This window comes from Lissotriton helveticus, chromosome 9 (genome assembly GCF_964261635.1).
Source record: "Lissotriton helveticus chromosome 9, aLisHel1.1, whole genome shotgun sequence".
NCBI classification, from domain to species: domain Eukaryota; kingdom Metazoa; phylum Chordata; class Amphibia; order Caudata; family Salamandridae; genus Lissotriton; species Lissotriton helveticus.
The window spans coordinates 569,380,296-569,504,044 of NC_136070.1; the positions used below are offsets into that span (position 1 = coordinate 569,380,296).

Genomic DNA, 123,749 nt, shown 5'->3' on the forward strand with positions numbered 1-123,749 from the left:
CTACCGAACAGAAGGTCCACATCCCCAAGGATGTGGTCCGGGAATATTTTCGGAACGACGACATACAGCAGTGGTTCAAGGCCTACGAGATCGCCATGACTGCCCACCGGATCGCTCGAAGTGACTGGGGAGCCGGTCTATGGGGGAGATTCGTCAATGAAGGCCGTGATGCCCTGCTGCAGCTTCCGGACCATCAAATGACGTCCTATGACCACATGAAGGCCGCCCTCCTCAGTCGATATGGGCTGACGTCCGAGATGTACCGCCAGAGGTTCCGCAACTGCACCCGCATCCCGGGTACAACCTGGATAGAATATGTGAACTATTTCAGCCGAGCCTTCGAGGGATGGATCAAGGGTAGCAACGTAACAACCTACGAACAGCTCTTCAACCTCATTGTGTGGGAGCACCTCTCCAACAACTGCTTCGTCGAGCTCAGGCAGCACCTCCTCGACAGTAAATTGACTGACCCGCGGCAGCTCGCCGCCGAGGCTGACCGATGGGAGAGCACCCGAGTGGCCCGAAGTGGGCCCAACGAGCAGAACAGAACCAACCAAGGTCATCATCGTCCCCGAGGAGGAGGAGGAGGACAGGGCCGGGGCAGAGACGCCGTCCCGGCCGCTCCCGCAAACTACACCCCGCCCCCGGCCGGCCGGGGCAACCCCCCGATGCGCCCGGGGTTCCGAGCCAACGTTACGTGTCATCGATGCCAGCGAGTCGGCCACTATGCCAGTGACCCGACCTGCCCAAAGAACCAGACCCCCGGGCCCGCCAGGTGGCTGCCGCCGCCCTAGGAGAAGAGCAAGTCTCCGAAGGGCCTGAAGAGTACGAGCAGGAGCAGCCCGAGTGGGAACCTGCCGCCATGACCCTGGCCTGCCTAGGGGGGAGAGACCTGATCCCGCGGGCTCCCCTACCAGCCAACACCAGGAAGTACAGCCAGTGGGTGAACATAAATGGGCGTAAGGCCGAAGCCCTGCGTGACACAGGGGCCAGTGTGACGGCCGTCCGTTGTCACCTGGTGACCCCAGAACAAATCCTGCCAAATGTTCTTTGCCCCGTCCGATCGGCCGACAATTCGGAGAGCCTGTGTCGGATGGCCTGCGTCCCCTTCGAATGGGGAGGAGTGTCCGGGATGCTAAAAGTGACTGTCCGCGACGATGCCCCCGTGGACTGCCTCCTGGGGAACGATCTCGAGAGTTCCCCGTGGGCAGCCGTTGAAAGAAGAGAGCACCTGGGGATGTTAGGCCTCCCGGGCTGGGCGTGCGTAACAACCCGGTCCATGGCCGCCGACACCATCCCTAGATCTGAAGAACCCGCATGGCCAGCACCTCCTCCCCCGATCGCTCCGGAGGGAGACTCCATCCCTACCGACAACCCGGAACAAACCCAAGAAGAGCCCGCTCAGCCCCAAGACCTTCCGGACCTGGCTCAGTGGCGTCAGGAAGGGGGGCCCACCCAAGAACAATTCCGGCAAGAGCAAAAGACATGTCCCTCCCTCGAGGGACTGCGACAGCAAGCGCTCGCCCAGAGCGCAGGAGACACCGCAGGGGCCCACTGGATCTATTGGGACAATGACCTACTGTACAGCGAACAAAGAGTAGCGGAGCTGGGGACCAGTCGAGTGCTGGTGGTGCCCCTCCGCTTCAGAGACTTCCTTTTGAACCTGGCCCATGATGTCCCCCTGGCTGGACACTTGGGGCAAGACAAAACATACAACCGCCTGGTGACTCACTTTTACTGGCCGAGAATGAGAAATGACGTCTCCAACCACTGCCGGTCCTGCCCGACCTGCCAGGCCAGCGGGAAGAGCGGCCGCAAACTCAAGGCACCCCTGCAACCATTCCCCGTTGTGACCACCCCGTTCGAAAGGGTGGGAATAGACATTGTGGGGCCCCTGGACCCCCGAACAGCACAAGGGCATCGCTTCATCCTGGTCCTGGTGGACCACGCCACCCGCTATCCTGAGGCGGTTCCCCTTCGAACTGTAACAGCCCCCGTGGTAGGGCGAGCCTTAATGGGGATCTTCTCTCGAGTGGGCTTCCCCAGGGAGGTCGTCAGTGACAGGGGCACGAACTTTATTTCAAAATATATGAAATCCCTATGGCAACAGTGCGGAGTCACCTACCGATTCACAACCCCCTATCACCCGCAAGGAAACGGACTGGTCGAGCGATTCAACCGCACTCTCAAGGGGATGATCATGGGGCTGGAAGAACCCCTACGCCGCCAGTGGGACGTGCTACTACCGTGCCTCCTCTTCGCCTACCGAGAAGTCCCCCAGAAGTCCCTCGGCTTCAGCCCCTTCGAACTCCTGTACGGACACCCTGTTCGCGGGCCTCTCAGCCTAGTTAAGGAGGAGTGGGAAATGGCCCCCCTGAAGACCCCTCCAGACGTCTACAAGTACCTCCTGACCCTCCGCAATCAGACCCGGCGATTCAGAGAGCTCGCCAAAGCCAATCTTGAGGCCAGTCAGGAGGACATGAAGAAGTGGTACGATCAACATGCCTCCTCCATCGAATTCGAGCCTGGCCAGCAGGTGTGGGTGATGTCCCCATCGAACCCTGTGCCTTACAGGACAGGTGGACGGGGCCCTTCAAGGTGATCGAGCGTAAGAGCCCCGTCACCTACCTCATCGACATGGAATCCCCCCGGAACCCCCTCCGGGTCCTCCACACCAACAGACTCAAACCCCACTTCGTGCGCTCGGAGCTCAGCCTGCTGATGGCCACAGACAGTGGAGCTGAAAAGGACTCCGAGCCCCTCCCTGACCTGCTGGGGCCCGGGGAAAAAGATGGTTCAGTGGACGGGGTCCAACTCTCCGAGGCCCTGACCCCGGAGCAGCGCCAAGACTGTCGGGCCCTCCTGCTGCAATTTGCATGCCTATTCTCCCTCACACCCGGGGTCACCCCCTGGTGCCTGCACGACGTGGACACTGGCGACAGTCCTCCTATCCGACACCGGCCGTACCGAGTACCAGATCGGGTACGCACCTGCATCCAAGAGGAAGTCTCCAAGATGCTCGCCCTCGGAGTCATCGAACCCTCGGACAGCCCCTGGGCCAGCCCGGTTGTACTGGTCCCCAAAGCTGCGGCCCCGGGCACCACACCCGAGCTCCGGTTCTGCGTCGACTATCGGGGTCTGAACGCTGTCACCCGAACCGACGCTCACCCCATCCCCCGAGCCGACTAACTAGTTGACCGCATGGGGGCGGCCCGCTACCTAAGCATCTTCGACCTGACGGCGGGCTACTGGCAGATCGGCCTCACCCCCAGGGCACAAGAACGATCCGCTTTCTCCACCCCGGATGGACACCACCATTTCAGAGTGATGCCCTTCGGCATGAAAAACGCTCCAGCCACGTTTCAACGACTTGTGAACCAGGTATTGGCGGGCCTCGAAGAGTTCAGCGCCGCATACCTGGACGACATCGCGGTGTATAGCCGCCACTGGTCTGACCACCTCCGCCACCTCCGAGGGGTCCTGCAGGCCCTCCAACAGGCCGGCCTCACAATCAAGGCCAGCAAGTGCCAAATAGGCCAGGGGTCCGTGACCTACCTCGGACACCAAGTGGGGAGCGGTCTGGTGGCCCCCCTCCAGCTCAAGATCGCTGCCATCCAGTCCTGGCTGCCCCCCGTAACTCAAACCGAGGTCCGAGCCTTCCTGGGGCTCACCGGATACTATCGGCGGTTCGTGAAGGACTATGGCAGCATTGTTCGGCCCCTCACGGAACTCACATCCAAGACCAACCCAAAAACCGTCAACTGGACCCCCGACTGTCAAGCGGCCTTCGAGAGGCTGAAAGCCGCCATGTGCACCGCTCCTGTGCTCCAGGCCCCCGACTACAGCCGTGAGTTCATCGTCCAGACTGATGCCTCAGACCATGGCATCGGGGCCGTCCTCTCCCAACTGAACCCCGAGGGAGTCGACCAACCAGTGGCCTTCCTCAGCAGACGCCTCCTGCCCCGAGAACAGCGCTGGAGTACCATTGAGCGAGAGGCCTTCGCAGTAGTATGGGCCCTCAAGAAGCTCCGGCCTTACCTCTTCGGAACCCACTTCCGGGTACAAACAGATCATCGGCCCATGCAAATGCGGGGAGAGAACCCCAAACTATTGCGATGGTCCATCTCCCTGCAGGGGATGGACTTCACTGTGGAGCATCGCCCTGGCCAAGACCACGCCAACGCGGATGGCCTGTCCCGCTTTTTCCGCCTCGACGAGGAGAGTCCCCAAGAGGATGGGTGACTCTCCCCGCCTTCAGCTGGGGGGGACGCATGTTGGACAGGCCCCACGAAGGGCTCGCTCCCTCCCCGCATGACAGGGCCCAGACATCGGCTCTCCGGGTGCTACCCGCAGAAGCAACCCGCAACCCGCCCCCCTCCGGGACGCCTGCCCCCGGACATCTCTGTGCCACGGGCCCAGGCCCCCGTCAACCCCATTGCCCGGCCCAGCCGCCATCTTGGACACTGCACCACGCGGCCGCGTGGCCTCGGCTCGACCCCAACCCTGGGCCTGGCCGGGCCCCGACATCCCGGCACCACCATCCACCCAGGAGGTGAACGGACCACTTGGCAGGTTAATGGGAGAAAGAAGTGTCGATGGCTCTCCCCCCGCCAGGGGCCGATCGCCCCCAGCCTCCCCGGGTGCTGGCTCCACCCTCCTGCTGGGTGTCTGTACTCCCTCATCCCGGACCTCCCGACCTCCCAGTGCGAGGGTCCGGACATCAAAGGGCGCCAGACCTATAACTGAGGCAGCCCCAGAGCAGGAAGGCAGTTGTATCCTGGAGTCGAGAGACACCGAGAAGAACTCATCCTTGACGGACTGCTGGCGCTGCCACAGCCCTGCCTTGTGAACTATTGTCCTGCCTGCTGGCGCTGCCGCGGCCTTCTGCAACCTTCATCCTCGTGGGACCTGCTGGCGCTGTCGCGGCCCGTTGTAACCTTCATCCTCGTGGGACCTGCTGGCGCTGCCGCGGCCCGTTGTAACCGTCATCCTCGTTGGGACCTGCTGGCGCTGCCGCGGCCCGTTGCCACCTACGACCTCTTCGGGACCTGCTGGCGCTGCCGCGGTCTGACCCGTCCGAACGCCGAGCTCGAGGATTGTGAGCTACCACCGTTTCACCTCAGTACCTGTAGGTACCAAGACTGTCCCGCTACCCCCTTTCCCTAATAGAGACTAGAATTGAGAGGATCATCGTGTCCTAACCTCCTTGTATCGTACCACCTTACTCAAAGAATTGCCTATAAAAGGTGTTAAGCTGATCTTCGTGTGGTGTCCATCTGTGGGGGGGAAGTTACTTGTCTGTACGATCGCTGGAGACGGCCCTCACCGGAGGCCTCTCCCCTTGTGCTCGGCCGACCCTCCAGGTCGCCGTCTAACAGTATTGTCAAAAAGTGTGGACTATTTTCCCTTTTCATACTTGTTTTTAAAAAAAAAGGTAATGAAGATATAAATGTATGAGGTAAAACGTATAAATAAAATACCGGGACAAACAGAAAGAAATTTGTTTGGCGATGAAGAATCAAGTTTAAAAGCTTATGAATAAATTGAGGTTCAGGAAATCTTTTTTCACGTATGTATACGGCCCTGCCTAGTCCTCGTCCCTTAGGGCCAAACTCCTTAATCTTTCCAAAAAACGTTCTAAAAGCGGCATTTTCGGACTCACAAATTAAAATCTGACTTCAACATAAATTGTGATTTTAAATTGTGAGCCAAGAGACACTCCAAATCTCTATTCTTTCCCAATTGAAAATGACACTTAAAATGTTTTGAGGTAATCCCAATGTTAAACTGTGAGAGAGATAGGCCTTGCAGTAGTGAAAAACGTATTTAGCAGTTTTTCACAACCAGGACATGTAAAACTCAAACGTACATGTCCTACCTCTTAAATACACTGCACCCTGCCCATAAGGCTGCCAAGGGCCTACATTATGGTGACTTGTAAGTAATAAAAGGGATGGTTTGGGCCTGCAGGTAGATTAACTTGTCAGGTTGAAATTGCAGTTTAAATTGCACACACAGGCTCTGCAGTGGCAGGCCTGAGACATGTTTAAAGGGCTACTGAAGTGAGTGGCACAATCAGTGCTACAGGCCCACTAGTAGCATTTAATTTATATGCCCTGGGCACATAGAGTGCACTTTTCTTGGGACTTATAAGTAAATTAAATATACAAATTGTGGATTAACCAATGTTACCATGTTTTGAATATAGATTGTATGTACTTTAGCACTAGTTAGTAGTGGTAAAGTGCCCAGAATCCGTAAGCCAGTAAAATGAATTCAGCAAAAAGGAGAGGAGAAAGGCAAAAGGTATTGAGGTGACCCTTCAGAAAGGGCCATTTCCAACATATATATTATTTACTGGTGAAAGCCAGTAGGTGTAGTTAGGACCAACTTTGCCCATAGACAAAGCATTTTTAGGTCTCGACCTACAGCATTGCTTTAGCAATGCTTGTTTGTGTCAAGATTATAGTGAGGCTTTCAAAAGTCTACCCAAACTGCTGCGGATTGGGTACAGTTCATGTGATCCAGGCGCGTGCACAAAGCACACCACAAGCCTCAGCATCAGACTTCAAAGGGATCCGCTCCCCCGCCCCCACCACAGCAATGCCGAGAGCTTCATCACACTCTCCTAACGAGTCTGCCTTCTCCCGCATGTGACCCTACTTGCACCCTCTCGGATCCATCTTCATTCTTTTCTGCTTTTCCCTGTTTCCGCCACACACTCCACTCCTTTGTGTCTCCTTTCTGGCCTCTTTCCTACTTAACTTTTCATCTTTTCTCCTTTAATCCCATTTCCACCTTCTCACAACCCCTTCGAGCACTGTTATCTTAACATTTGTGTTTCTCTCTGTCTTATAATGTCTGCCCTGCCACCACTTACTTCGGACCCTCACACACCCTCACCCTCACACCTCCTCACCCTCACACCCTCTCACCCCCACACCCTCACACCCTCTCACTCACCCTCACACCCTCACCCACCCTCACATACCCTCACACCCTCACCCTCACATCCGTACACACCCCCACTCACCCTCACACCCCCTCACACACCCCCACCCTCACACACCCCCACCCTCACACACCCTCACCCTCACATCCCCTCACCCTCACATCCCCTCACCCTCCCTCACACCCTCACCCTTACACCCCCTCACCCTCACCCACCCTCACACACCCTCACTCACCCTCACACCCTCACCCTCACATCCCCTCACCCTCACATCCCCTCACCCTCCCTCACACCCTCACCCTTACACCCCCTCACCCTCACCCACCCCCACACACCCTCACTCACCCTCACCCCCTCACCCTCACCCCCTCACTCACTCTCACACCCTCACCATCCTCAACCTCACAACCCTCTCACCCTCACACACCCTCACCCTCACACACCATCACCCTCACACACCCTCGCGCTCAACCCTCTCACCCCCTCACACCCTCACCCTCACACCCCCTCACTCACCATCACCCCCTCACCCTCACACCCACTCACACAGCCTCACCCCCTTCACCCTCACACACCCTCACTCACCCTCACCCCCTCACCCTCACAACCCTCTCACCCTCACTCACACACACTCACCCTCACACACCCCCACCCTCACACCCCCTCAAACCCCCTCACCCCCCTCACTCTCTCACCCTCACACCCCCTCACCCTCACACCCCCTCACTCACCCTCACACCCTCACCCACCCTCACACCCTCACCCTCACATCCTCTCACAGCCCCCCTCACCCCCCTCACTCACACCCTCTCACCCTCACACACCCTCTCACCCTCACACACTCTCTCAACATCACACACCCTCTCACCCTCAACTCCTTCACCCTCACCACCCTCTCACCCTCACTCACCCTCACACACCCTCTCACATACCCTCTCAACCCACACACCCTCACCCCCCTCATCCTCACACCCCCTCACCTTCACACACCCTCTCACCCCCTCACCCTCACACCCCCTCGCCCTCACACCCCCTCGCCCTTACACCCTCACCCTCACACACCCTCACCCCATCACCCTCACCCCACCCTCATACCCCCTCACCCTCACAACCTCACACACCCTCACCCTCACACCACCTCACCCTCACACCCCCACACCCCCTCACCCTCACACCCCCTCACCCCCCTCACCCTCACATCCCCTCACACCCACACCCCCTCAACCCTCTCACCCCCTCACCCTCACACACCCTCACCCTCACGCCCCTCACCCTCACACCCCCTCACCCTCACATACCCTCTCACCCTCACACACCCTCACTCACCCTCACACCCCCTCATCCTCACACCCCCTCACCCTCCCACACACCCTCACCCTCACACCCCCTCACCCTCTCACACCCCCTCAACCTCACCCCCTTCAACCCCCACACACCCTCACTCACCCTCACCCCCTCACAAACCTCACACACCCTCACATCCCCTCGCTCTCACATCCCCTCACCCTCCCTCACACCCTCACCCCCTCACCCTCACACACCCTCACCCTCACACACCCTCTCACCCACCCTCACACACCCTCACCCTCATACCCCCTCACCCCCACACACTCTCATCCTCACACCCCCTCACCCTCACACCCCCTCGCCCTCACACCCTCACCCTCATACCCCCTCACCGTCACAACCCCACACCCTCACACACCCTCACACCCCCTCACCCTCACACCCCCTCACCCTCACACACCCTCACACCCCCTCACCCTCACACCCCCTCGCCCTCACACCCCCTCACCCTCACACACCCCCACACCCCCTCACCCTCACACCCCCTCACCTTCACACCCCCTCACCCTCACACACCCTCACTCACCCTCACCCCCTCACCCTACCACACCCTAACGCCCCCTCACCCTCACACCCCCTCACCCTCACACCCCCTCTCACCCTCACACCCCCGCACCCCCTCACACACCCTCACCCTCATTTGTCATGCAACCATCATTAAAAAGAAACTGACAAATGCATTTCGGTCTCTTGGCCTATGTCAATGTCAGTGAACCTGAGTGAACAATCACCTTATAAACAAAAACTTCATTAATTGGGCAGTTTGGTTGGTCAAAACATCAAATAGAGACTTCATTCTGAAAAGCCCCTGATTTGATTACAAACATGTTGGCCATTTTGTAACATGCAAATTAATTTTTTATATGATGAACACATTTCAGAGTTACCTATCTAAAATGGCACGTTCCCTAACTCATGATTCCAATTATTACATTCTTATAGGAAATTCATAAATAACCAACAAATACAACAGATCGTAACAGCTCAATACCAATCAATTAGACAGAATCTCAAAATTGAAGATTAAAATAATGGAAATGGAACCATATATCCTCTGTATTTCTAACTCTTGTATATACTCTCTAAACTCTGAGTGTTGAGGCAGAAATCGCGCCCTGTATGGGCCTCCTCTCAATCAAACATTCAGTCACCACCATTCAAAATATATACTCTCTAAACTCCGAGTGTTGAGACGGAAATCGTGCCCTGAATGGGCCTACTCTCAACCCCTTCGCAGCAGGGGTAATTCTATCGTGGTGCGGGGGGAGGGGTCGCGCGCAGCGCCGCGATGCTCATGACGAGTCCAACTTGTCATGCTGCCCAGTGGAGCTGAGCTCATGATGAGCTGGACTCGTCATGACTCCGCCCACTCCAATAGAACGCCTGCACAGGCGTGGATTTCGCCGCGCGGGGGACTGGCGTGGCTGTTATGACGAGCCCAGCTCGTCATGAGCACAGCTCCACTGTGCCTCATGACGAGATGGGCTCGTCATAAGCATCCATGGGGTTAATCGAGCATTCAGTCGCCACCATTCAAAACACAGAATTGTATTGGAAGGAAACCATGTCAATGCATATTATTGACATACTATCTAGGTATGTCTCATAAGGAAATCTAATCTATACATAAACAGCAATAAAGGTACTTGGCATAATTATTGTGGTACTAATAATGATGGTAATAATGTGCAATATTTTAATCTGTAATGTGCTTAGTAATGTACCTACAGAAGTCCGTGCTCAAGTGCACTGGCTCTGAGAGTGTGCCTAAATCTAAATATGTTTCTCTAAAAATGAAAGTGAACATCATCAAGATTACAACATGATAAAAACATACCAACATAAAGCAATGCTGAACCGAACTATTCTGATATGCAAGCCCCAAATGGAATCAGGACACCATGATAATCCATAGACATAAGTAAAATACTTTCTGCAAGTAGATCCTGCTGTGTGCCATTGTTAACAGACCAACACTTTAGATGAAATGGTATACAACCTTTATAACGCAACTTTTACAACGCACTACCATTACAACGAAACTTTTACAACGCAAAAACTATTACAACGCATGTATTTACAACGCATGTTTTTACAACGTAGGTACCTTTACAACGCATACCATTACAACGTAAGTATTGGTAAGTATATAATTATAATTAAAATGTTATATGTTTGGGTTTTTTAAGGGGTATTTTTAGGGTTCAGGGTCAGTTTTGGGTTTTTGGGTAAAGGGGTATTTTTAGGGTTCAGGGTAAGTTTTGGGTTTTTGAGTAAAGGGGTATTTTTAGGGTTCAGGGTCAGTTTTGGGTTTTTGGGTAAAGGGGTATTTTTAGGGTTCAGGGTCAGTTTTGGGGTTTTGGGTAAAGGGGTATTTTTAGGGTTCAGGGTCAGTTTTGGGTTTTTGGGTAAAGGGGTATTTTTAGGGTTCAGGGTCAGTTTTAGGTTTTTGGGTAAAGGGGTATTTTTAGGGTTCAGGGTCAGTTTGGGGTTTTTGGGTAAAGGGGTATTTTTAGGGTTCAGGGTCAGTTTGGGGTTTTTGGGTAAAGGGGTATTTTTAGGGTTCAGGGTCAGTTTTAGGTTTTTGGGTAAAGGGGTATTTTTAGGATTCAGGGTCAGTTTTGGGTTTTTGGGTAAAGGGGTATTTTTAGGGTTCAGGGTCAGTTTTGGGTTTTTGGGTAAAGGGGTATTTTTAGGGTTCAGGGTCAGTTTTGGGTTTTTGGGTAAAGGGGTATTTTTAGGGTTCAGGGTCAGTTTTGGGTTTTTGGGTAAAGGGGTATTTTTAGGGTTCAGGGTCAGTTTTGGGTTTTTGGGTAAAGGGGTATTTTTAGGGTTCAGGGTTAGTTTTGGGTTTTTGGGTAAAGGGGTATTTTTAGGGTTCAGGGTCAGTTTTGGTTTTTTGGGTAAAGGGGTATTTTTAGGGTTCAGGGTCAGTTTTGGGTTTTTGGGTAAAGGGGTATTTTTAGGGTTCAGGGTCAGTTTTGGGTTTTTGGGGTACAGGGGTACAGGGTAAAAATAAAGTAAAATTAAATTTAAATTAAATTAATTAAATTAAATTAAATTACATTACATTAAATTATATTAATTTCAATTAATTTACAATTAAAAAATTAATATATACTTACCAATACTTACGTTGTAATGGTATGCGTTGTAAAGGTACCTGCGTTGTAAAAACATGCATTGTAAATACATGCGTTGTAATAGTATTTGCGTTGTAAAAATTTCGTTGTAAAGGTATGCGTTGTAAAAGTATGCGTTATAACGTCATATATCCAGATGAAATGCCGGTAACACACTCCTTAGTAAGAACTCACAGTGCTTCAGCAGTACAGGGTTTTCAGATATAATTTGAGGCAGAAAGAACTTAGTGGTTTCTTAACAGGTGGACTTTCAATTACAAACTCGCCTCCTCCCATGCTGTCACATTGCAGCACGTTCTGAGGGATAAAATACAAATCGACCGCACATATTGTACATATCCAAACATTTGCTCACCTCAAATAGCATGCAGTGCACCATGCCTACACAGCTCTGACGTACAGTGTAACCCTGATGACTCAAGATATGGTACAGCCCGGCCAAGCTTGCATGCATGCCCCAACTTGGAAACACATTATAAGGCACATAAATCCATGGGAAGCTGGGTTCAACGTGCTTGCATTTGTTTATTGAAGACACCACTATCAGCAGTGGATTCACGTGGCTTCCCTTTTACAGGCGAGCTTGATCGACCTGTTATATCTCTTCTGCGGGGTTTGGCACATCCACCAGTGCCATTGGCTGTTATCTGGATCATTTACAAATGCTGGCTTGTTACTGGTGCATTTGTTAAATGTCCCTCCTTTGTGGGCTTAGCTCCGTCGCTGGCGATTTCACTAAGAGATCGTTTTGTTTGGCCATCACACTGTACAGCTTGTGATGGCCCCTCCTCCCTTCATGTTTTCTGTTTTACTTTTAGTTCTGGTTCAGAACAGATCTTCACACATGCAATTGTGGCTACTGCCCTGAGTACCTTGTTTTAAAAGTTGACTCCCCTGGAGTATAGCCAGAGGAAGAGCACTCATGCACACGCAATCCTTGCCTTTCCTTGCGATGCATATCTTCGGCATTGCATTCATGTAGCGTACTTTTTACAGTGCCCCTGGGGCACAAGCAGAGACCGACTAGAGTGTTGCTGTATCAGCACACACTCTACGGTCCCCCAGGCCAAAAGCAGGCATCCACTTCAGTGTGCCTTTGTTGTTAGGAGACCCGTGTGCTGAAGGGTTTCCCTGAGACAAGTATCTTTTCCAAGGACTTGAGCTCCACGGATGGTGTGGGCTGAGTCTTCCAAGCTGCCTCCTGACATCACCTCTGCATTCAGGAAAAGGTATTTTTTGTTTTTGCTTTCTGTGCTTCCACATTGCACTCCTCGTTTTATTTCCGATACTTGATTTGTATGTTTTCAGTACAGTTATGCTACTTATACAAGTTCTGTGATCGGAAACGCTTCTTAAGTAGCATGTTTCTTATTCTCATTTGGGCTCATGTTGGTTAACGAATCCTGATTACATTGCAAGATATTTATAGTCTTTTCTTCCATTATCTTATATTTATTATTTACCTTTGACAGTTTATGTTTATGTTTTGTAAAGCGCCTGGCTGCCCGAGGGCTTCCCCGCGTTGTTGAGCGCTGTAATATATGCTATGACCATCAGGAACTTAACGGGGAAACAGCTAGGTCTTTAGATTTTTCCTAAAAGAGATTTCATTCGGCAATGATCTGAGATCGAGTGGGAGGCTATTCCACAAGCTCAGTACCAAATGAGCAAATGATCAGCCTCCCCATCTTGCCCTTATGGCTCTGGTTGTCCTGAGGAGCTACAATTTAGAGGATCTTAGGTGTCTAGTCGGGGTGTACTTGGGTATCAGTTGTCTGAGCTTTAATGGGTCATTTTTGTTAAGGCCCAGTGGGTAATGCAAAACTTGATTTTGGCTTTGATTAGCAACCAGTTAAGCTGTTTAAGCGATTCTTTTACTGATAAGTGGTTTGGGATTTTTAATAAAAGCTTGGCTGCCGCATTTTGCACTACCTGGAGTCTTTTTGTTACATATTTTGATGAGCCCACATAGAATGAGTTGCTGTAGACCAGGGGTGAGACTATGAGGGACTGAATGACGTTTTTTCCTAAATGATCTGGGATAAGTTTAATAATCTTCCTGATCATTTTAAGTAGTGAGAAGCAAACTCCTGATAATTTCTTGGCTTGATAGTCCATTGTGAGTGTATCTTCCAGTCAAATTCCAAGATTTTTAACAACCGCTGTGGGGGCAGGTGGATTGCCCATGTCACTGGGCCATTGAATCAGGGGGTTCGTGTATGGCAAGAATTCCCAGTACTATAAGCTCAGTTTTTTCTCTGTTTAGCTTCAAGCAACTGTTTGGTATCCAGTTTGCCACCTTCTCGGGACAGTGAGTGAGCTGGTGGTTTCCTGAATTAGGGCCGTTTGTCAGAGACACAACCAAATGGGCGTCATCTGCATAGGACACTGTTGATATGTCAAACACCTGCACTATTTTGGCGAGCTGTAGCACGTAAATGTTAAATAGTGTGAGGCTAAGAGACGAACCCTGTGGAACACCACATGTGATTGGTAGATAGTCTGAGAAATAGTCCTTCTCCATCACTTGATAAGATCTGTTCTCTAGGACAGAGGTGAGACAGTCCATAGCTTTGCCCTGGATTCCCACTTCCCTTAGTCTGTCTTTGAAGTAGTGACAATGGTCTGCAAATGGCGAGTCATGCAATCCCACCATGTTCGTAACGATGCAATATGTTAATCCAATAGACTCATGTGACACCCCCTGTATTCGGATGATAGAAGGGTTGCGAATAGCGATTCCAGCACAATAGACTACTTTGGATAATTTCCGTTTTAAGGCGAAATAGGTTCAAAAGAATAGGGGTAATGTTTATGGCTGTAGTCCCACTCCACTGAAGTTTAAGCAGGGAGAAGGTTGGCTGTTGCTGACTGACACAAAGTGCTTGAGTGGAAAATTATGGGACTCACACATTAAGGAAAGACAAGTTTGGTGCTCTAAAATAAATAGCTTACAGTGTGCAAAAAAATATTGTTTTTTTCTCAGAAAACGTGGCAGCAATAATTAACATGCGTGCTGACTTAGACTCATTTTCTTAATATTTATATACATTAAAAGCACTTTGCTTCTATAGACTTCTTTAGATCACCGTATTTGGAAAACTGCATTCTCTGCCAAAAGATGTTTTCCCCCTTCCCATTCACATCAATGGTCCACTGAGGTTCTGAAAATCTGGATTCGTATAATTATTCTGGACTAGAGAATTAAAACTTTGTCGAAACATGACAAATTTGGTATCAAAAGACCGAGAATGACGAGTACATCATGTACATATATTTTCAGCATATTCGAGTGACGATTTCACCTCGAAATCGTCATTTACATTCTGAACCCTTTGCTTCCATTAATGTGTTGCCCTTTACATAGGCCTTAATCCAGTTGAATTCAACTCCACAAGGACACATACTCCTTAATCGACTTTTCCATGACCTGTACAAGTTGGAACCATTGCCCCAGGCCGAACTCGTTAGGTCAGTTCCCCTCCCAGTGGCCGAGCAAGATAGCATCTAGGCTCAACAAACCATAAAACCATTTCAGCGCGCACACCTGCCATATCTCGCTCACATCTATCTCCACTCTTTTGCTTCACTTACTTTATGGTGGGGAGGTGCCCGTTTTTTATTAGGGGTCCAGTGATATCTGATGAAATGTTGGGCCTTGCCAAATGATTTGTTGTAGGCAGCACGAAGTGAAATATGGACATGTCATCATGACTCTGCTTTTTCTTTGTACTAAAATATGTTAACGATTTACTTTACAACCAAGAATGTTTTGCCTAGAGCGTAAAATTGTGTATAAGAAGAGAAGCCTGACTTTGTGAAGGCGTGCAGTCTCCTGAGAATATACCCGTATTGTACTTCTAGGACACTTGTTACCTTGGTTGCAGCCAATAAACTAATCTTTGACTTCACCTAGAAGACTCTGAGTTTCTGTAGGTCTGGATCAGGAAGAACCCGAGGTCTCTGGGTGTTGATTCCCTGGCACCGCTGGGTTACCGGTTCTGTGCCGGTTCTTAAAAACCCAGTACCTCAGTTGGCGCCCAACGTTTGGGGCGAATCCAGTGGTACCAGTCAGCCAGAAGATCGTGAGGAGCTTTGTGTGGAAATTCCGGAGGACGGCCAACCACCTCATCGACCCCTGCATGTCGACGTGATCCGAAGGTCTTTGCTGCGAGGTTCCCCGCTTCCCGACGGCTACAAGGACTGCTGCCCTGGCTATCGCCCTGATTTGGACCCTTGAAGTTTGTAGAGCGAAACACTGAGACGAGTCTTCTGGTGACGTCATCGATATTTCAGTTAAGTATAAGTGGAGCGTCTCCCAGTCCTTAGTTGGACTTAGTTTTGGGTATCTTTTGGATACAAAGTTTTGTATTGGTACTTGCAAGCACCAAAACCGAAGGACTCGTGTATTCACGAGAAATATCGTAATCGATAATCCTTTGAAGTTTGGAACTAGACTAGAGAGCGAAGATGCCTAGTCTTAGACTTGGGAATTTGTTTTGTCTTGGTGGTAATAATAGGGACTCCCGATTGGAGGACTCATGTCCGGTTCCTCCAGTTGGAACTCCGACTTACGAGCTATATGTAAAACATGGGGTAGGCCCCATCACCTACAACGAAGTATGGATTAAATATACCAGGAAAGATGGTGTTCTAAAATGGCCCCAATATGGTAGCTTTGATTCTGAAATCTTAGACAACCTTGAAGTTAAACTCTTTAAAAAGAAAGCCCGGCCGGCGATGTTTGACTCTTTCCGCTTATGGCGTAAAGAAGCCAAACAAAAAGAAATTAAATTAGCTAAGAAAAATAAGAGAGAAGGGGGACTTTCAGTAATGCAAGCTGCTGTGCAGTTTAAAGATAATGAAGAAGAGCAGATGAATGAGCAGTTGCACAGGCAACGTAAAATGGCAATAGATAAGTGTTATCCAGTTTTGCCGTCTCTTCAGCAAGAGGCAGCAAAAGAGCGTGAAAAAGACCCATTAATGTCGCATTTGCTAAATTCACCACCCCCTATGCGCAGAATGCCACAGCACCCCCGCAACCTTTAGTTGCGCAAACTACGCCTCTTGCTCCTCCACAGCACCCACCAGCTGTTCTTCAGATGGCTCCTACTTCTTCGGTGCAGCCTCCTCCAGGCCCACCGACCACCTCTGTTTCACCTGTGTTTTCTACGATTTTGCCTACTGTACTTTTTACGTCTCCTAATGCTCCCTCTACGATTTTGCCTAGTGCCCCCTCTATTTCCCCAGATACCTCTTCTGCTATCTCTGCCCCTGCCTTACCTCACTCCGTTTTTCCATCTGTTGGTCCTTCAGTTTCACCTTCCATTCGGCAGAAAATGGCCAGCACTGTTACTAACCTTCTTTTACCTCTTTTCGGGTCGCCTACTACGACCCCTAACATGGGAAGAAGACAGTTGCGAAGTCAACTACCCGATTATCAAGAGAGAGATTCACTGAATAGTTTAGCACGGAAATGGGTAATGGACACTGTAAAATATGATGTACAGTCTGTCATGGAAGTCTTCCATCAATGGGAAGCAGCGACACAGAGATATGTTTTCGAACAGATGTGTGTTTTCCTTTGCGAGGATTTAGAAGACAATGATCAGGAATGCATCCCACGAGAAATGTGTCGTGTACGGTTTAGGTTCGGAGAGGGTATGATTGTAGGTCCAGATGTGGAGAAAGCAGTTGAAATGTTGTTATCATATCGAAGTAAGGGAAGCAGTTCTGGGTCACCATCCGAATGTAATACATCCAGTAGGAAAAAGGCGCGACAATACCCTATGAGAGAAGTTCCCCCACAATGGAGAGAGGGTGACACGACTGCTGCCCCACCTATTCTGCCACACTTTCAGCGTGTATGGGTACATGTCCCATGGAAGCGAGCTGAAGTTTTAGCACTCAAACAAACATTACCAGATCCACGTAAAAATCCTGCAGAGTACTATAAAGAGTTGTCGCAAACTGCTGGGTCATGTATAATGAATTTAGCCGATATCGATATGTTATTTGGGAATGTTGTTCCACAGCCTTTATGGGGTAAAATTCGTCATATAGATCATGACCAGGAATTAGGTGACACATGGGCTAATATTACTGCTGCAGATGCCGGACAAGTTGGTGGTGCCAAGCCTGAGCCTTTGATAGCAGAACTCCCTGGTAAAATAGTAGATTACATGAAAACGATAATGCCTGCAATACGCGTAAATTGGGATAAGTTGTCTGCATGCAAGCAGAAGAAAGAAGAAACAGTCTCAGACTTCTTCACCAGGTTTGAAGAAACATTCGTTGACCACAGCGGTCAAGATATGACCACAGAAGGTGGTCAGAGATTGTTTGTCGATAAATTCGTGCACAATCTGCTTCCAGAATTGTGTAAAAAATTTAAAGATTCAGAAAGTTCTTGGGCCGTCTCATCTTCAGCCCAGATATTGGCTACTGCACAATATCACGAAAATAGAGACAAAGATGAGAAAGATAAAGTAGAAAAGAAAACTAGAGAACTAAAAACGAAGGTTTTGCTACAACAAGCCTATCCGCCACGTGGTGGTGGTAATCAAAATAATAATGGTCAAAATCACTACCAAAATACTTTTCAGCAGCCTCAACAGTATCAGAGGAACTCGCAAAGATTCGAGTATACTCAACCCCGTGTATCTGTAGGCTCCAACCAGTGTTTATATTGCAAACAAGAGGGTCATTACAAGTATAATTGTCCTATTCTATTACAACGTGCAAATGGAGTTTCTGGTGTTAGAGGTCGTGGCAGTCAGCAAGCACCTAGAGGTAGAGGGCGTGGAAACGCCCCTCAGGACACACGTCCCCTTCCACCACAAAACTCTATGAACAGGATTGATCAGCAAAATAACGTATCTGATAGGACAGCTCAATACTACGTTGATGATTATTACACAGAAAATGAGCAGTGGGAGAATAATGATTGCTAGGACAGCCATAGACAAAGAGAGGGAGTTGTTTCAGTTCCAGTAGATCAGAGTGGACCTTACGTTGAGGTGATTACATCAGGTGTGTCAGAACCTTTTCTGTTGGATACTGGTGCTACAAAGAGTTCTATTATGCACTCCAAACTCCCTGGCGCACATTTGTCTGGCGAAATGAACGTTTCTGTAGGTTTTTCTGGCGCCCCAGTTAGAAATCCGATTTCTGACCCTTTATCTCTTTCTGTTGGTCCTTGTGAATTCGAAGCACCCCTTATTCTGACAACAGGTTGTGGTGAAAATTTGCTAGGATTGGATTTGTTAAAAAGATTGTATGCTACTTTGTACTGTTCTCCTTCAGGAGTACAACTTACTTTAGGTAAGAAAGTAGTTTCTCCCATGTATTTGTCGAGAAATGCACTTCCAGCAGAATTGTCACTTCTCCCAGATATTCTTTGGGCCACTGGTCCTAATGATGTAGGTCTTTTAGAAATTCCACCATATGTTGTAACATTAAAGTCCAATGTCAAAATGCCACGAATTCCCCAATACAAAATATCTAATGAGGGTGAAAAAGCTTTGCTAGCAATTGTTTACGAATTGATTGAAAAGGATGTGATTGAGGAAACACGAGGCAACGTTTGCAATAGTCCTGTTCTGCCTGTTTTAAAACGAACTGACCCTTCTCAGCCACCTGTGTACAGATTCGTGATTGATCTTCGAGAAGTAAATAAGATAGTTGTGCCACAATTTCCAGTTGTCACGACATTACCACATTATTGACTATGATTCCAGCTTCTGCTTCATGGTTTTCGGTGATTGACCTAAAGAATGCTTTCTTCAGCATCCCAATTGCTGAGGAGAGCAGGGATATTTTTTCCTTTAATTTAGGAGGTCGAAGCTTCCGCTTTAAACGCGCTCCTCAAGGCTACTGTGAAAGCCCCTCAATATACAGTCAAGCTCTGAAAACACAGCTTGACACGATTATTTTGCCTAAAGGTGCCACTCTTGTACAGTATGTGGACGATTTGCTCATTGCTGCAGATACTGAGAAAATTTGTAAAAAAGCAACATTGACATTATTGCGTCATCTGTGTGATCTGCATCACAAGGTGTCACTTTCCAAGCTTCAATATTGCCGACAAGAAGTGACCTACTTAGGTCACCTCTTATCGAAGGAGGGAAGGAAACTGACCCCAGAAAGAATTCAGGCAATAGCGAAATTGAGTGTGCCAAGAACACAGAAAGAAGTGCGTGCTTTCTTGGGCATTACATCGTACTGTAGACAGTGGATTCCAAATTTTTCGTTATTGGCCAAACCCTTGGTGGCATTAACGTGTAAAAATACACCCAATCCCATTCCTTGGTCTGAAGAGTGTCAGAAAAGTTTTCTCGAATTACGCACAGCATTATGTTCGGCTCCTGTGTTAGGTACCCCCAACTACAGTAAGCCTTTCACATTGTATGTCCACGAGAAGGAGGGCTGTGCATTGTCTGTGTTGACTCAGTTATTCGGAGGTAGACAGCGGGCATGCGCCTATTTTTCGTCAACTTTGGATCCAGTAGCACAAGCATTGCCAAGTTGTTTAAGGGCCACAGCAGCAGCAGCTGTTTCTATTCGACAGTCTGCTGGTCCGGTAATGAATAATACACTAATCGTGATGGTCCCGCATGCAGTAGACACATTGTTAAATAGGACCAAGACACAGCACTTAACTAGTGCTCGACTGTCCAGTTACGAATTGACGCTGCTAGCGAGCCATGTGCACATAAAAAGGTGCAGTACCTTAAATCTAGCCACGTTGTTACCAATTGCAGAGGAATCAGATGCTTTAGAACAGCACGATTGTTTCCTCACAACAGAGGAAGAGACAAAAGGGAGAGTGGATTTATTTGACACTCCTCTTGCTGAATGTGATGGTACGTTATGGGTGGATGGTTCATGCTTTAAGCTCCCAAATGGTAACGTGACTGCAGCATATGCTGTCACGACTTTGCACACAGTTGTTGAAACTGCACGAATACCACATGGTTCAGCTCAAGCCGCAGAATTAGTCGCACTAACGAGAGCATGTGTATTGTCTAAAGGAATGAGAGTGACTGTCTACACTGATAGTCAGTATGCGTTTGGAGTGGCTCACAGTTTTGGACGATTGTGGAGAGAACGTGGGTTCCTGACTTCGCATGGAGCTAAGATTCAGCATGGTCAGTTGGTGAATGAGCTTCTTGAATCACTGACCTTGCCTCTGCAAATGGCGATTGTGAAATGTAGTGCTCACAAGAAGGTGACTGATGATGTGGGTCGTGGAAATGCATTCGCTGATGAGACCGCTAAAGAAACGGCAAAGAATGTGATGAGCCGAATGTATGTTGCAGGCCCTGAAAGATGGACTGGTGAAGTTGGAATATGTGAGGACACGATAGAGAGTGTGAAGTCCATCCAAGCTGAGGCCACAGAGGAAGAGTTGAGCACGTGGAGAGAGAGTACAGGGAGAATGGATGCAAATGGTTGTTGGGTTGAATTGACAGAGCATCAGAGATGGTTGTTACCCGATGCATATGTGCTTGCAGTGGTTACAATGGCTCATGGAATGGCTCATATCAGCGTGAAAGGGATTTGCGAGTTGTTGGCCCCAGTATGGAAGAATTCAGGGATTCCCAAGTGTGCGGAGAATGTTGTCAAAAATTGCATGGTATGTCTGAAGCACAATCCTGGTAGGGGAACCCCAACTCCAGCTGGTCATTTTGCACCTCCTACATATCCGTTCGAGGTTTTGCAGCTAGATTTCATACACATGGAGAGGTGCAACAACGTAAAATATGTGCTCGTTGTTGTTTGTGCTTTCTCAAGATGGGTAGAAGCCTATCCCCTAAAAGACAATACTGCCTTGTCCACAGCGAAAGCCCTTGTGAAAGAGTACTTCCCCAGGTTTGGAATGCCTAGAATGGTCTGGTCTGACAACGGAAGTGAATTTGTGGGTCGTGTGATGAAAAGAGTGTGTGAAGGGCTAGGCATTAGGCAGAAGTTCCACGCTGCAAATCACCCCCAATCAGCTGGATTAGTAGAATGTTACAATGGCACTTTAAAACTTAAATTGGCCAAAATCCAAGCGAGCACAGGTCTTAAATGGCCTGACGCTCTACCCTTAGCACTCCTATCCACCAGAATGACTGTGCATTCGCGAGTGAAACTCAGCCCTTACGAAATTGTCTTTGGCCGGCCAGCCAACATATGGGGAGTGCCTAGACCCACAAAGTTCAGCGAGCTAGAACACCCTATTTTGCTTGATTGCTTGTATGAATTGACGGCTAAATTGCGTGTTTTGCATCAACAGGTCCACAACACCCTGCCTCCGGTCTCTGAGACTCCAGGTCACTCCATTGTCCCTGGATCCTGGATTCTCGTGAAAAACTTTCAGAGAACAAAGAACGACCAGCCCAGGTGGACCGGGCCACATCTCGTCCTTCTTTCCACGAGGTCAGCAGTTCGAGTGGAGGGGAAGGCCAACTGGATCCACGGGGTCCACTGCAAAAGGATCCCTTCACCTCCGCCACATGACCAGTGGGTCCAGAAAGGTGTCACTGACTCAGACCTTACAACTGTGCCACGTGTCATACCTGTCAGCGATGACCGTGTAAAAGAAACTAACCCTGAATGTGAAAGCGAGAACATTTTTCAAGAAACTGTGCCACCACCAGAACAATTGAACTCTTTGGAGCCTGAACTGCTGTTTCAGGACCAGACAGTACCAGGAAAAAGACGCTACAATCTGAAGACCGCGAAAAACAGACTAATAAAGGTGATTCCTTTTTATGATTTGAGACCAAGACCTATGGACAAATAAAAATATCCTTTTTTCCTCCCAAGTACTATTTTTGAAAGTGCAGATCTCCCATCTAGGTAACTTGCTTATTTTTGTTTTTCGAACCGCCATCCGGGTTCCGCTACTAGGGCCGCGGTTGATTAAAGTCTTTTGGGTGCAGCTGACGACGTTAGGTCGGTAGTTCTGGTTAGTCCAAGGGAGTTGCCCTAGACTGACGGAAGCATCCTTTAGCAGAGGCAACCTCCCACCGCGGGCAGCACTTTAGAGAGGATGGCGTTTCCTGATGTGGAGAGACCTGCCAAACCAATGAACTTTAAGCAGAGATTGTGTAACACGATGACAAAGAAAAGTTTTATAATATTGTGTATTTTTATGCTATCCAGCGTAATGATCTTTTTGATAAGTTATGTTTTATTCTCTTTCCATGTAACATTTGCGCCCACTGCATCACCCGTACCTCCTCCTACTGTTTCCTCTCATTCTTTCCACCCTCTGCCTGACCACGAATCGAATAGGAGATTAGAGTTCATTAATAACTCCTTTGTTCAGTTATTACACCAACACCAACTTGTAATGAACACAACTAACTGTTGGGTGTGCGGCCTCATGCCTCACACAACGGATAAAGGTATCCCCTATTTGGTCCTGCCATTTAGTCACAATGGTTCAGGATGGGCATTTAGGACAATGTTCATATATGCACGAGAAGTCCAACCCCTACGTTCTGTAAAAGACAACCTCAAGACTAGCGCCCTAGTCAAAGGTATAGTTGACATGATCAAGGCAGTAACTTCTTATGAAGATACTCCGGATGATGAGATACTTGCATATGTAGGTTGGAACGTGACCGGATATGGCACTACTTTAAGTGAAAAACAGCAAGCCAAAAGATCGTCCCCTATCTGGATCGTACCCCATCAAGGTCACCTGTGTCTGCAAGGTGTTGGCAAGAATCCCAGAGCTCAGCTAGGGAAGAGTATCTGTACAGAAACGTATGTTTTTGGATCTCAGAATTCCCCTGCGTTTTTAGCCGCTAAGGGTAGTTATTTCATCTGCCATGATAGAGCCTATACATGGTTGCCCCCTGACTTCTCGGGCTCATGTTTTGTTTCATTCCTGTTGCCTCCCACCTACACAGCAGCGGCGGATTACCACCGGACAAGGGTAGTTAGAGGTGTCTTGAGTAAAGAAGACACTGCAGGTCAAGAATTTGGGGACTTTGCAAAGGGTTTTCTGCCGTTCTGGGGATCCATGGCTAACAGTAGAAACATAAGGCAATTAACAAGGGTAGTTGAGTCCACCGTGACTGAAACTGCTGGTGCCCTTAGTAACTTGACTGCTGAGCTCCAGTCGGATCGACTTATGACCCTTCAGAACCGGGTCGCTTTGGATGTTATACTTGCAGACCGAGGTGGGGTATGCAAATTGATCCAATCTAGTTGTTGCATTTTCATCCCAGATAATGCTCCAACCGTGTACAGGGCCATCTCCAAACTACATAAGATTTCTGAATCTATCCATGTGGATAAAGGAGATTGGTCGTTAATGGGATGGTTCTGGGAACTGATATCTGCCTGGGGATGGAAAATTCTGATGGTCATTGGGATGGTCTTAGCCATTCTTTTCCTGTTCTGTCTATGCATACAGTGTGCTCCTGCAATATGTGGCCTCTGTGTTACATCATGTGTAAGGAAGCCTGTGTCAAGAGATGAACTAAGCACTAGAATGATGTTACAGCAACATCTCAATGACTTTAGGAATATAGATCTGGACTCAGACTAACATGAGAATAGATTAATTGCCTATGTAAGGGCAAAAGGAGGGATTGAGGTTCTGAAAATCTGGATTCGTATAATTATTCTGGACTCGAGAATTAAAACTTCGTCGAAACATGACGAATTTGGTATCAAAAGACCGAGAATGACGAGTACATCATGTACATATATTTTCAGCATATTCGAGTGACGATTTCACCTCGAAATCGTCATTTACATTCTGAACCCTTGGCTTCCATTAATGTGTTGCCCTTTACATAGGCCTTAATCCAGTTGAATTCAACTCCACAAGGACACATACTCCTTAATCGACTTTTCCATGACCTGTACAAGTTGGAACCATTGCCCCAGGCCGAACTCGTTAGGTCAGTTCCCCTCCCAGTGGCCGAGCAAGATAGCATCTAGGCTCAACAAACCATAAAACCATTTCAGCGCGCACACCTGCCATATCTCGCTCACATCTATCTCCACTCTTTTGCTTCACTTACTTTATGGTGGGGAGGTGCCCGTTTTTTATTAGGGGTCCAGTGATATCTGATGAAATGTTGGGCCTTGCCAAATGATTTGTTGTAGGCAGCACGAAGTGAAATATAGACATGTCATCATGACTCTGCTTTTTCTTTGTACTAAAATATGTTAACGATTTACTTTACAACCAAGAATGTTTTGCCTAGAGCCTAAAATTGTGTATAAGAAGAGAAGCCTGACTTTGTGAAGGCGTGCAGTCTCCTGAGAATATACCCGTATTGTACTTCTAGGACACTTGTTACCTTGGTTGCAGCCAATAAACTAATCTTTGACTTCACCTAGAAGACTCTGAGTTTCTGTAGGTCTGGATCAGGAAGAACCCGAGGTCTCTGGGTGTTGATTCCCTGGCACCGCTGGGTTACCGGTTCTGTGCCGGTTCTTAAAAACCCAGTACCTCACCACCCATAACTCTAATTTGACAGTTGCTTTGCTTTGTATTTCTTTCCTCCGCAACGTGACCAGGTGAGTTATTGAATGCTGAGTATTGGATCAACTTCTGAATCCAAATCAATGATTTACTGGCTGAAAATGGAACCTGGTACGACAGTATAATCTGAGACCCATTTGGTTACTGAAGTCTAATTCATTTTTGTCATGTGCAGGTCATCTGATTTCTCAGCATCTGTCCATATTAAAATTTAAATTGCATCTGAGTCTTCATCGCAAATGATGCGCTGAGCCCAACTGTTTCTGTTTTGGATAGAGTCATTACCACTCCTAGACTGCTGGAAATGTACCTCTAATTTAAAATTTAGCCTCAGATAGGTGTCTCTAAAAAAACTTGGTTAATCTTCCTACACACACGTCCTGGACGTCTTCAGAACACCTAGGTTGTGGTGTCATGCAACATCTAGATTCACATTTATCCCCAGGGGTAACCGCAATAGAGGTGGAATATACAAGCCCTTCATTTTCCTCCAAGCACACTCATTAGATGGACTTTTTTGCTACATTATTCTGATCATTATTTCCTTATATATCAATCTGAGCACTAATTAATGTGAATTTAGTTGGTATTGTAACATAAATTTGATCTGCAGTAATTTAGTACCGTTACCTGTGATGTTATTTTGTGTTTTGATAAATCATTGTCTGTGCAGGTGTGAAGAGCTTAACCCCTTCGGGGCTAATGATGAGCTGGGCTTGTCATCGCGCTTACCTGTCGTGCGCTGATGACAAGGCCAGCTCGTCATCAGCCCCACCCTCGGGGGAAGCGCTGGCGCTCCCTCCGAGGCTCTCTGATCTTCGTTTTTTCAATGGGGGCGGCAGCGGAAGAGCTTCCGCTGCCGCCCCCGCCCCCCCCCCCCCCCCATGGTAATCCCTGATGACGTCAGCGCGCACAGCGCGCGCTGACATCATCAGGGATTCCCAGCGCTCGGGAAGCCATTTGCTTCCTGAGCACCGAGCACAAAGGTAGGTTTTCTGGACTCCGGCGGGGGTTTGGGGCAGCGAAGAGGCATCAGGGGAGAGGAAAGAGATTTTCCTTTCCCCTGATGTCTCTTTGCAGGGCATTTCTGCCTCACGATCGCGCACAGCGTCGCGATTGTGCGGCGGAAATGCCCCCACTAGACACCAGGGATGTAATTTTAGTTTTTAGGAAGCGACCCCTTGGGCAAGGGTCGCTTCCAGGCGGGGTCTGAGTATGTTTTCGTTTTTCTGCCCCCCCTGGGGGGAAATCGGCCCGTTTTTTCGGCCGTTTTGCCCCCAGGGGGGGCAGAAATTCCCCACTAGCACCAGGGATATTTATTATTGCCAAGATGGCGGCCATAGCTTTTGTTTACGTTTTTCTGTCCCCCCTGGGGGCAAATCGGCCCGTTTTTTTTTGCCGTTTTGCCCCCAGGGGGGACAGAAAATGCCCACTAGACACCAGGGATGTAATTTTAGTTTTTAGGAAGCGACCCCTTGGGCAAGGGTCGCTTCCAGGCGGGGTCTGAGTATGTTTTCGTTTTTCTGCCCCCCCCTGGGGGGAAATCGGCCCGTTTTTTGGCCGTTTTGCCCCCAGGGGGGGCAGAAATTACCCACTAGCACCAGGGATTTTTGTTGGGGCAATGTGTTTGTTTTGGGAAGCGACCCCTTGGGTAAGGGTCGCTTCCAGGTGGACATGATTGTGTTTTTGTTTTTCTGTCCACCCTGGGGGCAAATCGCCTGTTTTTTTTGCCGTTTTGCCCCCAGGGGGGGGCGGAAAATGCCCACTAACACCAAGGAATATTTAGTTTTTAGGAAGCGACCCCTTGGGCATGTTTGCTGGTGGTGTGTGTGGGGAGTGGTACTTGGCTGGATGGTGTGCGTGGAGCGGTGCTTGGCTGTCGGTGTGCGCTGAGTGGTGTTTGGCTGGCGGTGTGCGTGGAGGGGTACTTGGCTATCTATGCACGGAGTGGTGCTTGGCTGGCGGTGTGTGTGGAGTGGCGCTTGGCTGGTGGTGTGTGTAGAGTGGTACTTGTCTGTCTGTGCACGGAGTGGTGCTTGGCTGGCGGTGTGTGTGGAGTGGCGCTTGGCTGGTGGTGTGCGTGGAGTGCTACTTTGCTGTCTGTGCACGGAGTGCTGCTTGGCTGGCGGTGTGTGTGGAGTGGCGCTTGGCTGGTGGTGTGCGTGGAGTGCTACTTTGCTGTCTGTGCACGGAGTGCTGCTTGGCTGGCGGTGTGTGTGGAGTGGCGCTTGGCTGGTGGTGTGCGTGGAGTGCTACTTTGCTGTCTGTGCACGGAGTGCTGCTTGGCTGGCGGTGTGTGTGGAGTGGTGTTTGGCTGGCGGTGTGTGGGGAGTGGTACTTGGCTGGATGGTGCTTGGCTGGCGGTGAGTGGTGCTTGGCTGGTGGTGCTTGTGGAGTGGCGCTTGGCAGGTGGTGTGCGTGGAGTGCTACTTTGCTGTCTGTGCACGGAGTGGTGCTTGGCTGGCGGTGTGTGTGGAGTGGCGCTTGGCTGTTAGTGTGCGTGGAGTGCTACTTTGCTGTTTGTGCACGGAGTGCTGCTTGGCTGGCGGTGTGTGTGGAGTGGCGCTTGGCTGGTGGTGTGCGTGGAGTGCTACTTTGCTGTCTGTGCACGGAGTGCTGCTTGGCTGGCGGTGTGTGTGGAGTGGCGCTTGGCTGGTGGTGTGCGTGGAGTGCTACTTTGCTGTCTGTGCACGGAGTGCTGCTTGGCTGGCGGTGTGTGTGGAGTGGCGCTTGGCTGGTGGTGTGCATGGAGTGCTACTTTGCTGTCTGTGCACGGAGTGCTGCTTGGCTGGCGGTGTGTGTGGAGTGGCGCTTGGCTGGCGGTGTGTGTGGAGTGGCGCTTGGCTGGATGGTGTGCGTGGAGTGGTACTTGGCTGGATGGTGCTTGGCTGGCGGTGAGTGGTGCTTGGCTGGTGGTGCTTGTGGAGTGGCGCTTGGCAGGTGGTGTGCGTGGAGTGCTACTTTGCTGTCTGTGCACGGAGTGCTGCTTGGCTGGCGGTGTGTGTGGAGTGGCGCTTGGCTGGATGGTGTGCGTGGAGTGGTACTTGGCTGGATGGTGCTTGGCTGGCGGTGAGTGGTGCTTGGCTGGTGGTGCTTGTGGAGTGGCGCTTGGCTGTTAGTGTGCGTGGAGTGCTACTTTGCTGTCTGTGCACGGAGTGCTGCTTGGCTGGCGGTGTGTGTGGAGTGGCGCTTGGTTGGTGGTGTGCGTGGAGTGCTACTTTGCTGTCTGTGCACGGAGTGCTGCTTGGCTGGCGGTGTGTGTGGAGTGGCACTTGGCTGGTGGTGTGCGTGGAGTGCTACTTTGCTGTCTGTGCACGGAGTGCTGCTTGGCTGGCGGTGTGTGTGGAGTGGCGCTTGGCTGGTGGTGTGCGTGGAGTGCTACTTTGCTGTCTGCATGGAGTGCTGCTTGGCTGGCGGTGTGTGTGGACTGGTGCATGGCTGGTGGTGTGCGTGGAGTGCTGCTTGGTTGTCTGTGCACGGAGTGGTGTTTGGCTGGTGGTGTGTGTGGAGTGGTGTTTGGCTGGCGGTGTGTGGGGAGTGGTACTTGGCTGGATGGTGTGCGTGGAGTGGTACTTAGCTGTCGGTGTGCGCTGAGTGGGGTTTGGCTGGCGGTGTGCATGGTCTGGTGCTTGGATGGTGGTGTGGGTGGACTGGAACTCTGCTGGCGGTGTGTGAGTAGTTACTTTCTGTTGGTCACTACACACACTGCTAGTTGAGTGACACTCTACGCAGTCCATCATTTTCTGTAGTTGCTGTGTCAGATATGTGGGCGTGTGAAAGTGATGGGCGGCTAGCGGTGTGAATGTTTTGTATGTGTCACACGTACAAAAGGTGTATGAATGTCCTTACTGCCCCTGTGTGATGTGGGTACTGGTAGTAGCAAAAGACTGACTGGCACCAAAGTGGTCAGGCAGTTTAAAAAAATTCAAAAAATTATCCAGTGTCTTGATGTTAAACCTCATCTAATCTCATTTGGTCTAAGCCCTATTTGATGGCCCATCTGGCCGAATTTTAATTTGGGGGGCAAATTTGTGTGTTGTTGTTTTAATTGTTATATTGTTTGTGAAATGTGGTAGTAATTTTTTTTTCTTCTCTATTTTTGTCTTGTTCCAGGCTTTTGCTGTTTGGATTGTTGTAGGTTGCGTGTCTGTTTGCAGCTTGTGTAGTTGCTTGTGCTTGGTAAGTGAATGTATTTTGTACTACTTCCCCTTGAAGTTTGTCTTTTTGAAAAAGGTTGTACTTCTAGCAGTTTGTGTGGCTCTGTGTTTTTTTTTCAGCATTAGTGTTTGATGTGCACTTTGTTTTCTAATCTGTCATTTCTTTTTTTCTTTCTAGTGGGATATCATTTCTTTTCGCTGTGTCTCAACAGAGTAGGTGCTGGTGAGTGTAGCTATATTTTGTAAGAGTGAAATTGTTTTGGATTGTATTTATCTTTTAGTGAAAGCCTTACCTTGTTTACTTCTTACTTTGCACAGTGTAGGTTGTTGTTCACTTGTGTGTGCAGTCTTCTTGCTTTGTAAGGATAATGGCTAGTCGCAGGATTACTGCTCAGCAGGTTCTTGGTTTGCTTTTTGAGTCTTCCTCGGACCATGGTTCAGAGTCTGAGTCCGATTCGGACTCCCAGGAAGCGGCAGAAGATTCAGGCAGTGAGTTTTCTCTTCGCATGGAATCATCATCATCGGATGATGACTCTTCTTCTAGTGCTGATGAAGGGCCTATGGTACAGGAGGACATTGTGTTGCCGGTAGTGGGCCAAGAGGCACCTGTGCTGCTGCCTAGGGCCGCAAGGTTTCCTTTCTTTTTACGTCGGCAAGAGGCATGTGGGCTGGAGCCTGCACCCAAAAGGCTTCACATTGCTGTGGTGCGCAAAGGGGCATCTGGTGCTTTTCGTCTTCCTGTTGGTGTAGTGCAGCAAGAGGCATCTGGGGCTGTTAGGCTTCCCATTGGTGAAGAGGGACAAGAGGCATCTGGGCCTGCTTGGTTTCCCGGTGGTGTAGTGCAGCAGGAAGCATCTCAGGCTGCTGGGCTTCCCGTTGGTGTAGTGCAGGAAGAGCCCTCTGGGGATGCTATGTCTTCTGTTGGTGTTGTGCAGCCAGAAGTATCTGTGGCTGTTAGGCTTCCCGTTGGAGAACAGCAGCAAGATGTTTCGGTGCTGCAGGCTGGGGTGGCTGCTCCCCCCGTTGATAGGGATGGCCTCTGGGTTCCCCCTGGCTTGGTGCAGCCGGCATTGCCAGAGTTCACTGGTGTTCCTGGGTGTAGAGTGAATACAGAGAATTTTCTGCCAATTAATTTTTTTCAGTTGTTTTTTAACGATGTGTTTTTGTAAGAGATTGTTGAGCAAACCAATTTGTATGCAGAACAATATTTGAGGGCCAACAGTGCCAGCCTTAAGCCCTATTCTAGAGCAATCCGGTGGACTCCCACAAATGTTGAAGAGATGAAGAAGTTTCTGGGATTAACTTTTTTGATGGGCTTGCTAAGGAAGTCATCAATTACTTCATATTGGTCCACTAGTCCCTTGATGGCAACAGCTATATTTCCAGCAGTCATAAGTCGTGATCGGTATACGCTTCTTCTTCGGATGATGCATTTTGTTGATAATAGTTTAGCGTTGTCACGCGATCACCCTGATTGTGACCGTTTGTTTAAAATTCGGCCTGTCCTTGATCACTTTGTTGATCGTTTTTCTGAGATTTTTGTCCCTGGTAAAGAAATTGCAGTGGATGAGTCTTTGGTGTTGTTCAAGGGCCGATTGGTTTTTAGGCAATACATTCCTAGTAAGAGGTCACGCTATGGAATCAAACTGTATATGCTGTGTGACAGTGAGACTGGATATGTCTACAATTTCAGGGTGTACACTGGTAAGGAGTCCCGCATTAACCCTCCTGGTTGTCCTTCTACTTTTGGAGTAACTGAGAAAATTGTGTGGGAACTAGGTAGAGGATTATTTAACAAAGGCCATCATTTATATGTAGATAACTTCTACACTGGTGTGCAGTTGTTCAAGGAGTTGGCCAAAGTGAGCACTGTTGCTTGTGGCACAATGCGCAGTAACCGTAAAGGTTTCCCAAAGGAACTTGTTTGCAAAAGGCTTGTGCGGGGACAGTCTACGGCATTGCGATGTGGGGAGCTTTTAGCTGTGAAGTATTCAGACAAGAGAGATGTGTACATGCTGACTACTATCCACGATGAAAGTACAGAACCTGTGCCTGTTTGGGGTCAGGGTGCTGAAGTGCGCAAACCTGTGTGCATTCTAGCTTACAATAAGTTCATGGGTGGTGTTGACAGAGTAGATCAGAGGTTGGAACCTTATGCTGCTCTTCGAAAGGCTTACGTTTGGTACAAGAAGTTGGCTATCCATCTGTTCCACTTGGCATCATTTAATGCTTTCGTTGTGTACCAGAAGTCTTGTCCTGAGAATAAGATGCCTTTTCTTAAGTTTCAGGAGTCTATAATAGGCAGCCTTGTACTTGTGCAGCAGGCAAGTGTTCCTAGATTTGGAGTGGTGGAGGAAGTGGCTAGATTGCAAGATCGCCACTTTCCTGAATCTATTCCTTCCACTACTGGAAGAGACTTTCCGACTAAAAGATGCAGAGTCTGTTGGCGAAGAGGCGTGCGGAAGGAGTCTCGTATATACTGTCCTGACTGTCCTTCTAAGCCTGCATTGTGTCTGTCAGCTTGTTTTAAATCGTACCACACGCAAAAGAAGTTTTGGGAGTTTTAATGAGCTGTAAAGTGAATTGCCTGGTCTGCATTCTGTAAAACATTTTTAGTTTGTTTCAAGGATTGGCATTAGTGCAAAGTTTTTATTTTAAGAATTTGTGTTACCTGATTTGTAGGTATTTCCATTTGTTTAGTGTTATTTTCAAAAAAAGAATTCTAAATGTGTTTGTGGTGTGTGCCGGCTGGTGCTTGGCTGGCGGTGTGTGTGGAGTTGCGCTTGGCTGGTGGTGTGCGTGGAGTGGTACTTGGCTGTCTGTGCACGGAGTGGTGCTTTGCTGGCGGTGTGTGTGGAGTGGCGCTTGGCTGGTGGTGTTCGTGGAGTGGGGTTTGGCTGTTGGTGTGTGTGGAGTGGTGTTTGGCTGGCGGTTTGTGCGGAGTGGTACTTGGCTGGAGGGTGTGCGTGGAGCGGTGTTTAGCTGTCTGTGCACGGAGTGGTGCTTGGCTGGCGGTGTGCGTGGAGAGGCGCTTGGCTGGTGGTGTGCGCTGAGTGTTTGGCTGGCGGTGTGCATGGTCTGGTGCTTGGCTGGTGGTGTGGGTGGACTGGCGCTCGGCTGGCGGTGTGTGAGTAGTTACTTTCTGTTGGTCACTACACACACTGCTAGTTGAGTGACACTCCACGCAGTCCATCAATTTGTGTAGTTGCAGTGTCAGAAATGTGGGCGTGTGAAAGTGATGGGCCCTTGAATGGCGCTGTTTGCTGGTGTGAGTGTTGAAATGTGATGGGTCCGCGGCTGGCGGTGTGAATGTTTTGAATGTGTCACACGTACGAAAGGTATATCAATGGCCTGTAAAGAGGTTGGTGCCTTGACGTGGCTTTACAGCTCATGAGCTGTGAGTCAGTGGTTCAGTTTATCATACTTTCAATTATACACAGTGTATTTCATTTTTGTGAAATTACTTGCGTATACAATTGTATGTACTGAATCATCACTCACCCTCGTGCCAAATCCAACCAGTATGTGTGTGTGCTTGCGGATTAGATGGGTGTGCAGTAATAATTGTTTTTTTTCTCTTTCTGCATTAGGGTGTACCTTGTCCCTTATTGTGATTGTTGTAATGTGTTGCTTTTATTCCAGATGGTGTCAGTGGTCTTGTTTGTATCAGGTATGAAAGGTGCGTGAATGGCCTGTAAAACGGTTGGTGCCTTGTCGTGGCTTTACAGCTCACGAGTTGCGAGTCACTGGTTCGGTTTTTATGCATTTATTTATTGACAGAGCATTTCATTTTTTTGAAATATCTTGTTAATAAAATTTTATATACTGAACCATCACTCGCCCTCGTGCCAAATCCAACCTGTATGTGTGTGTCTTTGAGGAATAGATAGCCGTGCTTGAATGTTTGACTTTTGAGTAACTCTGTTAAGGTGAGGTATCCTTTTACTCGGGAGAACAAGGGGAACGCTGGGTGGTAGGACATTTTTGCCGGCACGGCGATCCCACGCCAAAAATTTTGGAAAAGTGCTATTTTTACCTAATTTTAAGGTTTGCAAGGAGTTCTGGGTAGGAAAACATTGGGGGACCCACGCATGCCATACCTCCCTGGACTCCCCCGGGTGTCTAGTTTTCAGAACTGTTTGGGTTTGGTAGTTTCCAAAGATGCCCGCCAAGCCCCGGGCCAAAAGCTCAGGTGACCCCCCTCAAAAAATAAGATTATTTGGCTAAAGGTAATGTTTTGGTCTCCACAGTATGAATTGGGCCTTTTCCTAAAGCAGCCACTATGCCTACCCACGCAAGTGAGGTACCATTTTTATCGGGAGACCTTGGGGAACGCTGGGTGGGAGGTAATTTGTGTGAGCCCAGTGATGCCACGCTTTCCCACACTAAAACGTGTGAAAAAACTGATTTTTTCCAAGCAAAAAATGAGGTTTGCAAGGGATTCTGGGTAAAGGAACGTTGGAGGATCCACGCAAGCCATACCTCCTTGGAAGCCCCCGGGTGTCTACTTTTCAGAAATGTGTGGGTTTGGTAGGTTTCCCTAGATGGCTGTCTCGCACGGGGCCAGAAACCCAGGTAACCCCTCTTGCAAAAGCTGGTGAATGCAAGTCCACCAGCTTTTGCAAGAGGGGTTACCTGGGTTTTGTAAAACTTAAATATGACTAAAAACTACTTTTTTCAAAATTCATTTTTGGCGTGTTCTGCTTTGGGGCACCCACCGAAGTGAGGTATCCTTTTACTCGGGAGAACATGGGGAACGCAGGGTGGTAGGACTTTTTTGCCGGCACGGCGATCCCACGCCAAAAAGTTTGGAAAAGTGCTATTTTTACCTAATTTTAAGGTTTGCAAGGAGTTCTGGGTAAGAAAACATTGGGGGACCCATGCATGCCATACCTCCCTGGACTCCCCCGGGTGTCTAGTTTTCAGAACTGTTTGGGTTTGGTAGTTTCCAAAGATGCCCGCCAAGCCCCGAGCCACAAACTCAGATGCCCCCCCCCCAAAATCAAGATAGTTTTGCAATAAGGTAATGTAAATTCACCACCGTACGATTTGAACCGTTTCCTGTTGCAGCCACTATGTCTATCCACGCAAGTGAGGTACCATTTTTTTCAGGAGACCTGGGGGTACGCTGGGTGGGTGGAAATTTGTAGATCCACGCAGATTCCAGAACTTTCCACCACAGAAATGTGAGGAAAATGTGTTTTTTTGTCAAATGTTTATGTTTGCAACGGATTCTGGGTAACAAAACCTGGGGGTAGGCAGACGAGTCACCCCATCCTGAATTCCCCTGGGTGTCTAGTTTTCAAAAATGTATAGGTTTGCTAGGTTTCCCTAGGTGCTGGCTGAAGCTATGGCTCAAAAACAAAAGGTAGTCTTTTTGTCCGAATCGTGCTAAATTTCACTGGGAAATTGAGGTGCGACCATGCTCCGTTTTGCGCTGTTTCATGTCGCAGCCACTATGCCTACCCACGCAAGTGAGGTACCATTTTTTTCGGGAGACCTGAGGGCACGCTGGGTGGGTGGAAATGTGTTGATCCACGCAGATTCCAGAACTTTCCACCACAGAAATGTGAGGAAAATGTGTTTTTTGGTCAAATTTTTATGTTTGCAAGGGATTCTGGGTAACAAAACCTGGGGGTAGGCAGACGAGTCACCCCATCCTGAATTGCCCTGGGTGTCTAGCTTTCAAAAATGTATGGGTTTGCTAGGTTTCCCTAGGTGCTGGCAGAGCTACGGCGCAAAAACAAAAGGTAGTCTCTTTGTCCGAATCGTGCTAAATTTCACTGGGAAATTGAGGTGCGACCATGCTGCGTTTTGCGCTGTTTCATGTCGCAGCCACTATGCCTACCCACGCAAGTGAGGTACCATTTTTTTCGGGAGATCTGGGGGCACACTGGGTGGGTGGAAGTTTGTTGATCCACGCAGATTCCAGAACTTTCCACCACAGAAATGTGAGGAAAATGTGTTTTTTTTGTCAAATTTTTATGTTTGCAAGGGATTCTGGGTAACAAAACCTGGGGGTAGGCAGACGAGTCACCCCATCCTGAATTGCCCTGGGTGTCTAGTTTTCAAAAATGTATAGGTTTGCTAGGTTTCCCTAGGTGCTGGCAGAGCTACGGCGCAAAAACAAAAGGTAGTCTTTTTGTCCGAATCGTGCTACATTTCACTGGGAAATTGAGGTGCGACCATGCTGCGTTTTGCGCTGTTTCATGTCGCAGCCACTATGCCTACCCACGCAAGTGAGGTACCATTTTTTTCGGGAGACCTGGGGGCACGCTGGGTGGGTGGAAATTTGTTGATCCACGCAGATTCCAGAACTTTCCACCACAGAAATGTGAGGAAAATGTGTTTTTTTGGTCAAATTTTTATGTTTGCAAGGGATTCTGGGTAACAAAACCTGGGGGTAGGCAGACGAGTCACCCCATCCTGAATTGCCCTGGGTGTCTAGTTTTCAAAAATGTATAGGTTTGCTAGGTTTCCCTAGGTGCTGGCAGGGCTACGGCGCAAAAACAAAAGGTAGTCTTTTTGTCTGAATCGTGCTAAATTTCACTGGGAAATTGAGGTGCGACCATGCTGCGTTTTGGGCTGTTTCATGTCGCAGCCACTATGCCTACCCACGCAAGTGAGGTACCATTTCTTTCGGGAGACCTGGGGGCGCGCTGGGTGGGTGGAAGTTTGTTGATCCACGCAGATTCCAGAACTTTCCACCACAGAAATGTGAGGAAAATGTGTTTTTTTTGTCAAATTTTTATGTTTGCAAGGGATTCTGGGTAACAAAACCTGGGGGTAGGCAGACGAGTCACCCCATCCTGAATTGCCCTGGGTGTCTAGTTTTCAAAAATTTGTATAGGTTTGCTAGGTTTCCCTAGGTGCTGGCAGAGCTATGGCGCAAAAACAAAAGGTAGTCTTTTTGTCCGAATCGTGCTAAATTTCACTGGGAAATTGAGGTGCGACCATGCTGCGTTTTGCGCTGTTTCATGTTGCAGCCACTATGCCTACCCACGCAAGTGAGGTACCATTTTTTTCGGGAGACCTGGGGGTACGCTGGGTGGGTGGAAATTTGTAGATCCACGCAGATTCCAGAACTTTCCACCACAGAAATGTGAGGAAAATGTGTTTTTTTGTCAAATGTTTATGTTTGCAACGGATTCTGGGTAACAAAACCTGGGGGTAGGCAGACGAGTCACCCCATCCTGAATTCCCCTGGGTGTCTAGTTTTCAAAAATGTATAGGTTTGCTAGGTTTCCCTAGGTGCTGGCTGAAGCTATGGCTCAAAAACAAAAGGTAGTCTTTTTGTCCGAATCGTGCTAAATTTCACTGGGAAATTGAGGTGCGACCATGCTCCGTTTTGCGCTGTTTCATGTCGCAGCCACTAAGCCTACCCACGCAAGTGAGGTACCATTTTTTTCGGGAGACCTGAGGGCACGCTGGGTGGGTGGAAATGTGTTGATCCACGCAGATTCCAGAACTTTCCACCACAGAAATGTGAGGAAAATGTGTTTTTTGGTCAAATTTTTATGTTTGCAAGGGATTCTGGGTAACAAAACCTGGGGGTAGGCAGACGAGTCACCCCATCCTGAATTGCCCTGGGTGTCTAGTTTTCAAAAATGTATAGGTTTGCTAGGTTTCCCTAGGTGCTGGCAGAGCTACGGCGCAAAAACAAAAGGTAGTCTCTTTGTCCGAATCGTGCTAAATTTCACTGGGAAATTGAGGTGCGACCATGCTGCGTTTTGCGCTGTTTCATGTCGCAGCCACTATGCCTACCCACGCAAGTGAGGTACCATTTTTTTTGGGAGACCTGGGGGCACGCTGGGTGGGTGGAAGTTTGTTGATCCACGCAGATTCCAGAACTTTCCACCACAGAAATGTGAGGAAAATGTGTTTTTTTGGTCAAATTTTTATGTTTGCAAGGGATTCTGGGTAACAAAACCTGGGGGTAGGCAGACGAGTCACCCCATCCTGAATTGCCCTGGGTGTCTAGTTTTCAAAAATGTATAGGTTTGCTAGGTTTCCCTAGGTGCTGGCAGAGCTACGGCGCAAAAACAAAAGGTAGTCTTTTTGTCCGAATCGTGCTAAATTTCACTGGGAAATTGAGGTGCGACCATGCTGCGTTTTGCGCTGTTTCATGTCGCAGCCACTATGCCTACCCACGCAAGTGAGGTACCATTTTTTTCGGGAGACCTGGGGGCACGCTGGGTGGGTGGAAATTTGTTGATCCACGCAGATTCCAGAACTTTCCACCACAGAAATGTGAGGAAAATGTGTTTTTTGGTCACATTTTTATGTTTGCAAGGGATTCTGGGTAACAAAACCTGGGGGTAGGCAGACGAGTCACCCCATCCTGAATTGCCCTGGGTGTCTAGTTTTCAAAAATGTATAGGTTTGCTAGGTTTCCCTAGGTGCTGGCAGGGCTACGGCGCAAAAACAAAAGGTAGTCTTTTTGTCCGAATCGTGCTAAATTTCACTGGGAAATTGAGGTGCGACCATGCTGCGTTTTGGGCTGTTTCATGTCGCAGCCACTATGCCTACCCACGCAAGTGAGGTACCATTTTTTTCGGGAGACCTGGGGGCGCGCTGGGTGGGTGGAAGTTTGTTGATCCACGCAGATTCCAGAACTTTCCACCACAGAAATGTGAGGAAAATGTGTTTTTTTTGTCAAATTTTTATGTTTGCAAGGGATTCTGGGTAACAAAACCTGGGGGTAGGCAGACGAGTCACCCCATCCTGAATTGCCCTGGGTGTCTAGTTTTCAAAAATTTGTATAGGTTTGCTAGGTTTCCCTAGGTGCTGGCAGAGCTATGGCGCAAAAACAAAAGGTAGTCTTTTTGTCCGAATCGTGCTAAATTTCACTGGGAAATTGAGGTGCGACCATGCTGCGTTTTGCGCTGTTTCATGTCGCAGCCACTATGCCTACCCACGCAAGTGAGGTACCATTTTTTTCGGGAGACCTGGGGGCACGCTGGGTGGGTGGAAATTTGTTGATCCACGCAGATTCCAGCACTTTCCACCACAGAAATGTGAGGAAAATGTGTTTTTTGGGTCAAATTTTTATGTTTGCAAGGGATTCTGGGTAAAAATACCTGGGGGTAGGCAGACAAGTCACCCCATCCTGAATTCCCCTGGGTGTCTAGTTTTCAAAAATGTATAGGTTTGCTAGGTTTCCCTAGGTGCTGGCTGAGCTACGGCTCAAAAACAAAAGGTAGTCTCTTTGTCCAAAGAGCTTAAGATTTCACTGGGAAATTGAGGTGCGACCACGTTGCATTTTGTGCCGTTTCCCGTCGTAGGCACAAGGCCGACCCACACAAGTGAGGTACCATTTTTTTCGGGAGACCTGGGGGCACGCTGGGTGGGTGAAAATTTGTTGATCCACGCAGATTCCAGAACTTTCCACCACAGAAATGTGAGGAAAATGTGTTTTTTTTGTCAAATTCTTAGCTTTGCAAGGGATTCTGGGTAACAAAACCTGGTGGTAGGCAGTCGAGTCATCCCATCCTGAATTCCCCTGGGTGTCTACTTTTCAAAAATGTATAGGTTTGCTAGGTTTCCCTAGGTGCCGGAAGAACTAGGGTGCAAAAACTACAGGTAGGCACTTTGCCAAAAAAGGGTCAATTAGTAACTGCAAAATTTAGGTGTGACCACGTTGCATTTTGCGCCGTTTCCTGTCGCAGGCACAAGGCCGACCCACACAAGTGAGGTACCGTTTTTATCGGGACACTTGGGGTAATTCAGATTTGTAAATCAACTGGTATTACCAATTGAGCTTTCTTGCATTTCTCCCTTTGAATGAAAGACATTGTGTAAAAAAAAAACTATGAAAAATGACCAATAATTCTCATGCTAGTATGAGTATTCCCAACTTTGAAAATGTGCAATTATATACTGTTTCTGAACTCTATAATTTGTACCCAATTCATAAATACATAGGTGTCTTTCATACAGATTATTCCATGTATACATTTTCCAAGACAAAGTGCACTATACCCAGTAAATGAAAAAATACCATTGCAAGTTGCTGCTCAGTTTTTGGATCTGGGTTCGTCGGGTTCTTGGTGAAACTACAAGTCCTATATATCCCCACAACCAGGAAGGTCTAACGGATGTAACGGTATATTGATTTCCAAGAGTTGTCAAAATTAGAAAAAGTTATAGGTGAAAACGTTGAGACAAAAGGCTGTTTTTTTCAACAAATTTTCAAATATTCCAATATCTAACTGTTAGTTTCTATAACGAAACCTTCATGGATTTAGACAAATGACCCCTTTCTGAATTCAGAATTTTGTCTACTTTTCGATAATGTAAAGCTTTCCAGGATCCATTATTGCTTTCAAACTCATTTCTACCATTAACTGGAAGGAGGTGGAAAGCTCTAAAAATAGCAAAAATAGGCTATGTCCCAGAAAAATGCCAAAACTGAGTGAAAAATTTCGGTTCTCTGACAAAAGACTGTCATTCCCTAAAAGTTGAGAAAATGGAGAATTCAGCCCCACAAACCCTTTTTTGATACCATTTTCAGGAAAAAACCCAGAGGCTTTCATTTGCAGCCCGTTTTTCCCATTTTTCTGAAAAAAACAAAAAAATCACTATATTTTGGTTAATTTCTGGGACCCCTCCAAGGGAATCCACAAACCCTGGGCGCCTTTAGAATCCACATGATGTTGGAAGAAAAGGACGCAAATTTTGCGTGGATACCTTATGTGGTCAAAAAGTTACAAGGGCCTAAGCGCGCACTACCCCAAAACACCAAAAAAAGCCTTAGCACAGGAGGGGGAAAAGGCCTAGCAGCGAAGGGGTTAAATGCTTTTTTAACTTTATACCTAATCAAATCCAGACTGAAGAGTACCTTAAGTTTAAATCTGCGAATAGCACCTTTTTCAGGAAGGCATTAGTATATTTTCGAGGGACTGCTATGGCATAACAAAGTGTTATGTTACAAACAATGCAAGAAGCAGTTTAAAGTCCTACTGGAGCAGGTTTAGACCATGCTATTATCTCCTTTCATATACTGCATTTATGAACTAGAAAGCTATAGAAGTGTGGATTCCCCAAGTTTGGGGGTTAGAGGAGACAAAAAGACACAATTATGCCCTACTTGAATTTTGTGCTCCTAATTCAAAAATGATAGTTTATCATTGTGCATAATCGTGCCCACAAGGAAGCCCAGCAACAAGCTATCTAAAATTAAATCTTACCAAGGAATTCAGTGACCAGTTAGTTGCAAGAGTAGCATAGCTTAGGTAATGACAACATGCTATTTACAGCAAACAAAATGGAAAAAATGTAGTATGTAGCACTATATAAACCTAATTGATCACGTGGTAAAGCCAAGGATTTGCAAAACACTAATGCCTCATTTATTTGCCCATAAATTAACCCACTTAAATGTAAAATACATTTCTAATGGCAAATGTTTTATCATTTGACGGTTCCTCCACATTAACAGTGTACACATGGCACTCTTCTTAAGTGAGTTTACATTTGTAATGGGAAAGTGGAAACCTCAGCCATATTATGTACTATTAATAGCATGTTTGTGTAAGCAGGTTTTTTTAACCACTATATATGCATTGTATTACTGTGCACTCTATCTTCTCTTTTGGACAGCATGACATTGCTGGCAACCATTTTGTTGCTACACAGTTATCCTTTTTTTTTAACCTTTATTTTCGTTTTCAAAAACAGTAAGCATCAATACATAATGGTGAAATAGCACTGGTCAGGTAGAGTACACAAGGCCAAAAGGTTCACTTAAGGATTATTACACCAGATCTCCTCTCAGGAAGGGGCACTTCAGATCGCTGTTGCATCTGTATGTTACTGCAAATATGTACATTATCTATCCACTTCATGCCACACAACAACATTCCACGCCACACAATAACACTCCACTTGATGCCACTCCAAACCACACCAGCCCACTCCAAGCTACATGATGCCACTCCACTCCTTGCAATGCCATTCCACATCACACAATGCCACTCTACTGCACACCAAACAATGTCACTGCAATTAATGCCACGCTAAGCCAGTCTGCTCCACTCAATGCCAGCCCACTCTACTCCATACTACACAATGCCACTACATAAAATGCCATTCCACTTGAAACAGTGCCACTCCATGCTACACAGTGCCACTCCATTCTACTCCACTACACACAATACCACGCCCTCCCATGCCACGTAATTCAACTCCATACAATACAACTCCACACCACTCCACCAAATGCCAATATATGCAATGCCATTCAAGTCTACTCCACTCCACACAATGCCACTCCATGCCACACAACGCTACTACACTACACAAAGCCACTAAACTCCACTCAAAGCCACTCCACTAAACTCCACTACAGACAGTGCTACTCCACGCCACTACTCCATTCCATACAATGCCACAACATTAGATGCCACACAATGCCTCTACATGGCATACAATGCCACGCCACTCTACACAAGGCCACTCAACTCCACACAATGTCACTTCATGCCACACAATGCCACTCTACGCTGCACAGGGCCACTCCATGCCACATAATGCCACTCCACACAGTGCCACTCAACTCCAGTCCAGATAATGCTACTCCATGCCACACAATGCCACTCATCTCAATAGCACTCCACTCCGTGTGTAGAAATTGTATAGCTATTTAATCCCTTGCGGCACTGTACCCAGGATGATGTGTTGCATGGCTTAACACTTATAAGGTCCAAAAGGTCGAGAACACTTGGCTACGCCAATGCTTGTTTTTTTTTGGGAACATGACATCCGCGCTGGCAGCCGCACTGGGGTTACTTTATTTGTATTTACTATGTCAACTAGTTAATTGTGACCATAGCTTAAGAAATGAGAACCAGGCCCTATCGGTCGAGCGTTCTGGCTTTGTTTTGTTCAAATAAATGAAGTGCCTCATTACTTCATAAAGTCAGAGGATTTCTAATTATGTGCGACTAATGCATTTTAATGCGGTGATGCGGTCAACTGCATTAAAATGCGTTAGTCTAACCCCAGATACGTGGTACTTGGCAGAGCCGTCCAGGTTTGCAGAGGACCTTCGTGTCGCCTGAACTGTGGCAGTAAAATAAAAGGCATGTTTATTTATTTGTGCATTTTTATATAGCAGGAACTTTACCCAGAGGTGTCAGAGCACTTTACAATAGAACGAAGTAAATTACATAAGAAATGAGAGTAGAATAGAAGTAGGTAAAACTACTTATAGGTACTCGTGGTGGAATTTACACATAAACAAGTTACAGATACATTGGCGATTATAAAAAAAACGAAAGGTAGCAGGAATGAGGGAAATACAAGTACAGAATGTTTCTAAAATTGAGCTCTCGAGAGTGTCATGTGGCAATCAGGGTCATGACCTGGGTTGAGACGAATATGGCACTAGATATCCTGTATTTGGAAGTTTGGAACTACGAACAAATCCAGGTCGCCGTTCAACACCCCGTGATGCTGTGCACATCACCTATATCCCTGTGCAAATAATGTTTTTCAAACGAGTAGCATAATCTGGCTAGCTCATAAACAGCCATAATGCTTTCGGGTCAAGTTCAAATTGTATAAAAAACTGCAAAAAAGTCAAGTTCGCCTTGTATAAAAACTACGAAAAAATACACTTACTACCTCGTAATGACGCATCGAGTCCAGAGTGAAACACATCTAGACTATAATAAACGAGTATCCATTTATCAAAAATGCAGTCTATCTTTTGTCAAACTTCTACGATTATGCTGTGAATGTCAAGGTTTCTAGTCAGTCAGCGTAGCGTCGCAGCCATGGCTAACTCTGTTTTACGGTCGGTACTGAAAGTTATCTGTTATGTGTTTTATTTGAGCTTGAAACAAGCTTCTTCCCCTCCCTTGTTGGATCTAGTATCGATGTGTAACCAGCTGACCGTCAGATGGGCGGCGAGCTGACGTAAGTACGCAATTCCGTGCCTACGACACCGGCAGGAAAGAGGCGAGGCTTAGTTTGCCGGCGCATGACGCTGTGCGTGGGGTACGTGGCAGTGACGTCAGCAGTGGCCGGAACGAAGAGTCAGCTGTGGAAGCCGAGCGGAGAAGAGTCTTGGTAAGAGGGGGCGGGAGGAAGGGGGCAAGAGGAAATTGAGGCAGGGGTACTCGTCGCGAGGTAGTTGAAGGGAGGAGTAACCCAGGTCAGGGAGGGAAATCTCAGGTACAGTGAGAGGGGAATCCCATAATCTCTGCCCATAACATTCTATCTCGTGTTGATCCCAGGATTGGTTCTGGGTGGTACGCCGTTCCATAGTAGCGAGACCTGCTTTGCTTCTCGATACCGTATGTTCGTTTGCCCCACTTCTTCAGGACGTCACATTCACATGGATGCCACTTGTTTCTTAAGGGCCCCGGTTAGACCACCCCCGCCCATAGTAGCACACAGTGCTTGGGGTCTCTTCGCCCCCCCGAGCCCTAACTACCCATCTTGATATACCAGCCGTTCGCCACCATTTGTGTCATCAAGCTCCAACACCCATGGATGACCCTTGATCTTACTTGGTACGTATTTCCTCTACGTCACAGGGGCAACCCTCCCGAATTGTACTCGTTTGGGGGTTCCTCATACCTTCGAGGTCCCCTTTTCCCTTCCCATGTCAAATCAAATGCCCATGTGTGTTCTTCTCTGTTGTAAATTGTACGTACTCGTATATTTAACGATTTGTACCATTATTACAGTGGACATGGACACTGTTGTATGGACAGTCTTTCCATGTATGCCTTCCTCGCGCAGATTAGGTTTTCTCCTCTGTTCTTGAAATGGTTCAACAGTCTGTTACTCTTTCCTCCGTCCTATACAATAATATGGGCGACTAAGGGAACGCCCCCAAAGACGTGAATTTTGTGGTAAAGGTTTTTGAATTTCCCAACATCAGAAGTTGACCAGGCCGTACTTGTGATCACCGCAGATGTCGGTAGCAAGCTGTTAGCTTCCGGAGGTTTCTCGCTAAAATGATGTTCGTTTATTGATATGCTTCTCTGTCGATAGCGTTGCCTGGCGGTAAGTGGTTTGATGCTGGACAGGGACCTAGTGTGGTGTCTTAGAGCAGGGGTGGTGTGAATGTTTTGATTTGTTTGTTGCTCCTGGCTAGAGTGTTTCCGGCCAGTGGTTTATTTGGTAGCATAAATCTAGTTTCACTTTTACTTTTGCATAGTCCATTATGACCTGGTGGGTTTGCTTTTGTAGTTTTGTGTAGAGGTGACATAGTTTCACAGTATTATGTGGTGCTATGGTTACAGTTGTCTGTTGTCCCTAAGTGTTAGTTCACGATGGCAATGAATTTTCAACAATTAGAGTGGGTTTACATTGTAGGCTCTGTTGTGTGTGTGTGTGTGTGTGTGTGGTTTTTTTTTTTTTTTTTTTTTTTTTTTTTTTTTTTTTTAAATCAAGTTTTGTGTTTGACTTGGCCATGGGATATTTCAGCCTTTTGTTGTTAGAGAAGAAGAATGTTAGTGTCACTAAAATGAAATATTTACATCATACAGGTAACTGTCATCCTACATCTCAATGGAACCCTAATTAGGCACTGTGTAGCGGTGAAAGAAGTTTGAAAAAATAAAGGTAGAAGCCAAGATACCTCAATATAGCCAAAGGAAAAGAAATCTGAAAGAGACATATTCCCATCCAATATTGCCTGAAGTTTAGCAGTCTTCTCAACCTATGGGTTGCGTCCCGCAAAGTCAAAGCGCAACATGTGTCATTGCAGACCTAAAAGGCTTGTGTTGGAAGCTTTAAATCAGCCTTTGTCTTTTCATGAGCAAGTAGTTGGAAAGTCTGCTGCCATAGGTCGTTGTTGCTGATGGTGTGTGAAGGCAGGTTTGGAGGATTTTCACCAGACAGATGTGATGATGGTCTAGATTTTAATGGTGGTGGGCACTGTTGTCCTCCAAGTTAATGCTTCACACAGAAGGACCAATGATTGTATGTTGTTGTTAAAAAGCCTGATCTTGGTTTGCAGCATTAGGGCCTTTGAGCAACAGATCTTCTTTTGCTGAATGAAGGCAGCCCTTACTTTGCCGATTCTTGCCTTGACATCAGCATCTGTGCTGCCCTGCTTTTCTATGAGTCTCCCCAGGTAGGTGAAGGTCTCGACCTCTTCCAGTGCATCACCTGCAAGAGTGACTGCAGTTGTGCTGGCAGCGTAAGTCTTTAGAATCTTGGTTTTTCTCCTGTGGATGTGGAGGCCAAGTTGTGCTGATGTGGCTGCCACATTGTTGGTCTTCTATTACATCTGCAGATGAGCATGGGAGAGTAGGGTCAGGTCGTCTGCAAAGTTCAGATCATCAAGCTGCGTCCACAGGATCCCATTTCTTCTAATTGCTGTGGACGTCTTCGTTATCCAGTCTATGACAAGCAGGAAGCGAACAGGGGAGAGCAAACTACCCTGGTGGACTTCTATTCTTACTTTGAAGGCTTCAGTGAGCTGTCCTCCATGGACTAACTTGCAAGCCATTCCCGTAAGAGTTACTGATGATTTTTACACGTTTATTTGGCACATCATAATGGCGGAGAAGTTTCCAAAGGGTTTAGCTGTTGAATACCTCCTCAGTTGATGTTTATATAGAGTGGGGAGTTTCATTTCATTGATAAGCCAAACTTTAAATAGCTTTACGGAATCCAGCCCATAATATTATAAGAACTTGAGAACTAGTTGTGAAACTGCAAACAGTTATTCATCTAGTACCAGATATGTTCTCGCAAAGTGTCTATAATTATAGATCATGACATTTTTCGGGAGACTTGGCCTCACTCCACCTTTTTTGAACAGTTTTATCAAGTTTTTTAGGTCTCGCCTGTCGATGCGCATGCGCATCGAGCAAGCGAGACTATAGGGGCTCATCGACTCTTTATCTAACTTGCAAGGAATCGTGGCGATTCCTTGCAGTGCCCGTGACTTTTAAGCTCAATGCGCATGTGCATTGAGCTTAAAAGCGCGTGCACAGCCGCCCGCATTCCTCCGACACCTTTGAAGTGAAGCTTAGCTTCACTTCAAAGGCCCGGCTTCTTCACACCCACATGCCGCTCTGCCCCGCTCCGCCCCCTCCCCTGAGTCATCCTGCCTGCCCCTTCCCGCCGTGTCGCATTTCTCCTCCCCCCTCCCCTCTCTTCCCTCCGTCTTGTTTATTTTACCCGCTCTGGCCCCTCGCATTTCTCCTCCCCCCTCCCCTCTCTTCCCTCCGTCTTGTTTCGCATGTACCCCCTCCTTTATCCCAATCCCTCTCAGCAGTTTCCCTTTTAGCAGCTCTCGTCTTTACTCGCACCCGCCTCCCACACCGCGGACGCTTCCATCTCGCGTGCACCTACTCCCTTCTTCCATTTCCTTTTAGCAGTTTTATTTCCACCAGCTCCCCTGTCTTTACTTGCACCCGCCTCCCACACAGCGGACGCTACCATCTCGCATGCACCTACTCCCTTCTTCCATTTCATTTTAGCAGTTTTATTTCCACCAGCTGCCCTGTCTTTACTTGCACCCGCCTCCCACACAGCGGACGCTTCCACCCGCCCACTGCCCCTGCGTCCATCCAGACAGAGGCCATTTACACCCGCTGCCACCGTTTTAGCACTGTCAAAGTTTAAATATTTTAAAGTCTTAAAATTATAAAGTCTTAAAATAAACATTTATTTAAAGACGCATTTTAGACGAGAGCGTGTGAGTGTATATGTGCGTGAGCATGCCTCAGTGCCTTTAGTTGCACCCACCTCCCACACATCTGACGCTTCCACCCGCCCACTGCCCCGTTTACTTTGTGTACTCCCCCACAGAGGACATGCCCACCCACTGCCACCGTCTTAGCAATGTAAAAGTTTGCATTTATTAAAGGGCTAAAATAAATTTGTAATTAAAGTCGCATGACAGACAAGAGTGTTTGTATATATGTGCGGGAGCATGTGTCCATGCCTTTATTTGAACCCGCCTCCCACACAGCGTACGCTTCACATGCCCACTAACCACGTTTAGTATGTGTACTCCCACACAGAGGGCATTCCCACATGCTGCCACCGTATTAGCACTTTAAAATGTTGCATTTTTTGAAGGATTAAAATAAATGTTTCATTAAAGTCGCTTCACAGACAAGAGCGTGTGCGTGTATATGTGCGGGAGCATGCCTCCATGCATGTGTGTTTGAGTGTGAATATGTGTAGGTATGTAGGAGTGCCTGCATATGTGTGCTTGTTTATGTGTGTGTAAATTGCTAATGCCCTATATGTTTGTGCATGCTTTTTTTGTGTGTATATTTATGTGCGTGTGTAAGTTTGTATGTGCTGGTCGCTGCATGCATGTGTAGTTGCATACATCAGTGTATACGGCTGCAAGTGGATGGGTTTCCAAAGGTGTGCCTGGTCTGTGTTTGCACGTTTTTTTTTCATCTGTGCTTGCGCGTTTGTATGTCTCTGTGCATCGGTGAATTTAGAAGTTTTATTTAATTGCAATTAAGTCTCTGGGGTGGATGAAATTTTTTTTTTTTTTTACTAAAACCGAGAGGTGTGACAATAACTAACGGCGCATAATGAAGAACCCAATGCAGGGAAATCTCTACAAGCTTTAAAAGTTTACACTAAATTAATACATCTAATTATTTTGCTACGTATTTTGAGACAAATATAACATCTATCCCTTCTTACATGCAAACCACCAACATTTCACTTGGTAGCGAAACAAACGTACCGAAACAAACGTACAAGATTGAAGGGATTCAACCTATAACCTGTAAAGATCGCTTTTCAGGATACAGCCTGGAATTATTTCGCACTACTCCTTTACATTTGTGTACAAGTACACAAGGGAAGCACAGTTCATTTTCATACATGCCCAATTATATTACATGTGGTTTGAAAACTCAACAGGGCTTAGTATGCTTGTTCCACAATATATAGAGCGCGTGCATTAAGGAATTCTGTTTGCGAGGTGCAAGGTAATTTTCAAAAAACAAGCGCTTTTATTACATTAAGTATTTACTGAAGGGAAAAACATTTGCGTGGTTGTGCATTTTGTTACAGAAATACCGGTTCTACACTCTGTTGGTACACATCTGTGTCGTTTTTTTCATTTTCTCTGCTACAATTATTAATTAGCAAGTGTTACTTTGGAACCGACAACTGGCGCCACTGGGGACAAGGCAGACAGAGCCATTCTTATGGGGGTACCCCCTCCCTTCTCCCTTAGCAGCATGTGCATCCGCCTTCTCCAGCTCTTCTGCTTGAAACAGACAACAGGCGCCAGTGGGCAACAACATAGACAGAGGCATCCTGCTTGACGATGGGTTTGTCAATTACGTGTTAACACTAAACCGACCCGAGGAGCCAGGAGAGCACAAGCTCTCTCTCTACACATCGCTCTCTCTAACTCTCTCTCCACACACCTCTCTCTCTCTTTCTCTACACACCTCTCTCTCTCTATATGCATCTCTCTCTCTCTATATGCATATCTTTCTCTCTCTACACACCTCGCGTACTCTTACTATCTCTCTCTCTCTCTACACACCTCTCTCGCACTCTCTCTCTCTACACAACTTTTATTTAAGTATTATTATTATTATTTTAAAAAAAGCCATTGTTATTTGTAATATCAATATATCCAAGTCTCACATAAATACAACACATATTGCATTACAAATACTATAGGTGTCACATTTGCTATTGGCATTGTGAATGACAAAGCTATTAATTTTGCTATTATTTTTATAATTGTATGGCTAGTGTTGACTAGACTTTGAAGCGCTAGAAGGCCTGCTTTGCACTACTTGGGAACCCAAGGCTCGAGTAACCAGACTTTTGTTGTTTTTCTTCCCGGGGATTGGGTTGCAGCGTGTGAGGTGGGACGCCAAAGAATGAGGAGCTTTCTCGTGTTCAACCACTCCGCTCTGCGAGTTTTAACTGCATCAGTGACTGGAGAAGCCTCGCCCGCGGTCTGAGTCAAAATAAACATCGCCCTTTCACTTTCCTATATTATATTTTGTTAAAAAAGCGTCCATACACGGTTTGCAAACTTCTCACAATTTCCGGTCTCCTTCCCATGCCCCAAATAAAACACAGGGAAACTGTGCTGTTCGTCATTGCAGAACGTTTTATCAACAATACGTTTTTATATGTATCCAACCAGAGACATTTTGGTATGTTGCATCTTTGACCAAGTCCATATGGAGCAATCGTCCTGGCAAGACTGACATCCCAGAGACCAGGGACCCAGGTCAGCTGTGAAACAGCATCCCCCACTCTGCCTCATTCCGCCTCACTCCACCTCACTGTTCCTTACGGTGCCTCATTCCACCTTATTGTGCCCCAGGCTCTGTACATGGGCTCAGCTGTGTAACAGCATTACCCATTCTGCCGCAGTGCCACATCATTATTTGCAACATAATTACACTGCACTCCATGCAACTTACACTCCAAATACCACTCAGTGCCACATAATTACAAGCCACATAATTACACTGCGCTCAATGCAACATAAATACACTCCACATAATACCACTCAGTACCACATAATTACACGCCACATACTTACTCTACTCAATGCAACATAAATACACTTCATATAATACCACTGAGTGCCACATAACTACACCATATAATTACTCTCCTCAATGCAACATACACTCCACACAATACCACTCAGTGCCACATCATTATTTACAACATAATTACACTGCACTCAATGCAACATACACTCCAAATACCACTCAGTGCTGATCTGCTGCTCTCTTCCATCCCACCTCCTCTTTAACTCCCTGTTCTCTTCTCCTGTGCTGATCTGCTGCTCTCTTTCACCCTGCATCCTTCTTTAACTCCCTGTTCTTTTCTCCGGTGCTGATCTGCTGATCTGCTGCTCTCTTTTACCCCGCCCCTTTTTCAAATCCCTGTTCTCTTCTCCTGTGGTGATCTGCTGTTATCTTCCACCCGCCTCCTTCTTTAACTCCCTGTTCTATTCTCCTGTGCTGATCTGCTGCTCTCTTCCACCCCACCGCCTTCTTTAACTCCCTTTTCTCTTCTCCTGTGCTGATCTGCTGCTCTCTTCCACCTGCCTCCTTCTTTAACTCCCAGTTCTCTTCTCCTGGGCCGATCTGCTGTTCTCTTCCACCCGCATCCTTATTTAACTCCCTGTTCTCTTGTCCTGTGCTGATCTGCTGCTCTCTTCCACCCTGCATCCATCTTTAACTCCCTGTTCTTTTCTCCCGGGGCTGATCTGCTGCTCTCTTCCACCCCGCCCCCTTCTCCAACTCCCTGTTCTTTTCTTCTGTGCAGATCTGCTGCTCTCTTCCACATGTATCCTTCTCCTACCGCACACACACATACATACAACCACGCACACACATACAACCACGCACACACACACATAACCACACAAACACACACAACCACACCACGCACACAACCACACAAAAAAAACAACCACACAAAAAACCAACCACACACACAACCGCACACCGCACACACACAACCGCACACAACCACACACACACACACACACACACACCACACACATCAATCTGTCGCCCTCACTCTATCTATATGTCGCACTCACTCTATCGATCGCACTCACTCTATCTATTGCCCACACTCTATCGCCCTCACTCTGTATCTATTTATCAATATATCGATCTATTTGCCTCACTCTATCTATCGCCCTCACTCTAGTTATCTATCTCTCTCTCTATATCTATCTATATATTTCTATCTATCTATCTATCTCTATCTCTCTATCTATCACCCTCACTCTATCTATTTATCTATCTATCTATTGCCCTCACTCTATCTATCGCACCACCACAGCATCACTCAGGGAAATGCAATAGGTCTCGCAGCATTAGAGTTTGTGCTTTTAGAATTGTTTATGGTTTTTTTTTTTAAATCTTTAGCATTTTTGTTTCCTGTAGGCAATGCTAAAGAATTACAAAGAAAAAAAAGCCATAAACAAATCTAAAAGCTCTAACTCAAATGCTCCGAGACCTATTGCACTGTGTGAGGGTGAGGGGTTGAGGGTGAATGCAATAGGTCTCGCATTAGGAAAGTTTGACCTATTGGTATTGTAAATGACACATTTTGTATTTATGTGGCATTGCCTACAGGAAACAAAAATGCTAAAGATTTAAAAAAAAAAACCATAAACAATTCTAAAAGCACAAACTCTAATGCTGCGAGACCTATTGCATTTCCAATGCTTGTTTTATTGGCCACTACAGGTGGCAAAGGTAGTGCTGTTTGGGGAATCTTGATGTTTTTGAACAACAAATTTGTAATTATTTTCAATTTAATATCCCTACACGCGGTATTCTTATTGTTAAAAATTAATTGCTTTTGCAGTTGTGTACAAAGTACCATGTGTGTATCAACGCCATCTGTAATTCAAATGTGGATGTCGGCAAGTCATCGATTATTTTAAAAAAATATATATATTTTATTGGGAACTTATGTGAATGAAGCTGTAAAAGGCTGTACAGGTCACAGTTAATTTTTGAATGCTTCTGGACGCAGGAGTGCCTTGGGAAAGCCATATGTTACTGTGGGATGTCAGCCGGGGAGTCAAACAAATCCACTGACAAAGGGGTTGTGGGTAGTGCAGGTTTTATTGTTTTATACAGTCTACGCTTTGCAACCGGGACCCGGTAGAAGGGTAGAGGGTTAGCAGCCTCTTCAGCGGCCTCCCGTACTCCGCTCCGCCTCCTAGTTTCCCGGTGTCTGCTGGGAGTCGTAGTCCTGGCTTCCGCCGTGGTCGCATAGAGTCCGGGGAAGGTTGCCAGAGTGCAGAAAACAAAAGAGAACCAGGGTTACTCGGCTGTTCTAGCCGAACAGAGGTGAGGGGTGGGTAGTGAGGAGACACGCGTGCAAGTTATCTACCCCGTTATACGTGAGGGATGGTGCAGGGGAACGTCGGGGATTAAAGATAACAGTGCCGCGTAAGGGTCAAGGTGGTTTGCCCAAACTACGTCCCGCCCAGCCCAGGAAACGAGATCGTACCTGTCCGAGCCACACTTCCCGGGAAGCGTGGCTGGGCGATGCGCCTTCTCGGTGGCCTCCTGGCGTGTCGCTGCTGTCTCGCGTCTCCGTGGGGATGACTCCACTGCTCTCCTCTCCCGGTCCGTCCTGGTCTCGTCTATTCCCCCTGTGGCTGTTGTTTTTGCCTTCTCCCGCTCCGTCCTCGGTTTTCCTCCACTCCTCTCCGTCCTGGCTCGTCCTCAGCTCCTCTACGTCCTTGATCCTCCACCACTCCTCTCCGTCCTCGCTCCCACGCCTCTCCACTCCGTCCTCGCACTCCAGTCTCCACTCTACTCCTCCAGGTGTATCACACACCTGTCTCGGTTCTGGGCAGGGTTTTACAGAGCTGATGTGGGCGGGTCCAGGCTCCGTTGCCGCCCACTTAAAGGTGCAGGGGCCCTCACTTTCCAATACCGGCAGACAGCTGGCAACGTCCGTTGATTTCCACGAGTCCGTGTGCTGTAACAACATAGGCAACACATGAATAGGCAGGCCAGGGGGGCCCGAGTCCGGGTCCCCCGCGTCACAGTTACCTAGTGGCTGCCTGGATAGAGATGTCTGTTGTCATCCTTCTTTGACTATGCTTGTGTGGCCTTTCATGTTAATTGCTTTAGATGTGTTGTACATGGTGTATGGGAGTGTCGCTCTGTTTTTGATAAAAGGCAGCAGTAGTAACGATATTGGTCCCATGCGGCACTCAAACCGATGTCATCAGCCCTTAGTGCCGCCCACTCCTAAGAAAAAAGTTTCTACGTTTGTCCGCCCCCCCGTAACTTTATGGCTAAGATTGGGGAAGTGGAAACTTCATGGATGATCACATGGGGCTGGGAATATGAGATCATTTCAGGATTGCTTTTCTGTAGCTCATGATCCCCACTATGTGAGAAATTAAATGCATCTAACAAAAACTGAATGAACCGTAAACACTAATACCTATCCCTGGGTGCTGTGAGCCCTTTGCTCTCCTGGTCCCCAATGCACCTGCTTCACGAATGGAAGCTGTGACCTTGAGGAGCAGGTTCTTACCTCTTTCATCCCTTCCCCGCCTTGCCAGACCATCACTTCAGTCTTGAAACTGGCTATCTGCACCTGTCCCCCAAAAAATAGCTCCTGTATGTTTCTCTCTTTTAGCGGTAAGGGTATTTCTGCGCTAATCCTAGAAACGAAATTGAGCCACTACACTCCCTTTTTATTAAAGTAAGATATTAATGATTATGATGCAGTGGGCCCCTCAGACCCAGGGCCCCAGCCCCACTCCGCCTGCTTGATTAATGATAGCTCCTTCTTTGCAAAGCAGGCTGTCTTTTTTGCCCTTCGTTAACAACATGAGCTCCTATCTCACACCACCTCCGTCCTCCCATCTCTCTCCCTCTCACCTCACTGATGCCCAAATCAAGATGCCTCCTCTACTGCAATTTTTCCGTCCTTTGGGTCATTGCTATGAGGCCCAAAGCAACACTGGCACAGCAACTATGCACTATTCTCTTTGTGCAAGAATGGATAGTAAAACAGCAGAAAGTCTGCAGCTGCTAACCATTGATACTTGCAGTTCTGCGAAGCAGACTATCTACTCTGCCCATTTCCAGATTTCATCACTCCAGGCCGGATGCCCAAAGCCCTACATCTAGCCTGTCTGGGCCCTGTTCTGTGCCCAGAAAGGGTGACTTGTGCCCTACTTCTAGCACAGAAAATGGGCACCACATCCCTTTTCATAATAGGACAGGGTGGAGGGGCTACTGTGCTTTGAAGCAGAGAGCGGGACAAAGAGCTAAAGAAGAAACACGCCTTCTCAAAAGTATGCATGAAACCTGAAAGAAATGTAAATGTGTGCAATTGTCATCTGGCTGCCCAACGTCATGGGGGATTTCTACCATAATACCTGTATTTAAAAAAGGAGATCGCAGTAGCCCACTTTGCTACAGACCAATATCTTTAATCCATTCTATAGCAAAAGTGGTAGGGGGCGTAATTTTAAATAGATTAAAAACTTGGGCAGATGAAAATAATATAATTTCCCCAATTCAATATGGCTTCAGGCCTGGTCGTTCAACGATTACCCAGTGCCTGAACCTGTATATGATTATAGGGAAATATACTATGGCCAGAGAAGGTACGATCCACATGGCATTCATGGATCTATCGTCTGCTTTCGACTGTGTAGACAGAGGTAGATTATGGGATGTCATGGCAAAAATGGGCATAGAGCAGAATTTGATTAATTTCTTAGCAGACATGCATTCTGACACACGAGCAAATGTCAGCTATACACAAGATTTAGAAGTAACAAGGGAATTTGGAATACACCGGGGCGTTCGCCAAGGGTGTATTCTAGCCCCATTCCTCTTCAACCTGTACATCAATGACTTAGAACAGTACCTCTTAGACACGGGAGTCGACTACCCCTACGTAGGCCGGAAAGGATTGCCGGTCCTGATTTCCAGGACTGCAGCAGGCCTACAAACCCTGTTAAAAGCATTTCACGTCTTCATGTACTCACGGGACTTGAGTATTAACTCAAAGTCCTATGTCATGAAGGTAGGCCTGGGGTATAAAAAATCAAATACCTTTAATGTTAATGGGGGAAAAATTCCAGTGACGAAGACATTCTCCTATCTGGGTGTCCTCTTGGACCATCAGTTAAATTGGGGACCCGCTGTACAGAGGAAAATAGGAGAGGTAACAAGGGCTAATGCAGCCATACTTGATTTTGCAAGAAAAATGGGAAATTCCCCAGTGGCTGCAATGCTCCAATTGTACAAAGCAAAAAGTATATCTATTGCGTGTTATGGCAGTGAGTTATGGGGGTTTACTCCTTCCAGAGGTCTGGAAGTTACAGAAAATAACTTCCTAAAACGTGTTCTGAGGGTACCAAGGGGCACTGGTAACTTCTCTGTCCATGAAGAACTGGGTATGCCATACCTAAGCGACAGTATAGCCGTTAATCCTATACTATGTTGGCTAAACTGCTGGGTAAATACTGAAATACCTCTTACCCAACAAATTCTAAAGGAAGCAATAACCTGGGAAAACGGATCTAAAGTCCCCTGGCTTAAATATATTAGAAAATGTTTAACTGAACTAGGGCGACCTGATCTTTTTGTAACCCCAGAATTTACTAGAAAATCTGATGTTACCTCTGTGAAGAAGTCATTTATTTCTCTTGGGTACTTAGCCCGGGAGGAGGCAGAGCTAAAGAAAGACAGTGTACGGAAACATGTACTTGTAAAAACCTCTGTGCACATGGAACCGTACCTGTCATGGCCCCTGTCAGGCTATGACCGTTTTTTGCTCTCAAGGTTCCGCCTAGACTTATTTCATCTTCTACTGGCAGTACCGAGGGGGGCCCATCGAGGCCAAGTGTTGCCAGCTTGCGGCTGCGACGATAAGTCTCCGCAAGATTTGGCACACTTTTTATTCATCTGCCCTTTTTATTTGGTACCACGGAAATTATACCTAAAACCAATACTCAAACAGCTGAAATTTGCACAAATTCGACCAGCACTTTATTATCTCCAACTACTAAGTAGTGATTGCACTTTGTTTGTATGTAGTTTTTTAAAACTTGCGATCAAATTCAGGAAAAGCATGGAGGGATAATTGTGTTTTTGTCGAGTTTTTCTTTTATTAAGTTTAACTATTTAAAAGTGTTTTTTATTGTGTAGTCTGCCTATAAACTTTTACTCTATGAGATTTTTAGTAATATATGAATTATATGCATTAATTGTATTTTATTGAAATGCGCGTTTATGGATGTTACTATGAACATTCGAATAAAGTTCTTTTGACTTTGTGTGCAATTGGTTAATCCCCATATATGAAGGATGCCTTGACTCCAGTATAGACATTAATTCATGGGGTCGGTTGAAGTTCCATGGTGACAAATATTTATTCTTTTTGAGACGTAATATTAGGGTAGTACCAGCAGAATGTTAACTCTAGATACAGCCTGATCACTTATTATAAAAGTGTATATTTTTAAAGCACTTGTTTTAAACACTACATTTTGTGACAGCCTATTTTATACTAATACAATATTAAAAGAATTACATTCACAGTTCTTTCTGTCACATGCTTGGACCTGTTAGCACTATAAATAAACAAGTCACTATACCTCACTGCACCAATCTGGATTTAATTCTGTAACACGCAGGTCACACTTGGACATCTGCAGTGGTCATATTACCCAACTGAGGTTTCATAACATGAGTACATTTCCCATAGAATAGTTTAACTTGAAGTTATTTTTCATTTTGTGTGTTGGCTTGTTATTTTCTAAGCAGTTTCCTGAAGGTGTAAACTATAACAAAATGCAGAATATTTTGATCTTTTGGCCACGTCTTCACACTCCCTCAGCCCCCATGGTATTACAGTACTCACTATTTATTTGTACTCCAGCCGCTGCATGTAAATGAAGACATCCTGGAAACTCACCAGTCAGTCTTCCAGGCTATCTTGATGTAATTGCAGACATTTCTCTCCCCCCTCGCAATACAGCCATTTACCCCCAGGGGGCGCACCCCGCAGTTTGATGGTCTCTGTGACTTCTTGTAAGTTCTCATGTGGTTTGGGATGGCGGAGAGTTGCTTTTGTGCTGGTATTCTACGGAACCGTTGTTGACCAAGGACATTGGGTCTATCATTGAAGAGAGGACAAAATTGCTTTATTGATGCAAGTCATTCAAGTATTGACAAAGATAATGCACAATGAGACGCACATAATAGTTGCATAGTAGAGGGTTGATTTACTTTATTTCTCTGCTACTTCAGATAATTGCCCAGGAATGAGCCACTGTTCCGTGTTTTTCAGGAAGTCTTTATTCTTCTCTTAGCTTCTATTTATGCGAGGTTAAAGTACAGCATACTAAAGCCTCTCTGACTTCCTATTTTTGTCCATGGCAAGTCTTTGTCGTGAGGCAGAGAAATTGGTTGTTTCCTTCCGCTACTCCTGATACCTAAAAGACGGCAGCCACTAGAATTCTGGAAAACATAGAAAGTATAAAACCAGGTTGGAGCTCATCAGGTTTCTATAAGAAACACTTTGCTCTGTTTGGACCTAGAAAAAGCTTCATACAGTTGAAGGAGCAAGCATATAGGTATGAAAAAAGGCCACACATGACTTCATCAAGCTGTTCAGAGGTGACTGCAGAAGTACTGGAAAACCAACAGGAATTCTGTGTCTGTGCATATTACTGTAGGGCCTGCCGAATGAATAAGTCAGGGTGTCCAAAGTGGATACTGCAAATGGGGTGCACCATGTTTACATTGCAGAGATGTACCGTGCCTGAGGCGGTTCATCTGATGAGCAGGTTTTCTCTTTTTTACTGTTTAATTAGTCTGCTTCTACCTGTGTAATGCTATTCTTTGGACTGTTTAAGGTATATGCAGCGGTTTTCAGATTTGGAGGCAGATTAGATACAAATTTCTAGTGAATTTGGGAAGATTGTTCATTTGATCTTTTAATGCTTGTAGGGCAGGCTATGCACCCTCCCCTTCTTAATTCAGTGCACCATGCCACTTTGCTCATTGGGGTAATAAGCATGGTGCTCTGATCCTATTGCATACAAATCATTGTATTTCTACTGTGAATAATGTTTTGGGTAAAGGTCTTACTCTGTGTATGCCAATCATTCTCCTCAAAAACACAAAAGTGTGTTTGAGGGGAATATTTGTTCTAGTGCTCCAGTACATACTCTAGCATCACAGCAAAATCTCTGCGCAGTAGTGCATTCCCAGGACAAATGCACAAAGGTGGCACAATGTACAGGGCATCCTCAAGCAGCCTCATTTTTTGTAACGCAACGGGGTGTGTGCGATAAAGCCTATGTAATCACTTAAAGTAAACAAAGTGCCTCTATAATTAGGGGTAGAACATACTTAATGGAGCACGGCAATATCTCCATTGCTCATTGGGCAAGGTGGAATACAGATCACATTCCCATGCTGTGCAGCCTCTGGGTTCATGGATTGGTACAGTGTACTGCATTGCCATGTATAGTCTAGTAATTGGGTCGGAGGGGGTAGTAAGGATCATCTCTAGGACAGGGAGCGAGCGACGCCATAAGCACCAGTGTCTTGGTGAGTGTCGACAATACCCCTGTAGCTGACTCCACACTGGATGCAAACCTAGATCTTGGTGCAGTTACAGCACTTTGTGAGGCGATAGTGGGTTAATTATTGTCTCTGAGTCGATCTGCGTTTGGTGCTGGGGAGGTGGGTGGGGTTCCCACTTTTGCAACCGGGATGGTTTTGCCAAACTTTGCCACCAACTTAGAGTCCGTAAAGTAGTGGGCCTTCCCTTGATGGTGAATTTGCAGCTTGGCAGGGCTCAGCAGAGATTATTTGACATCCATGCATGAAGTGCGCTTTTCACATGTAGAAAGTCATGCCTAGCGCCCTGCACCATCATCGTGAAGTCAGAATATATTGGGAGTTGATTTCCCTAGTATTGTAATGGCCAGTTGCAAGACCACGTCTCGGTCTCCGTAATTTAATAAACGGGCAATAATCGGTCGGGCCGGCAATCCAGGTGTAGGTCTCTGACCAAGGAAGAGATGTGCACGCTCCACTGAGCACATAGCTGAGAGAGTGTCTCCGAATACGGTTCGCAGCATCTCATCCACACAGTCCTCCATTTTGGCCATTGCTGTGGATTCAGGTATACCCATGATATGATGGTGGTTCTTTCTTGATCACGCCTCAAGGTCTTCATTCTTGTTAGATTTGACCTCTAGCACCTTCTCCACGCAGAGCAGTTTCTCGCGATCTTCTGACTGCCCATCTTCGACATCAGAGGTGCGATGCTAGAGACTTCTATTCGGTCATCATGCTTTTCAACTTTTTTCTTCGAGGAGGGAAAATCCATTGTGTCAGTGGCCGTGACATTTTGTTTAAGCTTCAAACACATGGCTGTAATTTCAGGCTCATGCATCGGGAATGGGGGGGAGAGATCTGCATCTCCATGGATACAGGGACAGCTGGGTGCAGGTTTCAGATTTGGAATCTCGCGCCAATGTTATCCAACAGAGAAAGTGAGTAATCGAAGCGATGATGCTCACAGGTGAGTAACAAAGTTTGGTAACCCAGTGTCTGGGGGTTAAAGTACGCACAGTGTGGGGCCACAAGGCAGCACCAAACTTAAGCCATCAGCTTCACGTGGCGGCCGGGTGCAGAGCGCCAACACAGCGTTGGGCGCCCAATGCAAACCAATGGGGGAGGGCAGTTTTGAAGAAAGACTGCAGCCTCAGTCCGTACGAAGAATACCCACAGCTACCCGAGATGCTAGGGAACGTAGGGACACCATTGGTTGCGCTCCCCAAGGCCCGGGGGCTACGTGTGTAGGGGTGTCCTAAGGTGTCGGAAAAGTCTTACCTGGCAGGTTGTGGTCCGAGGGAGTCTTCGAGTTGAGGCTGCAAGTGACTAGGTTCAGTCCGGCAGGCATCAGCCCCATCCCATTCCCACTAAGTTTTCCGGACGGGTCTCCCACCACAAGTGGGGGTTTGACCTGGGGGCCGCAGTCGTCTGTTAGCAGCAGAGGCCGGGTCGCTTTACGAAGGTGGCAAGGCCTTTGAACCTTCCCCCATTGTGCACTGTGCTCATCCTAGGGAAGGAGGTGTGACACCTCTGCCCAGGATGGGCTTTCTGGCCTCAGTAGGGGCTCTCGACCAGGGGTTCAGAAACATGTCTGGTGGTGGCAGGATGCCTAAAGCCAGTCCGAGACCACACCAGGGTTGGTAGGTTTTGAGGGGGCACCACTGAGGTGACCTCTGAGTATGTGTTTCACTAAATTCCACACTGGCATCATAAGGGGTTTATTGAGAGGAGTTGTTTGGTACTTAACACTCCTGGGTTTAGTGAAGCCAACATGGTGCTGGGGACTCAAGTTGTTGAGTTTCCAACCCATGTACTCTCTATGGCTTCACTGGCACTTAACATATTAACAATAAACTGAAATATTGTAGGGGCATATCTGCTCATGCAGACATTCCCACACCTGAGATATAGTGCACACTGCCTTAGGGCTTGAAGGCCTGCTTAAGGGGCGACTTACCTATACCTTAGGCAGTGCTGCTTGGTATAGCACACAGGTGTGTGCCATGTTGATTTTGTTGTTTTTCTGTGCACTAAGGCATGCAGGCTGCAGTGGCAGTTTGCATGGCCTTGGTGAGGCGCTCCAGGGGACCCTTGTCAGTCCCAGTGTTATAGGTACCAGGGTGCCATTTACTAGGGACTTACAGGGGGGTCTGAAGTTAAGCTGTGGTTCAGTTTTAGCGAAGGAGCTCCTGCACAGGGGACCTGGCTGGCAGGGACACTTTGCACCTTTAGTCGAATCCGCATCATGTTCCAGGCAAAAAGTGGAGGGCTAACCAGGTCAAGAGGCACTTTTTTCACATTCATGCTAATGTTGGCCCAGTTACTGTAAACACAGGGGAGGGCTGACTGGCCTCTTGCAACACCAGGTCCTTTCCTTAATGCGATGCCCCATGGCAGGCTGGAGTTTATGGCTGTACTGAGGACAATGTACTTACTGCAATAGGGCACACTGTCCCAGTCTGCGTCCATTTAAAAGTGCGTTTCGGCACAAACGGGGACAGCGGGTAATATATGAGATGTGGGCCCTGGTCTCTTACTGTCCGTAATGGTATCACAAAACCATGCAGCAAAGGGAGAAAAGTGCATGCGGTCAGGAAAGTTTTTACACCACGATAGTAAACATGCCCACGTAGTCTCCATTATATTGATTACATCTCCAGCTGGAGGAGTTGTCTTCTTATTTGCATTTAGTGTGCGGTGCTTGGCAGGAGCCCAGTACATTTTCCAGGCGTTTCTTGATGGATCAAATATTGTTAAAGATTTGGCCTCAGATTATACAATTTCTAGTTAGTGCTGCATGTTAAATGTGTAAGAGTTCTAATGTAATGTTCCTTGTGTCAGAACGTTTTTTTATTAATTTATATTTTCAGTTTACAGAAAACTACATGCGATAAGCTTTGTTTAGATTCATGTTAGCATAAAATAGATTTAGTAATGACATAAAAATCGAGATTGAAGAGCTATTTGTTATTGTTTCTAATGAAAGCTCTGATGTTACAAAAGTTACAGAAATAATTTGGTGATTCTATTTCTCTTTAAAAGAACTGTCTCATTCAAGGTTTCAAGAGTTGAACGTGACTTTATCAAATTTGTGTAAAAATAATTTAATAAAAAACACACCTGCTTTGAGGAAGTGGCTTTTAGGTTTCGGCTACCAGGTAGCGCACGCTGTCTGGTTAGACTTACTGTGGGTTTTCCAAGAACTTCCTGTGGGCTTATTTGGCTTTATTGTCACTCTTATTTGCTTGACTCTCCTTCAGTGGCTTTTATTCCATGGCTTTTTTGTTCCTACCCCCAGACCAGATCCTCTTTACCATCTTTTGGCTTGGCTTACTTGTATCTTGTTTACTTTTAGGAAACTACTCCTATTCTTTTTGTGTAAGCACTCATGAGAATGCATGTGTTTTATAACGCTCTGCCTCTTGTGCTTCTCTCCTGCAAATATCCGCATTTGCTCCATATTGCTGCCTCCCTCGTGTTGCAGGCTTTCTGATGTGCTTGTCCCCACCCAAATCCCCCACTCCCCCACGCTTAGTGTTACTTTTTCAAACTGTTGCTTCTCCCCCACCCAGTGTGTATGGATTTTTGAAAGTGTCATATTTTGATGAAGCTAGATTTTTCCCTTTGGGAGACCTGTATGGTAAAGACTGGTCCGATGGGATCTGACTTTTTAAAATTCATATTCTTATTATTCATTGTTGTATCTTGTTTTCGAGGTCACAGCTGATAGAGGCAGCACCCTTGACTTAAACCAAATTATTTGGTATCAGATTGAAATTGTTGGCTAGAGTGAAGGGACTGAGTCTAGAGGATTGGAAAGTGTCATAAAGCATACTGTCTTCAAAGAGGGAAACATTGTTCTTGGAGTTCCAAATTTTGTTCAATGAATTTGTGAATTGGTTCTTTTTAACGGTACAAGTGGTTCTGTAGCCGGAACAAAAAGAAAGGAGGGGTTGGTAGAAAGGGCCATCCTTCTGGTGTTGCTCTTTCAGTATTGATTTGTGCATAATTCTCTCCACTGGTAACCATGACTTATGTCGAGCCTTGCTATAAGTCAGTACTCAAATCTCACCCTGCTTCACACCAGACTTTGATAAAGTGTATAGGGTCAGATACTAGGAGAACATGCTGGATTAGAAAGTCACCCTGCGCCTGGGAAGTATGTTCGGTATTCTGTACACTGGCACTTGGTCGAACACAAAATAACCAGATCACAAGAAACTTTATGATCATTATAATTTGAGTTATTCAGGGTGTGCCTACCTCTCTTCGTCTTAGCAAATATATTAATCATTTAGCAAGGGCAATGGGTGCAGTCCCCCAAATTGGATAACAAGAAAGTACTCTCGTTTTTGGGTCTGGCACAGCTGTCTGAATTGTCTTTTTGTTATCAGTTCTTTATAATAAACCAAGTGGACTATTGGTCCATCGTTCTGCTTCTTAGTGCTAGCATTACGGTGCTTAATGGAATATTTTACACATTAGATGCACTCTAAATCATCACTCTTTAAATAATTTATCATATAGATGCAGTATATGCAGAACGAATATTATTGTATCATTTTTTTCCCACCACTAGAGCATACCTTTCAAAATATTTTTCTTTGACGATTATATGGTGCTTTTGGATACTAAACATGTGTTTAGTAATCGTGCGTTTGCTGAAGCCTTAAGAGTCTATTTGTCTAATAGTAATCTTGCTGTTAACCTGGTGAACCCTGACATGTGGGGGCATAAGTGCATCGGCTTACCCTGACCCTGTAGTTTGTGTTTCATGTGCCTGTTGCAGCGCTATCAACTGCTTTTCAGAGATGGTTTGGACGAACCATCCGCACTGCTCAGTTCTGCAATGCAGCACAGGAAAAAGAATAGGATAAAATGTATAGTGCACACTAAAATCCGAAGGTGCCAGAGCACTATAGCGGAACAGATCAGTCGGCAGGAGCAGCACAGCCAAGATCAAGCTTTCTAAGATGAGAAGAGATGGGTTTTCAGATGTTTTTTAAAGGACAAAAAAAGAGTCCGCTTCTGAGATGTAGGTAGGCAGAGTGTTCCATAGTTTGGCGGGTGGTACCGAAAAGGAGCGCCCACCCGAAGTAGTCTTCCGAAATCTGGGGATAGTACGTTTTTTACAGCATGAGGTTTTAAGTGGTCTGCTAGGAGTATTCCACTGAAAAGGGCATTCATTTGAATGGGGCCCTTATGACGAAGAGCCTTAAACTAGGCACACGGCCTTTAAGGAAATATGCCTCCTGACAGGGAGCCAATGATGTTCAAAATAAGGCGAGCTGCCGCATTCTGTACAGCCTGGAGCTTATTCAAGGAGAAACTATTGGAGTTCAGGTAAAGTGCATTACAGTAAACCAACTGTGAGGTGACAAGGGCTATAGTGACTGTCTGGTGCAATTCCGATAGAATGTAGGGAAATATATATTTTTCAGGTCCTAATGATGTAAAAACAAGTGCTGATAATGCAACTGACTTGTGCATCAAAACTCAGAGAGAATTATCGAAAATGACCCCAAGGGTTTTGGCTGACTTGATGGCGATTGGAAGAGGTCTGCAGACATCTGACTACCAAGTGCTTGACCAACTGGAGTTTTTGGAGCCAAACACTAGCACTTCAGTCTTATCTGCATTATCCATCATCCAGCAGATAATGCTGGACATGCAGTGGTTGAACCTCCCCACCACTAAAGGCAGGTAGTTGGAAATAGATACAATAATTTGAGTATTGTCTGATAATGACAGTACTTGAAACCGAAATGAGCGTACCAGATCGGTCAAAGGGTCACACAAAGATTAAAAACGGACTGGACTCAAAGATGAGCCTTGAGGCACCCCACAGGGCGGACTAAAAGCCTTTGCCTTGAAGCTGCCGCAACAGACAATTTGCACTCTGTTTGACGCGAATGGAGAAGCTGCAAGCCGGTCCCACTGACCCCCACTTGCTGCAGACGCTGAACTATGCAGGCAAGGCGGTATCGAATGCTGCTGAGAGGTCCAGCATTGCCTAGATAGCTGCCACATCCCGATCAACCTTGGCACAGATGCTGTCTTTGCTACAATAAGGGTAGTCTCAGTACTATGGCAGGCACAAAACCCATCTTGAGAGGGATCAAAGATCGCCTGGCTATCAACGAATTTCACCAGCTCCCTATTAATACACTTTGCGAAACTTTTGGCAGGAGCCAGCAACAAGGCGATGAGACGAAGAGTTTTCATATATTCAGGATCTGCATTAGCTTTGTGAAGCGGAGAGACACCGCTTTCTTCCAGATAGCATGAAAAAAGCCTTATGAAGCGTGCAATTAAACACATTCCGCAAAATTTGTCAATGGGATCTGGAGCAAGTTGTAATGTTTTGGGCAAGCATGGATCAGACTGAGACCCTGATTTTAAACTCCGTAATAAGTGCTTGGTTTTCTGGACAGAGTTATAGGGGAAAGCTAAAAAAAGATTATCAGAAGGGCAAAAAGCAGATTTATCAAAGAATATTTTTTCTACAGCAGGTGGATTAACATTCAGGAAGATGTTGAGAGCTTTTTCCTGAAAATAGGTTGCACCTTTGTTGCAGAACTCTTGAGAAGAATTAAACGCCAGCTGAATGGGAGGTTCTGATAACTCCTTCACTACCTTAAACAGTAGCTTAAAAGAATTATCTGACTGGATTATCTCTGTAAAGAAGAGTGCTTTCGCCTGTACTTTGGCCTGCTTATAGTTCAGGAGAAGTAGTTTGTTTCCCTTTTTCACTAAGGATGGCTTTGCCCTCCATTTCCTTTTTCACTAAGGATGGCTTTGCCCTCCATTTCCTTTCTTGTCTGCGGCATTTCTGCCAAAGGGACGTGAGTTCTGTTGAATACCAGGGTGCAGAAGATTTGCTTCTACTTACAACCTTAGTTTTGAAGGGCGCAAAAATGTCCAGAGCTGTATTAACCCAGTCTTTGAAGCCAAAGTGCAGTCAGGATCGGGTGCTGGATTACACTGAAAATAAATACATTGGGTTTGGCATATGTTCAGGCTGGCTGCCCACAATTACTGTAGTCTGTTAACTATTGAGGGAAGCGAGCAGTCTTCTCACCAAGTACGCCATGTGCATTGGCATGTGTTTACCTTTTGTATATCATGGTCATGAAAAACCTCACACGTTTTTAGAGTTTAGTTGGCATGACTCCTGGTGACCTCCTGCTCTCCATTGCTACTGCTATTTGTAGCTAGAGGCCGCCTGTAGAGCCTGTGCTGCACTTGGTCAGTATACAAGGGACGCTTGCATTGCTGCTATCGGGTTGCGCCCTTTGTGGGCATGTGAGGAAAGCTTGTACAGCTACTGCTTGTGGTGTGTATATTCTTTGTGAGAGAAGTTGGTACTGTGGTTAAGGATTCTGTGCAAGTTCTTTTAGTGAGTCTTACACATTTGCTGCCCCTATCTACCTGCTCAGGCTAAAAGGGAAGCTTACACTGCAGCTGCGCATGCAGTTCTCGGCCTGCATGTGGAAGCTGCCATTTCTGTTGGTTGCTGTTGTGCCCATTATCCAGGATGCACATGTATTTTGTGTTGGAGGTAAGGTTGTGTGCCATACCTGTTCCTTGTCTGAGGGGAATGTGCACAGCTATACTGTACCCATTTTGAATATGAGGAAAGTGTGTGCTGTTTCTGCCTGTATTTCACCTTCTAGTGGTGGTAGGGAGCAACTAGTGTACTAGAAAGCACACACCGACTGCTGTTGGAGAGAGAAAATTGTTCAGCTGCAGCTGACCAAATTCTGCGTGTATTAATGAGATCAGCAAGCTTTCCCTGCTACTACTCTTGTGTGGTTTTTATGGTCCGTGTAGTTGTGACTTTGTGGTTTTTAATGCCTTGTTGGTTGTATATACTAATGCAAAATATTATGAAATAAGGTGTTTAGTGGTATTTTGCAGAGTCTTGTGCACACGATCATCATGAGCTGAGGTCACTGTAGTTCGAACTGAATTAAGCATGAGGGTCCCCAGGCCAGTGTTCAAAATAAGGATTCTAGGCTTGCATTTGTACAGCGAAGCTCATGGGCTTTTCTGAGTAGCACGCACTCTCCTGCAATTTGAAGTGTGATATTTTTGCTCTTGTCTGCTTTATTTTTTACTTCTGCACTTTGAAGTTTCCCTTTCACTTCTCTTTTTTATATGATGTAAGTCCCTTTCCTGATTATGTTGGTGAGTGTATTGCATACAGGACCAATAGTCCTACCAAAGTAAACTATCACCACATTGTGCAAAGTAAATTGCGGTACCTTAAAGCTTTTGCTAAGTCTGGACAAGTCCCTGTATGGCCAGTATAAAAACCATACAATGAATTCGGCAGTTCTGCTGTTTAGGACCACACAAGAACTCTTGTTTCTTCGCTGACCCTGGTGGGACTCGTTGTCCCAGGGTCCTTCTTACCAGCCAACCAGCCCAAGCGGCATGGAGAGGGAGGCTCTGAGATTGTGTATATAGTGCTGCTTCCTATTCCGCAGCGACAGGCACTCTGCTGTTTGGGGCGACACAGAACGCTTGTTTCTTCGATGACCCTGGTGGGACTCGCCAGAGTTCCGCAGGATGCTCATACCAAGATCCGGAGGAATTTAGCTGCCAGACTTACTACCACCTAGGTCCCTATTTAAACGGGCTCTGATAACCTATTTCTAGAAAATTTTACATCTTTACATACCTCTGTTAACACATTGGAGCAACTTGCTAATCGATCTTTGGGACATTGAACACCAGGCTAAAACACATGGAAAGCCTTGTCGCTCCTTGTGGGGATTTATTAAAGACCAAATCCAGTGCCCCACCCATGACTGCATATTTTGCAGTTCCTACTCCTCTCTCTGGGGGAGCTAGTGTGTGCCTAATGCAGATTAGCAGTGTCCTCTTGTTGCAGTCCATTCCATCAAGGGTTCATTGTTACCTGTTAACACCAGACGAAAAGACTTTCAACTCGATAGGGCAGCCTACCGTAGCACCCGTCAGTCTGTCCTAAGGCGATTACTGGCCAGGCCGGCCGCCGGTCCAACTTGATCCCATCTCTCGTTCCTAACAAGAGTAATGTACCTAACGCAAGATTGCACTTGAAGATAGATGATGCTCTCTATCTCACTCCTGCTGCAGCCCCTTATCTGTTAGTCCTGGCCAATGTCCCCGGCTTATCACCAATGGTAAATGAGCTATGGGACTCCTTGAGAAATAAATCTCTGTATGGGGTGGGCAAAAAAATGGCCTTCAAGGGCCTTATTTGCGACATCAAAATGGTCAGGAGAGTAAAATGGATTGGAAGGGGGTGTAAAGTTCTGCAGTGTGATTGCATGGTGTTGTCCTTTAAATCACTGTGCCTTGTTGATACCAATCTGCGTAAAACCAATGTCACAAATATTTCTCATCATGGAATTACAGTACCCCCCCTTAGGTTATTTTTACCAACCTGTAATAAAAATGGGAAATTCAAAGCTTTGTGCGACCTGATCATGACTGCCCCCCTGTTTCTTATGTCATGTTGACCCACAACCGGTTTGACAGTCTGGCCATGTTGGAAGGGGTAGATGGATGTTAGATGGGGTAGATTGACTTAAGACCGATTCTCTGTGGGACTTCACGCACAAGGTAGGCGGATCTGTCAAATCTGTTGGTTCTGGCACAGGAACTCTATTGCATATGCCTGCCAACGACCCACGCTCACCCTACAACACACAAAATATGTCTATTAGGAACAAAGCGCCCTAGTAATCGGGCCAAATGCACTACTCCCTGTGTCATTGATAACATCAAGGTAGCAACTCGCAGTCGTTATTCATTGTGTTGGACACAAGCTGAGCCAAATGGGTTTTTGTGATTTTAGTGAAAACATTGAGGCTTTTGTGGTGGTAACGAGGGGTCTGAAGGAGGGTCTAACCACTAATAAGAATCGCACAAGGAAAGGTTGGTTTGACTCCACCTGTTCCAAAGCAAACAACATGCTTAAAGATGCCCTTCACAAATCACTCCCCCCAATGTAGATTAGAGATCCAGGCATTTAGACTGGAATATAGGAATGCAGTGAATCAAAGGAAACCTAACTTGAGAGATGAAGCATGGGAGTCTCTGCGCGGGGCAAGTTTTAAGAAATTACAACACAGCCTTCTGGTGGGTAATCAACCCAGGTTGGAGGCTGCCATTATGGAGACAGAATGGGTGCATTATTTCCCCACTAATCAATTCAATACCCTGGGAGTGTTCGCTGCCTGATTGAAAACCCTCTAGGTGGTTCTGCTTGGATTCACACTTCTGGTTCTTAATTCTCCATCGAGAAAGTTATGGGCGCTTTAAACATCAGCAAGGTGGGGATGCTCCAGGTCCAGATGGCATCTCTGTGAACCTTTATAAAGCAAACATCCCTCTGTGTGGTCTTATCTTGACCCTGGTATTTGGTGCCTGTTGCAAAGATGGCTTCTTTCCGACATAGTCCGAATCTATTCTCGTCCCTATTTTTAAAAAAAGGTGATCTCCTTAATTCAGCATGCTATCAGCCTATATCCTTACTAGATTCCCCAGTCAAGGGGTTTGGTAGAATCATTCTGAATAGACTACAGGACTGGTTATGTTCTAACAAAATCCTATCAGATCTATAGAATGGTTTTTGGACAGGTCTAGGGATGATTGAATAGGCTATGAACCAAAGCCTCCTTATAAGGAAGTACACAGGATCAAGAGAGATCACCTCTTTTTGGCCTTTGTGGTTGTGTCATCCACATTCGATTGTGACATCCATAGTAAACCTAGGGCCACCATGCTTTCTCCCGGGGTTGAGGCCCCCGTAGTATGCTTTCTTATAATAATAATAATAAATCCACATTTGTAAAGCACACAATCACCCGCAAGGGTCTCTAGGCGCTGGGGGCCATCGGGAAGATTAAGCAAGCTATTGCCCAGAGTCACATGGTGCTGAGCTAACCTGCCACCGGCGCCGGGGATCGAACCGTGATCCGCAGATTCCAGCGTCAGTCGCCCTGGCCGCGGCGCCACACCTCTTCCTCTTTCTTAAGACCGCTACTTGAGTGGCAAGGCCAGCACATAGAGAGGGGGTGGTCAGGTAAGACTGTGTACTAGCACGCTATATTCACTTTATATAATAACAGTTTGGGAAGCAAGCTATTTACCAAATGTAGAGATCTTCCACAAATTGGTCATTGTGCGAGCCCCTCCCTCCTCTATGCATATGACACTGTTCTTATGGCCCGCACCCTCCTCGGACTGCAGACCCTAGTAACCCGTTTTGTTGCCTACATGCATGATTTAGGCCTACTGGTTAATCAAAGTAAAACCTTTGTATGAAATGCGGGAGAAGGTGCACAAAGTGTAGGCACATACTTATTAATGATGCAAAGGTTTCCTTTGCACCAACCTTTTCGGATTTAAGCATTTTTTTTTAACAACAAATATACATGGGTGCAAGCCATCAAAAGCTACAATCTATGAGAACTACCTCTGCTTTGTCCAACTTTGCAAGAAGCCTAGGTAGGAATCCCCCAAAGGAGATGTAAACCATTTACATGGCCAAATGTCTACCCACTGCCACCCATGGTGCGGGTTTGTGGGAACACATTAACTGTCAATCCCTGCAAACAGTGGAAAATGCATTTTTAAAGCAGTTCCTTGAGGTCCAGACTGGCTGCTCTTCTTATATGCGCCACACTGATTGAGGGTTATGCTTACTTTCCGATATGATTAAGATCCAGCCTATTCTGGTGTGGCTTCAAATCTGGACCTCGGAGCATACTAGTAAGACTGTCTTGGCTCATGTTCTGCTTAGCACATTCCCTGGTTAAAAATTATTAAAGTGTTATCGGAGATGTGGGCCACCCAGAATACTTTAATCATCTTGAATCCCTAGAATGCATCAGCAGGAAAGACTTTAAAGCGGAATGTCTGTCATTACTTGAAGAGCTGTCTCTCAGAATTGTTGAATCCTAGTGTTTTTAGGAACCAAACAGTGTTGGTTACAAATGACATCCTGCATTATGTAAAGCTTATCCCTTATCGCAGGCACTGTTTTGTTCCTACATGCTTTAGGATGGACATTTTTTCACATTCTTGCTAGCTTCCCTTCCATGAATGACTGGTCCCAGAGTCTAGCGAACTATCCATGCACATTGACTTCTGTGAATTTTATTCTGTCCAGCATACATATATTATTCAGTGTCAAGTTTTTTATGGGCTGTGATTTATTGCAGGAAGTCTCTCAATTGTTTGAGTGCCCTTTTTATCATGTATTGCACTTACTTGTTATGTAATGATTTTGTTGTACCGTATTTTGTTTTTATGCTTTTACTAAATTAAATCAAATAAATCTAATGTGTGCTCTGATTTGTCTAGATAACTGCCATAAATGATGTCTTTACTCCCCTCAACTGCTCCTTGAGCGCATTGTCCTCTTTGTACCTGACTATGCTTAGGGCCAAAAACCTTTATATGTGAGATGTTTGTGTGCTGTTTTTTATTTGCTAAATTTGTAGTCCTTAGAGATTCATCTCCCGACACAGAATCTTTAAGATAAGATTAAAGTCCAGGTCTGCAAAGCTTAGCTTTTGTCTCGAAAAAAAAATTGAGTAAGGGCGTAACCAAACTTGTTGAAATGCTGTGATTACTCTGTCTCACTGATTCCAATGCAGAGGGCTTACGCCATTCCCTCCCGGAGTAAGCTGTCATCTGGCAACCTGTCACTCGTCGGATCGAAAACCACATGGCAATGACTGTCTCTTATACTGACCCACATCCCTTCCTCTGTTTTCTCTTGCTATTTTAACATTCCTTCCGGGTGGTTTAAAAGTTGAGCTTTGTGCCTGAAATATTGATGTGAAAAAATCTGCTCCACGGCATCAATCGGATGTGATGCAGGGTGCCATTACACAGCTTTATATCACACATGTTAAACCCGTTGTAGACCACAATTGGAATTCTATTATCATGTGTCCTATTCTCCACAAATATTCATTTTTCCTGCTAGGGTCCGGATACAGTGCCCTCTTTCTTTTTTCTCGTGTGGTCTATGTCTCAGTAACAGCTTGCATTAATGATCTTGCCTAATGTGTAATTTTAACTTCTTGCACCCCCCGCCCTCACTTTATCCTCCTTTCTTACTGAAACTGTCTTTCCTTTTGAGGTGGTGGTTATGAGCCTCGATGAATACAAGAAGACGCCACGGTTCTAGGAACACTGAAGAGGGAGTCTATCTTGGCCCTTCTCAAACACAGATCCTACCACCTCAGCCGGCTACTGCTCCCGCCACCGTGCCACCCCAAATCCTCACGGACACCATGTCCTGCCGGGATCGGACCCATGAGTTCCTCTCCGCGTGCAAGTCTCTGAGAAGCAGACAGGTGAGTAGGGGTTCAGGGGTCGAGCCATGCTCATTTATGAAAAAACTGCACTGCTCATGGACCAGGTGTAGAAAAGACTATAAAGCATTTTTTAGAGGAATCACACTAACTTTGTTCCATTCCTTTTCAGAATGGGGTCCAGACAAACCGTCCTGTTCTTAATGCTGTGCGGCAGAGGAGTGACTTCACCATGATGGCCAAGTGAGTAAGCATTACAGTAGACTCGTACTGGGATCTTTATCTAATGAGGGGTCTAGGTGCCAGGGGCTTCCTTAGCCCTTTCTTGTTCATAGTGGAAGGTGTTTGAGGCAAGAATAGATCACTTCGTACCCAGGAGAGGGTAACATCAGACTCTGTTAAATACAGACACTATCTGCGCTTTCAGGCTCAGGCCGATATGGTTCCTGGTATGGACGCCATTAAAGTAAAGCGTGGAATGGGGCACTCTTACAACAACAACAAAAAAAGCTTTTGTGTGTCAACGGGAAAAATGATTTTTGTAAAAGCGCCCCATACTGCTCTTCCACTTTAATGGTGGCCACGCCCCATTCTTTAGACATGGCTCGTCTACGGAAAGGGGCGCAGCCGACATTAAAGTGTAAGTGCCGCCTGATCGTTTTTACAAACTAGCATTTGTAATGCAATAGGTGTTGCTGTTACAAAACTCTTGTAAATGTGAGACCTATTGCATTTCAAATGCTTGGTTTGTCCCCGCACTCTTTTGACAGGCACAAACGTACCTCGTTGTCTTTGGACCAGAGTCCTATAATCCGGGTATAAATGTACTTCATGGCCTTCTATAGACCAGGGACCTCGTCTTCCTGCAGCATGGATGATAACATACCTATCCCAGTCTTGTCCAGCCACTCCCCCAGAAAGAGCTCGGTATTTGGTCCCTCTGACCCACCATATCAGTGCCCCAAAGCACGCCCTCACGGCTGCCTCGTCTCAACCCTCACAACAGTGGTTGCCCAGCTGGCTTTGTGACATCTCTTTTCACCAAGAAAGTCCTAGCACCCGCCAGAGGCCCCGTCTGCGTAAATCACCCCCACTGTGTTACTCCTGCGGCTTCCCGATTGCAATGGGCCCGCTCAGGTTTCCATTTGATCTGGGCAGTGCCTCTAACCTTCAGTCCGGCTTGTGCCCACTCCTAGGACCGCGTCCTTCCCAGCCCTGTCACAGGCAAGCATGGACCATTGGCGGCCTGCGGACTAGAGCCAGCCAGCACTAGAGCCTTCCTTAATCCTCCATCGGTATTTGGAGGCCCATGTCCAGCGTGCAGGTTCCAGTCGCTACTGGACCTCCTCGGCTCCTGGTGCGCTGCGATGGAATCTGCCTGATGCCGACGGGTTCCTTTTTTATTTTGTTTTTTCTGGAGTTTTATGTAGCTCAAACTTCACCCGAGGGTATCGGAGCGCCTTACATGAGCACCAGTTGCGTTTTTTTGTTAGGCACGGGAGGATTAAGTGGTTTGCCCAGAATCACAGGATGTTCAGTGTCCCTGCAGAGACTCAAACTCAGTTTCCCAGCGTCTGGGTTGACCGCTCTAGCCGAAAGGCCACATCCTCTCCTTGCTAACCTTTTCAGTCGTGGGCACTCACCTTTGTTTCGTCCCCACAGACGCCAAGGGGCCAGTGGACCCCAAGTCCTTCCATCACCAAGTTGCGGGGGTCGATTTCCCTCCACGGCCCCTTTCAGGCAGGAATCAGGATTTTAAAGGCCTCTGAACTCTAAGGAGCCCAGGAGCTCAAAATGCACATCCTACAATATGGGCGCTTACACGCCCCCTTTTCCTTTTATGAATATATCCTTTTTTATTTCAACAAATAATTTCTTTGGGAAACCACAAGCAATCTACACAATTCACCCTTTGCTGAATTTAGAGTTTGTCTACTTTGCAGAAATGTATAGCGTCTGATTTCATCCACTAGTTTCACACTTGTTTCCACCACAAACTGCAAGTAGGTCTAAAAATCTAAAAATAGAAGTAAAAATTGACCACCACGTAGAAGAAGCAATGGCAAATTCAATAGTTCTCACCTACTAGAACTATTGGCTTTGACAATGTCTTTTAATCATGTGCTGCAAACCTGTGCTGCAGTGTGTTCAGTTCATAACATTTCCCACTAGAACAGTTTGTTGAATGCAAGAATACTGTTACTCCTTATCATTTCCATACGAAGATTATATTAATTTTATTAGGACTTCATATGTATTACAGGAGGACTGTCCTACTTTGAACAGGGCTATGCACACACATCCAAACAGGACAACCCCTCTTGATTTGGACAGTATCTGCACCTCTCAGAAGGACAGCAGTATTTTAAGGAATTAAAATAGCACATACCACAAAGACAGGCACTTTAAACAGAACCATGCAAACACCTCTCGGCTGGTCTACAGTTGTATAGTAGTATTTGTATAGTGCTTACAACCCCCCATACCGGCGCAGAAGCACTATGCGAATATTAGGACACCACAAATACCACATTTACCAGCACTGTAAATAGAACTACACCAACACGTCTGAGCAAGACTGTGCACTTGGGACTGTGACAACATCTTTGACTGCAAAATGTTGAACGGAGGGTACATGCATTGCTTGTTGTTATTCGTATAGGAAGCAAAGTTGTGACCGCTCTGCTGATCGGTGTAATGAACTATAGCAAACAAGAGGAAGAAGTTGTAAAGTGCACGCAGCTCATTCCCTGCAGTTCTTGGGGTGGGGGGGGGGTGGTGTGTGTGTGTGTGTGTGTGTGTGTGTGTGTGTGTGTGTGTGTGTGTGTGTGTGTGTGTGTGTGTGTGTGTGTGTGTGTGTGTGTGTGTGTGTGTGTGTGTGTGTGTGTGTGTGTGTGTGTGTGTGTGTGTGTGTGTGTGTGTGTGTGTGTGTGTGTGTGTGTGTGTGTGTGTGTGTGTGTGTGTGTGTGTGTGTGTGTGTGTGTGTGTGTGTGTGTGTGTGTGTGTGTGTGTGTGTGTGTGTGTGTGTGTGTGTGTGTGTGTGTGTGTGTGTGTGTGTGTGTGTGTGTGTGTTATCTCAAGAAGGTGAAATCAAAATCCTCCTAAAGTTCTCTGGTAGTGAGACCTCAAAAATTAAGCTGCAGCTGACCAATGAACAGAAAAGAAACGAGACAATGAAACCAACCAATGGTAAATAATGGGTGGGCTCAAAAACCTTAAGTTTTTATTTGTTTTGTATTGTTTTTTACCCAAAACAAAAGGTCTCTTGAGTCAGAGTGCCTTTGATGTCTCCGTCAAAACCTAAGAATTCAAAGACTGTTTGTTATTTTTTATAAATATGTTTCTCCTGAAATATGGAAAGAGGGCTTTTTAACTTTGCAAAGCTTTATTAATGCTATTTTGGTGTGGTAAAAAGGTTTCTTGCACAGCATCTCTCCCCTCTAATTTTGTATTTATTTATTTCATTTTCTCTATTTTCTTCGATTCCCTCCGGTGTCATCCACATCATCCCACCCCCAAATTAGGGAGAACAAATGACCCATTTGCCTCTATGCCTTTTGTGGGGGAAAAGTTAAGGAAGCTTAATTGCAAACTGTCTCAAGCAAAAAGGTTCTGTGCTGCGGTGGCAAAGCCGCACAGCTACTGGGTTGGCAAAGCCGCACAGCTACTGGGTTAAAGCAAATGCAATAGAAATAGTAAACGAACATGTAAACACTAGAACTATAGTAGAAACAAGTGAAGTGTTGGGAAGCAACCATCTACTGCCTAGTTAGATTTGGTCACTGAATTTTTTTTATTATCAGCAATGTTGCAACGGAGAACCTAACATTTCATATGGAAAATTACAGTGGTAATCAGACAGGTGATGGGGAATTTGATTCCCATTTGCTGTTTTCAACTGGGACACAAGTCGCTGGAGCAAGGGAAAAGTAGATGTGTATACGGTCTGGACAGGACAGTACTCAGCTGCTGCCCAGAAGCACAAATTCAGCAGTAGGCCAACGAAGGGAGTGTTTGCCTTTGCAGAGGAGGGCTTCTGACAGAAGCATACTGCTTGCATTAATGAATTCATGGTCTGTGGACATATTAGAGTGATGTTCTAGATTTGCCAGTGAAGGAAAGGTCCATAGCCGTAAACCTCAGCTTATGACTGCTGTATTGCAATTCTCACCTTATTTAATCAATAATAGAACCTGAAATTATTCTCACAAGTCTGGAAATTTCCTTCTTAGGAGCCCTAAAGCATCAAAATTCCAAATATACAGAATGGACAGCCATTCCAGTCACCCTTCAGCTCCTCCTGAAGCTCTTATGAAGGCACACCCTAATAACTCTCCCTGCCAAGTCCTGTTAACCCACCAAGCATCCCATTACTTCTGTTAGTCACTGGAGGAACATCCACTTAGCCTGAAATTGCATAGTAACCGCAGAAGACCCTGCAGCATTCATACATGCAACACAAAGGCAGTATTACATTGCAGAGGACATGAAGTGAAGATTAGCAACTATGGTAATATGGGTTGTCACTTCTATCCTTTCACTGCCTTTTTGAAATGACACTGCAATTCATTGTCCTACGAAGTCGCTAATATGCTGTTTGTGATAAAACAATAAGTGGAAGCCAGCTCTGCTGATTGTTGGCTGTTGAACTATCGCAAATGCAAAGAATAAATGGCTGTGCCTAGTGCCACTAGAACCGCAGAGTAAAGTTTTGTTATTTCCCACCAGGCGAATCGGAAAGGATCTCAGCAACACCTTTGCAAAGCTCGAAAAGCTGACCATACGTAAGTACACATTTTTGGATGCCTTTTTAAATCTGAGTGGATCTTAGGGTTGTTGGTTACATGGTAAAGAATTTTCTATCACGCTTACAAGTGTAAAGATTGTGAATGAGAGAACATGTTACTGTGACTCTAGTCTTGCTTTATTGCCACTAATTACCTTTAGTTTTTCTTTTTCACAATTCTCGTTTCTCTTGTACTTCTAACTATATTGATTTAAAATAATTCCTTTTTAAATTCAACAATTATTTTACTTGCCATATATTAAATAAGAGAAACATTTGTCACCGGGGTTTGGGAGATTCTAGGAGGTTCCCGTAACAAGCAGCAAGCGGAACTCAGAAAGTGGAGGGCTTTACCATGAGAATGCCTTGTCTCGTGTTTGTGTTATCCTTTTCCACTTTTAAGCCGCCTAGGGGAAAAGTGTCTTAGTGGGTGCGCTGTTGCATTAAGGGGTACCTAGAAGAAACAAACTATTGAGTTAATATCTAGATTATTGTGCATTGAATGTAAATAATGTAACATTTTCAAGATTTTGCATAGCTCCCATATTTTGAGTTTATAACAGATATATTAAGGATTGGCTAGGATAAAAGTGCATTACCTACATCAACTGTCATGGACAGATTTCAGCAGTCATTTTGCAATAGTTTCCACTCCAAACATAGCAGACTTTCAAAACACTGGGGTTATAGGTGAATCTTAATCTTTAATATAAATGCTGTCTGGAGGAAGATTTCGATATTATTCACATATTGGCTTGCCTTTGCTTTTTTGAAATTGCCATTCAAGTTTCTTTGTATTTTTTGTTGTATTTTGTGTTTCTGAATGTATAATGTAGTTCTTAATCAGAATGGAAACTTGCACCCCTTTTCTTTGACTCAGTGTACCTGGGTTTACCTGTCAGTGCACCATCTTTAGGCCAGACCTGAGGCTGAGCCTGACTGCCTGTAGACCAGAGCCAATGAATGCAGCAAAAACCTAATTTGCTACCAAGGGAACGAATACTGTGACTCTGTAAGGAATACCAGTAGCTTCTAGGCATTTGACGAGTAACAAGTGGTGAAAACCTACCACGATGGGTTCAATGGCTCTGGGGCACTTGGACTACGCAGTGGGGGTTTCTGGTAAAGCAGTGACTTTAGAAGGTATCCGGTGAAGCAGAGAAGCTATGATTGCGGCTAGAAGACATGGCTAAGGATACTGTTTATTGGTGACATCCTATGACTATGCTATTTTTGTTAAGTGGATTCTGTACTGATGCTTTTATTTCCATTCTGACAAACTATAATAAAACCTTATTAGCAACAACAACAAAAAAGATTATGGTTGAGGATTTGAAGAAGGCAGTAGATTTGGTAAATAGAGTTTGGCCCTCCTAATCGGACTCTCAATAGAACACAAGCTGATTTGAGCGTAGAAAATGCAGAATGCGTGTCCATGACACACAGGAATGTAACACTCCTGTCCATTCAAAATCTGACTCCTAATCTCTCCCTTTCTCTGGCATGAAAAGTGCTCTTCTGTGGGTGATTGCTGCCCTTTCAAATCATTTTAAACCTTTAAAAATGTCTCTTCTTTTTATGTCTCCAGTGGCAAAGCGGAAATCCCTGTTCGACGATAAAGGCGTAGAGATCGAAGAGTTAACATACATCATCAAACAGGTTAGTAAAAGGCAGTGATGAGAGCAACAGTGTGTTCTACAAATCATGAGAGATGGTGGCCTTTGTGGCACAGCCTGGCAAAGAGCCTTATGCTGTGTATGTTCTCTAGACATGCTGTTTCCAAATAACTTCGCTTTTCCCCACTTTTGGTCCCTATTTTCTGTCACCCGTTAGCGGTCTTCTTGCATGACTCATGCTTTTCATCGTAGCCCTTGTTTGCGGAAAGCTGAATGCTCTCCGATCTGCCCGAGTAGTATTCCATGCCTTTATTACTCAGAATGCCAACAGAAAGGGTGTAAAGCTAAGAATTGTGGTAGTTTTCTGTGTATGACAGGTCAAGAAATTTCAATATGAGATTTCCTTTACATTATGAACATAAGAATATTTCCCTTTATTTGCAGTATCCAAAACCTAATTTTAAAAGTTAGCGATTTCCAATTAAAAAACATTTTTACTAGTAACTATACATATAAAATACTTGCTGCCTTTTAAAACAAGCCTTGGCATATCCAATAGGTCTCGCCTTTGGGACCTTATAAGTGTTTAGCCATGCAACAGTTGATGTTGTTGCACTAAGGATATTGTGCTGCATAACTAAATACATATATGGTCCCAAAAGCGAGACCTATTGGCATAGCCAATAGGTCTCGCCTATGGTTTTACTAATATGTTTAAGCTATGTTGTACTTTGCAGTTCTTGTTTTTTTTTTTTTTCCTTTGGCCTGCAGTAGTGTATGTGTTTAGCAAGTGTTGTTTGTAGAGGATGTGGAGTAACGGCTAGTGCACTGGACATTAAAGCTGGGGAACTGGGTTCAAGTCTCGGCGGAGGCTCTACATCCTATGATTCTGGTCAAATTTCTGTAATGTAAGAAGTACTTATGTAAAACGCTCTGATACACTCATTAGTGCCATATAAAAATGTTTAAATAAAGGAATGAACAGAGAATTCGAGAAGTGGGGAAAGAGAAAAGATGCACTCTGTAGAGTGTTTAAACAAAAAATCATGAGCCATAGGTGAATTAAATAAAGCTGAAATAAATAAAGCATGTTTGGATGTGAGGGCGATCTGGCTGGGGGAATGAGGTGACAGGCTTCTGTTTTTGATCTGCATTTCTCTAAAAACATAATTTACCAGAAATGTGCTAATGGTGGCTAAAAGCTGTTGGGGTAGCGCTTTGGTTTCCTTGACTGTTGCCGGTTAAAACGTTTGCTCAAATGAAGGAGCTTGGTCATGTAATCCCAATGCTCCCAAATATGTATTTTCTGCAACACTTGTCATCTTCCTGAAGCCTTCAAGAGTGTGTAAATGTGTGCCTGATATCTTCTGAGGGGGGAGGAGTTCTGATGCAGCTTCTGTGACCATCTTTGGCGTAAAATGCGCCCAGTGGCAGCTTTTAGACTGTAGATACTTTAGGCAGCGCGATGTACGTTCACCAGATTATGTATCCTTTGTATTGCATTTTTATATAGCACGAATGAAGGTCTCAGCCCTGAATCAACTGTTCTTTCCTCTTGGAGTCACAGGCAAAAAAGAGTGACTGACAGAATGGCAAAAACAAAATACAGGGGACAGGATGTGGAGTAATGGCTAGTGCCCGGACTTTAAAGCTGGGTAATCGGGTTTGAGTATCGGCGGAGGCTCTACATCCTGTGATTCTGGGCAAATTTCTGTAAAGGAACTAGTGCTCATGTAAAGCGCTTTGAAACCTTTGTTTAGGTTTTATATAAAGTACAAGGATTTGAAGGAGAAGTGCTTGCAGGTTCGTGAGGTGGGGGGAGCAAAAAGATGCACTCTTTAGTGTTTAAATAAAGCATGTTAGGATGTGAGGGCGATCTGGCTGTGGTTTATTGGGAGGGGGGTAAGAGGCGACCGGTGGAGTGAAAATTAAAACACTCTGTGGAATGCTGAAAGCAACAAGATTACCAGTCAATTTCCAGTGTAAATAAATACATACAAAAGAAAAGTACCATGCCTTTGAAGAACAAGCTTTTGACGTGAAATCAAAGGCGATGGACTGTATACATGAAACCAGACGCGCGGCCTTGAGATGCACTTTGTGGTGGGAGAGGGGGAGGAAGTTGCAGCGCGAGCAAGACAGAGAGACGGAGCGAGGCGCGCTCACGCTTGGGAGAGCGAGAGGAAAGCCAGATGGCGCCTCTTCTTGTAACTGTGTGCGTAACCGCGCACTCTATGCCACACAAAAAGCTGTGGTCGGCTTTTTAAAGCCCACTCACTAAATGTCGCGCCAGAGTAACGCATGCGCTGGCTCAGGCGAGACCTATTATTATTATTATATTATTATTAAAAAGGCTATCTGTGATGGACAATCAGTCCTATACAATACATTTGCCTGAGATAACCCATTCAACCACCTCTCTAGCACCCAACACCCTCAAAAAGAAGGAAAAGCTGCACATAGACATTACACTCTGTATTGGGACGGTGAAAGATGCCCTACCTGGCTCACAGGGAGTGAGTGCCCTTGCCTCAAGTTTATCATAGCTAGCTGTATAATTTCCCCCCCCTACCTCAGCACACACAACAATCCATGTTCTCATAAAGGCTTTGTATCATGGCGTTCAACTCAGAGGGGAGGGTCTTCATTTTGGAGGGGCACTCCAGCTGCACCCTCGTTTGCCAGTGCAACTAATGCTGTCTCTGCAGCCTGCATAAGACTGATATTAGTGGTGATACCAATTTTAGACCGCAGAACATGTCTTTTTATATGTTGCCTGCCAGGTTAGAGATCTACCAGCATTTCCCCCATGTTTTAAATTGTCTTCCAGTCCCCTGCAATTGGAGCATTGATTTATCCATGCCGTTCATGGATGCTATGTGTGTTGTCTGAGAAAGGAAAACGTGTTTGGAGTGTATGGTGTCTATAATTATGGCCTACGTGGCTACCATTTGCTAATGCAGAATACTGCTGCGACCTAGAGGGCGAGTTAAGGGAGAGACCAGGCAGCAGATGTAAATTGCTGGACTCAGACTCTCCACAAAGCTGTTTAGTGGGTTAAACCAAAGAGGGTTAGATCAGGAGATTTTTTACAGAGTCAAGTTAGTGACTGAAGCCAAGCCCTCTTTTCTCCAGTTTCGGGGCTGGTAATCTGGAAAACCATGAGTCCTACAGGAGGGTTTGCTTGGACCCTTCTTTCAGAGAAAGAGTTGGCCAACTGCTGAGGAAGAGCACTTGAGGTACCTTTGCAAGAAGAGATACTGCTTTGAAAGAGAGGGACTATGAAGGAGCCAGGTGGGACGAATTGGTGCCACTGCAGCATTGTGGAGACCTGCACCGCTGTGCTGTGGATGAGTGGAATATCTGGAATCACTCAAGGAGCAATGTCCTAGTTTCCACATGTGCTTTGTGCCACTTATGAGAAGTTTTATCTGCAATACTTCTGTTCTCGTTTTAGGATCTTTAAAGAGGGGTTCTTCATGTAAAAGCATTTCACATTGTTGAACTTCAATTGGCAATAAATACTGGCTCTTCTATGCATATTTATTAAACATGAATCTATCTAGGAATCTGGCCTGTGTGTGGAAGTTGTCTAATATTTTTAACTAAATAAATTATATCCCATTAGTAGAAAACTATGGTTAAAAGTAGATAACTATTCCTTAACACCTACCTTTCTCTCCCAAAATAAAAACACTACATAGTTAGTGGAACCATATTTTTCAAAACATTCCTCAATCTTAATTTTGGTAATAGCTAGCTTAATATAATTTGCAATAACAAGTAATGCCATGAGTTTATTACTTGTAACATGGAGAAGATCTTTTTGTGTGAATTGTTACTTCACTGCTATTGGTATGCCACAGGTACATGGGAGATATCCTTGATTGGTGCAACTTTGACAAAACACAGCTGGTTGTAGTAATCCAGATTAGTGAATGGATTAGTCACCTATAATTCACCTCCCATGTGTAATTGAGAATGACCATCCAGTGCCAAAAGAAGTGGCTGTTTATACCCGTGAGTGATCACATAACTAGTCTGTACTCTGCACCCCACGCAGACGTTACTTAAGCTGTAAGCAGGTGAACAGCTCAACACAAGGCACAGTTATCAACAAGGGCCTCTCACATTGACTGCTCCAGCTTATCATTCTGCTGTGATGTACCCTAGTACACCTCCAATAGATCACGTTATCATCTGAAATTATTGAACATGTTTTATAATACAGTTGCAAGCTAAAATGTAATGGCTACTCCCCCTCTTAGCAAGTGTTGGCCTTGGCAGCTGTTACCATGTGCACATGACTGCTTGACAGATGTGTGTGATGATAGATTGGTGGCCACTAGAAGCTGCATGGTAAACCTGAAATCTTTCTCTCCCTCAGGACATAGGCAGTCTGAATAAACAAATTGCGCAACTACAGGACTTTGTGCGAGCCAAGGCCAGTCAAAATGGGCGACATGTCCAGACGCATTCCAACACCATTGTTGTTTCTCTTCAGGTGAGCAGCCAGCAGTGTTATCTGGGTGTTATGTTGCCCCTTTTCTACTTATTTTAATGCTGCTTCCTTCTCTTTCCTTTCAGTCTAAGCTTGCCTCCATGTCCAACGACTTCAAGTCTGTCCTGGAAGTGCGAACTGAGGTGAGTATTGGTGGCTGGTAGGAGTATGGTCACTGACTTGGCCCCAGTGTGGCAGAGATAAGAAATTGTATTCTACCTTTCTCTTCCTGCAGAACCTAAAGCAGCAACGGAGTCGCCGAGAGCAGTTTTCCAGGACCCCAGTTTCTGGGCGGCCTCTTGCCACCAACAACATTGGTATGTGATGGCTACTTATTTTTGATTCTTATCACTCAAATGCCGTGGTTTTGCCTTCCAAACTACAATGTAAAATGAGTGTCCATGGATTGGAGTAGTATTGCTACAGGCCATAGGTTTGTCTGTCTAGCTTCTGACAACCAGCTGCTACTGGGAGAGAGTCGTTTGGCTGTCTAGGATAAACTGCTCCTGGTGTCACGACTTCTGCACCTTGGTCTTAAAGTACCATTCACTGTTTCTATTACTTTACATGTACTGTATTTTCCACAACTTATTTCCTAACCCATTGCTTTTATCACTTGCCATCAACCTCTGGTGCAGGGGAGCTTGTGTCAACTCGCCTCCGAACCAATGTTTTAGATTTGAGGGATTTGTTAATGTATATTCATGTATTCTCAAGTGAAACACAAGTTTGTTCTGTTGGGGTCAGTGCTGGCCAAGCGACACCTTGCCATCCACTGGACATATACCAGTCCCCCTGAGCTGGACCGATGACTGGCGGACCTATGGGAGTAGGTAATTGCGGAGGGGAGAAGGTTATGACTAGTGCTTATGGATGAGAATGCAGAGAGAGACATGGAGATACGGATGGGGGATGAATGTTAGTGTTGGGAGGCTGAGGGACCCCGGGCTACTGATAATCCTGTTCATACCCCGGACGAGAATTCGTAGGTGGGCGCTGTAGACACATGGAGATGTTCCCTGGGGGCATTTTTAGATTGTCTCCCTGCATGTATGTGGCTATAGGAGAATTACATGGCAACCACCGTGGGATGGGATATGATGGTCTTTGGGGCTTTTTTGCCCACCAGTCCCCCATCTCTAATGCTGGTGATTTTTTTCTCGACCCCCTTGTGTTTACAGCGCTCAGCTCCCTCCCTTCACCTCCTGAGGACAGGCTATGGTCCCACAATGATTATATGCTGTTGTTTTTTTGGGGGGGGGGGGTGTTAGTGTTGCTAGATTCCATTTGTTTTCTTATTAGTTGATCAGGAAAACTGTAGGCATGGTCTCGCTCTTGTTAGTCTCCTGAGGCTGTGTGTCGGACATGCTGGGGCCCTGTACAGGGTCCCCAACCCTCCACTTTGGATAATTGTTCACACAGTTTAATTTTGATCGGGGATTGTATTGGACTGAAATGTCTATTATTTGTGATACCTACCGACGTAGATACTGCACTGTCCTGATGTATGTTATCCCACTGCTAATAAACACTAGTTTAAAAAATGATCGTAATCTCAAGTGCAACACCATAATGAGAAGTGCAACACCATAATGAATGATTCTCCCAAACTAGAAGAGCTACAACTAGAAATATGGTACTGTGTGCTTTATCATTAACACTTTCACTACCAAAATGTTTGTGCACCTCTGTGCCTGACGTTTTTTCAAACAACGCTGTGTTCGATTTGTTTCAAACACATGAACCTTTGTGCGCCCATACAAACAGTTTTACCCCCCCTCCCCCCCAACACTTGCACCACTATTTTTCCATATTTACCTCGCATCAATATTTTATTGCAGCCTGAAGATATAATAACAAATGGAGAGATTTAATTTTTTTAACACATTTGTTTAATATTATTAGTATTCATATTTTGAAGCATTTTAAAATAGACAAACTTAAATCCCTGAATGCTAATCAAGGAAATATTGCCTTGTGTGCTTGGAATCTGGCGATATGTATTCCACAAAATCCTTTTTCAAAGTGCATAAACTCCACCCATTACCACCAGGATAAATATGTGTTTGTCAACAAGACTTAGAAAAAAGACTATTTTACATGTAAAAGGTGTTCTATAAAACCTCAAGTGCAAAGTTGAAAACAATTCAAGCAGTAGATAAAAAGGAACAAATCCTTTTTCCTATAATTTCTCAATGGAGGGCAAATAATAAAAAATGTATAAGAATAATTTATCCGAATTCATAATTATCAACTTGTAGAGCAACCCTCTACATTGAAAGTATGCACTATCCCTCTTTTATGAATCAAAGGAGGAAAGAGTTCACTGATGGAATATTGGGTCTGAACATGGAAGCAGGCCGAACAGATTGAATATATCTCAATCTGATAGAAAGACAATTAAGTGCATGTGCCCAAAGGTTACATAAATAAGCAGCAACAACTTCTAAATTCATAGCCTAAAAAGTATTCGTAAAATCCCCAAATCAGCTAAAGTAAAAATCGATGCTAAAGCCAAATCTTATTTCAATTATTGCCATGTGGCATATTGCCCTGCCTTTCAAGGTAAAAACACAATCACCCTATATTACACAATCAATATTTTCCAGATCAACATGACCATACAAGTGTTCTTCTTCATGCAGTTAAATATCAGGGCGGAAACCATTTTAACCCACCTGGACCTCCATCTCCTCATCCTTATTCAATCCTGCTGGTGTTTTAGTATGCAGGTCCATGATATACAGGATTCCATACTTCTCTGTTGGGTCACCGTATTCCCTCCCCACATGCAGTCTTGCATGTATTTGAGGGAGTCCCTTAGGGTGGCACAAATCATGCTGCAGCTCTCAGGGACCCCCTTTAGCACCTCAGGCCCTAGGTACCAGGGGTACCATTTACTAAGGACCTGCAGGGTGTGCTAAAGGTATTCCCAATTAGGAGAAACACTTGATCATTTTTAGGGGAAGGACACTGTTACTGGGTACCTGATGAGCAGGAACCCAGTACATTTCAGTCAAAGTTGCATCAAATACCAGACAAAAGTGTGTGCGTGTGTGTGTGTGTGGAGTAGGGGGGGGAGGAGGAGGGGGGGAGTTTGTACTGCAACATGGACCCAGCTCCCTACAGCGAACAAAAGCTAGATGGGTGCTCAACATTATACAGAATGATTATTCTCTCGAACTCAAAAGGTCACCAAAATATTAAACTACAAAAACCTTCTATGCCTATTTGGAAATACAGTGAATATGATGCCCATGTCACCAAAGTGCAAATGAAGTTACTCCTGCTGCTTTCTGGTGACAAAGATAGTACCGCCCTTATTGGATCTCCGCACTACTTACGAAAGGGCTAAGGAGGAAATGTTACTTTCAATTTTGCGTCATTGATATCTTTCCCTGAGGTTTTAAACATATAAAATCCCCGCAAGTTGACTGGAATTTTCTAGAATTTATCTTTTGTATGAAGCAAGTATCCTCATTCGTATTTTAAAATGGAGGTAAAGGCTGCAGTTTTCTAAAATTCAGACCCAGTTTCTTCTTCCCACAGGAGGGTTACTTTAAAAAAAGTGAAGGCTTTTGAGGAGAAAATCACTTCTAAGGGGCAAAAAACTGAAGGGAAAAACCTCTAGAACAGTTAAGGTGTTGAATGAAGTCTGTCTGAAATTCACCCAAAAAAATAGGGCAAAAAAACACTGAAGTGTCCTGAGATCCACTCAGCAAGAACCAGAAAAACAAACCGAGGCTGTGAGGCAAACTGCCAGTACTGCGAATGCAGAAAGATTGAGTCTGCTGGCTCCTTCAGGTAGCAGTGCATGTTTTTCAACCTTGTGCACTTTCTAGCTTGATTATTCCTTCATATTCCTCTCTGGGTGTCGTGTATGTGTTTCTAAGGTCAAATATAATACTTCATCACAGGTTTTGCTAAATGCTGATATGCTGCGTTTTGTATAATATAATTTCCAAGAGCAAAATAAAAAAAACAGAATAGGCTGGACTGCATTCTACGGAAGTTGAACATTCATTTTGCAAAATGGCTTCCTTTTACCTCCAATTCAAGATGTAAGTAATGCTTTTCCTTTATTAAATGAAAAGTATTCCTGGGTCCACGCATGAAGGTGGGATAGGCAGATGAACAGCATTGATGTTTGGCATTACCTCATGCTTTATCTCGACGAAAGAGCTGCAGTCCAGTGCCCGGCTCCCTTACAGGGTAAAGATACAGAAAAACCCTCCTCTCAACACCCGTATTCCCCTCGTGCATCCCTTAATACTTTGTTCTGCAGTGGAAACTACTTCCCTAGTATTCCACCAGAGTCATTCAGTATTTGTGGAAATTGTGGCATATGTCATGGAGATTTGACACATGACTTTGTGGATTATTGTGCAAACATTACAGCCTTGGTACTTCATCGTGGGGCAAAGATAGCTCTGCCAAGAGGCTTGACAAACTTTTTTTCTCAGGTTTCAGGCTGAAAGGTGCAGGTTATTACCCAGCCATTTAATTTATCTCTTGTTATGGAACCTGTATACAGGATGAACTCCTATGGAACGGATGACAAATCCATATGGTGACTTTGTTCCTAAAGCTCCAAGGATGTTTCCTACTCTCAGTACTTCTAGCATTACATTCTGACATCGTCCAAAACTAGCACGCTGATTGGCTACTTTTCAGAAACGGTAACTGGCAAGCATTTGTGGGAAAAGCGCATGACCTCCTATAACGTGGTTCAGGTTGTGCAAATGTCTGATTTGAGCAAAATTTTATGAAGCAGTTAATGGTCCTGCTTGTAGGTAGCAAATTATACGTAAGTTGGAGTAGAAGAGACCATCAGTACCAGGAGCAACAGCCGCCATAAATGCAACTTTATTCTTCTTTGCCCAGAACCAAACTGTCAGTGCCAGTTCTTCCAAAGTTCCAAGTTTGCCGGTTGACATAAATATGTTAAGCAGTTGTGAAGCTGAAAAAGACTGACTTGTAAGTCAACAACGAGCGCAGTCATCTGAGCATCTATAACATACTGGTCTATGGCGTCCTGTTTCCTGCACTTTTATGCCTTCTTGTCCCTAATACGCCAACTTCTAAACTCTCTAATTCTCTCACACAGGTGGCTCTGTACTGCTCCAAGATGACGCTCGACGATCGGGTGAAGTCATGATCGACATGGATTCTAGAATGAGCCAACAGTTACAACTGATAGACGAACAGGTAAGTTGATGTGGGTCATATACAGTAGGTTCACCCAGTAAAGGTATTTTTGAGTACGATCTCTGGCAAACAAGTGAAAAGAATATAGACCAAATGAAGGGGGGATTTTCAAAGCTTATTCCTGCTCCACTATAAATGTCTCTGTAAACTTTTCCCTTTCAGATTCTTTAACATAACGATTATCGAGTGTCCATCAAGCTGCTCAGTTTCAGCATTTGCCATCCCTCCACAGAGTGCCCCTAACATTATGGAAGATTGACAGAAAAAATACCCTTCACTCACTTTAGGCCCAACCATCTCTGTGCACATATCACAATACACTAGTTCATGTCTGCTGGCTATACATATTACAAAAAGTGCATAATTTTCAACCGCCTTCAAACAGCGTTTTTCAAAAAGCTCATCAAAAAGGTCTGTAACTAATTAGTCATGTGGATCAGGAGCTCAACTTTAAACATCATGCTAATCAAGTGGTGAGCTCCTGTTTCCATGTAATTGGGCTTCTCCGACGGGTATTCCCCCTGCTACCTGATACCACCAGGAAAACACTAGTTCAGTCGCTCGTGTTGAGTAGACTGGATTATTGTAATGGTTTGCTGCTAGCCGCAAATGAGGGGATCACTGCCAGACTGCAAGTGGTGCAGAACACGGCTGCCCGCCTTGTTCTCAATGCCCCGGCTCGTACTCCCTCTAAACCACTACTAAATAAACTCCACTGGCTCACAGTGAAACAGAGTGTTGTTTAAAACTTGTTGCATCATCCACAAGTGCATCACTGGTAATGGTCCTCATTACCTAACACAAAAATGTAGTCCTTACATCCCCTCAAGATCTCTGAAATCTGGAGATCGTGAATTGTTAGTTGTCCCCAGGTTCTGGAAGACAAGACAAGGGGGAAGGGCGCTATCGGTAGCAGGCCCGAAGTTTTGGAATGAACTTCCTTATGAACTCAGATCATGTAAGGAACTCTTTCCCTTTAGGAAAAAATTAAAAACTTTCCTGTTTAATTACTAGCTCTGGTTGGACAATTAATAAATTATAGGATAGGCTTTTTTGCTCTGAGATGCTGCCAATGGCGCGGAGATACTCCTTTGGTAGTCGATTCCCAGCGCGGTACAAGTGTGCAAATAAATAAATAAATGTGTAGTTGGAGACTTTTCGTAAAAAAGGAATCCTGGTATATGAGTCAATTTCAATTGCTTTAATAAGTTTTAGACTTCATGACCTTCTTGAATGATGTAGAGTTTCCGAGCAGCGCTGGCGCATCATAACAGAAAAGTGAAAGGCAGCTGGACTGTTTTTTCCTGCCTGCCTTTGTAGAGCTGGATATTTTTTCATGGGAGATTCATATGATGTCTGGCTACAGGTGTTTGGGAAGTTCAATATCATGTGGAACTGTTTTGCAATTGTTTTGAAAAGAAGAATTAGTTTGGTGATTGTTCTGTTCCTCTCCAACTAGGACTCGTATATCCAAAGCAGAGCAGATACTATGCAGAATATAGAGTCTACCATCGTAGAGCTGGGTTCCATCTTTCAGCAGCTGGCACACATGGTGAAGGAACAGGAAGAAACCATTCAGCGGTAAGATTACTTCAATCAAAAATTCTCCATGGCTCTTGCTTTTATCAGTTGTCAGGGTGCAGGTAACACAACTAAGATGGAGAGTAGTTTTACATTTGAGAGGATGGATTTGACTCCGTTCTCACCGGCTCTTGATGATGACTGGGAAGAGAGGTGGTTGGGTCCGTGTTCAAGCCTGGTGGTGGTATTTTCTTAAAGCCCCCTTCCTCTCTTATGCAAGTCCTCTTTTATGAATCTCTGTGATGCCTTTTCTTGGGCTTTAGATCAGTGAATGATTCCTGGATTGTATCCTGCATGGTTATAGTCATTTATCGCTTGTGTGTCCAAGGGTCACATTATTGAAGCATTTTCATCATATTATCCCCTCCATAATTTTACAAAAAAAATTCATAATAGACATTAGAAATATTGTTAATGACCACTACCCCCCTCCCCTCCCATGCTTGAGTATCTACATAAGCAAAACAACAATTAGAAAATAATAACACGGTACATGAAACCTGACTTTTTTTGTGTCCAAATTATAGTAAACATAATATGCATTTTCTTGATTAAATTGCAAACGGATTAAATTATATAATTATCCAACCGGATTCTGTATCCAACATGTCAGTGGGTCCCAAATTTTCAACCCAGTCTTTTGTTTCTTTCTACCTTTCTTTCGGTATATAGCCGTTTCTAGATTATATGTGGCCAAGAGTCTGGCCCGCCATTGTTCCAAAGCTGGAGGGTTGTGGTCTAGCCATGCTGAAGCCAAACATAATCTAAATACAGCAGCAGAAATAAAAATAAGCCCTTGCGTTTCCTTTGGCCGTGTATCTCCATCTAGACCAAGTATTAATTCTGCCGTCGTTATTTCGAATTGCATGTTAAAAATTTTGGATAGAAAGGTGGAAATTTCCCTACGTATTGTACCCAATGTGACACATGTTGCGAATATGTGTACGATATCTGCCTCGTGCTGCTTACAACGAGGGCATTCTGTGGCTCTGCCCGACCCCCATTTGGCGATCTTGTTCGGGGTATAATATAACTGGAAGAAAGTTTTATAATATTGGGCTTGGAGGTTGGCCGACATTAGCCATAATTGAAATGCCTTAAGTGATTTCTCACAGGTATCTTGTATCACGTCTAATTTTTCGTGCCAATTTGATATATATTTTGCGAGATCATCTGGTAGAGCAGATATGAGGTTGTTATATATACCACCAATTCTTATTGTATGGGTACCAATTATTGTGTCTAAGTAAATTTTTCTAAATTTGGCCGGGCCTCCCCCTTTCTTTATTAAGAAATCTCTAATTTGTAAAAATTGTAAAAAATCTGATTGGCTTAACCAAATTCTGATTTCAGTTCATCAAATGATTTGAATCCAATATTGGAGTAAAAGTTACCACACTGGGTGACCCCCGCCCTTTGCCACCTTATCATACACGTATCGTTAAATGTGTCTGGTAGATTGGTATTTGCCACTAGCATTGTGTAGTAAGAAAATCTCCCAATCCCACACAGCTTTCGAACGTTGTTCCAGGCTGAGTATACACCCCGTAGGGTTTTAAATCGTACTTTTTTGTATTAGCAATTGTAAGTTAATCGCCAGAGATGTACTCTTGTTTCATTACCTAATATTAAACCCTGTGGTGTCGGGATCGTTCCTTCGCATTCTGCACGGTTATACGAGGTCAGAAGTATTTTGCTATACTGTGTGATCGTGGCCCACCAATATATTTTAAAGTTCGGTAGTGAGAGGCCGCCTCTGTCTTTCGGGAGTGCAATATATCGGAGTGCTCTACGTGTTTTTTATAATTCCATATAAACTGTGAAAATAGGTTATCTATGTCATGGAATATTTGTGTTGTAAAATCTAAGCAAATGGTCCGGAAAAAATATAGAAATTTTGGGAGATATAGCATTTTGATGACATTGCATCTTCACACTAAAGTCAGATGAAGATTGTGAATTCTCCGGAGGTTTTTGCTTGTTTGGTTTATGAGGGGTTCCAGGTTAATTTTGACCAGATTGTCTAGGTCTGATGTTATTTTTACTCCTAGATATATGGCGTTGGTAACTACCCGATCATCAAGGTATGTGATCTTATTATTGACAACTATCTGGGTTTTTCCCTGATTAAGTTTGTATCCTGAGACCTCCTCGAATTGTTTGGCATCTTCTTCCATCGCTTTCACTGCTGCGTTAGGGTCTCCGGTAACTATTGCAATGTCGTCCGCATAGGCTAGCGTCTTAGTATTACCATTAATAGTTTTGATTGGTGATATTGCCAAGTTGGATTCTAGTTGGAGAATGAAAGGATTAATGAAGATAGCGAACAATAAGGGAGAGCACGGACAACCCTGTCTTGTCCCTCTGGTAATTTTAATGCTCACTGTCATCTTTCCGTTTATTGCGAAAACCGCTTCAGGGTTTGTGTATAACATACGGGTTGCTTTGATGAATCGGTTACCGATACCGCACTTCAATATTGCAGTCCACAGATATTGCCAGGAGACCCTATCGAAGGCCTTCTCTGCATCGAACAGTATTAGGGCCATAGGGTCTCCTGCCACTTCTGTAATGTCAAAGAGTGTGATGACCCTCTGAACGTGATCAGTGGTTGATCGGCCCGGAATGAAGCCGTGTTGTCGTGGGGAGGTAATTTTGTGTATATATTGCGCCAGTCTTGTTGCCAGTAATTTCGAGTATAATTTAGAGTCGCAGTTAATTAATGTGATGGGGCGATAGGATCCCAATTGTGCATGGTCTTTGGTTTTTTTGGGAAAACTACAATTTTAGCCCTGGCCCATGAGCCTGGTGGTTGCCCCCCATTAAAAATATGCGTCATTAAAGTTGTTAAAATTTCCTTCAATGGTTTATAACATTTTGTATAGAATTCGCCGGGGATCCCGTCCAGCCCGGCCGGCTCCAAGGGTCACATTACTAATGCACTCCATTTGGTCAACTAAATTATTTTTTGGCACCCAGTTCGATCAGCCTTCCTGCATTCGTTCTTCCATCTAGACTCCAAGAAAACCTGTGCAGCAACATCAAAGACACCAGGTCAGGAGTGGACTATCTGTGGTTGTCACTATCTCTCTCCAGACTTAATATATCTGGGAAGCCTACAGAGTTGCCTTGCTCCTGTGGTGTGATGAAATAAGGAAGGTCCATTTCCGGCTGAATAGCTAAGTTGCATTTGCCAGAAGGGAACTGATCAATGGGAATGTTGCCCAAAGTCTTGGATGAGTGAAAGACCTGCCTGAGGACAACTTAAGGAGTGGGGCTGCCCACAAGGCATGAGGTAGCCTAACTTTGTTAATTCATTATAGTTATTTGGATCTGCTCAGTCACTTCAAATATGGTGAATGGTGAGCACTGCCCCAGACCCATCCCATAGACACATTTTTAGACTAAAAACATCCCTTTATATGATGTAGCATGTAAAGTCTGTAAAATAGCAGCAGTGAATAAATATGTTTGTAACACCTTGGTATTTTTTATCATTTCAACACAGCCCAGTGTCCTCAAGCAACCCCCTGTAGACACATTGGACTGCAAATTTTATTTTGCGTAGTGTAAGGTCAGACACAGGGCACAACTTGCACTGAAGTCGGTAATAATAACTAGGTAACATAATCATATAAAGACAATTGCTCAAGTAGCACAGTCTGTTTCTTGTTTCTTTAATACAGTCCACCTGTGAATTAAATGACCGCGTAATACATACTTGAGATCAGATAACTACCTTAAGCTAGATCTAACATGAGATGAGTAGTCAATATATGTCTAGTGACATATGTATAAGGCATGGATTATGTCTAATACTACTTCCGTCACTTATTAACCCCTAGAAGCTTTATGAACGACCTACAGATATGAGAGCCGGCATCAACAGTATTTCTACCTGTTGGGACAAAAGCTGTTTTCTTGATTAAGACATGTAAGAGCTCTGCTTTGCTGTTGAGGAGGCACCCAAAAATTATCCCCTCTTAGTTAACCCTGTGTATGGACTGAAATTGGTGGCAGCTCAATTCTCAGTCTGGGGGTACAGGATTTTGTACCTGTATCTTTTTGGTGAATTACTTATCTACTCACTGAGGTAAAATGTATTGAAGTCTCCTTCACCTTGGGGCCCTTGGCTTTGGTGATATCTGGAACATGCATGGTAGATAACTCTGTGCTTGGTGGTGGTTTTGGGCAGATTTTGTATGTACGTTTGGTGTGTGTATTCATATTTGTAATGCAAATGGTGACGTATAATGCACAATGGAGATGGAGGAAAGTAAAGATCTTTATTGAAACCTACTCAATAGGGCAAAACTTTGACTGCAGTATCTTTTCACCAACTGCGTTCCACCTTTATAAACTGCCCCACTTTTGAGAATATTTGCCCATGGAATATACAAATGCACTTAAGATAATAAGATTCCAAACACAGAACAGAGCAATTCTTTACATGCTCTGTGTATAGGCTGCACAAGATGATATTGGGCCACAATACTTCTGCACTCAAACTAAATGACTTCTAATCCATGCTAACACATGATTCTCTTAGAGCAGAAAGATTGAGCAGGCAAGGCTTACTTCAGATGGGTGTGCGTGGTTAGAACTATGTCACAAAAATTACAGATAACACTTTCAGTTTCCAAACATGATAAAAGAACAAGTTACTTATCTTTGGCGATGCCTTATCTGGTAGAGACTACATCTAGCCGGCGATACCTTTTGAATTTCCCCCAGGTGTCAGACTGAAGCCAAAAGATTTTTCGTGATCAGTACCCCTGTGCGACGGTAGGTAGCGTTGATCGACTCCCTGCACTTCGGCGGTGTCATATACTAGGCATCCTGACGTCAGTTACTTTTCACAAGTTTCTACCCCAGAAGCGCGGACCTATGAAGAACACTTACCACAAGTGTGTAAAACTAGGGTCCTGAAAAGGCTCAACCTTGTCCCGTAAACCGCAGATTGCACAGATGGCAGGCAGGACGGAAATGTGAAAAACCCGCCTATGACCAGCCCGCTAAACCTACATTCCGGGGTCCAATGACATATACTATCCTCTATTACCCCTTTGTTCATTGTACAAACTATCAACTTTGTAAAAGTTATGCCATTATTAAGAGACCTGAGAGTGACCGCGACCCTCAAAAGGCAAACTGAAGAAGCTCAAATGGAACAGCACTCTGACTGCAATCTCTTTGCTCATCTTTTAAAAATGAGCATCCCAATTCCTGTAATGGTGTCGACTTAATGAACACCTGGCAGTAAACATTAGATTCCCTACTGTCTGTTCTGAAGACAGTTATCAACTGTACGACGAAATATGCAGCATTCGTCTGTTATCCAACAACTAAGCAAGGCAAAAAGGGACTATCGTAAGACACTGCAACACTCTTGAAGTAAAACAGGGCAGCCAAGAAAACACCTGCGCCAAATTGTTACCCGCCATCTCGTCTAGAAATGAAATAGCCTTTTGGACATTGGTCGGTAACGGCTCAGGGTCATATCAGCAGCCGGGTGACCTGTTTAGATCAAATGACAAGTGGGAAACACATATCAAGTCCCTATATAAATCAGTTATCATCGACTCATTCAAATCTCCACAAGACTTTACAACATATCCTAACATCACTAAGGAGGAAACACTAAAATTAATAAGCTCTCGCTCTTCTAAAGTGGCCAGCCCAAACGGCATATCAATAGATCTGGTCAAATGTAGATGTTTCCTTTTGGAGTACACTTCTGGAACAGCTGTTTTTTCATGTAATCAAGCCTGGGCAACCTCCATCCTCTTAGAAAGGAGCAGTAGCTCATCCAATTTACAAGAGGAGCCCTAAGCAAGACCCAACCAGCTACAGATTATTATCACTCTTAGACCTTGAAGGAAAGCTATTTGCCTAGCACCTTTTAAATGAACTCAAGAAGTGGGCCGAGGGGCAGCTGTTAATACCTTTCGCACAAACTGGATTCTGCACTGGTTGTTCTACAGTGGACATTACAGCACTGACTTTACTTGCAAAAAATCACTAACCAAGAAATAGTTATATGCCTGTTTTGTGGATAACTCCATGGCATTCGACAAAGTAAATCAGTAACGGTTATGGGCTAAGCTCATGCATGAAGTTGAAAATCGATCCTGGTTTGTTGCATTTTCTGTTGAACTGCATGCTGACACATGGCTGCAGTTAAAGTTATCCACCGACAATACCTTGACTCCTAAATTCCACACTGAGTGGCCTCAAACAAGGCTGTATTCTGGCCCCATTATTTTCCTTGTATAACGTCTGTTTAACTTGAGTCACTTGAGTCAGAACAGGGCTCTCCCCCCAAAATGGCTACATCATCAATTACACCACTTGAACAAATTCAACTGGAAGAACAGACTAATCGCTAACCAGTCAAAAACTAAGATAGTTACTTTTGAAAAGAAATATAAGCTAGCGGGGTGGACTCTAGTAAATGCTAAGATCTATATTGTCAAACAATATGAATTTCTTGGGGTGACAGTTGACAGTAAAATATCATGGTCTAACCACCTAGCCATCCGAAAGCTCAAGTCATCCCTCATCACTAAATATATCATAAGATTTGCAAATGTGTTTTGCGGGAAAGCAATCAAGCCATCATTGTAAACCTACAACTTATTCCGTATCCGCTATATACATCTCCTGTGCTAAATTAAAAGACTATTGCCAGTCTTGAAAAAAGTTATGCAACATGTATGTAATCTTCATCTCCGCACAGCTACCGCTCATTGTGTCATCAGGCTAGAATTAAATATAAAATCTTTAACATCACTTCATTACAGAAGCACCGTGAATTACTTTTGTGACTGTGCAAGAGTGGATCCACCATCATAAAAATTCTTAATCCATCGGGAAGCAAGAAAAACTACAGACAAGAACTTGGAGGTGCATGCCTTGCCTTCAAATCTAGAAATCTACAAACTACCCGACATAAAGGCACTGACACAGTTAAATTGACTGTCCCAGATAAATCTATTCCGTGGAACTTTCTCTCTTAGACAGAGAGACTGACTTGGCTCAGGACAAACAACATAAGGGCATGGACTTAGCCTTTGATAAAAATTTCTCTGCAGAGGCAAGAGTATCTCAGGTCAAATTTGCCTGGGTATGATGAAACGAAATTTTTAAGGTTCATATTGTTTTATGTCCCGATCTCTGAATTAGAGGGGAAATGGTACTCCGTATTCAAAGACAATACCGTCTGTCGACGTTGTGGCCACACAACTTAATACCTTTTGCACATTCTATGTATTTGCCCCAAACTCTTGTATTTAATGAAAAAGTAATTGTGATTTGTGACCTATTTTAATAAGGCCAAATTGCAGGGAACTGTGGAGGCAGTTAGATGCTGTTTTAGTGTTGGGGAAGAAATTACTAGGCAAGGCTTACACAGCATTAGCATTATTATTTCAGCACTTATTCTATACCCTAATTTGATTATATCTGTATCGAGGCTCACACATGTTGCTTTTACACATAGATTTTAAATGACATGTTTTTGCACATTTTTGTGTATTTACACTAAATCGCAGGTTCAAGAAAAAAAATCTCCCTTAGATTCCTTAACCCCTTCCATGCTGATGACGAGCTCAGCTCGTCATCAGCGTTACCTACTGTGTGCTGATGACGAGCTGAGCTCGTCATGTAGCGCGGTAATTCGCAAATTGCCACATACCGCGGGAAAAACGGCCGCACGCATGCAGTTAAGGGCCAAGTAAGATCTACTGTAGAGGCTGCTCGAGACCGTAATAGTGCCACGAACAACATTCCAATAAAAAAGCTAACGAGATTATTGGGCTAGACTTATAAAGCTTTAATTTTGTAATTCATGTTAATTATTTTAAACTCTGTTTTGATTACATATAAATGTAAACCTATTGCGTTGATACATTAATTACAAAGCATATGTCTCTGCCACATTGTTGATTTGTGACCCCTGGTAACCCTAATCCCATGAGGAGTGTAGTCCATGGGTGCCCTCTCTCCTTGGGACAGAAACAAAGATGAGCATCACCACTCTGTCAGTGGCACTGTGCTGTGTCTTCCCCCTTACAATCTCCCACCTAACTAGACCAGCCGGGCCTGGGAGTCAACCGGGCAGTGCTGGAGTGAGCTCTCTGCGTTGCACCAACCTAAAACACACACTGGGTGCCCCAGGGCAAGAGTAACCCGCCTCTTTAAAAAAAAAAAAAAAAAATAATAATAATAAAATTGATAAATCTGGCAGAGCAAGGCCACAATAAAAATTTAAAAAAAACACTGCGGGCAGAAGATCACTCCATAATTTAGGCCGAAAGCTGTGCGAAGGAACACCCTATAAGCCCGTGCTAGGGGCCAGCAATATGCATTCATTTTTGTGGAAAGGCCAAGAGTACCACCAACATGTTCAGGAAGTGTTTGGGGGTTGGTATATGGAATACCTCTCGGTGCAGAGTGGCTCTTATGAAGCTGTACCTCCCAACGGGGCGGAGAGGGCTTTCGGTGCCGAAACTGGAACACTATCACCTTGCATCCCAGTTGCAGTGGGTGGCCCGGTAGGCAGAAGATAGCCCCTCTTGGACACTGGAGGGGGTTCCCATGACAATACACACCGTTCTAGCTGTTTTTCATTCCTGCCACAGGCATAATAAACCTCTTCCATTGCTACCACAAGTAGCTTATAGATGCTACCTCTGATGGGGCTGCCCAGGGGTACAGGTTATACCACCCCTACTGACTTGGTGGAATGGCATGGGGCGGGAATACACTCACTTGGGGATTTATATAATGATGGACTGATCCCTTTCAACACTCTGACGCAGGAGGAGCGTATACTTCTGGGACACTTTCTTCAACACACTTCCTGGATCAGGGTACTATGCGGCCAATGGGGTGATATTTCGCAGGAACCTAAAAAAAACCCTGATAATTCAGTACATTCACGTAATGGGGAACGGTAGTCACATCATTTGTTGGTGTGCGTATGCCCTGCGGCAGCATACCGCAATAGACCTAGTCCCACTGCAGGAAAAATTGGAACAGGATATGGATCGTTCATTCACGGAGGTAGAATGGAATATTGTATTCGAGAGTCCTACACCAGTCCCGTGGAATGCGAGGTTCCAATTGATACAATATTGTATAGTCCATCGCGCATATCTCAAGACGGAGAAAATCAATAGTTATTTCCATAGACTAGACTCACATTGTTCTCGGTGCGCTCTCTTGAATGCGGACTTTGTACATATGCTCTGGTCCTGCCATAAGCTTCAACAATTTTGGGATACAGTGATTGAGCACCTGGTGCGGTACACTGATGGGCAACATCCTTGCTCCTGGGAGTCATGTTTATTGGGACTGTTTTCCCAGGGGAATAGGTTTATTGATCTCGGCTATTCGGTGGCTAAAAGGCTCGCCATGTGGCGTTGGAAGGCAGGAGAGCCTCCTGCCTTTTTGGCATGGGCCCTCTCAGTGCTGAACTGGGCCACAGCCGAGGGTACGCCCCTCAGGAGAGAGGATACTTTGGGTCTGCGGAAGTTTCCGCTATCGGAAAGCTGGGGCGCAATTCTCACGACACTGCTGCTCAAAGTACAACTACACCCTGACAGCTTATCCACGCGGCAGGATGGACAAGGAGTGGGTTGGGGTTGGACAAGGGATGAGCGCAGGATGGGACGGCTAATGGCATACTAGTGGTATTTCAGTGGAAAGGGATAAGATCTTGACCAGGGATAAATATTGTATATGCCACTGTACATATGTGCTCTGTATGTACATGGGGGATGCCTTTGTTTAATGATATAACCTGTGGAAGTCTAAGTTGTTTAACTATATATATTGATCTACGAATTACACTTGAGAGAATGCAATGACAGCGTGATAAAGGATGCAAAGAACGGAGGATACTGTAGAGTTAATGCAATGGGGAGGACGAAGGCGATTGTTTAGTATCACCTTATACGTTACAATCTCTGTTTTTGGATGTGCTAATCTGTGGACTGTGCTGCTTTACTTGACTAAAGTTGATTGCAGATTTGATATGCGTGTAATGTACATGGCAAAAAAGTATAATGCTATATCTCATTATGGATAATATAAAATAACAATAAAAAGATCAAACAAAAATGACTATGGCCATATTAACAATAACTTGTTATAATGCTTGTCATGATAATGAAACTATTTTATTGGCAAATACAACATTTGCAGTAAACATTCTGTGTTTTAATGAAGGTCACTGGCATGTTTTGAAACGTTTTATTGACAAACCAGAGATTAACAGTGAGTCATGACTGGCCTTAAAGAAGGTCAGTTGTAAGATGGCAATCAATCAATCACAATTTGTAGAGCGCACTACTTACCCACGAGGGTCTCAAGGCGCTGGGGAAAAAAGGAGGGGGTGCTGATACTGGTCGAACAGCCAGGTCTTGAGTAGCCTGCTGAAGGTCAGCAGGTCGTGGGTCTGTCTTAGTGAGTGGAAGGGTGTTCCAGGTCTTGGCGGCGAGGTGCGAGAAGGATCTGCCGCAGGTGGTCGTTCTTTGGATGCGCGGGACTGTGGCGAGAGAGAGGTCGGCGTAGCGGAGCTGGCGGTTAGGGACGTAGAAGAGGAGTCTTCTGTTGAGGTAGGCAGGGCCGGTTTTGTGGAGTGCCTTGTGTGCGTGGATGAGGAGTTTGAAAGAGATTCTCCTGTCGACGGGGAGCCAGTGCAGGTTTCTCAGGTGGGGGGTGATGTGGGGTGATGTGGCTGTGGCGTGGTATGTCGAGGATGAGGCGTGCAGAGGCGTTTTGGATGCGTTGCTGTCGTTTGATGAGCTTGGCCGGGGCTCCCGCGTAGCGGGCGTATCCATAGTCTAGTCTGCTGCTGACGAGGGCCTGGGTGACTGTTCTTCTTGTATCTGTCGGGATCCACCTGTTAATTTCACTGCTAATGTCAGACCCCTTAAAATGACTCCTCTTTGATTACTTTTTAGGTCTTGCCTGATCCAGTGCATGCGCTGCTCTAGCGAGACTTTTAGTAAGTGGGCTTAAAAAAACCGACCACACGCTTTTTGTGTGGCCTAAAGCGTGCGGTTATGCGCACAGGCGCCATCTGGCTTTCCTCTCGCACAGGCGCCATCTGGCTTTCCTCTCTTGTTCTCTTTATTTATCTTGGTTTCAATCGCGGCACTCGTGCTTTAACTGTAAAGATCTTAAGCTAGAGCGCGGTGCCACGATTGCTCAAAAAGTAAAGAAATGTCTTTACTTTTGAACCATTCGCGGCACCCGCTTTAGCTTAAGATCTGTACAATTAAAGCGCGAGTGCGGTGATAAAACAAACGTAAATAAATAGAAAAAAGTGTCCGCCACATATTTATATGCTTACGTCTGGTGCACTTGTTTCCTCTTTATTGTTAAACCAACACGAACAACAGACTGAAGACTGCTCGTGCTCCTCGCAGACTTCTTCTCACCTTCCACTATAGCAGGTTAGGGTGCTAATTAAACATTCGGCTTGCTGCCCCACATAAACGTTTCTTCACGACCTGCTAAACATTTGCCGCTTCGCAGCTTGCTTCCCTAAGTGCGTTGAGAACCGACTTGGAGGCTGTGTTCCGCTTAACACCATACCGCTTGAGGAAGCCACGTCAGCGCTGATATCGCAAGCCCCGGGGTGCATATCAATAAATACGGTCCTGTAATGACTCACACTCGACCGTCCACAGTTAAAGTTGGGAACAAACAAGTATCGGCTGCATTAACGCTCCAACATAACACCCACTCATCAATAGCAGAAAACAAGCATTGGCAGCAACAGGGCTTCCATTAAAATTCATTACCAAAATGTCTACACCTCGTCGGCTCTATTAATGCAGGGTCCCCCAAGCGAGTACAATAACCGCCAACAAGAACATGCCCTGTGCTCTTCGACGCTGTAAACCTCCTCGATCAGCACTTCATGTGAATCGGGCTGGCAGCAGTCGATTTTTTTTTTTTATATCCCATCGATCTTCGCCTCTGAAAAGTCATCCCTCAAGAAGACACAGTACCAAGATGTTGATTGAGGGAAGAGCTTTATCGGGTAAGATGTAGGAAACCAGCCCAGAGACCGGCACCCACCAATTGACCCTGTTCACATGAACAGGAGCCAACATTCCAACCCTTCTTTATTACATCACAACCCCCACTACATTTCAAAAAGTACATAGATGCAAAAGTGCTAGCTCAACATCCTGTGATCCTGGGCATATCATTTAATCTCCCCCTGGCTAAAACAAAATAAAAAAAGTCTTACCTGGTGTAATGTAGATGTGCTGATGTAAAGCGCTCCAATACCTTCAGGGAACATGTGTCATTAGTGGTTAGCTTGGTGAAGCATGTGTTGATTTCCTCCTTACACGTGTGTTCTAACTAAATGTTGTGGGCGTCATGAGGCGTTTGTACTGTGGAAGCGTCATGACACATTTTTTTTCTCTTTATACTTTTAACTGATGCTCTAAAGCATCACCAGAAAGCACTGGCACCGCCAATATCTCCCTAAGGCAAGACTATTGTCTTTGTCAATGCATGATTTAACTATATTTCAGTACTATTCACACTTTTATCTAAGTGTAATAGTTATTTATCATTGTATCTTCATTGAGAAGTTTTTGTTAGTGTCTATGAATGTTTGTAATTCATTAAACCAAATGTACATTTCTAATGCATTCAAGGTTTATTCAGTGTAAAACTTATTTGACATTGGTTAGAGTAATGTAAACTAATTTCGGCACAGTTCTATGCTCTTCAAATAGCTAAGAGTACTCCATTGAGTACCGCATAGATATATTTATGTCCTAGAATAATCTGAGCGTACTTCATACTGGCTTTGGAAGCATGTGCCTTATGTTAAACAAGCATTTGCATAGCCAATAGGTCTTGCCTTTGGGGCCTTATAAGTATTTAGTTATACAGCACAATATCCTTGGTGCAACATCAACTGTTGCATGACTAAACACTTATAAGGTCCTATAGGTGAGACCTATAGTCTATGCCAATGCTTGTTTGAAATAGCTAGCTACAGTTGGCTCCACCTATTAGACATCCAAGAATCCAAATTGCACAAATCGGAACGTTCTTCTATTCTCATTACGTTTTTTATGACTTGTGATTCTCACAAATGTAAGTATTTATTGAGTTTTGATTAGCATTTGGCACAATCAACAAAATAGTGCACAATGCATTTTACAAGTGATGTGACAGATATAATGCTTTGCACCAGCCTTTTCCATGCTCTTGGTTTCTGTAATCAGAGATACAGAATTACAGATTCATTGAGTCCCCGATTATCCAACCTTGAATTTAATTTGTCAGAAAAGGCTGAGCCACAAACGAAGGCGATCGATATTTAGCTTGTAAAGCTGTTTCGTATTGTGTAATGTATGAAATTTCCAACTGAATGTGTTATCAATATATATTCCTAAGTATGGGTATTTATTTACTTTCCCAATTCTTGTGTTGTCAGTATTCTAAGTGTTTCAGCACACTGAAATATTTTTTTGTTTTATTAAGATTATCCAAAAGGAAATTCTTACTATCACATTATTAAATAGCAGTCAATAACCTCATGTAATCAAATCTGTGTCAAAGCTAATTTCGTAGGGATTAAATTAATGCCCTTATAATGAGTGGGGAAAATGTGCAATAAAAAAAAAAAGAAGTGGAACAAAAGGCAGCCCTGTTTTAAGATTTGTTATCGTTTTTGTAGGATTACTTTACCATAATCCATGGTGCTGACTGAGGCTCCAAATTTAGGTATGACAAAGCCAAATCTAAGCCCTACATTTTTAGGTCTCGGCTAGCCGCGCGAAGCGCGTCTCCGCCGAGCCCCTTTTGTCGGCATGTGTGCTTCCCAGGAGACAGTCCTGGCCGCGCGCATCGCCTTGGAGGCGATTTGAAAGTGACACGCGAACGAGCGCTGCGGCCAGGCGCTGTCGCCTGGGAAGCACACACGCATGCACATACACACACAAGCGGCCACATACATACAGAGAGACCCCCCCCCCCCCCCCCCCCCATACACACACGCGCATACAAGCTGCATTCATGGGTCGGTCCCAAGCACCCTTCTCTCCCTGCTCCCCGAACACCAGCCCAGCTCCCTCCCAAGCTCCGGCTGCGGCTTTACCTTTGCAGCGGCGCCGAGCCGGATGCGCGCTCAGATCTGAAGGAACAGATCCCACGGAAATGGAACCGGGAGAGCGAGCTCCGCCGGGAGGCTCACATCGAGAGGCGCGGGGAGTGGGGCAGCTGCAGTGCGCTTCCACCGACTGCAGGGGGGGTGCCACCGAGCGCCTTCCCGAGGAAAGCGGTGGGAGGCAGGGGCCGAGCTTGCGGGAGGAGGTAAGGAGAGGAGGGAGGAGAAACGAGAGCGCGCTCGAGGGCCTGACTGACAGAAGCACGAGGAGGCAGGACTTCTCACGAAAAACAGAATTGAGCTCTAGTTGACACCCCCGGGGTACCCAAGAGTTGTCGGCGTGAAGGAGTAGAAACGTCTCGCCCTGTGGGTATTAGTACTATGATCGATTCGCCCCAGGTAGCAGGGGGCTCAGAACACACAGCTGCAGGATTTCCAACCACATGGCTCTTCGGTTAAAACAAGCATTAGCAAAAGCACTGGTTAGAAAGTCCTGCCCTTCGCTGCTACAAGATGGAAATACCCAGCAGTTATTTCTGTTACACAAAACCAGCCCTGGTCCGTGTGCCAATCTGCTGTATCTGCAGAAAACATCCCTTTCGAAAGCCCCATCTGCTTATACATAGGAGTAAAATAATAAAAATGCCTTCAAAAGTGCAGTGCTTAATAAACTTGGGATAAAGCAATCAATATTCAGCTGACTAACATAGTTCTTTATTTCATGTAGGCTATTTGCAGGGTGCCACGTGAAGGAGGAGGGGTAGTTTACTAACTGTGGGTCACTGGACATGTTTAGCATGTGTGACATCGAGCAGCAGGTGACAGCAGCCCACACACCGGTTCAGCTGCACATAAGCTGTTGGAGACAATGACTTTACTTTCAAATGGGTCGTAGATGGGCTGGATAAGAGGACTGAACAAGAAATAAGATTCCTCCTTGGTAATAATCCGGGTTGGAGGGGGGGGGGGGTTCTCAGGTCACATGCATAAATCAAAAGGAGGATCCATTCAGCCTTTGTCTTTCCAATATCAATAATCTGAGTAACCTAAACAGGATAACAACATCAGTTTTGTGCAGCACTTAGAAGCTGAGAAAGGTTGTTTTTATGATCTGTACAAAAATATAAGAGTTAAAAAACGTTTAGTTTATCATAACTTGATTTTTTTATTTTTATTAAAAGGGCAACTCGCCCAACTTGCAGTAGGATCTACCCCAGAACCAGTCACATATCAGCAACCCAACTGCTTTTTTGTCATCAGTGCCCCATAGTCCAAATCACCCTAGATTAAAAGAGGCCGCAAGTAATGGCCGCTGGACAGTGGTCCAGCCCTATTTACGATTAAGTAACCTATTGAATCACAAATTGGGTTTGCAATTCGGTATTTGGAAGGGGCGTGTTCATGGTGTCCCTCTCCTAAACCAAATCATAGTGGTATGTGTGAATGTTTTGTGACTCAAATGTGGTCGCCAAACATTTGCAATTTACCGCCAATTTTAGATTGGTTTTAACCCATTCACAAATGGGAAGGGGTCCTCATGGGACCACTTCCCCTTGTTGAATGTTTATAAAAGCATTTTTTAAGAGCAGGCTGTGGTCCCAAAGACCACAAGAAAAGACCAAAAGAAAATATGAAAGAAAACTATATATATTATATTTTTTTTATTTTTTTTTAAACTCCTCCCGTTTTTCTTAAGAAAACTGGCTGCATGAAAAAAAAGAATGCTTTATTTAAAAGCAATCTGGCATGGTGGTCTGCTCATTTATATTCATGAGGTATGTCGTCAATTTGTGACCCACTGGGAATTGCAAATGAAACTCAAGAGTTTCATACATTTGAAATAGCTATTTCCTAATTGCGATTCACAGGAAATCACAATTAGAAAATCGCTATTTTAGAGTTCCTACATGTGGTCGCTAGACTCCGGTTTCAGCTACAGCGAGACATATATTGCTACTGACTTGACCTATTTAGTCCCGGTCATGCCCTGACACAGCCCTCTGAAGTGTACCAGGCTAAGCTCAGAAGCAATCCACCTTTCTAGAATATACTTTTAATTCTAAATTTGGGTTTACCTATCAGAAATGGATATAGTTCTGGAAAAGAGATGTACTCTCACTTCACTTTTAAAAGGTTTTCAAAGAGGTCTTACTAGATTTGAGAGAGTTAAGGACGGATGGCGGTCCACCAGGAAGGTTGTGTGGATTTTTAGCCCAGGCAAAATGTTATTGTTTTCTCTGGTACACTCCACTACACAAGAAAAAGTAACTTTGTGCTGTCATTTTCATATTAGAAGGCTCTTTGTCTTTCACGCACATTACATTTCTAAAAACACATTTTGAGCTTTTACTACAGTGGAAAAAAACAGTGATTAGGCTCTCCTACACAGAAGTTACAGAACACAAAGGCGAGCATAATATTGTGGTGTCCTGGTGATCTTGCATACTTTGTGTTCCAAAAGACAACTTTTTAGAGCTTGTGCGTTATGCGACGCCACCACTAAACTTCTTCATCCAGCACCGTGAGCTTTTAATTTATTTTACCGAAACATCCTTCAATTGAAGAAACATATGGTCGTATTTTGGGATCTGTTGCTTAAACAGAAGAGTTTTTTGGTCAGGGATTGTTTCAGGTGCTCAGCTAATCTACGCAATCTGGTACAATTCAACAGAACAATAAAAGTATGGTGCAAACTAGACATGGGGATAAGCCCTATAACCCCTTAATCAAGTGTGGGAAACCCCACACAGAACAAACAGAAAGAAAACGCCCACACAGAACAAACAGAAAGAAAACGCCTAGGCACACATATGAGAGAATCAAGTCAATGAGAACAATAGTGTAAAGAGGAGCAAATAAATCTTGTCCAGATGGAAGGAACAGTCTTGTAGTGATGTAAGAAGTTCAATCTTTTAATTCCTTGTCAAAATAAATGCACATAGAACAATCCAGCCGACACGTGTTTCGTCGCTTTAAGGAGAATTGCTCCGCGACTGCTGCAGGGCTGTGAAACAAAAAATCGGTCCGGGTAATCGCTTAGCCAGTGATAATTCCAACCCGGCTGGGCTGACGCAATCAAGGTAAAAGACTTTGGATAATCAGTGTTACAAATGATTGCAGAAATTATACTGCTGAATGGTCGATCGTGCGAAGTATCTGGTCTTGTGCTAATCTTGTAGCAAATCACTAAGTCGTGGGGAGTCTTCAAAGTCGCAAATCTTTTGCATTTAGTTTTCAAGTGCAGTGTCCATTCTTAGTATCGTAAGCCAATACGTAGCGCCCACGACGAGTCACTCCGATCCAGGTAGCAGACCATTCAGCAGTATCATTTCTGCAATTATTTGTAACACTGATTATCCGGAGTCTTTATTTTGACAAGGAATTAAAAGATTGAACTTCCTACTCACATCACTATAAGACTGTTCCTTTCATCTGGACAAGATTTTTTTGCTCCTACACTATTGTTCACATTGACTTGATTCTCTCATATGTGTGCCTAGGCGTTTGCTTTGTGTTTTGGGATCTGACTGTTACTCAAACAGAAGTCCACCCCGCCATCATTCTCATCAAGCATTGACAAAGCCAATAGGTTTCCCTTCTGAGAGCTACTGGCTTTGGCAGTGTTTTGTCCCATGCTGTACAGCAGCACAGATGCTTTGCAGTGTGGATAAAAATAATTTTAAAAACACAGATGCAGCCAGGCCTAATGAGTTTTTGTTTTTAAGTGCATTAATGCTGGACGCATTTCAGTCCCTTTTTATTTTATTTTTAGTCATGCTGCACAGCAGCCACACTAATATACAGCATGGCTACAAATCATTGACTAAGTCCGCTATGCCCATGCTGTACAGCATGAATAAAAGACAATGGCAGAGCCAGTAGTTTCAAAGGCGAGATCTATTGGCTTTGCCTGTTTATACGCTCCTTCTACTAGTCTTATGCTTATCTTTCTTTATTTCATATCATCCTAAGTAGAAGATTTAAATACTTCATTAGGGCTTGTTTAAAACTCTGAAACACTGTATGCGTTAGATTAGCCTTTTTTAAGGAAACAACCTTTAATTTTAGGATATATTTGGCTTAGAATCATTCTGCTTCAAGAGATTAACCTTAAGAGAAAATATGTCCAAGCTTTGAGAAAAGAACCTGAACGTCTTCCCTACACTATAATTCTTATATCAGTTTAATGAATCTCCTTTTTTAAAATTTGATTGGCTAGCTTTCTAACCTTGACGTTTACACTTACCAGTTATCCACAGTCAGAAAAGTTACAAAGCTTCACATTTGATGAAGCACTAAAGGCGGTGGTCACTATTACCTTGGTAAAATAATCTGTAACCTGAAAACGTCCGTCATGAATCTGGTGTGATTGAGCATTATATTCAGGTTATAGGATTATGGGTGAACTGTGCACAGCACTTTTTTTTTGTCGCGCGCACAACAGTTTTTTTTTATTTTTATTATTTCATTTCGCGGCCATTGCTTGTTTTTGTTTCTGCCGCTCCTCGCCACTCGCGGGTGCAGAAGGCTTGTTTAATCAGGCAGCAGAATGTAAACTTGAAGATGAGGAAAAAAGCAATTGAGTCCTTTTCCTTGCGCTACCTTAAAGTATATCCCTATCAGTACTGCAGTCCTCCTGGCCCCTTGCTGAGGAGGCCATCTTTCTGTACTGGGTTAGGTCAGAAATCTTGCATGGTAACATGTGCAACCCTGTTAGTGCCAATACTATGTCCCAATTTGCCTACTGCACTCTCCCACCCCACCGTTCTTGGATGTGATCGGAAAGGACACCGCAAGAAAGGTTTTATGCTCACTGACCCACCTGTTTTATTCACACTCCTGCTACTAGTCACTGACTTATGGATTCCTTCAGATTTCATACATTAGAAGGTAATTTGTGTCTGTTTTGCTTGGAGGTCTTCGCTATATCCTCTTTTTGTGAATTCTTTCACTGGGAGTAGAAATTATTGCACTTAACAGATTTTTTCAGATATATGGAACTGCACCGATCGAAGGCAGAAGGTTGATCCCTGTAATCTATTACGTCTGGGTAGAGTGTCCTATCGAAGGAACTTGTTGCACATCTTACTCTGAAGAACACTGCACCCGAACCCAGAGTTGCTCAGCGTGGCTCTTTTGCCAGCTGTTCCAGACCTTCATGGTTTTCTTAATGCTAGGAAATGTTTCAGGTTCAGTTTGTTGTCATGCTTGTGTACAGCTTGAGCATGTCATGAAAGAGGTTGCCTCTACTCTTCCGCAGTTCTTACCATGTTTTGTTTAGACCCTTTCAGTCCTGGCAAGGACTTCACATATAAAGTACATCACATACCATTGCTGCATTTTCCAAATGTGAGCGATTCTCCTTTTGGAAAAGTCGTTGCCTTCAAGGCATTAATCTCTTCAGCAACATTTCTGGTGCATTGAGCTTTAGAGCTCTCGGGCCAGGGATCACGATTGACCTCAGCACCAGGCCTTTGTAAGTAAAGGTAGGTCACGCGGAATACTGATTTGACAGTCTCTTGCTCCCTCAGTGCAACCAGACAAAAGCTGAAGGCTGTACGTGTGGGCCATTCTAGCCCTAGTCCTGAATCATCTGGTCCTTGCTTGCAGGGCTGAGTCCACAGTGGTGTGTAGGACTGGAGGAGATCCGGATTGTAAGACAGCCCCTTCGCACACTACCTGCTAATGATGGCAGGCACTGGGTAGAGTACTCTGGCAACAGTAAGCGGTACACAGCTTGATGGTTATAATACTGGTTATTCCTAGTGTTCCTGTCAATATCAACATAGTGAGTTCCATGCTGATAACTGGCGGTATTGGAAACTACTTTAAAATCTGTTAAAATACAAAATGGTATATATTTGAGCCTGCTTCTTCACCCAGTTAGTTCCTCCTGTTCCGAATTGGATTTGTCAGTGCTATTTCTCTATTGTTCTTTTATTCATTGAGCCAGATGCTAATTCCAGGCTTCAAGCTTGAAATCTTGGTCAGAATAAAACATTAACATGCTATGTCGTTAAACCGGAGCCCCTAAAGGAGCTCTTATTTTTTTCTTTCCTTCTTAAAGACAGGCCAGTTCAAATTTACCTTCACCTCCCTGCCATGAATTGTTACAGCATGTGCTAGTTTGTGAGCGACCTTCAGATCTCTGTTCTATTTATCCCCCATTTTTTATTAAACTATATTATTCAGGTTTTCAGTCATAAAAAAAATCGCACAAAATCAATATCGCTGACATTACGTCAGCATGGTATACACGAGAATGGCGCACCAACAGTTTTGATCAGCTACAACAGGAAGATGTGGACAGGTCCACAGTCTAATATCATAAGTTATAACTGAGCACCAACAGAGTTGCAATGGCAGTGCTTATGGTGTATTGCTGTGTAAGCAAAAAAGAGCGTACAACATTACTAAACAATGACCAGCCTATTTAAATTATACAACTATAGGAAAATGAAAGCTAATCACCATATCAAAGTCCCGGTGTCACTTAGCAGGGGAGTCCCACAACAAGTAAAAGACCCCGCCCCCTCCGACATTGGGCTTGGCGCAGAAGCCATTGGGACCTTATAAGTGTTTAGCCATGCAACAGTTAATGTTGTTGCACCAAGGATATTATGCTGGATAACTAAACACTTATAAGGCCCCAAAGACGAGACCTATTGACTATGCCAATGCTTGTTAAATCTCCCTCTGAGTCAGTTATAACCCTGCTCATCAAACCACTGCGAGAGAAAAAGCCCAATAGCACATGGTTGCTTGTACACCACACTACCAAGGCACATTATTATAAACTTCTCAATTATCTTATTTTAATTAGCCTCTCTAATTGTATTGGTATTAATGTACACTGCATTATTTTCTATAACAAAGGTCTCGATCTTGTTATACTTGGTAGTTCTTTATGTTAATTTTTCTTAACATCACCTGAGAATGCGGAGTACGAAATTAAGATTGCATATGTATTTACTAGGTAAAACCAAGGACTCTTTCGAGGTTGTACATCCCTGTAGCCCTGTTAAAGAAAATATAACTGATTTGATCATTAAATATGTGCAACATCAAACTACAGCAGGACACAATAAAATGGCCAGATCATTACATCATCAAAATCAAATATTTTTAGAATACATGGAATTGGTCTAACCAGACATAAACAGAGTTGAGCTAATGTGTGACAGTGACGGAACAGTTACCAATAACTTAGTTACAAGCCTATGCACACGTGTTTTTAAATAATAAACCCTGGCATTGAATGTGTACCCAAGGCTACCACTCAGAGGAATATGGTTCCAGGCTGGATGACTCTGGGGAAAGAGCTGAACTGGAAGAGACCTCATGGAATGGTAAAAGCCATTTTGGAATGAGGGACCATCTACTACTCTCAAAGAACAGCTATATTGAAATTAAAGGTTGTTTATCTTGACAATCTTCAAGTGGGCAACCAATATATAGGTAAGGAGTGTCTGTGAGCACTTTGCAATGAGACAAAGCCACGCCCCTTCCCCCAACGCATAGTAAGACTTGCCAGTAATCACAGGTAAACTGTGCTTTCATTTACAATACGGAGTTTATAACCAAAGGCAGTCACTGGAAAGCTGAAGTGTAGTATGGTATCGGACTGATTACAGTATGTTGTAGGAAGACCGCATAAGCATGGAGGGAGACCATTCTTTCAAGGAATAGACAGAAGGGCAAGGTAGATGGGAGATACTTTTTCATATTTATAGGAGGCACGCACAAGCAAGATGTCCTACTTGTAGAAATATGTTGATCAATTAAATGAATGAGTTGTGCTTTTAGAGGGAAATACCACCTACAAGGAGGAATGCATCAGTGATGATGTTCAGAAGGGGGTGTATCGTTAGTAAAACATGCTGAAGTTAAAAACCAGATTAAAGCATGATTAAAAAAAAATAAAGTAGTGGGGTGGGTATATTTGAGTACAAGAATATTTTTTCAGTGTAACATTGCAATGTGAACAAAGAAGCAATTAAATCAGATGCATGTACTACTAATGCTGTTTCTTTTCTTGGGCACCTGATACCGTCACTAGCACGTTCCTAGGGCTATTTTGTGACTTCTTTGTATTGCTCTATGAATGTATGTAAGGCACTCTAAAACTCGATAAAGAAAGTTTGGCAAAAAAATAAATAAAGACCTAACCTCTGGAACTGAATCCCTGGAGAAATGGGAAAGCAGAATCCAGCTAGAATCTTATGACTGAGTGAGCTTTTAGGGGACCTATTGTCTTTTGGATTTCAGTGTTTTTTTCAGAATCTCGTAGAAATGGGCTTGAAGAATCTCTTCAGTAGAAAACAATGTATTCTTAGGAAACAATCATACCAGTCAAAGCAGAGGGAGCAGGACCTAGCTTTATCTTTAGCGTTACAAATGGAGGGCATATATGGAACCAAAAAACAGTGGGTTTTGAGACATGCCTGTCAAATGGAGCAAGAGGTAGGCTGAATGAAATCAGTAAGTGCTTTCTCAGGAAGAAAGTAAAGCTTTGCTTCTGTTTTTGGCTAATCACAAGGTAACTGAGGAATATCCGCGATAAATTTGAGATAGTGGGGGCCACCGGCTTTTATTTTGGGGGACCAGTACTTCTTTCTCTTCGTCTGACACTTTCAGAGAGCAAGAGTGAAAAACACAAAAAGAAAAGACTGAGGAAGACCGACATAAAACCATTACCAATGGAGAATGCAGGGACCTACACATGTGAGATAACTGGGCAGGGAGTGCCTGGCAGCGAATTAAAGAGGCCTGAGGTGGATTCAGGACTACATGCCCTTGGTTTCCGGCACACTGACCTTTTATAGCGCCAGCAGTGCTTTGGGCACCAGCACATATTCTTTTATAAATAAAGCACAGAGGAATATAGAGTAAGTCTTTTGGAGTCAAAGAGGGCAAAGGCTCTGCTGGGCTTTATATGTGAAGGAGTTGCGAGGATCAGAAAACCCTTTCCCCAAACCATAAGACTAATCCGAGTTAAACATTTTGAACCACTGCACCAGGTTTGGAAAATGTTTGAAAATAACTGGAATAAATCATTGAACAAACTTGCGTTGGGGGATGTTATGGGTCAGGCATAACTTAGATCCACTGACACAGGCTAGCTGTGGTTATTGATGCCATTGGAACCATAATTGGGACCATCTTCTGTATATCGATGAGACTTCTGTTTTTGTTTTATTTTCCAGTTATCATCCATGGATACAATTCCTTGTTCTTAAACCTGGGAGGAAATTCTGCTGTCGGAGAAAGAAAGACAACATGACATCTCTTGGCAATGTAGTATATAGAGTTTATCAAATTGCGGCCGGGAGGTCAACCAGCCCAGTAGAACTGTAAACTGAACTCAACTAAAACATTACAACATAACAAGCAGTGTCTTGTTATGTTTTCTCAAAACCACAATATGTCATACATTTCATTAGCATATCAAATCAAGCGTTTGCACAAGCATGTCGTTATCTCGTCTAATTTCAGCAAGAAGCAATAGTTTCAAGTTTACATGTTAATACATTTTCACGCTCCCTGCACTACCAGTGTCCTTGACTGTCTCAGGCTTTAAAGCCTAAAAATGCCTTCCTCCCTACTCGTCTACTGTTCTTCAATACCTAACCACCTGCTTATCTTGTTCCTGCGTGTCTACTTTTATCTACATATTTACTCATAAACTTTTCCTTGCACTCCGTGCCTGTGGTGCATACCATGATTTTCCATTTGTACAGTGTTTATGAATTATATTTCTCTATCTACTAAAACTTGTATTTACTTCTCCTAGGCTCCCACTCTATTCTTGCTCTCTAATTGTGGTATTGTAAACCACTTAGGACTGTGCTTTTCCGTTACCATGTCCATTTCTACACTTCTTTCTGCTGATACCTGCATTGGAATGAGTAGGCATTCTCCCTTTTCTATATACTCTGTAACGTTCCCCCTGTTTAGTTGAAATTTCAACTGTTTCCTCACCTTTCTTGTTACCTGCAGACATTAATGTGTATATGTTCTCCTCAACGCCCTGCATTTTATTGACCAATCTAGTGGTGAACACTAGACCCAACTTCTGGCTAACCCCTGTGCAGCATCCTATCTAACTGAAAGACTCAAAACATCAAGAGCTCTACCAGAAGTATAGGCAACATGGCCTTAAATAGTCCTGACATCCAGGATAGTATCCAAGTAAACCACCCTGAGAACCACTTGTCTTGGGCACCCCCCAATCCACCTTCTTTTGCAAAGTATACAGAGCTTGAATGGCCTCTGTTAATGTTCCATTGTCTGCATCGTTGTCTGGGATGGAGGTACAGCAGGTAGTTTCAATATTGGCACATACTCCCACCTCCTCCGTAGTCATCATTAAGTCCAGCACATACCTATGCTGCATGACCATTACTCTCGCAGCTTTTCTTGGACTGCATTAAAACAGTCTGATCGCCTTCATTAGTTCCCAGCAGATTATCTGCAACCAACGTGCAGTAGCTTTTGCTTGAATGAGTGGAAGGATGCTCCCGAAAAACAGTTAAGCATCTTTGTAGGACCAAAATAGTCTGCAGTTCTCTTCCTCCGATGATGATGATGGTGCAGCAAGGTATTTGGACGGCTCATGGGACGGTCATGTAGTTTTGATATGTCCAGTCCTGGAAACACCAGAGGGGGGGTGTGCACGGTGACCAAAGAACAGTGACCACTCCAATCTTAAGGAAGTTGTGTATACAGCCGCTCTCCCAATTCCAGTAGTAGTCCATTAGATTGGAGGTGCCCCAATGCATTTCAGGATTATACTTTGTGGTATTACAATTGATGTTGTTCCCCACCGGTGCCTTTCCATTCGCCCTAAAACAAAGACAAAATAATGGGTTTTCTACCTGCTTGTAAAGTTGTTGGTGTTCCTACCCAAGATACTCTAAATATGTTCATTACACATTGCCGGACGCTTCTGTTGTGTGCTATTGTCATTCTGGTTTCCCCTCCATAAAGAAAGGTCCCTACACCCAAATGTAGCGCCATTGTGCCAGTGACTGTGAACGTATACTGATCCACTTACTCAGAAACATGGCCTCTCTTGACAATCGTTGTGCCGGAGTGTGGCGGAATAATTCTCACAAAAAAGTGTAGGTCGGGATACTCTTATAAATCAATATTTTAGCTCTCCACATTTCATCCTTGCAACACATAAATTGTCTTGGCCATTGCGTCCAACTTCAATACTAGTTCTTTGCGTATTGTTAGGACATTCATTATATCTGCTAACTCTTTCTCATATTGTTTGATGTTTACAAGGAATGTTCCCTCTTTTACCTGCAGGGGTTGCATCTGCTCTCGTATTCTGCCAAGGAAAAGGTGTAATAGACATATGGTAATATTAAGAGGTACCTCTTTAAATGAGGGTAACCTGTCGGAGGCGTGTGGAATCCAGGAACAAACAAAACACGATTCAGGATGTCCTGCTAATCTACAAACTTTTTACTAAAGCAACAGATTTTTTTCTCATGTTTCTGAGATGGAAATTGTAGAATATTTGAGGATCAACAAAAGTCCTAACAGCTACCATTCCTACTTAATTTTTGTTGAAAACAGTACCCCGGGTGTGTCTGGGTGCTTTTCACCCAGGGCAGAACCAGCCAAAACCTGCACCATGTGATGTCAGTGTAGTGTCAATGTGTTCTTCATGTTAGTTTTAGTCCTTTCCTATGCATGTTGGGGCCACTAATACATGAAGTTACTGTTTATATTTTTGCAATGCTGTGTGGTATGACTTTGATCATTGGCAGAAAGGGCCAGAGATTTTTATTGCATATATGAGAGAAACTGTTTTTTGACCCATCCCTTGATATTCCCTGGCTAAGAAAATGTGCTGGGATCCACGCAAGCTATGTCCCCAGGTTTCAGAAAAGCCCAGTGTTTTTAAGGATCCCTTATACTCGCTGGCTCAGAGTCCAAATACTGCGACCATTTCCTGTGGCAAGTAAGGAGAAAGTTGGATTTCTTTGGACAGGGGTTTTATATGTGTGCTGGAAGGGGGACCCTCCATTCTGCTTCCCCTAATGTCAGTATACGGTTTGGCACCTTGCTGTGGGTCCCGATTCGAAGACTGTCCAGCACTCCACCCCACTCCTTTTCTTGCCAGTTTGGTGGGCTTTCTGCCCCTGGATGGTAATATTGGGACATTTAACACAATGGAACCAAGCTAGACCCGACTGAAGGGCCCCCATCAGTGCAAAACAGGCCTTGGGTTGCTTGTATTCTGGTCAGAGGACCTGGCTTGGCAGTTCATGTTGGACTGTTGCTGTTCGAGGTGGGTCAAGACAGATTTTCATATGACTGGGTCTAACCTGAGGTCATAGAGTGAGCAGAAGATCGATGGGTTGAAATGCTACCATGAACGATTGCCAGTGGTTAGACGTATCGCAAGCATCCTCCTATTATCTTTTGTGTTTTTGAAATTTTGAGTCATTTACCACCTATCTAAGGGAGTGGGCAGAAAGCCCACCAGACCATCAGGGTTAACATATGAGAAATAGAATGGGGTACACAGCTTTCCCATCTCTGGGCTGGACTGCAACAATCCACACCTTCCCTCCCCAGGCACCAGATAAAATGTCTGCCCCCTCAGGAGGAAGATTAGATGGTGAATCCTAAATTCCTGCCCATGGAGCGGGAAAGCCAGTAGACACCAGGGATTGCTCCCCCTCCCCAGCAAAATATTGTGTGGGGGATCAGACCCTACCCCCACGCATCTAACACCACTATGGGAGTTAAAATTGGGGTGGGGGGGCAGTGATATGCTATTAAGAGATGTAAAATAGGGGTGGGGGTGCAAACCAATCCAAATTTCCACTTACCTGCCATAGGAGTGGCTGCAGTATTTTGAGGGGGGGGGGTACATAACCGCTTTTTGGACTCCTGAAGTGGGTGGTACTGCCCAGTACTAGGAAGAACCACCCATATTCATTGAAAGAAAAAGAGAGAATTCCTGGGCCCTAATTACACATCAGATGCTCTGTCCCTATTTGTACCTCTGGACTCCCCTATTTGAGTGTACCCAGAGCAGACTGGGACTCTGCGTTCGATTATAGAACAAAAACGCTGTCCTCCGGTTGGGTGCAAACTCTGACTGTTGAGACAGTGGCACCACCTTTCACTGGAGGCAGACTGGCTCCTCTTTGAAGAGAGGGGATGCACAACTTCCCAACGCAGATCCAAAAAACAGGTCTTTACAGAGCAGGTGCAAAGACAAATTGCTTCCACATTTGCATGGGGCTAAGGCCCTATGCGAATGTGGTAAACGGCTCCTGTTATTGTGCTAGATGTTCACCGGCACGATTCATATTGTAGAAGGGACTGCACCAGTATCTACGGTCCTTTCTATAATACCAGCATTTCATAAGCAAAAGAAGAGTGTCCATGAGAGAGGACTGCGCCAATCACAGGAGCATTAGAACATCCTCACTGGGATGTTAAAGAAAGCCCTCACTCACCACCTAGTGATGACATGCTTCATCATCGGGCCCCACCAAAGAGACCGAATGTCTCTTTGGTGTGCTGCAACGCCAGAATTACTGCGGAGCGGGATGGTGAGTAGAGGGCGTGTTGTGTGCAAAATTATACTAGTGGGTGATGGAGGTTAAAAATGTCAGTAGTGTATCAAAGAAAAACTTTATTAAATGATCACTAAAGACAATGAAATTAAAAAATTATGTGAGGGACCAGTCCACTTTAATTGAGTGGTGGGTTCCTACACTGTTGTCGACATGTTTCTTGCCATTGAAACGGTGTTAATTTACCCTGCAATTCTTCAGGACTGGGTGTGTGATAAACCCCGGCGGTATGAGCACGCTAAGGCCCACCCTAACCTAGGGACGTGAAAGTGAAAAAAATTAAATCAAATAGTGTCAAAAAGTGCAAAAAATTAGGAATAGAGACTTATCCCTAATTACTCCTGGTTTAGGAGGCTTCTACTGATCGTTTCTGCACTTTCTGGGTGTTATGAATAAACACCATGGGTCTCAGCGTATTCGGCACACCGCCCTCGACGCTCGGCACCCGTGGTCCACCTACGTCGCCCTCAGACTGGACCCCGACGTCGTCGGGGTCCAGTCTGAGGGCGACGTAGGTGGACCACGGGTGCCGAGCGTCGAGGGCGGTGTGCCGAATACGCTTCCACCCCCCTCCTGAGACCCATGGTGTTTATTCATAACACCCAGAAAGTGCAGAAACGATCAGTAGAAGCCTCCTAAACCAGGAGTAATTAGGGATAAGTCTCTATTCCTAATTTTTTGCACTTTTTGACACTATTTGATTTAATTTTTTTCACTTTCACGTCCCTAGGTTAGGGTGGGCCTTAGCGTGCTCATACCGCCGGGGTTTATCACACACCCAGTCCTGAAGAATTGCCGGGTAAATTAACACCGTTTCAATGGCAAGAAACATGTCGACAACAGTGTAGGAACCCACCACTCAATTAAAGTGGACTGGTCCCTCACATAATTTTTAATTTCATTGTCTTTAGTGATCATTTAATAAAGTTTTTCTTTGATACACTACTGACATTTTTAACCTCCATCACTCACTAGTATAATTTTGCACACAACACGCCCTCTACTCACCATCCCGCTCCGCAGTAATTCTGGCGTTGCAGCACACCAAAGAGACATTCGGTCTCTTTGGTGGGGCCCGATGATGAAGCATGTCATCACTAGGTGGTGAGTGAGGGCTTTCTTTAACATCCCAGTGAGGATGTTCTAATGCTCCTGTGATTGGCGCAGTCCTCTCTCATGGACACTCTTCTTTTGCTTATGAAATATTGACCGGGGAACAAGAGTGTCCGCTTACTCTCCCTGTCTCTCTTTTTGAAATACATATATAATACCAGCATGCCACGGGTAATAAGGCCACTGGTGTCTAGTGAAGTTTCTGCCACCTTGAGAGATCAGATTAGGGAAAAATCCCAAATACGCCCTGCAGGTATGCAGAAAGATTCCTTCCGGTGCTCCACAGAGTTTCCGGAAGTGGCTCAATGTTAGGACGGGACAGCATGCACCCTATTTATTTTGTTGTATTATTGTTGTTATTATTAAAAGTAAAACAGTCCCTTGTGTCTGGTGCACTTCTTGCTTCTGAAGGTGGGTGGGTTTGAGGAGATGCAGAAAGACTCTTTGGGCTCTGGTGATGATGTAGGCGGCCTCTCCCCCACTCCATCATTTTCATAAAAATGGCTGTCCTTGGTTGGCTGTCTGCCTCATGTGGTGGGCAAATTCGGAGTACACCCTCCCAATCCACTCCCTAGCCAGTGAGTCTGTATCGCCCCTTGGTGCGTAGGGAAAGCAATTGGCATGCCTGTGGTAAGTCTCCCAACCCCTCCTCCGCGCCCTTACTTGAAGCCAGACATTTTGAGCAGATAGTAACAGAACTCCTTACAAGTTGATTATAAACAAGGTAGTAGTAGTACTTTAACTTGATAAGACCAGGAATCAACAAAAGCTACTTCACTTTGGAAGAGTAAAGTTTAGATAGAAAGGGTTTACTGAGATACGGGGTCTTGTTTTTGGCCCTAGATATTGTACTGATCGATATTGTACCAGTGCACTGTGAATGCCTGAAATTATTGATGACTGCCTGTAATTTGCTTTTTTTTCTCTTCTTGTTTTGGATTATTCAATAAAAAGATCTTTAAAAAAAGCCACATCACGTGTGGTTGCATGTGCAGTAAGGTTTCATGTTCTTGGTGTTACTTTGTTAGTTTGTCGTGTTTTTATTTTTCTCTCTCGTGTCAGGTCAGTTTGATGTTCAAGGAAGTAGACTGTTTGGCTGTGACTGAACAGTGCCAAGGCCCTTCTTAGGGTATCAGCATAGGATACATCTGCACAAGATACCAGCCCTGGTCAGCCATAGGCATAGTTACAAGCTTCCAACTACTTTTTCATAAATTCACCCTGCTTAACAGAACAGTACATAAGTGAATCATGTCAGCGATTGGGGAAGAGAAGGCCATTGTTCTTAGCATTTCTGTGAATGCAGTGCATGAAATCTGCAGTTTTGGGCCAAGCATTCTAGCCTAAAGCTGATTAAGTGATCTAGTGATGTGTTTTGTTATGTTATTTTGACATATTTCTTGTTTTCTTTCTCACAGGATCGATGCCAACGTGGAGGACACACAGCTCAACGTGGAGGGTGCCCACTCGGAGATTCTGAAATACTTCCAGTCTGTCACTTCCAACCGCTGGCTAATGATCAAAATCTTCCTCATCCTCATTGTCTTCTTTATCATCTTTGTGGTATTCCTGGCATGAGGACAGCAGCTCCCTAACCTTCCCCTATCCCAAAACAGTTCCATCCCAGCGCCCATCTGACTCATTTGACCTCTGTAGGGGTTTCCGCTCCATCACCGTGTCAAGTGGCCTCAAGAAGCTGGTGCATTACGGAGTGATGGCTTGCTGCTGGGGTGAGCAGGCACTGCCCACTTAATGTCCCATGACCTGTGAAACACCAATGTACTCCAAAGAAAATGACTTAATTTGGCATGGGAGGTCGTGATGGGCAAAAGCCTCTATCCTGTGGACTCCAGTCACAATGTGTTGGAGGCAATTGTGATATATTGGGACTCGAATCTTGAATCCTGATGAAACTCATTCCACAACTGAGGCAGCAGGAATCTTTCAATGTTTAACCATCTCAATTAACCCACATTCCCCAATCTCCTGATTTGATGACCCTGTACTGTGAAACAGACTCCTATCAACTTGGCCTCTTTGATGGTGCTTCATGTCCATTTTCAGCATAAGCAACACAGAGGAAGCTACCGTGTCCACGAGGCAGAGTCCTGGATTTATCAGCAGGCATCCCATCATGGAGAATAGTTGATCATGCAACAGAAGAGACTTTAACTCAGTGAAGTGAAATGAAGGGATTCTGACCCCCAGCCCCTCCTCTATGCACCAAACACTTAACTTGCCTCTTTGCTCGAGGCGCGGTGTAGCCCAATGTAGGCAAGGCCTCCCTCTTTCTTTAACAGAAAATGGAAAGACTAGGGGGTTCGACTCGTATTTAAACACTTTCCTTTTTATCCAACTAATAAACAGTTATTTTTTTTATTTATTAGATGACTTTCTAATTACCCTATTTGTCCCTCTCCCTTTGCACAGCTCCTCTGGATGGCCTATAAGGGTGGGGCCATTTGTGGAAATCATTTCCTCCACCAGTTTTGGCAACGGGGGCCACTTTTTCTATGCAGTGCCTTTTAATCTTTTCCACCTATGTCATTAGATCTCCCTCTTGCTCCTCTCCAACGTGAACAGTATTTACATATGATCTGCAATGTTTGTTAGTTCATTAACTCCCAGGGTTCATGATCCACCCACCGTCCACAAATTCTCTTGCAACCTTGTTGCAGCTCCACCTTTCACTGTGTCCTCTAGCTCATATGCCCCTCTCCTGCATATTGTGTAAGGGATGAAAGGATAGAAGTGGGCCCTGGATATGTGAGTGCATAGCAAGTAGGTTGTTCTTTAGCACTACTTACATATAGAACGTGCATATCTGGGGTAGAAGATGCTGGGAAACTAGCACCATAAGAGCAGCATTACAAGGATCTCCCCTGAGAACAATCAACAGTTTGGAAGTGGCACTGTATACCTTTATACAAGGACCATGAACAAACTATAAAACCATAGATAATTCCAGAAGTTATTGAAGAGGTAGAGCCAGTCTTTTTTATTATTTTTTTTTTAGCCCGTACTCCTCTCAGGCGAGTGTCCCAGTTTGTCACCCAAGCCCATGAAACTTGCTGGAGGCTTGGTCTGATCTAGTTTAGTGGGTGGAGGTCAGGCTAATCACAGCTCGCTTTTTAATACAAAAGACAGAATGTAGCAGATGCTGGCAAGTGTGTGGCATGGTCTTGCCTCCTGGTGTGAGTGTTCACACTGCCTTATTTCTGCTTGAGCCAGACCCTGAATGAGTCCCAGAGTATTGCGGCCCATATGCCGAAGCACCTGGCACTGTGCTGATCATCTTGGTCACAGTGACAGTCTTCCACTCAGTGCTTGAACAACGTGTGTAAGACTGTACTTCTCTGGTGCTTGTTGCTTGTGTTTGAGTTTAATGCAGGGTGTGTTACAATTCTAGGCCCTTTTCTTGAGCCTTGGAGGAGCTTTATGTACTGTTTTTTGTGCGAGGACCTGTATGAATTTTACTGACCATTTTGCCCCCTGTACAGAATGTAAATAGCACAGTGCGGACCGTTCAGTAGTGATTTGTATAATCATACTGTTTGCCAAAAAAAGTAAACCAGAAATGTAATTCAATGGCATAGTTCTGGTCTGTGATCATTTCTAGAACCCATTGTGTTTTTGCAATACATCCTGCTTCCTTTTGGTTAATAGCTGAATTGGCTTAGTGACAAGGGAAACTGTGTATATGTTTTACAGTGACCGATGTGGAGGAGAGGAAGTGATTTGCTTTGTAGATAACCACTTTATTCAAGAATATGAAATGGCTTCATACTTTATGATTACTGTTCCAGAAATATTCATGCTGTTGTTTTTAGGTCTCTACTAAAGACAGACATGTTGTTTCTCCAGCACTGGATCTTTCATAGATTCAAATGTTTGTATCATTCCTTGTTTTCACATTAGGAGTCCTGCGGTGAGCTTTCAAAATCGTGTTAAAGAAAATGCATTGAAGCAGGTCAAGGCTACTTTAGTTTCTCATTCACCTCATTCAAAAAGACAAGAATTCTGGCAAAAGAGGTTAGAGTGCACTGAGCTCCATTTCTCCCTGAGGTTTCCATATTTCAGATTTCTAGTTCACCTCATGTAGAAATGAGCCCTTATGAGAGCTCTGCTCCGAGACATTTCGATCATCATATTTTGCCAGATTTTCACCTCTTCATTAATCATTTTCAACTACTCACTGAATTTTACAATATTTTCTATCCTGGTGGCTTAATCACTGAAGAGAGCACAGAATTATCAGGGGAGGGGGTCCTGGGGTGCGAGGACTGCTTCCAGTTGGCTGCAGAGAAGAAGGTCAGTGATCAAAGTAATCGCAGGAGTCTGTTCCATAAACATCAAAACAAGGTAAAGAGCCACAGAAAAAAACATTTGAGGAGGACAATTGGACTCCAAAACCATAATCTGGGAAATGTGTTCCCGAAGAGCATCCAATTGTAGACCTAGAAACATTTCGACAAGATAGGCCATGGATGGACTACCGTCTGTGATCCCATGATTGCTCCATCCATATGTTTCCTGTCTGCACCTGTTCCATCACCAACAACAGTTGCTCTACCAGTGATAAGGACACCAGCTGCCTTTCCGACTGCTACACTGGAAGCCTGCTACACTAGCAATTGCATGCTGTACCACTGACAATAGCATCCCGTACCACTGACAATAGCATCCCTGTTGACTACTGTATCGTAGACCGTTCCATCGTCTCACACCAAAATAAAGGCTGTTCTGCTTCCACTGGTCATGGCCAAGAAGTTCTTAAGTTTTGAAGACAAGTCACATACCAGAATACTTTCTCTGCTTCCTGTGAAGTTCTTGAGCACAAGGTGAATCTCAGGGCAAAGGACCCTGTAAAGCTGAGAAAGGCTAGAGTCAGTTGCATGAAGTGTTAAGACGATCACTACCGGCATTAGTAAGCTGCTGGCCACATATATTATGACTCTCTAGAGTTATGGAAACTCTCAATATGATAGAATGGATCCTCGTACTCCTCACAATTTCAATCCGGAATCGCCAACTGTAAGGGTTCCAGTTGGCCTTCATAATCTGTTGTATGGGAAAGACTATTATATAAGGTTTCCACACCATGCTCCTCATGTGGATGTTCCAGAGCCTGTGCTTCAAGCTGAGCACAACCTGCACCTGCTCTTCTAGCTGCTTCTGGCTCCCCCTCCAATTGTTGCAGGGATTCTGCTCAGGAACAGAACTACGCTTGGGACCATAGAACAGCAATAGTTGAGGACTGAGTCTCCAGACCACTTCAGTACCATGAGCCAGAGTCCAACTAGCTATAGGCTCACACGTTCCCTCCTACTCCTAACCAGAGGAACAAGTGAATTGACACCCAAGACCACAACACTCCTGACACTCTCAGGGATCACGGTGACAGGACACTCCCTTTCGCTCACACTCGTACTCGTCCAAAATAAGATATGAAAGAGACCCAGGAGAAGTTTGAAATGTTTATTTGAACTATCGTGCTCTTGAGTCAGTTTACGTGCCACAATTGGGAAACCACTGCCCAGCAAAAATATCATCCGCATTGTCAATAAACCGTATATTATGAAAAACTCTGTTATAAGGCAGAATAGCCTAACCCACCCCCCCCCCCCCTTTCTACAGAGGCAAACTGATTATACAGCAACGATCTCTGGCTTTAGTAGC

The 123,749-nt window shown here is 45.0% G+C and overlaps 1 protein-coding gene across 2 annotated transcripts; it reads left to right on the forward strand.

Moving 5' to 3' along the window:
* The first annotated feature begins 43,019 nt into the window (after window positions 1-43,019).
* Window positions 43,020-121,658, forward strand: STX5 (syntaxin 5). Of its 2 annotated transcripts, none has more exons than XM_078660500.1 (11): window positions 43,020-43,170; window positions 71,329-71,545; window positions 71,676-71,746; window positions 76,232-76,287; window positions 77,878-77,948; window positions 82,293-82,409; window positions 82,493-82,549; window positions 82,642-82,723; window positions 87,514-87,614; window positions 89,074-89,195; window positions 119,489-121,658. In XM_078660500.1, the coding sequence occupies exons 2-11, from the start codon at window positions 71,348-71,350 to the stop codon at window positions 119,646-119,648; spliced, it is 1,035 nt and encodes a 344-aa protein (XP_078516626.1). In that variant the 5' UTR covers window positions 43,020-43,170; window positions 71,329-71,347; the 3' UTR covers window positions 119,649-121,658. The 2 variants fall into 2 exon arrangements, with proteins under 2 accessions (XP_078516626.1, XP_078516627.1); XM_078660501.1 differs by having other exon boundaries at window positions 43,170-43,616.
* Window positions 121,659-123,749: the final 2,091 nt, after the last annotated feature.

Bases quoted from the DNA above. Each gene is read 5' to 3' on its own strand.
- STX5 (XM_078660500.1), top strand. From the start codon at position 71,348: ATGAATACAAGAAGACGCCACGGTTCTAGGAACACTGAAGAGGGAGTC. The intron at 77,949-82,292 runs GTTAGTAAAAGG...TCTCTCCCTCAG, and splicing joins TAACATACATCATCAAACAG to GACATAGGCAGTCTGAATAA. The intron at 82,410-82,492 runs GTGAGCAGCCAG...CTTTCCTTTCAG, and splicing joins CCATTGTTGTTTCTCTTCAG to TCTAAGCTTGCCTCCATGTC.